The 144,179-nt window shown below is 41.7% G+C and overlaps 2 protein-coding genes across 2 annotated transcripts in view; one reads left to right on the top strand and one right to left on the bottom strand.

Annotated features, from left to right (window-relative positions):
- Window positions 1–31,139: 31,139 nt before the first annotated feature.
- On the bottom strand, window positions 31,140–112,640 carry ENTHD1 (ENTH domain containing 1). Its single transcript, XM_040233366.1, has 6 exons — window positions 112,292–112,640; window positions 96,254–96,496; window positions 82,329–82,447; window positions 68,640–68,763; window positions 44,524–44,919; window positions 31,140–31,756 (listed from the first exon to the last, which is right to left on the bottom strand). The coding sequence occupies exons 1-6, from the start codon at window positions 112,638–112,640 to the stop codon at window positions 31,140–31,142; spliced, it is 1,848 nt and encodes a 615-aa protein (XP_040089300.1).
- Window positions 112,641–124,593: 11,953 nt separating this feature from the next.
- GRAP2 (GRB2 related adaptor protein 2) overlaps window positions 124,594–144,179 on the top strand; it is a 70,483-nt gene continuing 50,897 nt past the window's right edge. Inside the window, exon 1 of the mRNA XM_040233257.1 lies at window positions 124,594–124,818. The gene's annotated coding sequence lies outside the window, so the exon portion shown is untranslated. The remainder of the gene's footprint in view (window positions 124,819–144,179) is intronic.

Raw genomic sequence — 144,179 nt, 5'->3', positions numbered from 1 at the left:
CTGGGACTGAGAGCTTGCATTTGCCCCCTGCCCCAAAGCGTCCTTAGGGGCTGCAGGTACCCGTATCCCCCACCCTGCCCTCTGTGGGCCATACAGAACTTGTATGGTTGAGCCTTTATGCCGGCTCTGGTTAGGGATGGTATCCATGACCCCAAGACCCGCAGGCCTGCTGGGCAGGGTGTGTCCTTCTCTGTCTTGGGGCCTGAGTCCAAAGGCAATGCTTTGCCTGCAGGTGACCTGGCAGGTGGAGGTTTTGCAGAAAAGACTCACTGATTCCTCTACAGGTGTTTCACTAGGCAGAGGCTCGGGACATTATGAACTTGACCCCTAGGGGCCCTTGAGAAAGAAGGGGTCCAAGGGAAGCAGGGGAGAGGGCTGGGGAGAAGGCCTGGCTGTTGTCTCCTAGGGCCACACCCCACCCACCTCACCCAGGGCCACTCCGTGACTGCGTGTGTCTCCCTACAGTTCACGGACACTGCAGGGCCGGTGGGAGAGCTGTACTCCTAGCTGGGCATTGGCTGTTGAGTAGGGTCAGGGCAGAAGCTGGAGGAGTTTGCTGAGTTATGATTTCTAATGAAAGTCACTGCAGAGCAGGGTCAGCGTGAGAATGTTTTATTTATTCTTCTCGGTTTTAGGGAGGGCGTTTCTTGCACAAACAGGCCATTCCCCCGTCCCCCAACTGCTGGGAGCCTAGGGCTTTGTTAAGCAGGAGTATTTAATATTCATCTATCTGGGCTTCCCTGCCCATGGGGTCACAAAGAGTCGGACACAACTGAAGCAGCTAAGACACACACACACACACACACACACACCGGGGCTTCCCAGGTGGCACGAGTGGTAAAGAACCCACTTACAAATGCAGAAGACATAAGAGACGCGGGTTCAGTCCCTGGGTCGGGATGATGCCCTGGAGGAGCGCATGGCAACCCATTCCGGTATTCTTGCCTGGAGAACCCCATGGACAGAGGTGCCTGGTGGGCTACAGTCCATAAGGTTGAAAGAGCGGGACACGACTGAAGTGACTTAGCACACAGGCGTGCATTTGGGGGTGGGGATGGGCTTGATTGGATTTAGCATATTCAACTAATATTTCTTGAGCAACTGTAGTGTTTCCATACATCCCAAAGGTCTGCCTGTTCCACCCATATCACTTCTGGTCATCCCAGTAAGAGGCCTGTGAAGTCTTCATCCCCATTTTACAGATAAGACAATGGAGGCTCAGAGAGCCTGGAAGCTCGCTGAATGTCTATGCAGGCAGAGGCCCGGCAGGATGCTTGGCATGCATCTGGGCCTCATCTGACTCTGCTAGGTCTCCAATTCCTCCCAAGGCTTGACTTCCTTCTCTCCTGAGTCCTCAGGGACTGACTCAGACAACACTGCAGCCCTAAATTCTATGGGCCAGACCCTCCACCCCAGGCTTCCCTCCACTCCCAACACCCAGGCAGGTCAAGACCTCCACTGTACACCCCAGGCCTGCCTACCCCAGAGCATCCCAGCTCCTGGTTGGGAGAAATAGACTTAGATCCTGAGTTTGGGACATCCTTGTTGGGTAAGCCTGGGCAGTGTGTTCCAGAAAACCAGAACTCAGGAGGTGATCTTTCTTGAATCTGAGCTTTCAGGAAGCTCTGAGCTCCTGGGAGATGGGGGCTGAGATGACCCAGGAGCTAGCAAGGAGGAGGACACACCCCCATGGACATACACTTGCTTTCTTTACTTTTAATCTGCAAGGCATGTAATGTGCAAAGTGCACACAGCTTCGACAGCAAAGAGATCAAACCCGTCAATCCTAAAGGAAATCAACCCTGAATATTCACTGGAAGCACTGATGCTGAAGCTCCAATACTTTGGCCACCTGATGCAGAGAGCCAACTCATTGGAAAAGACCCTGATGCTGGGAAAGATGGAGGGCAGGAGGAGAAGGGGGTGACAGAGGATGAGATGGTTGGATGGCATCCCCGACTCGATGGACATGAGTTTGAGCAAATTCTGAGATGGCTAAGGATAGGGAAGCCTGGCGTGCTACAGCTCATGGGGTCACAAAGATTCGAACATGACTTAGGAAATGAACAACAACAACTTGGTTTGATTTTCCGTGTATGTACCCTTGTGTACGGTCATCTACACCAAGATACAGAAGAGGCCCCTTGCCCCTTCGCACTCAGTTCTAACTCCTCCCCCACTGAGGTAATCAGTATTCTGACCTCTTTTATTCTATACCAGTTTTGCCCATTCTTGAACTTCATATAAATGGACTCATATTACGTAGTCTTTTGCTTCTGACTTCTTCCATTTAACATGGTGTCTGTGAGATTCATCCATGCTGTTTTGTGTCATGTATTAAATGCTCATCTCTCTTTCTCTCTGAGGTGTATCCATTGTACAAGTGTGACTCAGTTTACCCATTCTCCTCCCAGTGGACATTGGCTCATTTCTACTGTTTATTTATGAATGTGACTTTATTACCAATATGGCAGCTAAAATATTTTTGCCCTTGTCTTTGGATGGATGGACTCTTTTCTCTTACTTTTCACCAAGAGGTGGAATTTCTGGGTCATGAGGTGGGCATGTTAAAAAACCAGTTAATAAATGCTAATAAATGTTTAACCACCAGCTGTTTGGGGAGGAAAAAAAAAAAAAGCCCTGCTGTGTAGTGCTGGCCAGTTTTCATGGCATAAAAAATTCCACTATGGCTGATTTCAAGCTACCCACGTGAAGTCACCGTGTCTAGACTTGAAAAGAGAGGCACATGATGGGACCTTGGTCCCCCTGGGAGCCAGCTCAGGATCACCACCTGGGGTGCTCTTTTCCTCTGGAACTTGTCCAAGCGGAACAGGGCTCCTGAACCCAGAGACTGGGCTGCTGTGTGTCCATTCATTCTCCCTGCAGAGTCATATTTGCTTTTCTGCTGTCCCCCAAGTCCAGTCTCTGGGTTCAAGGGCAGTGCCCACCTCTCAGCAGAGCATTAAAGGGGGCGCGTGTTCACCTGGCTGGCAATAGGGATCAGTGGAGAGCTGCCCACCCTGCAAGTATCCCTTTGCTGCCAACCTTGGAGGATGTAGGTCTTATTATTAAGGAAAGTGGTCAGTTCCTTACAGAAACTGGGGCTCACTGACTCGACGGACCTGAGTTTGAGCAAGCTCCAGGAGTTGGTGATGGACAGGGATGCCTGATATGCTGCAGTCCACGGGGTCACAAAGAGTCGGACACGACAGAGCGACTGAACTGAACTGAAGCTGAATGGCGTCTCTCAAGCTGGGGCCTGGGAAGAAAAGACCTGATGTCAGAGAAGTGAGCCTCTAGTGACATTTCAGGCTCCTCTACAGGCTGGTCGGGGGTGGGCGATGGCCCCACGGGCCTCATGACACCCTGAAGCTCCCTCGGAGGCCTGGGCCTGCCAGTCAGGCCTCCAATTCCCGACTGAGTAGTCGCGGGTGGCATCTTACAGGCGTAGCCAGACAGCCCTCAGTGAGCTGGGTGCAGGAGGCTCTTAAGTCCTGATGCGCAGCAGCTATTAACAGACACGCTGTTCTGAGGGCCTGAAGCCTCCAAGGACACATCTGCTCCTCAGAAGGCTCTCTGATGTGACAATCTTCTGTCCCTGCACCCTGTTTGCCCTGAGGGAGGTGGGTAGTGTTCCCATTCCTTCCCCGCAGCTCCCCTGTGCCTGTCCATCAGGCGCCAACTGGCCCCTGACTCCCCCCCCACCACCCACCCCTACCTTGCAATAGACATCTCCCGGCTCCACACTGCCTGCAAGATCAAGGAACCTCCTGGGTTCCTTGACTTCAGGGTTTTAACAGACAGTGCATCCCCTGCTTCCCAGAACATCTCCTGTCACTCACCATCCGGCCCTTCTCTGTGGATGTTCCGCTCACTTCGCACAGTCTGTGCCCTTTGTGGAGCATGGACCCCTGTTTCCTACCTGGTGGGCTCAGCCCCGAAGACTTGGCTCAATAACATCTCTTCTGCACCGGGCCTCCCCCTTCTCTGGGAGAATTTGCCCCTGACCCAGCACCGCACATCTGCCTCCAGAACACTTCATTGTATGGTGGTGATGGGGTGGAGGCTATCTGCCCTCAAGGTCACAGACAAGGTCATCTTCCTCTTGGGGCCTTGGGGCTTCGCCTTGAGCCCAGTACTTAGCAGCAGCAACTCAGGAAATGTCCATGCTTTATTGAAAATTAGTGAAGAAATATCTCGGTGCTAAGGAATGCCGGCAATACCTCCTGGCCTGAAGGTGATCCAGAGAGGGTGCAGAGGGTGGGGTGGTGGGTAGGGAGATGGGGAGGAGGAGAGGTGGGCGGTGAGCAGGAGAGGTGGGGTGGGGTACGACCTTTGGCATCCTGTCTCTGAGGAGGGTCTCCAGGCCCTGCCGTGGTGGCAGCTGTGGAAGGAGCCCCCGGCTGAGGGCTGTCATGGGTCCCCCACCCCAAAGCCGCACGTGTGGAGTGGTCTCGCTTTCCTTCCTTCAGCCTGGCAGAGGCGGCGCCAAGGATGAGGCAGGAGAACGTGGATTTCGGGGCTACACTTACCCGCGCTGCTTCCTGCCTGTGTGACTGACAGTTTCCACCCCGGGGGCAGATGCTCCGGCTGTGGGTTGTTGTCAGACATGGGACAGGCCCCTGCAGAGGACCTGCAGCCCCAAGGGCCCGGCCAACAGCAGCGGCTGTCACCTCCCCGGCTTCCCTGGCCTGGCCTCGTGTGGTTTTGCTCCAGCTTGACCCGGTCTCACCTGTGTGGTTTTTAAATGCAAATAAGAGGTGTCCTGCTGCTGTGTCCCCCACAGCCATCATGATCTCCTATAAATAAGGTAGAAGTTAGACTCGGCGGGTCACAGCTGGGGTACTGGGATTGGGGTGGGGTTTTTCTTTTGCTTCTTCTTTCGCAAAGGTTTTCTTGAGATGAGACTCTGTTCCCGCCCCGACCTTGTCTGAACCCCTGCTTGAACATCAGGTTCGTGGGTATATGTGAAGACTGAAATAAAACAGGAAAGTGAATATCAGCCCAAACAAAGAATAAGTTCTGCTTCTAACATTTGAGACCAGGGTGTCGTGGGTGGAGGTGGGAGGGAGCCGTGGGTCCAAGGCCCTGGTGTCCACTCATGAACTGCCTGGGGCAGAGCCTGAGCTTCTCTGAGACTTGGTTCCTCACATCTGAGATGGACTAATCACATCCATCTCCAAATACTGCTGGGGGATCAGATGAAATAAGGTGTGGAGAGAACATTTTCCACACTGAGATACAGGGTATAACTACTAACCATCAAGGATCCTTCACCATTTAAAAAAATGTGTGGTCTATCCATCAATGGAATATTATTCAGCCTTTAAAAGGGAGGAAATTCTGACATATGCTACAACATGAATGAACCTTGAAGACAGTCTGCTAAGTGAAATACGCCAGTCATAAAAAGATAAATCTTTTATGATTCCACTCACATGTGGTACCTGGAGGAGTCAAGTTCATAGATAGAAAGTAGAAGGGTGGGTGTTAGGGGCTGGGGGCAGGGAGGATGGGGAATTAGTGTTTGATGGACACAGAATTTCAGTTTGGAAAGATGAAAAAGTTCAGGAGATGGATGGTGGTGATGGCTAAACAACCATGTGAATGTACTTAACGCCTCTGAACTCGACCCTTAAAAACAGCTAACATGCTAAATTTTATGTTATGTATATTCTATCACCAAAAAAAAAGGTGTGACAGCCACTTGGGGAATGGAAATGAAGGGATGGAAGCACACACCTCATTTCCGGAAAACAAAGGGTGTGTGTGTATGCGATTTGCTTTATGTAGATGACAAGTAAAATAAAGGGAAACGAGAGAAAACTTTAAAAAGGAAGCTTGCAAGTCCATGAAGCTGAGGTTTTTATAGCCTCTGGGGCAGTGTCCGTCAACATTGGAGAAAGACTGACATTGCTTGTAACATTTTGAAAGGTCAAAACCAAGTGAAACGCCAGCCTACTGCCTAAATGCATGATAATAGCAAATTTAAAAATTAATTACAGGGTCCTTCCTGCCGACACCTGGTGCCGCTCAGAGGTGTCACTGTTCTCAGATGCCTTCCGCTGCTTCTGTTCTCAGGATCAGCTCAGCTCTGCCTCACACCATTGTTCCCGGACAATGGGATGTTTTGAAATGAAAACTGTTCTAGCTAGACACAAAGGAGACAGCTTCTGGATTCCGAGCCCAGACAGGAATAAAAACTCTACTCAGCTGAGGGCGGAAGGGGCAGCCATTCGAGGAGGGCATCTGGGGAGCCCTGAGTCAACTTCAGACTCCCCGAGGTGCATGAGTCCCCGCGAGATACACACTGGGGGCGTGGGGAGGGCAGCCATTACAGCCAAGTGCTCCCTGTGACGGTGTCTGATCAAGTTCTCCCAACAGCCCTGCCTTCATCATTTCTGTTTCCCAGAGGAGCAAAGCAGCACCCACAGAGGCTAAGCTTGCCCGAGGTCATCCGATCTAACACTCAGGCTGGATTCAATGCTTGCCTCCCTGATGGCCAAGAAGGAGCAGGAAACCGAAGATCCATCACCAGCTGGTATCTAGGAGGCCTTAGGGAAGCATGTTTTCAACATGTTTTCATCTGCTTATTTTGGAGATGGGGCTAATTTCTGCTCCAGTCAGTATTGAAACCAAGCAGAACCCTGGGCACAGAAGCTTTTCTTTCACCCCATTTCTTGTTCATTAGGGAATAGCCTTCCAATTCCATGATCTTCCCTGAGTTCCAAAGGGCAGATTTGAACAACCACTAATCAGGGAAGGGAGGGGATGCAGAGACAAGGGAGGAACAGCCAGGAAACTGGTGCTGCAGCCTCGGGGTACTGTCCTGGTTCTGCCTCAAGGGATACACATAAAAATACCTTGGCGTTCTTTACAGAACTAAAACCCCCAACAGACGGAAGGTGCTAGCATTCTTCATTCCAGAGAAGACCATGAGAGAAAGGAGCGCAGACCCTGCACACTCCCTCATCCTGGTCAGCAGACCCCAGCCTCAAATCATTGCTAGGAAGCTCCTCCCTCAATCCTCCCAGGTTGGCACACACCGTTTTGAGAGGCAGGAGCCTGCTGTATACCCCTTTTCCTGGCAAAGCAATAACACTATCCTTTTATACTTCACCCAAAACTCTGAGCTTCAATTCAGCACCAGTGCACAGAGGCTAAGTTTTCAGCATCAGTTTGGTGAGATGCTGCGAGGTTACCTCCATCTGTACCAACCCAACGCCTGCTGGCTGGGGACTCTGCGGTGTTGCTGTGTGGCAGGGAACAGGTGACTCAGAACATAAAGGCTTTAGCCAGGTTTTAAGTGACACAGCCACACCTAACCTCCAGGGGAGTGGGAGGCGCAGTTTTGCCCTGCGGCAGGGAGGGCAGGACCAGGCATATCTGATTCCACAGTGTTCCCCCCAACCACTTGCTTCCTAGGTTATTGTCAGGATGGAGAGAGGAAGTGTATGAGATGTACTTTGTTAAACATCAAATTCTCTGCAGATGTAAATTCCTCATGTAAAATACAAATGTAAGCTACTAATGTATTATTATTGGTGTTATTAGTGATATTAATAAACGTTTTCAGAGGAGGAAGTGGCAACCCACTCCAGGATTTTTGCCTGGAAAAATCCCATGGACAGAGGAGCTTGGTGGGCTACAGTCCATGGGGTCGCAAAGAGTTGGACACGACTGAGCAGACAGCACACACCTGTCTTTCACAACATCCAAGAATCAGCCATGACCATGAACCCAAAGTGGTGGGAGGCGCGCTCTTCCGGTCAGGACAGAAGGCTCTGAGCGGACCCCGCACTGTGGCCGAGCTCTCTGCATTTGGCTTCTGCCGTACTGACTGTCATTAGAGTTTTTCTTCCTCTGTGGAAGTTTCTATCATTAGCCAATCCCAAAGCCACAGAACCATCAGAATTTTAATAGACTTGGGCCCCAGAGCTTGACTGCAAACATTGTCATGCACCACTACGGATGGAAAGCAACGGGTCTTTACAATGTGACTGAACACTGTGCCTTTTAAGCCATTCCTCGGGGCCCCAGGGCCCTGCAGGGGTGATGGAGAGGTTTCTGGGAAAACAGTCGGTGGTGGGGAGATCATTTAATTGTCTCCATTTTTCTGTCCCTGGCACTCTCCCAAAGTTATGCCACCAGTTGGATAGAAAAAACTCATCAAGAAAGATCTGACAACTTCTAAAATGTCCAAAGGCCTGTCCTTGAGTTCCATGCTGGCGACGGTGTTGCTTTATTCTCCTCCTCTGCAGCTGTTCCTTTTCCTTTCTCATTTCCAGCTGATAGCATCTTCTCATCTCCACTCTCCCCCTACCACCCCACCCCTGCCCTGGACACACACACACAGTTCAGTTCAGCTCAGTCGCTCAGTCGTGTCCGACTCTTTGCGACCCCATGAACCGCAGCACGCCAGGCCTCCCTGTCCATCACCAACTCCTGGAGTTCACCCAGACTCACGTTCATTGAGTCCGTGATGCCATCCAGCCATCTCATCCTCGGTCGTCCCCTTCTCCTCCTGCCCCCAATCCCTCCCAGCATCAGAGTCTTTTCCAATGAGTCAACTCTTCGCATGAGGTGGCCAAAGTACTGGAGCTTCAGCTTTAGCATCATTCCTTCCAAAGAAATCCCAGGGTTGATCTCCTTCAGAATGGACTGGTTGGATCTCCTTGCAGTCCAAGGGACTCTCAAGAGTCTTCTCCAACACCACAGTTCAAAAGCATCAAGTCTTCGGTGCTCAGCCTTCTTCACAGTCCAACTCTCACATCCATACATAACCACTGGAAAAACCATAGCCTTGACTAGATGGACCTTAGTCAGCAAAGTAATGTCTCTGCTTTTGAATATGCTATCTAGGTTGGTCATAACTTTTCTTCCAAGGAGTAAGTGTCTTTTAATTTCATGGCTGCAGTCACCATCTGCAGTGATTTTGGAGCCCAAAAAAATAAAGTCTGACACTGTTTCTACTGTTTCCCCATCTATTTCCTGAAGTGATGGGACCAGATGCCATGATCTTCGTTTTCTGAATGTTGAGCTTTAAGCCAACTTTTTCGCTCTCCTCTTTCACTATCATCAAGAGGCTTTTTAGCTCCTCTTCACTTTCTGCCATAAAGATGGTGTCATCTGCATATCTGAGGTTATTGATATTTCTCCCGGCAACCTTGATTCCAGCTTGTGTTTCTTCCAGTCCAGCATTTCTCATGATGTACTCTGCATATAAATTAAATAAGCAGGGTGACAATATACAGCCTTGACGGACTCCTTTTCCTATTTGGAACCAGTCTGTTGTTCCATGTCCAGTCCTAACTGTTGCTTCCTGACCTGCATACAGATTTCTCAAGAGGCAGGTCAGATGGTCTGGTATTCCCATCTCTTTCAGAATTTTCCACAGTTTATTGTGATCCACACAGTCAAAGGCTTTGGCATAGTCAATAAAGCAGAAATAGATGTTTTTCTGGAACTCTCTTGCTTTTTCCATGATCCAGCGGATGTTGGCAATTTGATCTCTGGTTCCTCTGCCTTTTCTAAAACCAGCTTGAACATCAGGGAGTTCACGGTTCACATATTGCTGAAGCCTGGCTTGGAGAATTTTGAGCATTACTTTACTAGCATGTGAGATGAGTGCAATTGTGCGGTAGTTTGAGCATTCTTTGGCATTGCCTTTCTTTGGGATTGGAATGAAAACTGACCTTTTCCAGTCCTGTGGCCACTGCTGAGTTTTCCAAACTTGCTGGCATATTGAGTGCAGCACTTTCACAGCATCATCTTTCAGGATTTGAAACAGCTCAACTGGAATTCCATCACCTCCACTAGCTTTGTTCGTAGTGATGCTTTCTAAGGCCCACTTGACTTCACATTCCAAGATGTCTGGCTCTAGGTGAGTGATCACATCATCATGATTATCTGGGTCATGAAGATCTTTTTTGTACAGCTCTTCCATGTATTCTTGCCAGCTCTTCTTAATATCTTCTGCTTCTGTTAGGTCCAGACCATTTCTGTCCTTTATCGAGCCCATCTTTGCATGAAATGTTCCGTTGGTATCTCTAATTTTCTTGAAGAGATCTCTAATTTTTCCCATTCTGTTGTTTTCCTCTATTTCTTTGCATTGATCACTGAAGAAGGCTTTCTTATCTCTTCTTGCTATTCTCTGGAACTCTGCATTCAGATGCTTATATCTTTCCTTTTCTCCTTTGCTTTTCGCCTCTCTTTTCACAGCTATTTGTAAGGCCTCCTCAGACAACCATTTTGCTTTTTTGCATTTCTTTTCCATGGGGATGGTCTTGATCTCTGTCTCCTGTACAATGTCACGAACCTCATTCCATAGTTCATCAGGCACTCTATCTATCAGATCTAGACCCTTAAATCTATTTCTCACTTCCACTGTATAATCATAAGGGACTTGATTTAGGTCATACCTGAATGGTCTAGCGGTTTTCCCTACTTTCTTCAATTTAAGTCTGAGTTTGGCAATAAGTAGTTCATGATCTGAGCCACAGTCAGCTCCCAGTCTTGTTTTTGTTGACTGTATAGAGCTTCTTCATCTTTGGCTGCAAAGAATATAATCAATCTGATTTCGGTGTTGACCATCTGGTGATGTCCATGTGTAGAGTCTTCTCTTGTGTTGTTGGAAGAGGGTGTTTGCTATGACCAATGCATTTTCTTGGCAAAACTCTATTAGTCTTTGCCCTGCTTCATTCCGCATTCCAAGGCCAAATTTGCCTGTTACTCCAGGTGTTTCTTGACTTCCTACTTTTGCATTCCAGTCCCCTATAATGAAAAGGACATCTTTTTTGGGTGTTAGTTCTAAAAGATCTTGTAGGTCTTCATAAAACTGTTCAACTTCAATTTCTTCAGCGTTACTGGTTGGGGCATAGACTTGGATAACTGTGATATTGAATGGTTTGCCTTGGAGACGAGCAGAGATCATTCTGTCATTTTTGAGATTGCATCCAAGTACTGCATTTCGAACTCTTTTGTTGACCATGATGGCTACTCCATTTCTTCTGAGGGATTCCTGCCTGCAGTAGTAGATGTAATGGTCATCTGAGTTAAATTCACCCATTCCAGTCCATTTTAGTTCGCTGATTCCTAAAATGTCGACGTTCACCCTTGCCATCTCTTGTTTGAGCACTTCCAATTTGCCTTGATTCATGGACCTGACATTCCAGGTTCCTATGCAATATTGCTCTTTACAGCATCGGATCTTGCTTCTATCACCAGTCACATCCACAGCTGGGTATTGTTTTTGCTTTGGCTCCATCCCTACATTCTTTCTGGAGTTATTTCTCCACTGATCTCCAGTAGCATATTGGGCACCTAATGATCTGGGGAGGTCCTCTTTTGGTATCCTATCATTTTGCCTTTTCATACTGTTCATGGGGTTCTCAAGGCAAGAATACTGAAGTGGCTTGCCATTCCCTTCTCCAGTGGGCCACATTCTGTCAGGCCTCTCCACCATGACCCGCCCGTCTTGGGTTGCCCCACAGGCATGGCTTGGTTTCATTGAGTTAGACTAGGCTGTGGTCCTGGTGTGATAAGATTAACTAGTTTTCTGTGAGTATGGTTTCAGTGTGTCTGCCCTCTGATGCCTTCTTGCAACACTTACCATCTTACTTGGGTTTCTGTTACCTTGGCGTGGGGTATCTCTTCACGGCTGCTCCAGCAAAGTACAGCCGCTACTCCTTACCTTGGATGAGGGGTATCTCCTTACCGCCACTGTTCCTGACCTTCAACGTGGGATAGCTCCTCAAGGCCCTCCTGTGCTGCGCAGCCACCGCTCCCTGGGTTGCTCCTCCCAGCCGCCAGCCCTGGCCTTGGGCACGAGGTGGCTCTTCAAGGTCACCACCCCTCGCCTTGGGCGCAAGGTGGCTTCTCCTGGCCGCCCCTGATCTCGGACGTGGGGTGTCTCCTCCCGGCCGCCACTGACCTCGGACGCGAGGCAGCTCCTCCCAGCCGCCGCCACTGACCTCGGACTTGGGGTGTCTCCTCCCGGCCCCCGCCCCTGACCTCGGACTCAGGGTAGCTCCTCTCGGCAGCCGCCCTCGCGTCCGAGGTCAGGGGCGCTGGCCGAGAGGAGCTACCCTGCGTCCGAGGACACACACACACACACACACACACACCCTTAGCTCTGGGTTCTTTCTCTTTGCACTTCTGTGACGGGAAGTGCGGTGACTTGTGTTTTAAGAACACTTCTTCTTTGGACTCAAGCAGGTCTGCGTTCAAATCCAGCCTCTGACTTGTACTTGTCTGTGTGTTCTTGGGCAGTTCCTTAAGTTCCCTGAGCCTAATTTCCTCACCACAACATGGGGAAGGTAATACCTGGTTTGCAGAGTTCGGTGTGTGACTATGACTAATTTCTACCTCTTCTTCCTCCCTCTCCCACTGCAGCTCTGGCCCAAGCCTTCCCAGCCCCGTGTGTTTCCCGGTTCCATGTGGGGCCCTGGCTCACCCAGCACTGGAGGGCCTTAGTCCCCTTTCTGGAGCTCGGGAGAGATTGGGCGGGGCTCACAGAGCTGGGGTGCTGGGGCTCTGGCAGAGGGACAGCCCAGTGGGCTGTGAAGGGCAGAGAGGATCCACATACGTCCTGCTCAGAACACAAGCTGTGCCAGCCTTAGAGATGTCAGGGTTAAAGGGAGAATTCCTGATGATCACTTTCGGCTGTCTGCATCGGGCTCCTGGCCTGTGGCTCCATTCAGAGGCTGCCCCCTGTGCGTCCACGACCCCAAGAATCATCCTCACGTCAGTGTCTCATCCCTTCACAGCTCTGTCCCTGGCACAGGCTCGTCCACAGCCCTGCATGTGCCAGGCCCTCAGGAAACCCTGGTTCCGGCCCAGGCCCCTGTCTGCCAGGTTCTCGGTCAGCCCAGGCTCAGCTTCCTGCTGGGGCCTCCAGCTTCCTCCGCTCCTCATCCTGGGCCGCCTGCTCGATCACTCCCTGCCCCCTTGCAGCCTTCTTTGCATTGTCACTAGGCAACCTGGACTTGGGGTGCTGGGATGACCTGAAGCCTCTTCCTAATGCCCCTGCCTGCTCCCAATGCCCACTTGCCTTGAGGCCTCTGATGGGAGGGGCCGTGTGAGACACTTTCTAACTAGGTCGGGGCCTGGCTCTGCTTTTCCCCGACTGCTCCCCTCAGTGCATCCCTTTGCTGTCTCTGGGGCGTCTGATGCTAAAGAGGCCCCTGGCTAAGGAGATGCCCTGGACCAGGAGGTCGGCTGACTTCTGGCATCAGCCTGGTTCCCAGGGCATGGCCCCTCTGGAAGGGGTTCCTCAATGGACTGATCCCCTCCTGGTGGAAGCTAAGCCTCCAGTCAGGCTTGGGAAGGTGGCCAGTGGGTGTCCTCTCCATGACTCCTTCGACCCAGGTGTGGCTTCTGCTCACCATCCCTCCCCAGAACTCTCGTCAGTGCTCCATACATAGCCCCACGGTGGCACCCCCTTCAGGATCACGCAGTGTCAGAGTAAGGGTGGGGATGTGCTGAGACCATCCACCCCAAGGCCTTTGTCTTACACCTGGGGAGCAGGTCACCAGCTCAGGGGCCAGCCAGGGCCAGAGTCTGGTCTTCTGATGCTCAACCCAGCACACAGGCCTCCTCCAGAGCCATCCTTGCACAAGCAGCTCCGGGTTTCGCTCTAAAGTGAGCACAGACAATGGAATCGCTTGTATGGCAACTCCCCACCCCCACTAAGGCCTCCCCGTGAGGGTGACGTCCTGGCTTACAGCTGGCCAGCTTGGCCCAGGTGCCCTCCATGCTGGCACCGAGTGTGATCGCTTTATAGGAGCCAGGCACATTTAGCTCTCCCAGATCTTTTAGCGCTAAGATCTCCAGGACCACGGAAGGAAAGATGCTCTCACCGCGAGAGCGCTGGCGCACTCAGGGAACGGCTGAGTCTCCTTTCCTATCCCGGCTCATCCTGAGGCCCGAGTTCACCACGTTACTTGTTACTGGCTCCTTCTCTTCTGCAAGTGGGCGTAGCTGAAGTATGGAGGTGGAGTTGGACATGCATACTATGTGACCCCACTGTTTGTGGGAGCCAGGTCCCCCAAGCAAAAATCACCCAGAAATCCAGGCCAAGGTCAGTGGCTGCCATGGTTTGGGGGCAGAGCTGACAGCAGTCACAGCGGATGGGATTCGTTCTGGCCCATCCCACACTGTGGTTTGGGGAGAGCTTATTTATAAGAATGAAGTACATCTCTAGGTCATCAGAAAGCTATAATTTTGGAAATTGTAACATGTCATGGGGTGATGCTGCACTGAAAGAAGTTTCTAGGGGCCAGGGAGGAACCAAGGAGGAGAATCAAAAAGAAGGAATGGGCAGAGCATCTGCAGCCCTGCCAGGGGAGGAGCCCTGCCTCTGTGGGGCTGTTGATCCATCTGCTCGCTACTCTTTCTAGTAGAGATGCTTCCTAGACTCTGGCTGTGCCCCAGGTGCTGGGCAAGGTTCTGGCGACCCTGGAAGGACACAAGAAGAGGGGCGGAAGTCCCTGCCTCTTCCTGGCCGCCTTCGGGGTGGGTGCCCCCTGCACTCGGGAGGCCCCTGCCTCTTCCTGGCCGCCTTCGGGGTGGGTGCCCCCTGCACTCGGGATGCGCTGGCCTGATTGGCTTCTTTGTATTCCTTAAACAGTCAAGCTCATCTCCGCCTTGGGGCCTTTGCCGTGTTGATTGGCTTCTTTGTATTCCTTAAACAGTCAAGCTCATCTCCGCCTTGGGGCCTTTGCCGTGCTCTCCTCCTGTTCAGGATCCTGGTTCCTGATTTTTTTTCATAAGTGGCTCCTTCTCATTAAATGGGTCTTAGCTCAAAGTTACCTCTTGGGAGGGGTCTTTCTCGATGAGTGTCATTTATTTTCTGACCTGTTTTTATCCATTCTACTTTATTTTCTTTACAACTCTTACCGCTCTCTGGAATTCTGACTTAGTTCTTTATTGTCTGTGCTCACTAAGTGGGCTATCAGGCCCATGACAACAGGAATCCTGCCTGTCTCATTCTCCTCTAGATCCCAAGATCTCTCCTAGAATAGCGCCTGACAGACAGAAGGTGCTTGGTAAATATTCATTGATGAATAAAGTTCCACATAGAACTCTCGAGCCGGCTCTTTGTGTCAGGCACTGTGCTTGGCACCACAAAGCTGTAAGCAAATTGACAGTGCACCATGCTTCCATACAATTGTACTGTATTTCATTCAGTCTTTACAGGAGCCTCATTGAGAGAGAATTAATATTATTTCCATAGTGTAAACGAGACCATAGTAAATAACTTATTCAGCCAGTCCCATCACTTCATGGTAAATGGATGGGGAAAAAGTGGAAACAGTGGCAAATTTTATTTTCCTCAGATCCAAAATCTCTGTGGACTGTGACTGCAGCCATGAAATTAAAAGACACTTGCTCCTTGGAAGAAAAGCTATGACAAACCTAGACACAGTATTAAAAAAAGCAGAGACGTCATTTTGCCAACAAAGGTCCATATAGTCAAAGCTATGACTTTTCTAGTAGTCATGTATGGATGTGAGAGTTGGACCATAAAGAAGGTTGAGCGCTAAAGAATTGATGCTCTCAAACTGTGGTGCTAGAGAAGACTCTTGAGAGTCCCTTGGACAGCAAGGAGATCAAACCAGACAATCCTAAAGGAAATCAACCCTGTGTATTCACAGGAGTGATGCTAAAGCTGAAGCTCCAATACTTTGGCCACCTGATGTGACTCATCAGACCCTGATGCTGGGAAAGACTTAGGGGAGGAGGAGAAGAGGGCGGCAGAGGATGAGATGGTTGGATGGCATCAGTAACTCAATGGACATGAGTTTGAGCAAACTCCAGGAGATAGTGAAGGACAGGGAAGCCTGGCGTTCTACAGTTCATGGGGTTGCAAGAGTCAGACATGAGTTAGCAGCTGAATAGCAATGAACAACACACCCTAAAGGTAAATAACCTGCTTCTTTGTGTGGTTCCACCCTTCCTCTTCAGCACATCCCAGGGAGGGGCTGTTCCTTCATTCTGGATCCCAGAAAGAAGATGCCATGGATAAGAGCCTTGGCTGACCAGGGGTTTAACTGGAGAGAAATATGCTGTGGTATTCATTAGCCACAGAGAATCTGGGTTGTCCGTGATCACAGCATAACTGAGCAAGGCCTGATTAGTACACTGGCTATAAGAATGTTGATAAGGAAACACTTTCTGGAGGAGGGTGCAGGTGTGGTTAGCTAAAGATACCCTGAAGAAGAGATGGGAAGATGTTGGGCCACAGAGGCACCCAGGCAAGCGTTCTGACCCCACACGATTTCTCGTCTCTGCACTGACAGTCACGGAGATGCTGGTGTATTGTTTCCTGAATGGACACCCCATCACCCCAGGTTAATAACCAGGCCCCAGTCTGCCTCGCCAGCCTCGTCTCCCTGCTGCTTTTCTCTCTGGACCCTGTGTTCTTTCCTATCTCTATCCTGAACTCACAAAAGGGCAGGCATCTGGGGAAATGACTTCCTCTTTCCCAACCTCAGTTTCCCACCTGTGAGAGGAACGATAATGAGAACTCTTGGGATTAAGAATTGAGTTAATGCGCGAAAGTGCCTGGCCCTCTGTAGATGTTTGTTGAATGAGTGAATGAATAAACACTTGAAGTCTGGTGCCAAAGAATGACCCAGCTCATAAGGGTCTCTTCCGATTTGAGTTGTTACAAACCAGTCTCCTCTGGCTTGAGTACTTCTGGAAAAGCTGATAAAGCCACCATTTTTGAACCTCCAGAAATTGAGACAGCGGTGACCTCGGCAAGGGGCAGCCCTCCCACGAGTGTCATTTTGCAGCAGGCTACAGCCTCACCTGCCAGAGGCAGGGATGGGGGAACCAGGGTCAGCTGGAGCCACTGAACAGAGAGATGTGTGTTCCAGGGTAGCTGTTCTCTTCTGAATGCTGCTCCTGGGTGTGCAGGCTCCTGGGAACAAGGCAATTGATTTCTGTACAGCAGACACAAAGGCCCATGCGACATGGGACCTGGAGAGACACAGTGACAGTCGATCATGACCAGGCCCGGCGTTGGACCTGTGTTCATTTCAAAGAAGGCAGCCCACCAGCTGGCTGGGTACCCCTTAGTGGATTCTTAAAACCCAGACACTGAAAAATGCTTCTCCTTGTCAACTAATTGAAACACAAGTTCAGCTTGAGAAGCACATATTTGTTGCAGAATTGTTTATATAATAATGTCAGGTCACCACCCAAATCCAAGGATTGTGTAAGGTAACATGTGCGGGAAACATGGAGACGGAAAAAGAGACCTAACACTGATTGAGCATCTACTATGTACAAGGCATCTTGTAGACATGTTTTCATTTAATTCTCACAATAGTCAGATGAGATGATGCTAATAACTCATGATATGCAGGGAAACATCTACTTCCGCTTTGTTGACTACACCAAAGCTTTTGACTGTGTGCATCACAACAAACTGTGGAAAATTCTTAAAGAGATGGGAATACCAGACCACCTGACCTGCCTCCTGAGAAATCTGTATGCAGGTCAAGAAGCAACGGTTAGAACTGGCCATGGAATAACAGACTGGTTCCAAATCGGGAAAGTCAAGTATGTCAAGGCTGTATATTGTCACCCTGCTTATTTAACTTATATGCAGAATACATGTCAAGTGAAATGCCAGACTGGATGAAGCACAAGCTGGAATCAAGATTGCTCAGAGAAATATCAACAACCTCAGATATGCAGATGACAACACCCTTATGGCAGAAAAGGAAGAACTAAAGAGCCTCTTAATGAAAGTGAAAGAGGAGAGTGAAAAAGTTGGCTTAAAACTCAACATTCCGAAAACTAAGATCATGACACCCAGTCCCATCACTTCATGGCAAATAGATGGAGAAAAAATGGAAACAGTGAGAGACTTAATTTTGGGGGGCTCCAAAATCACTGCAGATGGTGATTGCAGCCATGAAATTAAAAGACGCTTGCTCCTCGGAAGAAAAACTATGACCAACCTAGACAGCATATTAAAAAGCAGAGACATTACTTTGCCAACAAAGGTCTGTCTAGTCAAAGCTATGGTTTTTCCAGTAGTCATGTATGTATATGAGAGTTGGACTATAAAGAAGGATGAGCACAGAATTGATGCTTTTGAACTGTGGTGTTGGAGAAGACTCTTGAGAGTTCCCTGGACTGCGAGGGTATCCTAAAGGTCAATCCTAAAGGAATCAGTCCTGACCATTCATTGGAAGGACTGATGTTGAAGCTGAAACTCCAATACTTTGGCCACCTGATGCGAAGAACTGACTCATTAGAAAAGACTCTGATGCTGGGAAAGATTGAAGGCGGGATGAGAAGGGGACAACAGAGGGTGAGATGGTTGGATGGCATCACCCACTTGATGGACATGGGCTTGAGTAAGCTCCAGGAGATGGTGATGGACAGGGAGGCCTGGCGTGCTGCAGTCCATGGGGTTGCAAAGAGTCGAACATGACTGAGCAACTGAACTGAACTGGGCAGGTGAAGGAGCAGAGGCTCAGGAAGCTTGAGTAGCAGGCCCAGGGCTGCAGGGCTCAGAACAGGCAGAGCCTGGACTCAAATTCCTGCAGTCTGATCCCCCAAACTGTGATTCTCACGTTGCTACCTCCGTGACCCTGTGTGGCCTCTGAATAGCTGAAAGGGAACACAAGGAGGGCTGGGCTCTAGTTACACTGCATTCTCTTGGAAGCAGGACTGAATTGAGGCATGTGAGCCTTCAGATCACACCGTGATCTCAGACTCCTGGCTTTCAGAATTGTGAGATGATAAATTACTTTTTAAAAGATTAATTAATTTGACTGTACCAGGTCTTAGTTGCAGCAGACTGTTTGTTGTAGCGTGTGAACTCTAACTTGTGGTCTGTGGGTTTTACTTCCCTGACCAGGGATGAAACATGGCCCCTGGCATTGGGAGCAGATTGCCAGTGTGTGTTCAGTTGTGTCTGATTCTTTGCGACCCCGTGGACTGTAGTCCACCAGATTCCTCTGTCCGTGGGATTCTCTGGGCAAGAATACTGGAGTGGGTTGCCATGCCCTTCTCAAGGGGGTCTTCCCAACCCAGGGATCGAACCTAGGTCTCCTGCATTGACGGCAGATTCTTTAGCACAGCGCCACCTGGGAAGCCCCCAGATCCCCAGGGAAGCCCCTAAATTACTGTTATTTTAAGCTACCAAGCATGCGGCCAAGCAGCCCTAGGATACTAATTCAGGGATGACAATGCTGGGTCAGCTTCTCCTCTCTGTGGGAGCACTGAGTTCGGGCCCCAGCTTGAACAGGGCACTTCCTCAGTGAAACCAGCTCAACCCCATTGGAGGCCTGTGGTTACACCGTTACACCCACTGGAAGTCCTCGCCCCATCCCAAGGGTGCTGTGGTGAAGACATGGCTATCGTGTTTCCCATCACGTTTCCCAAGGGGCAGGTGAATGCTCCATGTAGATTAGGGGGTTGGTTGCAGGGCAGAGGGGTCTGCACAGGCCAGCTGCCGACACAGAAGAGAGAAATCACAGAAAGACACACACTCATTCCCAACCCTGTCCCACCCCCTAGATTATTTTTAAAATTCTTTAAAATTCAGAATTTTAATAATCAACTGCTTGTTAATATCCAAGCATCTCTATTTACTGTACTTTTCCGTGCGGTAATAGTGATGAGCTGAAAAGCTGGCAAATACGCTATGATCTCATGCTAAACAGCAGAGCCAAGCCTCAGCAGATTAGTCATTGAAATTCACCCCTTTAAAGATTGTCATTTAGGCGTCGAGGTAGAATCAGAGTGGATAATCATTGCTAGCTCACCACTCCCCCGCCCAGCTCATCTCAAGAATGTGAGGTGTTCTGGTCTTTGTGTAATATTGTTTCCAGTAACTCTGGCTTTTAGGGGAAGAAGCAGCGATTAATGAGCCAAATGAAAACACTAATTTCCATATATTAGAGATGATGAAATATGCTAATGGCTTAAACAAAGCTAATCTACAAGATTAAGAATATAAAAGACAATTTTAAGGGCAGAGGCTCCATACTGAGTTTTTGGCAGCTGATTAGAATGCTGACGCATGGCTGTGCCAGGAGAGTGGCTGGAGGCGGCACAGCTCATGGGACAGGATGCCTCCAGCATCGGAACCTGGGGGAGGCGTCTTGCTGGCTGCTCAGCGCTGTGTGACCTCGAGCCACTGACTCAGCCTCTCTGAGGCCCCAATCCTTCATCTGTCTCGCTCTCCAAAGAGTCAAGATACTAAAGCATTAGTCACTCAGTTGTGTCCAAGTCTTTGTGACCCCATGTACTGTAGCCTGCTGAGCTCCTCTGTGCATGGAATCCTCCAGGCAAGAACACCAGAGTGGGTGGCCATTCTCTTCTCCAGGGGATCATATTGACCCAGGGACTAAAGAGAGATGTGTTCAAGTGCTTTGCAAACGGTAAGGCGCCCCACAAATGTTAGGAAGCCCAAGGCCAAGGGGATTTGAATAGACTGAGCAGTGAAAACCTTCTGAGATGAATACCCGGTAAGCACAGTGATCTCTTGTGTTGTTTTTCCTCCTGCAGCTTCCTAAGATGCTTTAAAAGGAAGTCTAGGACTTCCCTGGTAGCACAGTGATTAAGAATCCTCCTGCCAATGCAGGGGACATGGATTAGATCTCTGGTCCAGGAAGATCTCACCTTGGGGTAACTAAGCCTGTGCGCCACAACTATGGAGCTTGTCTAGAGCCCAGGAGCCACAGCTTCTGAGGCCCGTGTGCCTAGAGCCTGTACTCCGCAAGAAGAGAAGCCGCTGCAGTGAGACGCCCGAGCGTCACAACTAGAGAGTAGCCCGGGCTAACTGCAATTAGAGAAAGCCTGCATGTAGCAACGAAGACACGGTGCAGCCAAAAATAAATAGTGTTTTGTTTTGTTTTTTCACAAAGGAAATCTACAGGCTTCAGGATGAGGCTTGTTGGTCAGCCCCAGCTTACACGGCAGGTAGAGGAGCGTCTGGACATTTCGTTCCTAAGTTGCTCGCCATTACTGTCCCCACTGGGAACCACAGCTGGTGAAGGCACCTCCCTTTCAGTACAGCAGTGACGATTAGAGGCCACCATGGCAGGACCACGCTCAGCAGTGGTTCTCAGCAACAAGTGACTAAGCTGGCTGGGACCTGTCCAGCCACAAACAAGATGGTCCCCAGGGCCGGACTTGCACAGGATCGAGCTTCTAGAAGGCAGCCAGCCCAATCCCCACCACAACTTTAGGGGAAAAGGCGGGAAAGCTGTCCTCTCCATGGGCTTTCAGGGCCTCCAGAGGCCCCTGCTTATTTGGGGGCTCGTATGTAGATATTGAAAGGTAGTGGCATCTTCTGGAAGGGCCCTTGTCTCAGGAATGTAGGAAGTTTTGGCTTTGGGCTTCCTGTGTCCTCTTTCATGGTCCCCATGAGGTGGACGTGTGACTGCCAGTGCTGTCTTGCTCCCACTGGGGCCAGGCCCTGGCTCTCCGCCTCCCGTCACAGACCGACCTCCCTCCCCTACCACTGCCTCTTTCAGGCTCAAATCAGCTTTTCCGTTAAGTCCCTTCTGGTCTCTTGTCCAAAGGCTCTGCAGCCGCCAGCTGACAGCGTCCACCATGGGTCTGTATCGACCGTCATCTGCCACGTGAGAGGGACGGGGCGCTGCATCCCTGGGGTCTGTGTTTGTTTGCCTCTTTCTTGCTGGTTCTCTTTATCTTTGGAATTTGTGCTTTACAAGCTGTGTGTTTATTCTCACCTTCGGCTTAATCTAACGTGTTACTGTTTCTGGCTCAGTCCTTTCTCTGTTTTTGGTTTTTATGGGGGTGGGGGCGGGTGGAGGAAATACAGGTGGAACCGACTGTTTGAGGGTTAACAGAAGCAGCTCCCCAGGACTCTTACACAGCGAGTATGGATGTAAAGCAAATATCACACCATTAGCCCGGAGATAACGAAACCAACCACCAAGGGTCACTATGGAGAAAGTGTTCCCCATTAAAAAAAGAAGTATGAACATATTATTGTATATGAAACTGAAGTCAGAACTGATTTTTCTTTAGCCTCTGTTGGCTATTTCTGGGTTGCTCTCTGTGGTTTTCAATTGCACATTATATGCTCCAGAGGCAGAGATCCATTAAAGAAATGAAAATTCTCAGACTTCCCTGGTGGTCAGTGGTTAAGACTCCATGCTTCCATTGCAGGGGCATGGGTTCAGTTCCTGGTCAGGGAACTAAGATCCCACATGCCATGTGGCTCAGCCAAAAAAAAAAAAAAAAACAGGGAGAAATGAAAATTCTCTGCTTCTGGGGTAAACCAGTGAAAGCAGTCCCCAGTTAAAATCCTGTGTGTGTAGCCACATGACGTTTCCCAGGTTTAATTATGTGGAAAAAAGAAATTGGGACAGTCTTTTCACCTCCAAACCAGCTCTTATGATATTCTAGCTTTCTCCAGCTTCTGCTAATTTGGGTCTAGACATGAAGGAGGGCAGGGAATGGCTGGGGAGTGTGTGTGGAGGCAGATAGCGCTTCAGAAAAGGGATACCAACAAAAGAAAGATCCAAAAGGTCTGGGGTGGATGCTTCAGCCAGGCGGCTCTAGAAGTTGGGGCGACCAACTGGATGGCAGAGTGTGAGGGGGACAGCTGCTGTGGAGGCAGGAGCCCCAGCTCCTCCCCAAACCTGGGGCAGACAGGCTAGCCCCGCCCATCTTCCTCATTTGTCATCCTAGTCAGTGACAGCGACGCCCACCTTGTTACCCTCACCCTGAACTGTGAGGCACTGGAGCCAGTGATTATAAGCACAACCTCTACACCCAGACAGACCAGGATTCCTGGCCTGGCTTTGACCCTTACAACTATCTGTGTGACCTTGAACAAGCAAACTCAGCTTTTTTCAGCCTCTGTTTTCTCATATGAAACTTGGCAATACCTTCCTGGTATGGTTGTTGAGAAAATTAAAACGTGCTTAGAACATAGCAGTCAATGAATGTCAACTATTCTTATTGTTGATGTCGATACACACACACACACATCCCAGAACTCTGGATCTCATCCTGATTCATTTCTTATTTTGCATCTCCCAGTTTTAAGCCGTCATCAAGTCCTAGAACTATTGCATTTTGCGTTGGTGTTCTTCAGTGTTAAGAACGGTGCAGCAACCCTACAGGGACAAGTTCTCAACTGCAGCACAACTGAACACACACATTGTGATCTTTTATAATGGAATTTTACTGTTTGAATAGCTTTGAATGCCCGAAGCCACCATTCTGCAATAATTACCGTATCTTTAAGAACTTTTTGCATCATCCGTGAGAAAACAGAATTTGAAATTACCAAACACAATCATCTTCAGAACCTAGCTTCTTCTGAGCCAAATGACTCTTTTCTGAGCCTGCCTGCTGATAAAAGGTGGCGATATATTCTAGCATAACAATAATATGGTTGGCCTCCCCAAACGACTTGGTGTTCTGCAAGAAATAAAAATCTCTCAATTCCACATACCTAAACCCTGCCCCCTTTTAAAAATCACATCTCAGAATCCATTCTATTAAAAATAAAGTGAAACTTAGAAAAACAATCCCCAGGATGCTGAGTACATAACTGTTTGCCAAGTTGTTCTCTATTCCCTTTCTCTGTAAAATGAAGACATGGGAAAGAAGGGACTCCTTGAGCAACCAGGAACAAGCCACTGTCACAGCAAACTCATTTGGTGGGAAGATGAGTCACCAAAGCCTCCAAGCCCCACTCCCCAACTCTTAAAGATTTTTCTTTGATGTGGACCATTTTTTTAAAGTCTTTATCAAATTTGTTATAATATGGCTTCTGCTTTATGCTTTGGTTTTTTGGCTTCAAGGCATGTAGGATCTTAGCTCCCCGACTAGGGATTGAACTTGCACTCCCTGAATTGGAAGGTAAAGTCTTAACCACTGGATTGCCAGGGAAGTCCCATCCAAATCCCCCTTTTAAAGCGTATTTTTATCACTTTGTGAGTGGATTTTGGAGACCCTTTAACTCTCACATTTCTGTGATGGTTTATTTTCAGTATGATACATTTCCTCGTCACTTGGTCCTTTTCTGTTAGTCTATAAATGTTACCTATGTGTGCATGCGTGTGCTGGGTCATGTCCAACTCTTCATGACCCCCGTGGACCGTAGCCCACCAGGCTCCTCTGTTCATGGAATTTTCCAGGCAAGAATACTGGACTGGATTGCCATTTCCTTCTCCAGGGGATCTTCCCCACCCAGGAATCAAACCTTTGTCTTTTGCATCTCCTGCATTAGCAGGCTGGTTCTTTACAAGCTGAGCTACCTGGGAAGCCCTGAACGTTACCTCTCATCACCTATTGTAGATGCATAAAAGGAAACTAAAGTGCTCACATTTAAAAAAAATTCCTATTTAACATTTATTTATTGTTTTTAAAATTTATTTAATTGGAGGCTAATTACTTTACAATATTGTAGTGGTTTTTGCCATACATTGGCATGAATCAGCCATGGGTATACATATGTTCCCCATCCTGAACCCTCCTCCCACCTCCCTCCCCATCCCATCCCTCAGGGTCATCCCAGTGCACCAGCCCTGAGCACCCTGTCTCATGCATCGAACCTGGACTGATAATCTATTTCACATATGATAATATACATGTTTCAATGCTGTTCTCTCAAATCATCCCACTCTCGCCTTCTCCTACAGAATCCAAAAGTCTGTTCTTTACATCTGTGTCTCTTTTGCTATCTCACATATAGGGTCGTCGTGACCATCTATCTAAATTCCATATATATGCGTTAATATACGGTATTGGCGTTTTTCTTTCTGACTTACTTCACTCTGTATAATAGGCCCCAGTTTCATCCACCTCATTATAATTGATTCAAATGCATTCTTTTTAATAGCTGAGTAATATTCCATTGTGTATATGTACCACAGCTGTCTTATCCATTCGTCTGCTGATGGACATGTAGGTTGCTTCCACATACTAGCTATTGTAAACAGTGCTGTGATGAACATTGGGGTACACGTGTCTCTTTCAATTCTGGTTTCCTCGGTGTATATACCCAGTAGTGGGATTGCTGGGTCATAAGGCAGCTCTATTTGCAATTTTTTAAGAAATCTCCACACTGTTCTCCATAGTGGCTGTACTAGTTTGCATTCCCACCAACAGTGTAAGAGGGTTCCCTTTTCTCCGCATCCTCTCCAGCATTTATTGTTTGTAGACTTTTTGACCCACCATTTCGTAATCCTATTCTCAGACTCTCGTTCTGGCTCCTAGCTTTTGCACATGCTGTTCTCTCTGCCTAGAAAATTCTCTCTGCCTAGAAAATTCTCTCTACCCTAACTCCCTTTGCTTGACTAAATTCTGCTTATCCTTTAGGATGCAGTTTGGATTTTATTTCCTCTGGGAGGCGTTCCCTGACCCCAGATTGGAGCTGGTTGTGGTTCTTTACCAGGCTCTCCACACCATCCTTTGCCTCCCAGATTCACAGGACTTACACATTACACTCTAATTACCCATCGATCTGTCTGTGACACCACCAAACCGTGCCTCTGAAGACAAGACGGCTTCCATTGTGTTCACCACTGCATCTCCAACGTCTAGGAAACTGCCTACTTATAAAGGGTGCTTAATAAACATTTAAAGAATGAACACATGAGTAATTTGACAGTAAGTAAAGTATAAAATATTTTTATAATTGTCATAATAAGATCCTCAAGTTCCAAGTAAAATGCTTAAGAGAATAACATCTAATGAAGTATTTTTAATCTGAGATAATTACAAAGTCAATCAGAACATACCCACTCCTAATTTAAGCCAAGTTTGTTCTATTCGTTTAATGGAGTTGGCTAAATAGAAACTGAAATAAGTGCTTGTTAATTATACTAATTAACAAATGGTTGAATTAAAATATATGAGCTATATAAAACCTAGTTAAAATCTGAAGTTACTATGTGCATGTAATAAGTGCATAGTAAGTAAGTTAGTTTCTCAAGAGGATAGTTTTCGTTCCCTCAGTTATTTGTGGGGTTTCTCTGAGTAAATTTCAAGATGTCGGATATAGCGCTTTCCAGTGATGGGGGTGGGGAGGAAAGAATGCTGTATCTCTGGAAGCTTTTTATTCTTAACTCGTGGCAAAGTACAACTAAGAAATTTTATAGCTGTTACAAAAAAGAGATATTCCATCTTTCTATCCCTTAAGAATCCATTGGTGGATTTTCCCAGATGATGAAGAAAGCCAATAGAAGGTGTCTTATGATTTCACACTTATTTTATGCTCTGATTTATTTCAGAAAGAAGTTTTATTTGCCCAACATGTCATTAGTGGCATTTATTTCAATAATCCTGGAACTTGTATTTCAGTTCAAAAGTTATTTCCTTAAAGAATTCTTTCACCAATCAAATCCTATGTATTATTTCCCAGAACTATTAGCATCTCACATTTTAAAAAACAACTTGATTAATCTGTCAAACTTCTCCAGAATTCTAGAACTCAAGCTGTCGGAAACAGAAGTTATGTCTGATTTTGTTCAGCACTGTATCCTCAGGGCCTGGTATAGAGTCTTATGGCACTGAAAAAGATAAGAGACCTGATAGACAAATGATTGCAGAAGCCACTTTTCCCTAAGGGCATGTGTTGAGTTCAACAAATTCCAGTTTTCATTTTGGTGGCCTTGAAAGGTGATGAGAACAAATTACTTCACATAAGGTGGGGTATTAAACAAGAGATACTCCTTATGGTGAAGTGGAACCAAATGGCTATGCATTGAGAATGAAGTTGAAATGAACGATCTCTTATGAGGAATTTAAGTCTGAGATTAACCTGATTATTCTAGAAGACTTCAAGCAATTGCCATGACTTACCTAACCACTATGAATATTCATTGGAAGGACTGATGCTGAAGCTGAAGCTCCAATACTTTGGCCACCTGATTCGAAAAGAACTGACTCATTTGAAAAGACCCTGATGCTAGGAAAGATTGAAGGTGGGAGGAGAAGGGGACGACAGAGGATGAGATGGTTGGATGGCATCACTGACTCAGTGGATATGAGTTTGAGTAAACTCCGGGAGTTGGTGATGGACAGGGAGGCCTGGCGTGCTGCAGTCCATGGGGTAACAAAGAGTTGGACATGACTGAGAAACTGAGCTGAACTGAACTGAAATTATATCTCAATTTTTAAAAATTTGTGGATTTCAGCTATGCAAAGGAAAATTAATAGCCTTATGCATGTATTAGACCATTCTTAATAGTTTGCTAACAAGAACACTCTTTAGTTTACTTATTATTCTTACCAGTAAGAATTTTATACTAGTTTACTTACCATTTCTACTAACAAAGATATGCTTGACACTATCTGTAAGAAACAGAGGTCTGTGAAAAACAATATAGCCAATTTTACAAGAACCAAGTCAGTCAGTCAGTCAGTTCAGTCGCTCAGTTGTGTCCGACTCTTTGCGACCCCATGAACCGCAGCACACCAGGCCTCCCTGTCCATCACCAACTGCCAGAGATCACTCAAACTCATGTCCATCGAGTCAGTGATGCCATCCAGCCATCTCATCCTGGGTCGTCCCCTTCTCCTCCTGCCCCTGATCCCTCCCAGCATCAGAGTCTTTTCCAATGAGTCAACTCTTTGCATGAGGTGGCCAAAGTACTGGAGTTTCAGCTTTAGCATCAGTCCTTCCAAAGAACACCTAGGGCTGATCTCCTTCAGAATGGATTGGTTGGATCTCCTTGCAGTCCAAGGGACTCTCAAGAGCCTTCTCCAACACCACAGTTCAAAAGCATCAATTCTTCAGTGCTCAGCTTTCTTCACAGTCCAACTCTCACATCCATACATGACCACTGGAAAAACCATAGCCTTGACTAGACGGACCTTTGTTGGGAAAGTAAAGTCTCTGCTTTTTAATATGCTGTCTAGGTTGGTCATAACTTTCCTTCCAAGGAGTAAGCGTCTTTTAATTTCATGGCTGCAATCACCATCTGCAGTGATTTTGGAGCCCCCCCAAAATAAAGTCTGACACTGTTTCCACTATTTCCCCGTCTATTTCCCATGAAGTGATGGGACCAGATGCCATGATCTTCGTTTTCTGAATGTTGAGCTTTAAGCCAACTTTTTAACTCTCCTCTTTCACTTTCATCAAGAGGCTTTTTAGCTCCTCTTCACTTTCTGCCATAAGGGTGATGTCATCTGCATATCTGAGGTTATTGATATTTCTCCTTTTCATTATACGGGACTGGAATGCAAAAGTAGGAAGTCAAGAAACACCTGGGGTAACAGGCAAATTTGGCCTTGGGATACAAGAATCAAGTAGAATTATAGAAATGGAAAATACAGTAGCTGAATTAAAAACTAAATGAAGATTTAACAACAAATTATATATAGCTGAAGATAGAATTCGTTAACTTGAAGGTAGGTTGGGAAATAACCACCCTGATTCATGCAATAAGTATGCTGAAATATTCTGCTGTGAAGTGTCATGATATCTGAAACTTATTTTCAAATAGCTCAGCAAAATGTGTGTGTTTATCTATATAATGTGTATATAGACATAGATGTGTTTAGCAAGAGAGGGAGGTAAGGCAAATATAGCAGCATGTTAACAATTGGTGAATCTGAATAAAGGCTATATGGATGTGCAATGTACAACTGTACAATGAACATTTCTATAAACTCTTCTAAAATTACAAATAAAACTGGTAAAACAGTAGCACTTAAATAGCACAAAAATATGAAGAACAAAGAATTAAGTCTTTAAAAAAAGAAATAGAAGCCTTCTTGGGGGGAAATAATGAGCTTATTGAAAAACATGAAGAGAACATCTATACGGACAGAGGTTTTAGAGATATACCATGTTCATGGATTGGAAGATTAAATTTGTAAAAATTTCTCCAAATTGATTAATAGAGTTAATGCAACTTTATTCAAAATTGAATAGGGCTTTGGAAAGAACTTGACAAGATGCTTCTGTAATATATATAGAAAAGGGGCAAGAAGAGAAAAGCTCTTTTGGACTCCAAATGCCACAGACAGTATTGTTTTGTTCCTACCTCAGTGGTGCCTCTTTCTCAACTTCCTTCCTTAGTTTCCCAACTTCATCCTGATCTTATGTTAGAAGGCCCCAGGGCTCAGGCCTTCAACTTCTTTCCACTATCACACTGACTCCTTTGGTAATTTCATCTAGTCTCATAACTTTAAATAAAAATCATTTACTAGCCTCCATTTCAACTAGATCTCTCTCAAACTCACTCTTCTATCCAATTGTTTACTTGATATTTCTACTTGGTTATCTAATAGACATCTGAAATTTTTTAAAATGGATGCCTTAAATTAAAAAAAAATTAATTCAGTTCAGTTCAGTTCAGTCGCTCAGTCATGTCCGACTCTTTGTGACCCCATGGATTGCAGCATGCCAGGCCTCCCTGTCCATCACCAACTCCCAGAGCTTGCTCAAACTCATGTCCATTGAGTCGGTGATGCCATCCAACCATCTCATCCTCTGTCGTCCCCTTCTCCTCTTGCCCTAAATCTTTCCCAGCATCAGGATCTTTTCAAATGAGTCAACTCTTCGCATCAGGTGGCCAAAGTATTGGAGTTTCAGCTTCAACATCAGTCCTTCCAATGAATATTCAGGACTGATTTCCTTTAAGACGAACTGGTTGGATCTCTTTGAAGTCCAAGGGACTCTCAGGAGTCTTCTCCAACACCACAGTTCAAAAGCATCAGTTCTTCAGCGCTCAGCTTTCTTTATAGTCCAACTCTCACAACCATACATGACTACTGGAAAAGCCATAGCCTTGACTAGACGGACCTGTATTTTTTGGCCACACCTCACAGAATGTGGGATCTTAGTTCCCTGATCAGAGAGTGAACCCACCCATGCCCTCTGTACTGGAAGGGCAGAGTCTGAACAACTGATCGCCAGGGAAGTCCCTAAGTTTTTTTCTATCTGCAACCTTCCTCATCTTAGTTGATGGCAACTTCATCTTGAATTTTAGTTGCTCAGTCCAATACCTTTGGGTTCATCCTTGATTCTTCTCTTTCACATCTTTTATCCAAATCATCAGCAAATCCCTAAATGAATCACTTCTTATTTACCTTTACTGTGCTGACCCTGGCTTGAGCCATATCCAGCTCTTATCTGAATAACTTCCAACAGCCTTCTGACTGGCTTATTTCCTCACCCCATGTTCCTGCACTAACAGTGTCCTCTAGTTCTTAACCCAGCGTGCATGAGGAAAATCAGTTTTAATTTGAGACCAGCACCCAGAGCATTAGAATACTTTTTAAAATGTCTCATATTTCTTCAAAATTATCAGAGATTATTTTAGCCTTTGGTTAGTAATTGTTGAGACTGACCAATGGGTAAATGGAGCCCTTTACATTGTTCTTTCAAATAAATATGAAACAAAACAAAAACTTCTCTGGTGACTCGAATCTGCAGCAGGATTGAGAATCACTGGTCTGTAATCCCCAAACCAGATCATTTCCCCCATAAATAACTGAGACAGTTCTATTTACAAAGCTGTCTTAAAGAATTAAAACAGATACATGAAAGACTAAAAACACCAAATTTATTTTCCAAAATACAAGAAAAAGGTACACATTTAAATTCACTTTGCATATTCCTTAACAACAACAACAACAAAACCCCACCTGTTTCATGTCCTACTTTACTTAACTCTCAACCGACTGTGGCATCCACAAGAAGGGAAAGATTTTTGGCCCGTTTTTGCAGAACCTGAAAGGTGACATGAAAAGATGTGAAACATATACCCCAGACTCAATTCTCCTAAGACAAGGCAAAGGCTTGTTAACAATGAAGCTCCATACTGATGGAACGTGAGAGGCTTCTTACTGCCAATTTACCCAGGAACTCTGGAATAGTCATCTGCTGTTTGAAGTATTACCACAACTTTCACTACTGCTCAACGTTATTTAGAGGTCAAGTACAGAGCACGGAGGAATGGAATGCTCTTCAGTTTCAAATGAACTCATATTTATACCTGAAAATATTATCAAAGGTGATTCTTTTTCTCTTTAAAAAATAAACCACCCAGACGAATTTGTTTGACGCATACTTGTTGAATAAACCTGACAAAGAAAAAGCAAACTATCACTCTATTTTCGCACAGTAATGAGAATCTATCAAATGTTTTGCCTTCTATCAAATACAGCTACTGAGATAATTCGACGTGATCGGAGCCCGCCTCAGAACACTGGGGGAACTGCAGGCCCCTGCTGACGTGGGGACTGGACCCACTCGCACTCCCCAGACGGCTACTGATGACACTGAGTTCCCGTATCACTGTGCGCAGGTCTTCGTGCAGTGTGTCTATGGCATTTCTCACCTCCCCTAGAAGAACGTTAGTGGAATTGTCTGCTTTGGGCTCCCTAGACAGGTCTTTGGTTGCCTGAGAACTAGAACAGGACTCCGAGGTGAAATGGTCTACATTCGGAGTGGAAAACGCCACCCAGTTACTGCTAGAAATCGAACTTGTCTTCTCTTTGGAAGAACCAGAGTCGTCTGGAAGAATTTCCAGGAGGTTGAGGTGGTCATTTTCTTTCTCATCGGGGGACAATGGACTCCTAGGAGCAAAAGGATGACGGATCCTGGCTGTCTTATCTGTATTTTTAACAGAGGCAGAAGAAGACTGTTGACGGGACAGAGTCCAAAAGGAAGGTCCGGCCAGAACTGGGGGTAAGGGATGAACAGACTTCTCTGGAGAGGCTGAATCAGGGGATGACACAGATAAAGTAGAAAAGGAGAATGTTCCCTCAGAGGCAGTTGAAACTAAAATGTATAAATGAAAGACAAAGATTAGGCAACATACAAATAAGAGTAATAGTTAAATAATTTTACAATGTCAAATTCTATCTGGTCTCAGCATAAACTACTTAGAATTTTATATGTGAAAGAGTCACAATAGGCCCAAATAAAACCAAAGCAGGAAATAGAGAAAATCTAAAGATGTATGATACATCAATAACACCATAGAAAAGGAATTTAAATAGAAATATCAATATTCATCTTGACTCTCAAACTTTGCCTAATATATTTTTACACTACACTTACCAGAGAGCAGAAAAGTAGAATATTACACCCTCTTCTACTCACTGCCAGAATTTTAAGTTGACATTTAAAGCAGAAAGTCTAAGAAACCTGTAACTTAGATTCCTTCCTTTTTCTGTTGTTTTTAACAGAAAATATTATGGCAAAATGAACAACCTTACTACAAGTACCTCAGAGTTACAAAACTAATCTTTTTCTCTCAATAGTCAAATATAGTCAAGGCTGAGTCCAACCCATCCAAGATCCAGGACACTTTTAGCACTTGTATATAATTTTTTTTTCCACCAAGAAATTACAAATAAAATGGATTCTAAGTCTATTTTCCATAAAATTAAAGATTTGATAATGTTTTTAACTTCCCTTCAGGCAAAAATCATATTAAATCTCTTCTTTCACACTTTATTCTAAATCATTATTTCCCAAACCATTATGGAGAACACTGTGTCCCTTAAGATGTAAAAAGATGTTTTGTGAGAACTGGGTTTCAAAGTCAAATAAGACTGGCCAATTGCACACTGTGCCTCCCATTAGGAGATTAACAATATCCATTAGCATATTCAAGATTCTGAGAAATCGACAGTACAGTCGACCCTTGAACAACACGGGGGTTGGGGTGCTGGCCCACCCCACATTCAAAGACCCCCACATAACTTTACAGTTGGCCCACCATATCTGCAGTTCCAAATCTGCAGACTCAGTCAACCACAGATTGTATAGTACTGTCCTATGTATTTACTGGAAAAAAATCGTGTATAAGTAGACTCATGCAGTTTGAACCCATGTATTTAAGGGCCACCTGTAATTTATTCAAGTGTTTTCCAAACTTTATTGGACATAGATCATTTTCTCGTCTCCTTGGAATGTCTATTTTTATTCATTTATGCCTTAGCTGGGCTTCCCAGATGGCTCAGTGGTAATCTGCCTGCCAACGCAGGAGCCGTGGGTTCAATCCCTGGGTTGGGAAATGGGATACTCCAGTATTCTTGCCTGGAAAATTCCATGGACACAGAGTCTGGTGGCTACAGACCATGGGGTTGCAGAGTCAGACTGCTGTGACTGAGCACGCATGCCTTAAAAGGTGATACAAGTTGTCAAATTCCAGTGCCAAAGTCTTTGAAATTAACTTTGAACTTACTACTTAAAAAAAATTTTTTTTAATTGGCAATTCCCTGGCAGTCCAGTGATTAAGACTCTGTGCTTCCAGTGCAAGCGGGCACGGGTTTGACCCCTGCTCTGGGAACTAAGATCCCACATGCCATGAGGCATGGCCAAAAACTAAAAGTAAATAAAATAACAGTGAGAATAATTTGAGAATAAAATATTAAAAAAACAAAACTTATTCACTATAAGTCATAGAAGAGAGAGATTAACGCTTACCACTTAGCACACAAGACTTATCTTTCTTTCTTATTTTATTTATTTTACATATTCATGTCATTCTAAACTAAATTGGACCTCTTGTCTAAAAATGTGGCCAGGGCAGACAGCTTCTATTTTTGGCTTCAAAGCCACCTGGTGCCTAGCTCCAGTTCTCAGGAAAGAATTCCAATCACAAAACTTTAAGGGGGTGAAATGAGTATTCCCAGCTGGTGCAGCAGCAGGACGCAAAAAGGAAAGTAGGAACTTCATTAACAAACGGTCAAGACAGGACAAGCACACTCAAGAATGCAGGTCAGGCTTACCCAACACTCTATCCTTGGATTAAAAAGAGGGTATGTGGTAACCACCCTGCCAATGACGGAAGCCTCTATATATGCGTGTCCCGAGTCACTCTGCAACTCTCTGGGCTGCACTCACAGCTGTCACTGGACACGTCTCTATGCCACCCTCCTATTTTCCATCAATATATCCTGGATCCTTGTCTTTCTTGGTCTATTCTCAGGCTAGAGTAACACGTTCTCCAGTGGCTAGCATCTCACTTCAGAGACCCTCCATGTACCTTCTCCAGAAAACACATCTCTAGACTTCTGCCAGAGGTTGTGAGAGTTGGTTGAATATTCAGGGCAACTGTTCCTCTGTTTGACAAGGAGGGAAATTCTAAGGATTTAAATTGCTTTTCAAATAGGTATTTTCAAATTCTATTTAGCACCACGCTACAATAACAACCTGTGGCATAGGCTTCATAATCCCATTTAAAACATTAGGCAAAGGCATCTCAAAGAAGCAAAGAAACTTTCCCAAGATCACAAGGCTAAAAAGAGGTAGAGATGAGACTCAAATTCAAGTCTCTGATGTTAAAGCATATAATCTAATCCACTAAACTCTACATCCACACCATTCTAGTATATTATAATTATTTTTACTCTATTAGATAATTATGTTAAATTCTAGATATAAAGTTGAGAAGGAAGGCAACCAGGATGGTGAGGGATGTAGAAGGGTTGATGGGTATTCAAATCTTTACCCCAAAACAGATAGGAAGACAAAGGGTTGCTGTGGCTATATTTAGTTATTTGAAAACAGTCACAAAATCTTAGTAATATTTATCTTCCATTTCTCATAATGTGTACAAGTTGGAACTGCTGTTGGCAGGAGAAAGTAACAGGAAAAGAGATTTCAGTCCAGTTGAAAAATGAAAACGTTTAAATTGTTGTGGTTTCCCACACATGACATGCGCTGCTTTGGGAAGTGGTGAGGTTCTTAACACTTACAGAGCTCACGCACAGCCTGAGCGACCATTTGGCAGGAACATTTCAGGCAAGATCAAGGCATCAGCTGACAGAACTGTATATCCCTGGTGAGATTCTAAGATTCTAGGACCCAAACCACATATGTTAGAGTACTAAGAAACTGTTCTAGAAACAGTTCACTCTGGTCAGAAAGAATGATTTCATAAGGAAGATTTAAGAAGGCCAGGAGGAAAACAATATTTCAGTCAAATGTTAGTATAATGTTATCTTATATATTTAAAGATCTCTGGTTCCTCTGCCTGTTCTAAACCCTGCTTGTACATCTGGAAGTTCTCGATTCAGGTACTGCTGAAGCCTAGCTTGAAGGATTTTGAGCATAACCTTACTAGCATGGGAAGTGAGCACAAGAGTCTGGTAGTTTGAACATTCTTTAGCATTGCCCTTCTTTGGAATTGAGATGGTAGAGATTTTCTTTTCTTGGGCTCCAAAATCACTGTGAATGGTGACTGCAGCCATGAAATTAGAAGACACTTCCTTTTTGGAAGGAAGGCTATGACAAACCTAGACAGAGTATGAAAAAGCAGAGACATCACTTTGCCAACAAAGGTTCACATAGTCAAAGCTATGGTCTCTCCAGTAGCCACGTATGGATGTGAGAGCTAGATCATAAAGAAGGCTGAATGCTAAAGCTTTTGAATTGTGATTTGGAGAAAACTCTTGAGAGTTCCTTGGGCAGCATAGAGATCAAACCAGTCAATCCTAAGGGTAATCAACCCTGAATTGGAAGGGCTGATGCTGAAGCTCCAATATTTTGGCCACCTGATGTGAAGAGCTGACTTATCAGAAAAGACCCTGATGCTGGGAAAGATTGAGGGCAGGAGGAGAAGAGGGCAGCAGAGGATGAGATGGTTGGATGGCATCACCGACATGATGGACATGAACTTGGGTGAACTCTAGGAGACTGGTGAGGGACAGGGAGGCCTGGCGTGCTACAGTCCATGGGGTTGTAAAAAGCTGGACACGACTTAGCAACGGAACAACAACAAGTATATTTAAAGATTACACAGTTATGGTAGGCACACACATGTGACATGATGAATACCTGGCTTCAGTTTTATGCTGAAACTGCAAGTTGCTCAGTCGTGTCTTACTCTTGGGACCCCATGAACAGTATATCCCATGTATACAGTCCATGGAATTCTCCAGGCCAGAATACTGGAGTGGGTAGCCTTTCCCTTCTCCAGGGGGTCTTCCCAACCCAGGGATTGAACCTAGGTCTCCCACACTGCTGCTGCTGCTAAGTCGCTTTAGTCGTGTCCGACTCCGTGCGACCCCACAGACGGCAGCCCACCAGGCTCGCCCCTCCCTGGGATTCTCCAAGCAAGAACACTGGAGTGGGTTGCCATTTCCTTCTCCAATGCATGAAAGTGAAAAGTGAAAGTCAAGTCGCTCAGTCATGTCTGACTCTTAGCGACCCCATGGACTGCAGCCTACCAGGCTCCTCCGTCCATGGGATTTTCCAGGCAAGAGTACTGGAGTGGGGTGCCATTGCTTCCCACACTGCAGGCAGATTCTTTACCAGCTGAGCCACCAGGGAAGCCCACAGTTTAATGCCAGTGTTTCTTAAAGTGCGGTTCCTGAACCAGCAGCAGCATCACCTGGGAATTTGTTAAAATGAAGTTCTAGGGCCCCACCCCAGACCAGCTGAGTCAGACACTGGGGCTTGGGGCTCAGAAAACTGGGTCTGAACAAACCTGCAGGTGTTTCTGCTACGTGCTCTGGTCAGAGAATCACTGCTTTTTGCTGTATGCCCACCTTTCTCCTGCTGTGTAGCTACAACTGCTGAGTAAACAGCTTCTCACTGTTTATAGTTCTGCAGCTTTGATTCGTAGGCTGCTTGATGCTTTTGCTCATAAGAACCCACTTCATCTCTAATTGCTACACGCCAATTTACTTTTGTTTCCAAACACACTGCAGCTGTACCAGCCACTGCACACTGCGCCTCAGGGCGCATCTCCCTCCCCGTTTAGTGACCCTTCTTTGGCTCACTGCGGAGGTTGTTAGCAAGCATCCTCTTCATACAGTCGACCCCCCAGAGCTGAAATGCAGCAAGTATTGCAAGTCAGCTGCAGCAAATAGCTGGATTTAAAAGTCTCATTGTGTGATACAGGCATGCTAATGACTGCCAGACTCGCTTGAAGATAGCACTGACAAAATTTTTCCAAATGCTGATGTGCTATCTCTAATTTTTTATACTCACAAATAACGCTGGATCTGTTAATTAGGGTCACAAAGAGTCGGACACAATTGAAGTGACTTAGCACGCACACACTGTTAATTATTATACTACAATTTTAAACTTAAAAAGCATTTGGAAGTACTGGGTTGGAAAAAATAAGATAACAAATACACTTCTGGAAATATTTAAAGTTATCTTTAGCAGTAAATGTAAATTTTTCTGCTAGCAGCTGGTCTTCGGTAAACAGTTCACTGTACAAGAGAGGGATTTTTTTCTTTTTCTCATTCTCCAATTCATCTCTTTCAGTTTTCCTCACTAATATAGAATGGCTGTCAAGTTACCTACACACAGGAATTATACTATCCTGATTTTGTTCTATGGCTAAAAAATGAAACATATACAAAATTCTTTGTAACAGAATTATTCATAACTGCCAAAAAGTGGAAACAACCCAAACGTCCGTGAACTGATTAGGATAAAGAAAATGTGTTTATCTATACATTGGACTATTATCCAACCATAAAAGGGAATGACTTACTGATTTATGCTACATTGTGGATAAACCTTGAAAACATGATGCTCAGTGAAATATTAATCACAAAAGGCCTCATGTTGCATGACTATCACAAAAGGCCTCGTGTTGCATGACTCCATCCCATGAAATGTCCAGAAAAGGTAAATCCATAGAGACAGAAAGTAGACAGTGGCTCCCAGGGCCTGGGATAAAGGGGACAGAGAGTGACTGCTCGTGTGTACAGAACTTTTGAGGGTAATGGGAATGCTCTGGCATTAGTAGTGATGACTGTACAACTCTGAGAATACACTGAAAAACCACCACGCTGTCCGTTTTCAAAGGGTGCATTCTACGGTACAGGAATTAGATCTCAATTTTTAAAAGCTGCCATGTTTGAAAGTTTATTTTTAGTATCATTATTATCAATAAGCTACACAAAAGAACCAGATTTAGGAGTAACACGGGGCTAGAGAGAAATGCTAGTAAGTCTGCCCCTTATTATAAGTAGTTATAAATCACTTACGCTGGATTTTTATTGGGAAAATTGGATTATTGGATTAAAGATGAGTTTTCTCACTTGCTTATGAAGTATAAACGTGGTTCATTAAATTAAAAAAATCAAATCGGTGCATCTTTCTGTCTGCACAAGCGCAGGCAGGAGCTGCACAGCTGGAAGGGTTGCTGGGGCCCTGTCTAGGGGGCGGGGAGCACCCTGGCTGTGACTTCCCTGGAGGGTGATAAGCCTCCCTCTCCCATCAAGGCTCTACTCCACGTGGTGCCTGTGGACCACCCTGACCACTAGCTCACCAGAGTTAGCTGGGATGGTCTGCAGACCTGCTTTCTATCACTTCCCCCATTGGTTCAGGGACTCTGTTAATTGTTCTAACTCCAAAGGCTTTTATAGGCAAAAAAGAAAAAGGCATTGTAAATGAGTCTTTTGTGTGTGTGTCACTTTAGTTTCTTTTCCTAGCAAAGGTGAACTGAAAAACAGCTACAAAGAACAACTACTGCCGAAATCCAGAGTAAAAAAAAAAAAAAGGAACTAAATGAGACCGAAAGGAGGAAGCCAGTGAGAATGGTCACCGCTATCTCAACAAGACAAAGTACAGATAATTTTTTCCTCCCCCAAATTAGAAAGTAAAATCCAGTGCATCTAACACCCTCACCCTGACTGTGGTTTATGAGACTATAAGGAAAGCTGCCTGCCACCAAATTGGCTTCTAAGTATGTGCTAGCTCCTTCTTCCTTTTTAGCGTGTGTGATACGACCTAAAACAACAGTTTGAGCTTCAGACAAATAAGCAGAGGAGCAGAAGGAATGGGCTGTTCTCAGAACAGAGGTATTGAGCATCAAAAGGTCAAAGGAGGTTGCTGCAGCAAATTCATTCCTCTCATTCAATAAAGATATTAAAGTGTATTAGCTGGCTGCCTTAGACAGTCTCCCTGGTATTTGAGAACCGCTAAAATATGCAAGTATTTTTTAAATTTGTCCAGCTCATTATCTCCAAAGAGTTTTATGACAGTGGACCTGGACCCTTCCTATAAACAAACACTTAAATGAAAACCAGAAAAAAAGGTACTCTCTTTGTTATCCTCCACCACCCAGTATCCATGGAGACTAACATCCATTTAGTCTCATCATTTCTTGAATTCCTCAACCACAATGACCTTCAGCCATTCCTCTGAGTATTTCCTAGAATGCCATCACTCACAACTGCCCTACTTTGAAATCTTGTTTTCCAAGATTACTTTTTCTTCTCAGTTACTTCCAGCTCTATAGATTCCTTTTACATTTTTTTTAATACATCTACACTTTGGCCTCATTGATGCAATGAGACCATAGATGCAATGATCTTTTTATTTTCTCTCTTTCTATCAGTGTCCTCTTGGTTCTGGCTCCTTTCCTAAACCAGTCTAGAATCCCAGGATCCATCACTTTAGCCATTTTCTGGCTACTCTCTTGCTGAATGTCTTCTGCCTTACTTGCTACTAATTTCTTTCTTTGGCCTCACTGGGTGGCATGCAGGATCCTAGTTCCCCAACCAGGGAATCGAAACTGTGTCCCCCCGCAATGAAGTCTTAAACACTGGACCATCAGAGAAGTCTCCCCGCTACTAATTCTTAATGCAGGAGTCAGCAAAATGTTGATATAAAGGACAAGATAGGAGATCTTTTAGGATTTGTGGTTCATACAGTCTGACAGCTCTGCTGATGTGGCACAAAAGTAGCCAAAGACAATGTGCGAGCCAAGCAGTATGGTTGTTTTCCAATAAAACTTTATTTACAAAAACAGGCAGTGGGCCACATTTGGTCCAGGCTGAAAGTTGGTCAATCCCTGTCATAGGCCTATTCAATTTAAATATCTGCCTTTTTCATTTCTATCCCCGAGATGCTCAGCACAGGAAAAAAATAAAAATAAAAATAAAGCCCAGACCTGAAAAACTGGACCACTACAAATTACTGTTCCTCCATCTTCTCAGAGTCTCAGCAGCTCCTTCTTCCATTCTCAGCAGTAGCTGTTCTAAATTTTTTCCAGTTTCTTCATGGAAAAAATGAAACCACTCCAAACCCTCAGGCTTGGCAGGTGACCCCAGACAGTAAGATACGGAGGCCATGACATACGGAGTGCAGCCCATGAATGATCAGTACATTTAATTATTGAGAACAGTAAGACCCTTCCCTCATATCCAGTACACCCTTTTTCCTCCTTCCTTATGGGTTCTCAGCAGGAGGTGACTCTCTTCCTGGTCTGGATTCTAGTCTGCCTTCCCCCCCTCCATCTCAGGATCTTTCCCCCAACCTTGCTCACCAGCTCCTGTCTCTATCTCTCACCTCAAATCTTTTCCTTCAGTTGACTCACTGGAAAAGACTCTGACATTGGAAAAGGCTGAAGGCAAAAGAAAAACGGGGCAGCAGAGGATGAGATGGTGAGACAGCATCACTGACTCAATGGATGTGAATCTGAGCAAATTCCAGGAGACAGTGAAAGACAGGGAAGCCTGGCACGCTGCAGTCCATGGTGACTCATAGAGTCAGACACAACTTAGCAATTGAACAGCAACGACACCTTTAACACTAGAATTTAAAATAAAATATATGGCACTTTCTATTTACCCACGTATTTATAATTCCTAGTGCTATCTTTTTCCCCCCCACGATTCACTGGGGTCTTCCCCTAGACATATATTATGGCTTCAACCACTGTGGTGAGATCCACTGGGTCCCCATCCTGGGTGGCAAGTTCTCCGGATACCCTCAAGAGCTATGCCTACATAGAATTTGCCACCGAGAGCTTGGCCCAGGCCACCATGGAGCTGGACAAGAGCATCTTTCAAGGCTGGGTCATCAAGTGCTGCCCAAAAAGGACCAATTTACCAGGCATCGGCTCCATGGACCACGGGGGCCTTCAGGAACACCCAGGTACTGGGGGGAAGCCTTCCCGGACAACAGCCTCCAGGGCAGGGCCTGTTTCAGACCATGAGAATGGAACCAGGGGTGCAAAAGAGTCTCACCATGGTTTTTACTGTGTTGAAGCAAGGACTCGATTTTGAGAGTGGGGTTGTAGCGGGGTCAGGAGTTAACACAGCTCTACTTGGGACCATTTACTCCACGCAGAATAACTGCTCCACCCTCTTCATTCAGCAGGAGGACAGTCCAAACCCCACACCAAAGCCATCAGGCACCCAGCAGGGCACAGGGTGGGCCTGCCACGGGGGCCAGTCTTGACTGTGGAGGGCACGGGGCAAAGCTGCAGGTAGGTGAGGCCCAGGCAGCCAGAGTCGGCTCCAGTGATGCCTTTTATAAAAAAGTAGAAATGTGTGTCTTATTGGTCAAGAATTTGGGCAGAGTTTACAAATGGAATATGAGACTCCTTCTGAGTCTCCCTCCCTTTCAGGGTTTCCCTTATAACTTTTCAACTTTGTTGCCAGTACTGAGCTCTTTCTTTTGACACCTCAACCTTTATGAATGGAATAGCATCCTCAAGGTCTTAATTTCAGCTAATTATTTTTCTGCTTTGGAATTCAGGAATTCGCTGGACTCCTTTTTAGAGATAGCAGTATTCTATTCCGATGAAATTCCCCCATCTTTTCTTCTGTTTTTTTTTTTTACATATATTAATCATAATTATGTTAAAGTATGTATCTTATAACTTCAGTATCTAGATTATTTATGAGTCTGTTTCTGTTGTTTATTTTATCCTGTATTTCTGGTCATTTGTTCATTTCCTGGTATGCCTGGTAATTTTTTGGTGAATGCCAAACCTTATGCATGAAAAACTGTAGCACCACTCAAGAAAGGATTTCATTGTCTTCAGATACTTTGCTCTAGTTGAAGCTGGGTTTCAGCATTTGGGAGGGCTGTTCTATTTCCAGGCTGTCCTTGCTCCTAGAATGTACCTCTGATGCATAGGGTGTGGCCCTTTAGAGGGCCCAGCTGAAAGGACGGTGTATTTACCACAGCCCCTACAATTCCGCACATCCTAAACTCCAACCTCCATCTTCTTAGCACCACAAGACTATCAGAATCTCTGGTTAGCTTCTTGGCTTCGTTCCATTTAGTTTCTCAGCACCTTATCCAAAACCTGAGCAGTTTAGCAGCAGGCAAAAGTAACAGTAAGAAATTACACTAAGACTTGTGGACTTTTTCTCTGTGATTTCCTCCCCTCTGAAATATTGGCCCCTTAAGTCCCTGACACCTTGGAAACCCCAAACTCCAACCCTACCTCCCCAGCTCAGGGAGATAGCAGAAAGCCCAAGCCTCTCATGTTTCCTTGGCTTCTATCACCCTGTTCTGCTAACAGGCAGACAGGCAAGAGGGAGAAAACTGAGACACTACTCAGATGCCAGCTGCGAGTCCAGGCCTCCGTTTCTGATGTGCTAGCTATAAATAGAAGAATCCCACGGTCCCCTCTGTGGGTTTGATAATTTGCTAGAATGGCTCACAAAACTCAGGACCTTGCTTTGCTTACTAAGACTGGTCTATTATAAAGGAACAACCAAATGGAAGAAATGCATGGGGCAAGGTATGGGGAAGGGACACAGAGCTGCCGTGCCCTCTCTGGGTGGTCGTCCTCCCAGAACGTTCACGTGCTCACCAACCTGGAAGCCCTCTCAACCTCATGGTCTAGGGTTTTTACAGAGGTCCCATTACATAGGCATGACTGATCAAATTACTGGCCCCTGATTTGTTTTTAGACTATCCATCACTGTCACCTGCTTGCTCTCTTCTGAAAAGCATCTATTATTTGTTTTGGCTGCACTGGGTCTTCGTTGGAGCACGTGGTCTTCTCTAACTGTGGTGTAGGCTTCTAGAGCATGTGGGTTCAGTAGCTGCACATGTGGGCTTAGCTGGGATATGTGGGATCGTATTAATAGTTCCCTGAGCATGGATCTTATCCACTGGACCACCAGGGAAGTCCCCATTGGCTTTTGATTGATCAAATCATTGGCCATTCCTTCTCCTCTCCTCAGAGGTTGGGGATGGAGTTGAAACATAAACATATTCTGTTTATGATGAATAACAGAAAATGCCTCTTTCTCTCCTATCACTCAGGAAAATGACAAGAGTTTCAGAAGCTCCGTGCTAGGAACCAGGGGTGAAGACCAAATATACATTATTTATTGCATCACAGTACCACAATCCTTTCCCCTAGGAGCCATCAGGTGTTTTCTACCTTGGTTGTTTTATAATGATTTCTAACAGTTTTCCAGCTTTAACCAATATTGTTGGTAGAGGATTAGACTAATGCTATCTACTTCATTGTAAGCAGGAGGAAAAATCTTCCTTGCTAACTGGTTTTAGAGGAACTTATTGTAATTTTTCATAATTAAATATACTTGATATACAAGCTATGACCAAAAGTATTCTCAATTTTCTTTTTGTGGTATTTGTGGAAGAAATGAACCAAAGTAACAGCTTCCCAGGGGTCAGCATGCACATGAGCTAATCCTAACATGCACTGGCTATCATAGCCATTACTAACTGGTTTCTCCATCAGTAGTCTCAGCAGAAAAGTTAATTTTGTGACAAAACTAAGAATTCGTTTTATTTTTAGGTACTCAATTAAAAAAAAATTCTGGGAAGAGCAGTAAAAAGAATCTCTTACCAGTCACTGACCTGACTAGCATTAAGGTAAGTTTCTTTAACCTCAAACAATTTTGGCTTCCATTGTTTGTATTTATATTGTACTTCTGACCCGAATTTGAGGTAGTTTAAAGGATTTATATTTTAAAAGTTCATATTTTAAAATTATATTTATGAGTTAGTAAGCATTATTACACATGAGAATCAATAAACTATTTAGTCTTTGAAATGAAAAAAAAGTGAAAGTGTTAGTCGCTCAGTCATGTCCGACTCTTTGAGACCCTGTGGACGGTAGCCGGCCAGGCTCCTCTGTCCATGGAATTCTCCACGTAAGAATATTGGAATGGGTAGCCATTCTGTTCTCCAAGGAATCTTCGCAACCCAGGGATTGAACCTGGGTCTCTTTCATTGCAGTAAGGTTCTTTACCATCTGAGCCACCAGGGGTATGTACCAGCAAATGGGTTATTCTTTTACTAATTAACTCTACAGAAGAAAGTATAAATTATGAAATGTAGGATTTAACAACTGACAGCCAATGACCTGGGATCTCAACTGGCCTTATCCTTTATCTACCAGTCTACACAATACTGCAACCCTCTCAATGTTTTGTAAGACAGAAGACGGAAGCGATTCTCTACTCCCCCCGCCCCTTTTTTGTAATCAGTACACAGCTCTTTTAAAAAAGGGAACACACACACACACCAATATACACACTAATCACTTTCTCTCATATAGTTTTTAAATAAGTAACCTAAATGTTTGACAGCAAGCTCTTATTTAATGCTAGTTCTTTCTAATTTGTTCTGTATCCAAATTGCTCAGAACACGGGCTTCACTCAAGCACATGTAACCGCGATGATGATCTGCTATTAGCCCTTTTTAAAGGGGCACTTTCCCAACTCAGAGGCACCTCTCTTCATACCAATGGGTGGAGAAGAAGAGAGGGCAACAAGCCAGGAGACAGAAAGCAGAGAAAAGTAAAAGAAGAGTACTTCAAAAGAGGGGCTTCTTGTAGACTCACCCCATGTGGCTAAGGTCTGGAGGTTTTCATCCTCCATTGGAACCAGGCCGGACCGTGTTGCTTTCTGATGACCCTTACTGATTACAGTCTCTTTCATTGGGTCAAATGTTGAGAATGAGGGAGACACATACAGTGTCTCCACGGAGGCCTGGTTTCGGAAAGTAGAATCCGACTTTGATGTCCTTATATGAGGGCCAGTGAACTCTTCTTGACTAGATGGCCAATGTGCTGGTAAAGTCGTCAATGTGTCAAAGCTCTTTGCAGCTGGCTGCTTTTCTAAAGGCATTTGCAAAGGGCTTCCTGTGATGGTCTTTGTAATGGTACTGTCCACGTTCTTGTCCAGACTCTCATTTGTCTGCAGAAATGGGCTTTTTTCTGAGGGAACAGGCACAGCATCTGTAAAATAACAAATGAAAGAGCTATAAAAATAATAAAATGGAAAGTACTCTATGTCAGATTTATTGCATTTTTAATGGATATTTTTATGCCGTAACAGAATTCTCTGCTGTTTAGTCGATTCTACTTTTTCACTGTTTCTATTCTATTTAAAGTCTATCCAAGCATAAGTGATGACTAGTCATTCTGTAGCTGTCTTCTCTCTCTCTCTCTCTCCTCACTGAAGCCAAGGCCAGGCAAGCTTCAAATAACTTGTCTTTAAATATTTCTCCCTTCACCCACTTATCCATCTCTGAAACCACTCTATTTTTAGTTCCTTCAAACTTTCATCTCTTACAAGATTAACTAGAGAAAACATGCCACCTCATACTGGTCTATCCTCACAGAACCCCCAGCTACAAAAAAGTCTTTTGCCCCAAAATAAAAAATGTCTTCTCGCCCCAGTGTCTATCCAGGGCCCATGAAAGAAAACCACTCTCTTAGTTAGCAACCTAATTTTAATAATAACTCAGTGGGAGAAAAGAAGCAATTTTTCCAGAACCGTTGTGACGACTACTAAAATGGACATTCCACTGGGTCAGGGATCTTTGTCCTTTTTATTCATTAATATCATCAAAGTACCTAGGATATAATGGGAAAAGTACCTGGAATATAACAGACAAGCAATACTTACTACAAATCAAAGGGATTGAGAGAATGGAGAGGAATTGAAATTTATCTAAGTAAGTAAGTAAGTAAAGTCACGACTCTTTGTGACCCTGTCGACTGCAGCCCACCAGGCTCCTCAGTCCATGGGATTCTCCAGGCAAGAATACTGGAGTGGGTTGCTATTTCCTTCTCCAGGGGATCTTCCCGACCCAGGGATCGAACCCGGGTCTCCCGCATTGGGGGCAGATGCTTTACCCTCTGAGCCACCAATGAGGCTTGTCCAAGTTTCTAGATGTAAATTGTTATCAACACTGCCAGTGCTGGGGACTTGTTCTCGAACAGTTTCATGTGAAATAGTATATGGAAAGAAAGAAAACTGAGAGGGCAAAAGGAAGACTGTCTCATTTGAGCTCCTCCAAAGAAAGGAGGCGCTGGGAACTGTGCGAGTTGCTGTGAAGTGTTTACACGTCACAGTGTTCATCACAGGCTACCTCACAGTGAGCAGCGAGATGCACGTCACTATCACTTTCAGGCTATGAGTTATTATACTGAAAAGCAAATCTTCTTTGTCTCGAACCCTCTTTCCCATTTCATCCACAGTTGGAGGCTAACCTGGGCAAAAGTGCTGCTGGTTCACCACAGAATCAGACAGTTCAAGAAACCTAAATCATTACCTCTACCAAGAATTCCGTTTCGCGCCCCCAGCCCTCTCATCTCCGGACATTTTCATACTTAAAAACTCAGTTCAACTCTCACCTTCTCTACAAAGCTTGCCCTGATCCTGTCTTTCCTCGCTCTATCCTATTATTGTTTATCTTATGGTATCTTGTTAGGAGCCCTGTGAGCAGTTGTAACACGTCATCTTGCTAACTATTAATACAAGTCTGGCCGCCTACCTGAAAACAGGTTAGTTGAGGAGACCTTACTAGGAGTTTCCTTTGTACCCCAGCACCCAACAGTGCCATTCCCATAGGACGTGTTTGACAAACGCTTGTTGAGTGGAAGGCCAAACTGAAGCACAAGGATAAAAAAGGTAATGGCTTTGTTTTTTAAATTGAATATAGTTTAACTACTTAATAGTGATTAAAGGAAACAGAAGATTGGTAGATAAAAATAATATCTAAAATATTCCAGGTTTGCATATGATCATGTTATATCTAGTGGATAAAGATTCTGTTAAAAAGATTAATATATTCTTAGTAGAATATGAGATCAATGGTATCCCACAGTGCATGTATGCATCATCATATTTACATAAAACCATGGCTAAGAAGTGAATTTTAGTCAAATATTTTTCCATTGACTTTCATTTTTCTTAGGAGGAAAGTCTTTCTATAAGTAATGAAATCATTTTGAAATTTAGCAACATGTGAACTAAGATAATTCAGAATGACAGTGGCTTTCTGATGACAATATTCATAATAATACTCCATCTAAATCTAAAGAAGGAGATCAACCCTGGGATTTCTTTGGAAGGAATGATGCTAAAGCTGAAGCTCCAGTACTTTGGCCACCTCATGCGAAGAGTTGACTCACTGGAAAAGACTCTGATCCTGGCAGGGATTGGGGGCAGGAGGAGAAGGGGATGACCGAGGATGAGATGGCTGGATGGCATCACGGACTCGATGGACGTGAGTTTGAGTGAACTCTGGGAGATGGTGATGGACAGGGAGGCCTGGCATGCTGCGATTCATGGGGTCGCAAAGAGTCAGACACGACTGAGCGACTGACCTGAACTGAACTGAACTGAAATCTAAAGAAAGAAAGAAACTGAAATATCAAGACACTCCTTGAAACTCATTCTTCTGTGGATCAAGTGAACTCTGCTGGCATTCCTTCATCTCACTAAGCAATCTTTGCAATATTCTTCCCTGGTTCTGTTTCCTCTAAAACGCAGTCGATCCTTGGCCCCTTTCTCTTCAGCCTCTACCATATCCCAGGGTGATGTCACCTATTACTGCTCTTAAAGGAGGATGAGATCCATCACCTGTATGCAAGTGATTCACACATTTTAATTCTCAGCTCTGACTTCTGCTGAGTTCTAGCCCCCAGTACATACCCATCTCTCTGTACAGGGCGGTCTTACTACCCTCCAGCCTCCTCACCCTTGGGTGCTTGTTTTACCTCTATTAATATGACCATTAACTTCCCAGTCATGCAGGTTGGAGCACAGTTGCTACTACCGCCTCTAAGAGGTCTACCCACCCATTCTCTCAGTTCATTCTGCACGGTACAGCCAGAGTGGCCTTTCCAAACTGAAAACCTGCTCATGTCACTTCTTTCCAGTACATCCTCAAACTACTTAACAGGGTTTACAAGGCTCTTTATAAGTCAGTCCCCATTTACCTCTCTTGTCTCATTTTGTACTGTTGTTGCTGTTCAGTTGCCAAGTCGTGTCCAAGCCTTTGTGATGCCATGGACTGCAGCGTACTCTCCCTAAGACTGTACGATTCGGCTTAACGTCTCCCAGTTCTTCACACTCACTATGTTTCTTTCCAGTACCAAGTCTTCGCCCATGCTGCTCCTTCTGCCTGAAATGCTCCTCCCGCTTTATACCTGACTCCAGCTTCCAGGCTGATGGCCATCAGGTGGACACACACTTTCACGTCTCTGGTTTCATGTCTCTTTGTGCTCTTCCTTCAGTCTAGAACATCCTCATCCTTACCCTTCTTCTCTATCAAAAACTTTTCCACTCTTCTAAACTCAATTCAAATACTGCCTCCTTGGCGAAATCCTTTATATATCCTCCAAGTTAAAATGAATCCCTATGTTCCTTATTCTGCATGATACAATGGGAATATTGTTTTCACTTATCATTTCAAATATTTACAGCCCATGGGGTCGTGAAGAGTCGGACACGACTAAGCATGTACACACATCATATTTCAAATATTATTCATTCATTTGACAAATATTTATTACGTATTAGTATGTGGCAGGCACTAAGCTCTGATGTCAGCAATGAACAAATCTTGTTGTTGACACCTCGTTAGAGCTTGCTGACAGCTCTGGCACCCCCTAGAGTTTGCATACCCACTCATGGCACATATCGTGTTCAACTTGTTCAATCCGTAAGTGACTGGCAGAGTTCCTAACACTCACTTGATAAATGTTTGTTCAAGGAATCTTTATCTGGATGAGCCAGTTGTTAAAAGGAACATGAATGGAGGACAAGAGGTGTCTTAGAGGACATTCTAATTCAGTCCTTTTGTGATACACAGGAGAACCTGAAATTTCTAGAGGTCAGGTGACTTGTCAGGCTCACAAAATGATTCAAGGGCAGAAGTAGGACCAGAACCCCAAATTCCTGATTTCTAAGTCAATGCTCTTTTTATTAGGGGAATATGAGAAGGAATAATGAGAAACAGCTGCACCAAGTACTTCTTGACCAACACTTGTTGTAATGGTACATAACTGAAGCGACTGGAGCTTTGGGATCAGGACATTTGTCACGGGGCTGCCTTTAGGGATGTGGGACCCTGCAGAGGGAGATGGAGTTAAGTACACAGTTGGCCTATGTATCTGTGCCTGTTTGTCTTCTCCCAGGAAGGGGCATGGGTAGCGTAGATTTTCTTCGATTCATATGAAGAAAGAATAACATTTATGGAAAAATTTCAGAAGCTCAGGAGAACCTGTGGGGGTTTGATGGAGAACAGCAAAAGGTTTGTCTTTTTATGCTCAAACACAAAGCACAAGTGGATATTCTGTAAACACTAAAACACTAAAGGGACTGTTTCATGAGGGATTCCCAAATTTCTCTGGGAGAGAATTTCTGTGAATTCCACTGAAAAGGAATACAGAGTGAATTAATTTGGTTGGCTTGCTTTATCTGGTTTCTCATTTTCTTTCCATTTAAACCTGAATGTCAAAAAGCTTTATTCTCAAGTATCTATCCAGCAGACTCCTGAATGGGAAGTCTAGAATTAAATTATGAGACTGTACTCAGTTTCTTTATTGTAACAGTGCTTTACACCTGCTAAAACACTTGATTAATGCAAAATAAGACCTTGAAATGTCAGTCATATTAAAACTGGTTTGGATATTCTTGATTGTTACCTTTAGGAAGAAGCTTATTCCCTCTGTAGGACATCAGACAGCAAATTTAAATACAGACTATCACCAAAATGCCTGAAGCAAGGGAAGAAAAAAAGACAGCCAACAACACAACTCCTTGCTTTGAGCCTAAGAACAAAAGAGAAATAGCTATGCTGCCGAAGGTACTGGAAAATGTTTTTGCTGGTTCAGAGACAATGATGAAATCATTTTTAAAAGAGAACATCAGATTTAATTCTGAGTTGAGAAACTTTGCCTACAGACAGGAACATTCCCATACTGGTAGCTCTTTTACAATTTTCAATAATTCCACTGCCTTGTTTCAGGTACTATAATCACTGCAAATTATTTTATATTCTATTATACTGAGGATCTAATAATGGGTGTTGTATTCCAACAGCGCTATTGCTGTGATCAATTCTCCTGTTGGTCTGATACACAGTGTCTAATTACAGTCACAAAGCAGAGAGCTGGCAAGCATGACAAAACATGGATGCCACACCACGTCTTTCTGTAGTTTAAAACTGTGTAACTAAAGGAGCTTCTACTTTAGTAATTATGTTAATCAGAGAAAATAGGACCTGAAGATAATAAGGCCATTTTGCTAAGAGGCCACAGTTATAAATTATTAACACAGAGGGGTGATTTGAATTGCTCATTAATATATTCGTTTAAAGTAGACAAGCTATTAATTTTAAATGGATATTTAATGTGAAAGTTAAATAACATGTTTGACATGAAAATCTTAATATATTTACCTTACAATATTTACATAAAGCCCCAAATAATCATTATAAGGTAGCATAGCTATACTCTCCCTACGATCTATGTTAAGTGTGTGTATGTACGTGTGTGTCTGTAGAGGGGATGTATATACACACAGTTGTAGATTCTGAGAATTTTTTATCATGTATCATCATACTTAACTGTAGTATATGTATTATATCCAAATATTAAAATAAGAAAATATATTTGGAATTATAGTTATGAAATATGCCAAGTATATTTACTATTTCTTTTGATATATATTTGAAGTAATGGCTTAGCTTTGCATAGAGAAATAGAGATATGGACACATTTAAAGGTGCTTTTCTTTAAAAATCATCAAGTGGGACAGCTGAGACTTTCAGGCCATGAAAATGGACTGTAATGTTGTGCGTGAGCTGTGAGTTCAATGCTAATGAAGCAACTGTATAAAATAAAGTGTCTTGAGACAGGAACACACATGAAACAAGGTTATGTGTTGATCGGCTGGCGGTGATGTTGTGACCAGAGGTCATGGGGATCTGAGTCCGTTCCAGGAGCAGGGATTCAGGAGGGAAGGTGTCAGTGTTTGTCGTGAACTCACAGAACCAGACTACTGTATGCTCAACTTGAATAAATCCTCCCCAACACTTTACTAAGTTGATTGTACCACCAGGGGAGCTTTTAAAACTCCCCTGGGTCAGGTTACACCAAGACCAAATAAATTAGCACCTCTGGCAAGGGGACTCAGGGACAGTAGTCTTAAAAGCCAGTATGCAGTCACTGATAGAAACACTAGGAGAAGAGATAGGATGATCACAGTAATCAGCTCAGTTCAGTTCAGTTGTTCAGTCATATCTTGACTCTTTGAGACCCCATGAATCGCAGCATGCCAGGCCTCCCTGTCCATCACCAACTCCCGGAGTTCACTCAAACTCATGTCCATCCAGTTGGTGATGCCATCCAGCCATCTCATCCTCTGTCATCCCCTTTTCCTTCTGCCCCCAATCCCTCCCAGCATCAGGGTCTTTTCCAGTAAGTCAACTCTTCGCATGAGGTGGCCAAAGTATTGGAGTTTCCGCTTTAGCATCAGTCCTTCCAATGAACACAGCAATAAATAGTTGCTAATTTCACCCTCCCCCCCCAAAAAAGAAAATGGATCATAATGATTGGATTATATTGGGTTGGTCAGAAAGTATGTTAGGGTTTTCCTGTAACATATCCTGAATAAACTTTTTGGCCAACCCAATAAAATAGGTACTAGATGCTTATTATTAAATTTTACACCACAGTTATGGTCTCACCAACAATAGAAATCCTAATTTCCCCTAAGAGATTATCATTATCAAAACTGAAGCTCTAAATATCTTCGGGAAGCTGGTGATCATTACCTATTGCAACGTTTTGTGTCTTTTAGGCTAGAGTTTAAGTGGATCCGGTCTCTGGCAGGCCAAGGTCTCCATGTGCTACAGAGCATACTCCAGGCTGACTGCAACGGGCAGGTGCCTGAAGGCTCAAGTGTTTGTGACCATCCAACCAATCCTTAAAATCACAATAAAACCCTGCATGTGACTCCCGGAGAGTAGAAATATTAAGCAGAACTGGACCAGCGGTCTAATTCTGATGTGACTTAAACATATGCAATGTTTGAAATGGTGCCTGGCTCACAGTAAACAAATGCAGTAAACAGGTACTGTTATTCCGGGACAGTCTGAAGAAGTGGCATCATGAGGGACTCGCTGCCATGGCCCTGTCTGGAAGCAGATGGGGACCTGAACACACCAGGTACTCTCCCTTCCCCCCAGAAATTTCTGCATTCGCAGACCACAAAGCGTAAGGCAAGACTTTGTGAGCACTGGTTCTTGTATTTGAGAACACGGGAGCTGGTGTGCTGTGGAAAGGTGACGTTGAAGAACTACAGTTGTCAAACATTTTCCCCATAGCTGGACAGACCAGTGACAACCTATTTTTTACCTTAACACTGAGTAAAAATCATGCCTAAGTCTGAAATACTGCAACAAACCCTTAAATATAATTTAAATTGTGAATTCAAAAGCAACTGCTATTTCTCATGATGCATGAGTTACTCAAAATAAGCACACATGAAAACCTCTCACCTACTAAAACTTCACAAATTATATATGTCCCTTTGGAAAATACCTTACAGAATACCTAAGATGCTAGGTACTGTTTCTCTTCCTTTGGCAGAGGGGATGGTCCTTGTTTTTACAGCTTTCTGCTTATACATCTATATATGCATTTTAATTGAAATATAATTGATGTACAATATTAGGTGAGCTTCAAGTGTCTACATAGTGCTTTGACGTTGGCATACATTATGAAATGATCACCATGACCAGTCTCGTAACCATCTGTTTCCATATAAAATTATTACAATATTATTGACATAGTCCTTATGCTGTATGCTACACCCCCATAGCTTACGTATAACTGGAGGTTTGTACCTCTTAATCTCCTTCACCTATTTCCTCCACAGCTTACATTTTAATAGTATGATTTACAACACTATATTATAATTTATCTATTGTTTTCTTTGCTGTTTTTATTTCACGTTTTCATTTATTCCTTTTTGCAATAAATACACTGAGGATGGATCATGTACTGTACATTGTGCTTGAAAATACAAAAGTCAGCAGAATTAGACTAGCAAAGCCTTCAGACATTGTTAATTCACTGGAATTATAACATACAGAACATAAAATGACCACAGATGTATTTAACTTCTATAAAGAAATAAAAGCTTGAAAACATGAGCAAAAAATAAGAAATTATAGAAATAGAAACAAAGGACTTTCCTGTTGGTCCAGTGGTTAAGCTTCTATGCTTCCAATGCAGGGGGCGCAGGTTCAATCCCTTGGCGAGGAACTAAGATCCCCCATCCCACATATCACAGGACATGGCTAAAAGTAAATAAATAAATAAAACCAAGTAGATCTGACAAAGATCCAAATAGACTTCTGTGCTGTGCTGTGCTTAGTCACTCAATCGTGTCCAACTCCTTGTGACCCTATGGACTGTAGCCCACCAGGCTCCTCTGTCCATGGGATTCTCCAGGCTAGAATACTGGAGTGGGTTGCATGCCCTCCTCTAAAAGTGAAAAATAAAATAACTGAAAATTTAAATGTAACTGGTTGATTTAAGCAGCAGATTAACTCCAGTTGAAGAAAAAACTGGGAACTGGAAGACAGGTACAAAGATTCAAAAGCACAGCAGAGATCAGAGAGACAGTACGGATGCGAGGAGTGAGAGGTGCTTCCTCCAAGTATCCAGAGCTCCGACTCTCCTTCCAGTCTCTAGCTGCCTGTCCCACGGCGAGTCAGTCATTCTCAAGTACCTCAAAGCTTCCCCCGCACACCAGGGGCTGTCCCACCTGGCTTTTGCTCTGGCCGCTCTTTTACTTTTCTTTTCCTCTGTCTCCTGGAGGTCGTCTTAAAGGAACATAGCTCCCTCCTACAAGCTCACAGGGGCGGGTGAGGGACAGGTAAGGGACAGGGGTCTGTCTCTTCCTCACTGGCCCCTGCTGTGGTCACATACTGTTGGTGGTCACTGCTCTTTCTGCTGAGGTCTCTCTGCTCTGATCAACTCTGGGGCCAGGCCAAAACCAACTCACCAGGCCTCAGTGGCTTTACTGCCAACGTGACTGGTCAGTGTCTCTCTCTCCAGGCCAGAGTCAGATCCTGGCTAAAATTCCAGATATGAGTCAGGCACCGGTTCTCCAATTCCAGGGAATATATCTCAGAGCCCCTCTCACTGGGACTAGGGTCAGTGAGTAGCAGTCTCGTCACTGCTCCTCCAAAGAGGGGGGAGATGTGTGGAGATTCATGGTAGATGGCATTAGCTCCCTCCCAAGATACGCCCTGTATACAGACGGTATTGATAGTAACATGAAGAGGGAAAATCAAGCACCACTATTTCCATTTTGTTAAAACTGCTAACTTCAGGGAAATGAACCTGTAGCTTGAACATGCTGGATATGCTGGACTGTGATCAAGAAGGGCAAAATGATTAACTACTAGATTTCTCTCTGAATTTTATTAAAGGATTGAGCATGTTTGATGATGACCTACATTCAAGATGTGCCATGCTTTTTAAAATAGTAATAAAATTCTCAGATCTCTGAAATGCACTGCAGACATAACCACTATCCAGAAAGCACACATAGAATCTTTAATTAGGTGTCTCAAGGAAAGACTGATTAAAGAAACAGGAAAAATAATCGTCTAAGGTGGAATTCAGTTATTCTAGTGTACTGATGGTCAATATTTCCAGAACAAATATAGAACTCCAAAATACAACTCTTACTATTTCCCCAAACCTGTTCTCTCCTGTCTTCCCCTTCTCAGTAAATGGCACCATCACACATTCACTTCACAAAGGCAGGAAACTAGGAATCGTCTTTGTTTCCATCCTTTTCCTCATGCTGACAACGGACCATCAGGAGATCCTCAGGGCTGAACTCTAAACCGTATGTCAAGTTTGCCCACTTTTTTCCACAGCCACTGCCCTGCCTCAGCCATGGTCTTTGGACGGTCTCCAGAGCCTCATCACTGGTCCTTTTGCTTTTGCGTCTCTCCATAATGCATTCCCCCTTAGTTTATATTTTGTTATTGTTGTTGTTCAGTTGCTAAGTCATGTCTGACTCTTTGCAGCCCCATGGACTGCAGCACGCCAGGCTTCCCTGTCCTTCACTATCTCCTGGAGTTTGCTCAAACTCATGTCCATTGACTTGGTGATACCATCCAACCATCTCATATTCTGTCAGCTCCTTCTTCTCTTGCTCTCAATCTTTCCCAGCATCGGGGTCTTTTCCAATAAGTTGGCTCTTTGCATCAGGTGGCCAAAGTATTGGGACTTCAGCTTCAGCATCAGGCCTTCCAATGAATATTCAGGGTAGATTTCCTTTAGGATTGACTGGTTGGATCTTCTTGCTGTCCAAGGGACTCTCAAGAGTCTTCTCCAGCACCACATTTCAAAAGCATCAATTCTTTGGCGCTCAGCCTTCTTTATGGCCCAACTCTCACATCTGTGCACATTAAAGTTGTGAAAAAGTTCCATATCTGTACTGGAAGAATCACAGCTTTGACTAGACGGACCTTTGTTGGTAAAGTGGTGTCTCTTATTTTTAACGTGCTGTCTAGCTTTGTCATAGCTTTTCTTCCAAAGAGCTGCTGCTGCTAAGTCATGTCAGTCGTGTCCGACTCTGTGCGACCCCATAGATGGCAGCCCACCAGGCTCCCATCCCTGGGATTCTCCAGGCAAGAATACTGGAGTGGGTTGCCATTTCCTTCTCCAGTGCATGAAAATGAAAAGTGAAAGTGAAGTCGCTCAGTCAAGTCTGACTCTGCGGGACTCCAAGGAGCAAACGTCTTTTAATCACTGTACACAGTGATTTTGGATCCCACGAAAATAAAATCTGCCACTGTTTCCATTTTCCCCCATCTATTTGCCATGAAGAGATAGGACTGGAGAGCCCAGAGGAAGAGCAATAACTCTGTCTACAGCATGTCAGGAAAGGCTTCCTGGAAGAAGCAACATTTAGCTGAACCCTAAAGATTCAAATGAATAGGAATGGAGAACAGAGTAAGGGGCATATTCAAAGTGTGAGAGAACACAGTATTTTGGCAAGTTGCTCAGCATCTATTGCTAGACCACTGCATGTGATGGAGGAAGAAGGAGGTAAAAGGCAAGCTGCAGAGGAAAGTAGACGCCAATGAGGAAGGAGCTTATCTGCCAGGCTAAGGTGTTAGACTTTATCCTAAGGGGAGCTTCTCAGAATTCTGACCAGATCAGAGCTGCATTTTAGAAATGTTCTTAGTCTCCAGTTCTGTTTTGACCCCTGACTGCTCTTCCTAACTTGTCCTCCTCCAATCTTTTCTTTATACCACCATCCACAGTCATCTTCCTAAAAGCAAGGAAGATCTGGTTGTCTCATGTCCTTGCTTAAATCACTTCAAAGACTCCCCATCATTATCCAGACACAACGAAACTCCTCCAGCACATGCTTGCCTTAGTCCATTAGTGCTGTGATAACACAGTACCACATAGATAGGGGAGCTTAGAAACAACAGAAATTTCTCTCTCACAGTTCTAGAGGCTGAAGTCTGAGGTCAGGGGACCAAGATAGCTGGGTTCTGCGAGGCCTTCTTTCAGGTAACAGACTGCTGACTGCTCACCATGTATTCAGCTGGTGGGAGGGCTGGGGAGCTGTGTGAGGTCTAAGATCACCAATCCCCTTCCAACTTCCTCTTAGCCCACCCCCTTGTCCTCTCACACACTCTTCACTCAACCTAAGATATTCTGTTCTTCCCTCACTTGGTCTGGCTGATTCTGTGTAATAGGCAAAACAGTGTAGTGAAGTGTTTTTCAAACTGCTGGTTGTGATCTGTTAGTAGGTTATGAGATCGATTTTGTAGGTCACATCCAATATTAAAAGAAAAAACTGTCTAGAATAAAATAGAATGGATCAGAGCACATTTCCAATAACTATTGCAACACTACTGTTTCTGGTGTGTGTGTGTGTACTGGGTCATTACACAAAAGGAATTTGGGGCTGCAGATCACAGTTAAAAGGTTTGAAACACATCAGCATAGGCTCGGGGATCAGACTATTTTGGTCTAAATCCTGACTTTGCCATTTCCGAGCTCTGTGACCTTGGGCAAGTTATTTAAAAATTCTGTGTGGATTTTCTTCATTTATCTCATAAGACCGTTTTGAAGACTAAATGAATTAAAGTGCATAAAAGTATACCCGGCACACACATGACACCCGGGCTGACAGTTTAGTTATTACCTATCCTTCAGGTTCCTGCACACCATTTTCTCTAGAAAGTCTCCCCTAACATCTGAAGTCAAAGTCAGGTGCCCTCTCGTGTGCTTCCCTGCCCACTCTCTATCCCGACACCTACCTCATCTGTCTGATCAGACCTGATCAGTCCTGATTAGACCCTGGACTGGAAGCTACATAAACTCAGGGATCTTGTTGTCATCGCATATCCAGCAGTTGGGACAGGGCCTGACACACAGTAGGTATTCAGTAAATAGCTGTAGGATGCATAACTCACTCACTTGGAAATAGATACACAGCCATCTGTTTCACTCAAATAAAGTCAAATTGGGACGTATACACCTCAGGTGTCACAGTCATTTGATAAAGAACCTGTCACCTTAGTTTACATTAAGACTGTTTCTCCTAATTTGAAATCTCAGAGAGTTATATGATATTTTTATAATACATGCACTTGTTAGTAATGTAGAAAAAGATTTAGGTGGGATGGCTCTTGATCTAATGTGCATAAATAATTCAAAAGTCAGTGTTTCTTTTAATCATTGCAACGATGAAAAGAGTCGGCCACTGCATGACAAATAAAAGGTGACATCTTTAAATATAGTTACCATCTTTCTAGTCCTTTAATTATTTAATTGACTTCTGCAGATGACTATGGCTTTGCCCTATTCATTTCAGTAAGAACCTTTCACAGTTCCATTCATGTCAATTTTTCATGCACGAATCATGTTTTCCAGATTTTTGAAGTTAATAAGGTGGGAACAATTAAATTTCAAAAAAGGTTTTAACTGAATTTCTTCACCAACCATATAATGCACAGTTACTATGTTGATAACCACTCAAATTTCTGTAGTCATTTCTCTAATTAAAAACATGCTTTGCAATACTCTGATGATTGATAGAAAGACACTTTCAGGGCAATGTGAAAGCATGGAGCAACCACCCTCAGAATGGAAACCATGAACGCAATGCACCTAACCCATGAGCAACGGCCTGAACAGCGTCATATACACCTGGAAGTGGCCAAGAGCAGAGTTCACAGTCAGAGCAGAGTCACCATACCCTGGGGTGGTCCGCAAAGCCCCCGAATCAAATGATTCTCTTACAGAATCAGAGACACACAAGTGATATAGCACATCGGATGATGCTGAGTGTTTCCAGGAAAATAAAGCAGGAAGCAGGGAGACGGTGAGCCAGTGGAGATGGTGAGGCGTCAGTTTCTGATACTGTGCTCAGGAAAGCCTCCTGAGGCTGTGACGTTTCAGCAGCACCTGAGAAGAGCGACACCAAGAGGCAGAGAAAGACTGAGAGAACACTATTGCGTGGGACTCAGAAGCGGCCTTCAGAAGAAACGCACGCCCCTGGCAGGCTGTAAAAGGAAGCGTAAAGGCTCCGGGAGACGGGACCGTTGGAAGGGCTCTAATACGTGCAGTGTGCTCAGACACCTCCTAACTGCCCTGGAACAAACTCTCTTCACCAACACGCTAGCAACTATTGGGACGGCGCACCAGCATCACTGCAGCGCTTGCAGTGGTGGTCATCTGTGGGCTAGAGATGACCCCAGGGATGATGCAGTGGGATTGGGTTCCCTGATTCCAGTGGGGATAATGGCATCCTGGAGTAGTAACAGCTTAATCTTGGGACAAACGAGGCACAAGAACCATAGCAGGCCACAGGGATGCAATGAAATCAGGTTTTTTGTTTGTATGTTTGTTTTTACTGCAGGGATATATAATAACGGTTAATGAATGACAAGATGAATAGAAAACAAGTGGGCAGCCTATGAAGTGCTACTCTACATGAAAAAGTGGAAAAAGTGAAAGTCACTCGGTTGTGTCCAACCCTTTGTGACTCCAAGGACTATATAGTCCATGGAATTCTCCAGGCCAGAATACTGGAGTGGGTAGCCTTTCCCTTCTCCAGGAGATCTTCCCAATCCAGGGGTCGAATCCAGGCCTCCCAAATTGCAGATGCTGCTCTACATACCTAGATGGAAAACCTAAGTAGTGTCATTATGGGAGAAGTCATGGCCTTTTACTCAATTCCTAAACTGAAGCCAGTTCACGAAGCCAGAATCTCCTGATTGAGGGGAAGGTCAGATCCCCTTGAGAAAGAATCCCGAAACGCCCACCGCAGGTATAGATGGTAAATCTCTTAAACCTTCCCTAGAGGACCCGAAGCCATTTACAATAGTGACTCTCCTTGGAAAGGGAAACACACAGAACTCCCCGGTCTTGTTAGATACTGGCTCTTAACTGACACTAATCTCTGGAGATCCAACAAGGCCATTATGCTCTACTAAGTAGGGATTTATGGAAATCAGGAGACACACGAAGTCTCCACCTAGGCAACAGCTCACAATGGGTCCTGTAAAATCGCAGCCCTACCTCCAGTATTTCCGTGGTCTCAGAATGTATAATGGGAATAGGTACACTTAGTAACTTGCAGAATCCCCACTTTAGTTTTACAACCCATGGAGCTCAGGCTATTATGGTTAGACGGACCACGTAGAAACCTCAAGAATTAATTACACCTCCTCACTCCAAAAAATATTTTTTGGGAAACAGCAGACATTAGTGCTACCATCAAAGACGTAAAAGTTATACGGGTGGTGAAAAGCCAGATGGTTTGTGGAGAATGACTAGAGATTATTGCAAATATAATCAAGTGGTGATGCCAATCATAGCTGTAATTCCAGCTGTGGTATCTTCCCTAGAGCAAATCAACACAGCCCCTGGAATCTTATGTCCAGTTATTGGCCTAGAAATGTTTCTTTAAAAACCTCTATTGATAATGAGAATCAGTCTTCATGTGGCAGAGACAGAGTATACCTTTACTTTCTTGCTTCAATCTCTTTCATCAGAGACCAGACAGACCTGGATTTCCTTGACATCCGACAGAACACCACACTGGTCCTTTACGTTGATGATACAATGCTAACTGGACTTAATAAGCAGGAAGAAATAAGCCCTCTTAGAGCTTCATGCATGCAGAGGTGGGAGATAAATCCTCAGAATGCTCTAGGGTTGCAACATTGGTGGAGTTTTTAGGGTATTCAGTGGTCTGCTGCATGTAAACATATCCTCTCTAAAATGAGAGACAAGTCGTTGGGACTTCCCTCGTGGCCCAGTGGTTAAGACTCTGTGCTCCCAATGCAGGAGGCCCAGGTTCCATCTCTGCTCAGGGAACTAGATTCCACTAAGAGCCCACATGCTGCAACCTCAGCTGCAGCCGAAAAAAAAAAAAAAAAAAACAACCAGCAGTGAGAGACAAGTCGCTGCCCCTTGAATTATCCAACACAAAGAAATAAATCACAGTGAAACAGGTGTCTTGGAATTTCAGAGGCAATGTATACCACATTTGGGTGTGCTGCTCTGACCATTTACTACCATTTTTTTAGTGGGGATCAAAGCAAGAAAAGGTTCTGCCACAGGCGGAGGCCACTGCATAAGCTTCTCAGACAGCTGGACCACATAACCTTGAACCAACGCAAGTGCCTGAGGCAGAGAGAGGTGGTAAGCAGAGCATCTCGTGAGCCCCAATAGGAAAATCACAAAGCTGACCTCTAGGACTCAGGAGTAAAGCCATGTCTTCTTTTGCCTACACCTGTGCCCATCATGTAATGGGTGTTACCTGGTCTAGAGGACAAAGAATTGGGATCACACAGCAGCATTCTATCGTAACATCAAAAATAGATGAGTCCAGACCAAGCCAGAAGGCCCATGGAAACTATACAAACAGATGGCTCAGACTCCACGGAATCTGCTCCCATTATTTACTCCTCCTCCCTCAACTTCCACCCCTAGCTCCACGTAGAACTGCCAGTTAAGAGAGAAAAGTATAGGGCTGGTTTACAGATGAATCTCAGGAATGCCAGGAGTAGCCAGCAGTAGTTAACTGCTAAATCAGAGCCTCACTCACAAGTGCCCTGAAAGAGTAGGAAAATCCTCCAGAAGACAGAACTGCAAACAGATGCACACTTTACATGGAAGGCAAGAAGCAATTCATGGTCGATGGTGGCTACCAGGGACCTGGAAAAAAAACAGATTGGAAGATTGGAGACCAACACGTGGGTGAATCTTCAGGGTGTATATGCACACTGTGTGAAGACATTCATGTCCCATAGAAGTGCCTGCCAGAGGACATTCACTGCAGAAGAGGCTCTCAAAGTTCAGACGGGCAAGACACGCTGTTTAATGGATGTCAACCATCCTCTTTCCTTAGTCACTCTAGTGGCTGTGCAATGGACTTTGGCCGTGTGGTAGGGGTGGAGAGCATGCATGGATTCAACAACACGAGCTTTCTGTCACCAAAGGGACCTGGCCACCATAGCTGCTGAATGCCCAACCTGTTAAAGAGTAGAAGTTAATTCTATATCCCTAGCATGGCACCGTTTTCCAGGAAAAGCAGCCAACTACCTGGTGTCAGGTTGATTATACTGGACCTACTCATTATAAAGGGGGCAGTGCTTTGTCTTCATGAGGAGACAGATGTATTCTGGGTAGCCATTTGTCTTCCCTGCCTGCAGTCCTTCTGCCAGCGCCATTATTGAAGGTACAGAATACTTTATCTACTTTCATATCATCTCACAAACAACCCTACACAAATTATTCCAGCGTATAAACAAAGAGCAAATACTTTCCAAATCTTTCTATGAGTCTGGCAACATCTCAATATCAAAACATAACAAAGAAAATATGAGAAAAGACAGTCCTGGTTAATTTCACTCATGGATACAGATGCAAAACTCCTAAATAAAACATTAGCAAACCAAACCCAGCAAGATATATACAAGATAATATATCATCACCAAATTGAGTGTATTACTGAAATTCAAGGTTGTTTCAACATTTGGAATCAGCTAATTTACGAAATTAACAGTTTAAGGGAGAAAAACCTATAACCATCAATATAGATACTAAAAATGGATAAAACTCAACACATATTCATGATAAAACTGTTGACAAATTAGGAACAGAGATCCACAAAAAACTTACAGTAAACTCATCTTAATGGCAAAATGTTGAAATCATTTTCTTTAAGATACAGACTGAATCTAGGAAGACCACAATCACAGTTTCTATTCAGCACTCCCTGAATGGTTCTGCCTAGCAAGGTGAGGTAAGAAAATGAAATACAAGGTAGTTTACAAGTGTGAAATAAATCTGCCATCATTCACAAGTGATGTGATTTTCAACACAAGAAACTGAGAAGAATCTACAGGAAAATTGGTAAGAATTAGTTGAGCAAGGTTACTGGCTATAAAATCAATATACAAAAATTAGTTCTACTCATTTTCATCATCAACAAACTGTTAGAATATGCAATTTATAAAGTTATATCTTTTACAGTCACAACAAAAAATATATAAAGTACACAGGACTAAATCTAACAAAAGATACATAAGACTTGTATGGGGAAAAACTATAAAATACAACACAGTAAAGTGAAAGTTGCTCAGTCGTGTCTGACATTTTGTGACCCCCTGGACTATATGGTCCATGGAATTCTCCAGGCCAGAATACTGGAGTGGGTAGCCTTTCCCTTCTCCAGGGGATCTTTCCAACCCAGGGAGCAAACCCAGGTCTCCTGCATTGCAGGAGGATTCTTTACCAGCTAAGTCACAAGGGAAGCCCAGGAATACTGGAGTGGATAGCCTATCCCTTCTCCAGGGGATCTTCCTGATCCAAGAATAGAACCGGAGTCTCCCTCACTGCAGGCAGATTCTTTACCAACTGAGCTATCAGGGAAGCCAACTCAGTGAAGAAGATTTAAATAAACAGAATAATTTGATATTGTAAAGAGGTCACTCCTCCAAATTGATTTAAAGATTGGTGAGCCAATAAAAAATTCTAAGAGGTTTTTTCAAGGAACATGACAAGCGTTTATGTGGGAAAGCAAGCAAAGGGTCAAAAAAAAAAACAAAAAAAAAATTTAAAAAAGGGAAAGAAACAATGACTCTTCCTGATAAAGGAAAAGTTTACAAAGGTTGAGTAATTACAAGTATTTGTTGGTTCTGGGATAGCCAAATGACTTGTGGAACAGAACAGAACTTGTGGAACAGAAAGCTGAGAAACAAAAATCCATGCATATGTGTAAACTTGCTTTAGGCTATAGATGGTACTTCAGTTCATCAGGGAAAGGGCAGACTTTTCAATAACTGATGCTGGGACAGGTGGTTATCCATTTAGAAGTAAAAATGGACTCCTGCTTCAACCATATACAAAATCCAATTCCAGTGGCATTAAAAGCTTAATTGTGGAAAGCAAAATTATAAAAATCTTAACCTTTATGTCTTGAGACAAGAAAGAATTATTTTAGATCGCAAGATACAAAAAAGTACAAATCATAAAGAATGAAATTCTACCTCATTAAAGTTAAGAACTTCTGCTACCAGAAAATTACTAGGGCTCATTAATGAATTTGATAAAATTGTAGGATACAAAATTAATATACAGAAATCTGTGGCATTTCTATATACTAACAACATACGTTAAGTGTACACTTTCTGAAATATCAGAAAGAGAAATTAAGCAAACAATCCCATTTACCATTGCATCAAAAAGAATAAAATACCTAGGAATAAGTCTACCTAAGGAGGCAAAAGACCTGTACTCCAAAAACTATAAGACACTGATGAAAGAAACTGAAGATGACACAAACAAATGGAAAAGATATACTGTGTTCTTGGACTGGAAGAATCAATAGTTAAAATGACCATACTACCCAAGGAAATCTACAGATTCAATGCAATCCTTACCAAATTGGTGATGGCACTTTTCACAGAACTAGAACAAAATTTTTCTGTTTGTTTGTTTGAAAACACAAAAGACTCTGAGTAACCAATCTTAGGAAAGATGAAGGGAGCTGCGGGAATCCTACTGCCTCACTGCAGAGGATATTACAAAGCTACAGTCATCAAAACGGTGTAGTACTGACACAAAAACAGGCATATAGATCAGTGGAAAGCATAGAAAGCCCAGAAATAAACCCAGGCACTTATGGTCCATTAACTGACGACAAAAGAAGCAAGACTACATAGTGTTGGAAAGACAGTCTGTTCAACAAAAATGGTGCTGGGAAAACTGGACATCATAAAAAAATAATGTATCTAGATTATATTTTAACACCACACACAAAAATAAACTCAAAATGGATTAAAGACGGGACACAAGAAAATTCCTAGAGGAAAACATAGGCAGAACACTCTCTGACATAAATCGCAGCAGTATCTTTTTTGCTCTGACTCCCAGAATGATGGAAATAAAACAAAAAATGGGACCTACTTAAACTCAAAAGTTTTTGCACAGTAAAGGAAACGATAAACAAAATGAAAATACAATCCATAGATTGGAAGAAAATATTTGCAATGATGTGATTGACGGGATTACTGCTGCTACTGCTAATGCTAAGTCACTTCAGTCGTGTCCGACTCTGTGTGACCCCATAGATGGCAGCCCACCAGGCTCCCCCGTCCCCGGGATTCTCAAGGCAAGAACACTGGAGTGGGTTGCCATTTCCTTCTCCAATGCATGAAAGTGAAAAGTGAAAGTGAAGTCGCTCAGTTGTGTCCAACCCTCAGCGACCCCATGGACTGCAGCCTACCAGGCTCTTCTATCCATGGGATTTTCCAGGCAAGAGTACTGGAATGGGGTGCCATTGCCTTCTCCGTGTCAGGATTAATCTCTGAAATTTACAGCTCATGAGGCATAACATCATCAAAACAAAGAACTCAATCAAAAAGTGAGCAGAATACCTACATAGACCTTTCTTCAAAGAAGACATACAGATGGCCTGAGAGGAACAAGAAAAGATGTTCAATATTCCCAATTATTAGAGAAATGCAAATCAAAACTATGAGTATCACCTCACACCAGTCAAAATGACTATCATCAAAAAATCCACAAACAAAAATAAATAGATAAAAGAATAAACAAAAGATCCACAAACAATGTATGTTGGAGAGGATGTGGAGCGAAGGGAACCCTCCTACACTGTTGGTGGGAATGTAAACTGGTACAGACACTATGGAGAACAGTGCAGAGGCTCCTTAAAAAACTAAAAACAGAGCTACCATATGGCCTTGCAAGCCCACTCCCGGGGATATACCTGGAGAAAAACATGGTCTGAAAGGATACATGCACCCCAGTGTTCACTGCAACACTGTTTACAACAGCCAAAACAGGGAAGGGAGATTTTGGTTCTATCTACATGGTTTGAATTTTAAAAATCAGAATATATTCACTTATTATTTATGTAATGCAAAAATAAATAAAACTTATTAAATAAATAATTATGGTACAAAACTATAAATTCTATTTTGGGGGTATGGGCAAAGTCCTGTGGAAACACACTGAAAGGAGAAACTAGTGTGCAGAAAGATTTTATAGCAATAGTGACATTAGAGCTGGGCCTTGCTGGGTTTATTTATTTATTTATTTATTTATTTATTTATTAATTGCAAGGTAAATGCTTTACAGAAATGTGCTGGTTTCTGCCAAACGAGCGGGCCTTGCTGTTTGAATAGGATTTTGTTAAGCATTCATTATTTGGTAGGGAACTGTGGCAGACTGTATATTCCAAAGATGACTGTGCTAATACGCCCCCCACTCCGTACGCTCTTTTTTCAATATGACATTGACACTCGTCCATTGAGAGGCAGGCATCTCCGTGCCCTCCCCTTGAACTTTGACAAGGCTTTTTGATTGCCTTGATAAACTGAATGGGCGGAGGGGAAGTATCCTAGCGTGGCTTTTGATATTATTCAGCTCTGCTTGGTCGGTTCCTTCACAGGATGTTGAACCTTGGAACCCGGCCACCATGCTACAGGGATGCCCAAACTAGCCCACGGGGAGAGACCACATAAGGAGACCCAGGTGGAGAGAACCTGAGGCTCCCAGCTGACACAGCAAGCATCAGTTACCAGACAAGTAAGCGGAGGAGCCATTGGACGATTCCTGTCCCCAGCCTTTGTGTATGTCATGGGGCAGGGACAAGTCGCCCGCACTGTGCCCTGTCCTAATTCCCGACCCAGAGAATCTGTGAGCAGAATAAATGGCTATTTTATGCCACAAAAGTTTTAGAGCAATGTGTTACACAGCTGAGGTAAGTGGAACAAAGACATTCTCAGGAGAAAGTAATAGAATGTCACAAAGTATTGTGAATACTGGCAGTATTGGTGATGAGGCCATAAAGGTTGGCTGGAACCAGACTATGAAAAGTCTAACAAGACAGTAAAAAAAAAAAAAAAATTAGACTTACTGGCAGTAGAGAACTGTTAAAATGTTTTAAGCTGAAAAAAAATGAAATGCTAAGATCTGCATTTGCAAGCTATCTCTGAGATCAGTGTGAAGGGAAGACTGGAGAAAAGACTCAAAACAGAAATTCAATAAAGATTTTAAAAATGGTTCACATAAAAAAAAAAAATCTTAAAAAAAAATCGGAAAAGCTCCTCCAATTAAGATGAGTCTTAAACAAGTAAAAGGGTAGGATCATCTCTCAAGCGATATGCTTTGTGACTTTTTTCCTCTTAAGGGTTGCTTCTGATGCTCATTTATACTCAATTTCTTTTTTTTTTTAATTTTTATTTATTTATTTATTTATTTTAAATTTATTTATTTATTTATTTTTATTTTTACTTTACAATTCTGTATTGGTTTTGGCAATTTCTTGTATTAAAATGCTGGCAGAGAGAAGCATGTGACACAAAAACCTACACAGGAGTATTTACAGCAGCTTTAACTAAAATTGCCAAAACTTGGACATAACCAAGATGTTCTTCAGTAGGTGAATGGATAAATTCCCTCGTATATTTTACTCAGCACTAATTTTAAAAAATGCACTATTAAGCCATGAAAAGACATGGAGGAACCTTAAATGCACATTACTAACTGAAAGAAGCCATCTGAAAAGGTTACATACTACATGATTCTAGCTTCATGAATTTCTGGAAAAAGGCAAAACTCTGAAGATATTTAAAATGTCAGTGGTTTTCAGGGGTTACAGAGGAGGGCGGAAAGAACAGACAGGGCATAGAGGATTTTTAGGGCAGAGATGCACTCTGTAGGATACTATAATGGTGGATACATGTTGTATACGTTTGTCAAAACCCATAGAATATCCACCACCAAGAGTGAACACCAACAAAGTATGGTCTTTGGATGATTAAAAAAAAAAGTTAATGTAGGTTCACTGTTTGCAACAAATGTACCACTCTGGTGTGGGATGTTGATAGTGCAGAATGTTGCACTTGTTTGGGGAAGAGGGGTGTATGGGGAAATCTTGGTACCTTCCCTCAATTTTGCTGTGAACCTAAAACTGTTCTTAAAAAAGTCCATTAAAAATATTAGGGGATGGGAATGTTAGGGGATGTTAAGACACAAAAACATTTTCCTTACGTTTTCTTTCAAATTTCTGGATCTGGACCAATTTACATAAAGTGTATTCTAAGAATAAAAGCAAGCTGTCTAAAAAATTGTTACCACTTATAACCAATTATTTATGTGAATAACGCCAACCTTATACTACAAATATCACCATAACCCACAATTTCTTGTTTCTGGGTTGATTAAAATATCCTCATCAGTCTCAGAACTGGCTTTATAAGAAAACTATATACAAGTAAACTTTTACAGTAAAACTATACTAATAAACTTCGGTTTTAATATTTTGATATTGGGACTCTATATAATGGGAAACTAAGGTGCATGGTCCAAAGATGAGGGAGAAGATGAAACTCAGAATATAAGGAGCCAACTCTATGAAAAGGATGCCTGGATGAAAATAAAAGCAAAGATATATGAGCGGATAAAAACTACTCAGAACGTTTTGTTCATCTTCACAGATCTTTCATCCTTTTTTTCTGAGAAAATCAAGGGAAGAATGTATTGGAAACTGAGTTCATGGAGAACAGACAGGCTGGAGTGGCTCAACAGTGGATCAATCAGATCTTGAGTAGCAGTAGAGCCTGGCTGGAATTCGATAGTGTGATTTATTGGAGGCCAGTAGTATACTGTGCCATTCTCTAGTGTTAATTACTCAAGAGATCATTAAGCAATCTGTGGGACACCATGCTTCATACTTTCTCACATTTTCATCTAATGCTTCCTTCTGAAAAATATAAGCTCTTCATCAAAGAGAAGATTAATACAAACAAGAAAAGGAGCTAAAATGAACTTTATGCTTTAAAAAAAAATTTATGAATATAAAAGATTTAACATTTGTAGTTAATAAATTTTGAAATGAAACAATGGAAACGAATAAAGCAAAACAGACAAAAACATTGAAACAAATAGTAAAACAAGGTTCTTGGACCCTGTGTGGACTGAATTTATCCATGTAAATCTTTTCCCACATGACCAAAATTAAAGCCACTGTTGCTATATTTCACAAAATAAAATCTGACGAAAAACAATACCTGCCAGTGTTTCTTATTCACATTTCTGAATACAATTTTTATTCTTTAATTTACCTGTATCTGAGAGATTACAGACATCTGTTTGCCCTTCTGACAACCATGCCGTTGATGAGATAATGGAAGTAGGAATTATCGGCAAAACTGGCTTTGGATCATCCTCACAAAATAACATCAGGTCCTTATGGAAAGCAAAAGAGAACACGAAAGTAGAAAAAAATTAATCCCACTGCTTCAAATTTGCTATAGCAAATGGACAATTTATGGAGACACAATGTATCTATACGTGCTAACAGTATCATACATTTGGATTGAAAATTAGCACAGAAGTTATCTACACTTGGGTGTCCACTGAGTGTTGAGTGGTTTTCTATCCTTAAGGATCCCCTCTCCCTGTAGCAATATGGTTGGACCAAGAGAATATTATGCTTAGTGAAATGTCAGACAGAGAAAGACAAATATTGTTCGACATCACTTACATGTGGAATATAAAAATAATGCAAATAAATGTATATGCAAAACAGACTCACATATATAAAAAAAAAACTAACGGTTACCAAGAGAAGAGGCAAGGTGGAGGGGTATATTACGAGCATGGGATTAAGAGATACCAACCACCATGCATAAAACAGACAAGCAACAAGGATATATTGTAATAGCACTGGGATTTATAGCCATTATCTTGTAATAACTTTTAATGGAGTATATCTGTAAAAATACTGAATTACTATGCTGTATATCCAAAGTTAACAAAATATTTTAAATCAACTATACTCTAATTAATATAAATAAATAAGTAAAAAAAATCTGTATCTTCTAAGTATAAAAAAGAAAATCACTCTTTGCTACCTAGTGCAGATAAGCAATGATTTCTTTGAGGGGATTAACTTTCCCTACCATTTCTTGAGCATCCTTAGAACTTACTATCTCAGAGGCCGATTCTGTTTTATTGGTAGTAACAAAGTTAACTGTGTGAGTCTTTTATCCGTATTTAAAATTTTAAACTTTTTATCATGGAGTAAAGAAAGCAGACAATAATCCAGTCAAGTAGGTTAAACAAGAATCAACTCAACCAGCCTTGTTTCATTTGTATCTTTACCGCTTCCCATCTATTTTATTTTGAAGCAAATCTTAGATATATCACTTATTTCAATTGTATCTCAAATGATAAGAACTCTAACAATAAATAATAATTGTGTTTACACTTATAAAAGATAATACTGTGAAAGTGCTACACTCAATATGCCAGCAAGTTTGGAAAATTCAGCAGTGGCCACAGGACCAGAAAAGGTTAGTTTTCATTCCAATGTCTAAGAAAGGCGATGGCAAAGAATGCTCAAGCTACTGTACAATTGCACTCATCTCACATGCTAGTACAGTAATGCTCAAAATTCTCCAAGCCAGGCTTCAACAGTATGTGAACCGTGAATTTTCAGGTGTTCAAGCTGGATTTAGAAAAGGCAGAGGAACCACAGATCAAATTGCCAACATCCATTGGATCATGGAAAAAATAAGAGAGTTCCAGAAAAACATCTATTTATGCTTTATTGACTATGCCAAAGCCTTTGACTGTACAGATCACAACAAACTGTGGAAAATTCTAAAAGAGATGGGGATACCAGACCACCTGACCTGCCTCCTGAGAAATCTGTATACAGATCAGGAAGTAACAGTTAGAACTGGACATGGAACAACACACTGGTTGCAAATAGGAAAAGGAGTACGTCAAGGCTGTATATTATCACCCTGCTTATTTAACTTATATGCAGTACATCATGAGGAACGCTGGGCTGGATGAAGCACAAGCTGGAATCAAGACTGCAGGGAGAAATATTAATAACCTCAGATATGCAGATGACACCATCCTTATGGCAGAAAGTGAAGAACTAAAGAGCCTCTTGATGAAAGTGAAAGAGGAGAGTGAAAAAGTTGGCTTAAAGCTCAACATTCAGAAAACGAAGATCATGGCATCCGGTCCCATCACTTCAAGGTAGATAGGGAAACAGTAGAAACAGTGAGAGACTTTATTTTTCTGGGCTTCAAAATCACTGCAGATGGTGACTGCAGCCATAAAATTAAAAGACACTTGCTCCTTGGAAGAAAAGCTATGACCAACCTAGAGAGCATATTAAAAAGCAGAGACATTACTTTGCCAACAAAGGTCCATCTAGTCAAAGCTATGGTTTTCCGGTAGTCATGTATGGATGTGAGAATTGGACTATAAAGAAAGCTGAGCACAGAGGAATTGATGCTTTTGAACTGTGGTGTTGGAGAAGACTCTTGAGAGTCCCTTGGACTGCAAGGAGATCCAACCAGTCCATCTTAAAGGAAATCAGTCCTGAATACTCATTAGAAAGGACTGATGCTGAAGCTGAAATTCCAATACTTTGACCATCACCTGATGTGAAGAACTGACTTATTTGAAAAGAGCTGGGAAAGATGGGAGGCGGGAGGAGAAGGGCATGACAAAGGATGAGACGGTTGGATGGCATCACTGACTCAATGGACATGAATTTGAGTAAACTCTGGGAGTTGGTGATGGACAAGGAGGCCTGATGTGTTGTAGTCCATGGGGTTTCAAAGAGTTGAACACGACTGAGCAACTGAACTGAACTGATGAACGTCACAATAACTCAATGTCATCAATAATGATAAACTGTTCAGACTTTCAATTTAACATAACTGTCATAAATAGGTTTTTCTACAGCTTGTCTGGAGAAGGATCCAAACAAAGTCTTCACAGTGGGATTGGATGATTTGTCTTTTTTCCTCCATGAATAGGGGAAAATGTTTTTTTCAGTAATTACTGATGCATAATTAACAAACAGTAAAATGCAAAACCTTAAGTGTAAAGCTCAATAACTTTTAATATTATGTGTATACTTATGTAATCACATTTCCTTCACTCCAGAAAGTTTCCTCAAGCTCCTTTCCAACTGATACCATCCTCTCACCACCAGTAGAGTATTATACCTTCTATCGCCATCAATGTTTGCTTGTTCTTGGACTTCGTATAAATTTAGCCATACATTATGTATTCTTTTGTATCTGATTCCCACTGCTTAACATAGTATTTGTGAGATTCATCCATGTTTTGGGTGTGTTGGTATTTTTTTCTGTAAGAAGTATTCCACTGCATCAAAATATCACAATTTGTTTATCTGCTCTCCTGCACATGGACATTTTGGTTGTTTCCACATTTCAGCTATTACAAATAAAGCTCTATGGACATTTTTGCACAAATCTTTTTGTGGACAACTGTATTCATTACTCCTGGATATCCACACAGGAGGAGAATGGCTCGGTCATAGAATAGATTTATTTTTAACATCTTTAGAAAATGTCAAACTATTTTCCAGGTGATCTGCCACTTTTTATAATTCATCAATATTCTGAAATGGTTGTATATTCACATTCAGTTGTAAGAAATAACACAGAGAGATCTTGTGTGTCCTTTACACAGCTTCCCTTATAAGTAACATTGTGCGAAATTACAGAACAAAATCATATTCAGGATACTGACATTGTTATGGTCAAAATACACAACATTTCCATCACCATAAGTCTCCTTCCTGATGCTTTTTTTTTATTACCATGCCCTGCTCCCAACAACTACTAGTGTGTTCTTCATTTCTGTAATTTTGACATTTGAAGAGTGTTATATAAATGGAATCATACAGGATGTAACCTTTGGAGATTGTTTTTTTTCACCTGGCATAATTCCCAGAGAGTCATCCAAGTTGTTGCATGCATCAATAACTTGTTCCTTTTTATTGCCAAGCAGTAAAGGCAAAGTGGTTGTCTGAGGAGGCTTTACAAATAGCTGAGGAAGAGAAGCGAAAAGCAAGAGAGAAAGGGAAAGATATACCCAACTGAATGCAGAGTTCCAGAGAATAGCAAGGAGGGATTGGAAGGCCTTCTTCAATGAACAATGCAAAGAAATAGAAGAAAACAGTAGAATGGGAAAGACTAGAGATCCCTCTAAGAAATTTGGAAATGTCAAGGGAACATGTCATGCAAGAACGGGCACAATAAAGGACAGAGATGGCAACGATCTAACAGAAGCAAAAGAGATTAAGAAGATGATGCTGCAAGAATACACAGAAGAACTATACAAAAAAGGTCTTAATGACCCGGATAACCACAAAGGTGTGGTCACTCACCTAGAGGCAGACATACGGGAGTGTGAAGTCAAGTGGGCCTTAGGAAGATCAAAGCTAGTGGAGTGATGGAATTCCAGCTGAGCTATTTCAAATCCTAAAAGATAGTGCTGTTAAAGTGTTCCAATCAATATGTCAGCAAATTCAGAGAACTCAGCAGTGGCCACAGGACTGGAAAAGGTCAGTTTTCACTTCAATCCCAAAGAAAGGCAATGCTAAAGAATGTTCAAACTACCATACAATTGTGTTCATTTTGCATGCTAGCACGGCTACGCTCAGAATCCTTTGAGCTAGGCTTCAGCAGAACTTCCAAATGCACAACGTGGGTTTCCAAGAGGAAAGGAACCAGTGATCAAATTGCCAACATTCACTGGATCATAAAGAAAGCAAGGGAATTCCAAAACATTATCTACTTCTACTTCATTGATTATGCTAAAGCCTATGACTATGTGGATCACAACAAATTGTGGAAATTTTTTGAGATGGGAATACCAGACCACCATACTTATCTCCTCAGAAACTTGTATGCAGGTCAAGAAGCAACAGTTAGAATTGGACATGGAACAACGGACTAGTTTAAATTTGGGAAAGGAGTAGGTCAAGGCTGTATATTGTCACCCTGCTTATTTATTTTCTAATGTAGAGTTCAGTCGATAAATCATGTCTAATTCTTTGTGATCCCTTGGACTGCAGCACGCCAGGCTCCTCTGTCCTTCACTCTCTCCCTCAGTTTGCTCAAATTCGTGTCCATGGAGTTGGCGATGTCATCTAAACATCTCATCTTCTACCACTCCCTGCTCTTCTTGTCCATCAGGGTCTTTTTCAATGAGTCAGATGTTCATATCAAGTGGCCAAAGTACTGGAGCTTCAGCTTCAGCATCAGTCCTTCCAATCAATATTTAGGGTTGATTTCCTTCAGGACTGACTGGTTTGATCTCCCTGCAGTCCAAAGGATTCTCAACAGTCTTCAGGGTACATCATGCAAAATGCCAGGCTGGATGAATCATACGCTGGAATCCAGACTGCTGGGAGAAATATCAATAACCTCAGATATGCAGACAATATCACTCTAATGGCAGAAAGTTAAGAGGAACTAAAGACACTCCTGATGAGGATGAAAGAGGACAGTGAAAAACCTGGCTTGAAATTCAACATTAAAGAACAAAAATTATGGCATCTGGTCCCATCACCTCATGGCAAATAGAAGGGGAAAAAGTGGAAGCAGTGACAGATTTTATTTTCTTGGGCTTCAAAATCACTGTAGATGGTGACTGCAGCCATGAAATTAAAAGACACTTGCTCCTTGGAAGGAAAGTTATGACAAACCCAGACACAGTACTAAAAAGCAGAGACATCGCTTAGCCAACAAAGGTCTGCATAGTCAAAGCTACGGTTTTTCCAGTAGTCAAGTATGGATGTGAGAGTTGGACCATAAAGAAGGCTTAGCACACAAGAATTGATGCTTTTGAACTGTGGTGCTGGAGAAGACTCTTGAGAGTCCCTTGGACAGCAAAGAGATCAAAGCTGTCAATCCGAAAGGAAATCAGTCCTGAATATTCATTGGAAAGACTGATGCTGAAGCTGAAGCTCCAGTACTTTAGCCACCTGATGCAAAGAGCTGATATTGGAAAAGACCCTGATGCTGGGAAAGATTGAGGACAAAAGAAGGGGGTGAAAGAGGATGAGATGGTAAGGTAGCATCCCCAACTCCATGGACATGAATTTGAGCAAATTCTGAGAGACAGTGGAGGACAAAGGAGCCTGGCATGGTGCAGTTCATAGGGTTTCCCAGGCAAGAATACTGCAGTGGGTTGCTATTTCCTTCTCCAGAGGATCTTCCTGAGCCAAGGATCAAACACATCTCTAAATCTGCACTGGCAGGCAGATTCTTTACCACTGTACCACCTGGGAAGTTCAGGACCCATGGACAAAGACCAAATGTGTATTTCTTCCTATGATCACAATATCACAATCTTATAGAAGTCCAATTTTAATGTGGTCAAATTCTCCTCTATTTAATGGCATCTAGATAGGAAGTTATTTCTAGAAATACTTTCTCTAGTCTAAGACTTTATAAAATGTCACCCCAGCTTTTTATTTCAAGAGACTATTTTTTAGATTAGTTTTAGGTTCACAGCAAAGTTGAGAGAAAGCTACAGAGATTTCCCTGTATATCTCTATAATCCGTGGGGTCACAGAGTCAGGCATGACTTAGCAACTAAACAACCACCACCGCCAACAACAACCATAGCTCCTGGCACAGAGCTCCCAAAACCCCTGGAATTTCCTGGGTAATACGAGTATCTTTTGTTCTAGTGAAGTGACTCTTGGCTGGTTCTTCAAGGCTTCAAGATGGGGACTGGCCATGAGAAAGCTCAAGCCATGGTTAGAAACCTGAAACTTTCAGCCCTAACCTTCCAAGAAGGGAGGTGGGTTGGAGATTCAGTTAATGATCAATCATGCTTATATAATGAAGCTTCCACTAAAAAATCCTAGGTACATGGTACAAAGAACTTCTAGGTTGGTGAACATAACTGCATGATGGGAGATTGGTACACCCAATTCTGTGGCTGCAGAAGCTCCTGCACACAGAATGGTTTGGGGTGCATTTTTCAATCTCAGCTTACCTATTTCTTCATCTACCTGTTCATTTGTGTTCTTTATATATTCTTTATTATATAATAAACCAATAAATGTAACTTTCCCTGACTATGTAAGCAAATACTGCTAAAAGCTGTTTTAGCAAATGATCAAGCCTCAGGAAGGGGTCACTGGGACATGGATTTATAGCGGTCAGCCAGAAGTATAGGCGGCAACCTGGGACGTGCAACTGGTATCTGAAGCAGAGGCGGGGAGAAGGAAGTGTCCTGGACCGAGCCCTCAGCCTGCGGGATCTGATGCTGTCTCCGGGAGAAAGCATCAGAAATAAATTAAATTGTAGGACATCCAGCTGGTGTCGGAGAACTGCCTGAAGTATAGAAAACCCATGTCTCTGATGTTAGAAGTGGAATGTGGTAGCAGTATGACAGTAAAGGCGAAACATGGGCGGGGGGCCCCCCCCCCGGTAGATAATGTGTTTTTCTTTTACAAAGGCAAAAAAAAGCGATAAATAAAGTAAAAGATCAAATGAATGACAAAGGATTAATCGACAGAATACATTAATATAAGCAGCTCATACAGCTCAACATCAGGAAAACAAACAGCCCAGTGAAAAAAAGGGGCAAAGACCTAAACAGATATTTCTCCAAAGAAGACATACAGATAGCCAATAAACACATGAAAAGATGCTCAATATCACTCATTATTAGATAAAAGCAAATCAAAACTACAATGAGGTATCACCTCACACCAGTCGGAGGGGCCATTATCAAAAAATCTACAAACAATAAATGCTGGAGCAGGTGTGGAGAAAAGGGAACCTCTTGCTCTGTTGGTGGGGATGTAAATTGATAAAGCCACTAGAGAACAGTATGGAGATTCCTTAAAAAACTACAAATAAAACTACCATATGACCCAGCAGTTCCACTACTGGGCATATACCCTGAGGAAACAATAATTATATCCCAATGTTCATCACAGCACTATTTACAATAGCTAGAACATGGTAGCAGCCTAGATTTCCATTGACAGATAAATGGATAAAGAAGTTGTACATATATACAATGGAATATTACTCAGCCATAAGAAAGAACGCATTTGAGTCAGTTCTAATGAGATGGATAAACCTGGAGCCTATTATACAAAGTGAAATAAGATAGAAAGAAAAAAACAAATACTGTGTATTAACGCAGGTATATGGAATCTAGAAAAGCGGTACTGATGAATCTGCACGCAGGGCAGCACTGGAAATGCAGACAGAGTGAGCAAAGCTGTGAACACATGAGAAGAGGGTGGGATGAACTGGGAGAGCAGCACTGAAACATACACATTTGGTTCAGTTCAGTCGCTCAGTCGTGTCTGACTCTTTGTGACCCCATGGACTCCAGCACGCCAGGCCTCCCTGTCCATCACCAACTCCCAGAGTTTACTCAAACTCATGTCCATTGAGTCAGTGATGCCATCCAGCCATCTCATCCTCTGTCGTCCCCTTCTTCTCCTGCCTTCAATCTTTCCCAGCATCAGGGTCTTTTCCAATGAGTCAGCTCTTCGCATCAGATGGCCAAAGTATTGGCATTTCAGCTTCAGCATCAGTCCTTCCAATGAATATTCATGACTGATCTCCTTTAGGATGGACTGGTTGGATCACCTTGCAGTCTAGGGGACTCTCAAGAGTCTTCTCCAACACCACAGTTCAAAAGCATCAATTCTTCAGTGCTCAGCTTTCTTTATGGTCCATATTTTACCATATGTAAAATAGAGAGCTAGTAGGAATTTGCTGTATGATGCAGGGAGCTCAAATCCGGTACTCTGTAACAACGTAGAGGGGTAGGATGGGGGTGGGAGGTGGGAGGGAGGTTCAAGAGGGAGGGAACATATGTATACCTATGGCTGGTTCTTGGTGATGTATGCTAGAAACCAACACAACATTGTAAAGCAATTATCCTCCAATTAAAAATAAATTTTTAAAAAGCAAGTGAAAACTAAAAATGATTAGATAAAGGACCAGATAATGGGCTAAATATTTAACAGACAAATAGCTCTAGTAACTGATAAAGAAAAAGATAGAAACCAAGCGGAAAAATGGGCAAAAGACATGAATTAATAAATAAATAAAAAGAAACACAAAGCCCAATAAACACGTGGTAAGTTGTTCAAACTTACAATTAAGATAAAACAAATTTATGATTTTTCTACCTCTTAGATTGACAGAGATGTAGAAATTTGATAATACTCAGTATATACAAAGATGAGGGGATACACTTTTAGTGGATATAAAGTGGTGCAACTTTTGGGAGGACAATTTGGCAGTACTTTTTCAAAACTAAAAATAAATATAACCTTTCAGCAATTCCACTTTTGGGACAGCATCATAAAAATGCATGTGCAAGGTTGTGATTGCAACACTGCTTTTAATAGTCAAAAACATTAAAAAATCCCAAAATGATTACCAACAGGGATGGGTTAAATAAGATTAATTTATACATCAAGAATACAACATAAGATAAATAAGTTCTTACCCTTTTATATTGTTTAAACTTTTCTCAGTAAGTATTTTCTAATTTAAAAAGAATAAAAATATAAAAATGGAAACAAATGACTTTTAAGCACAAAGCAAAGATGCAAAAAAAGAGGTAAAAGGAGGATGAATTAACATAATTAGACTAAGTATAATGTTCATTTCTCTAACAGCTTTGATATGTTCACATTTTTGCAAATATCATAAATGATATGCTAATAGACCCAAGAATAAAAATTATTTACTCTTCACTTAATAAATAATAAACAGAGGCAGTAAGAAATAAACATTTTTCTTCTGTCACTAGCGATTTAGTAACTCACAACTACACTGAAGGCTTTGGTCAGCTTTAATTTTGTGTGAACCAATTTATAGCATCCCTAACTGTTGCTATGGAAACAACTGAGACCCAAAAAAATCATAACCTCATTGTTGGATCTTCTCAAGTAGGAAAAGAGGAAGGTCTTTTGAGCTGATGAAAAGCTACAAATAGCCTTATAATTAGCAAATTTAATAATAAAAATTCTGGACAGTATGCAAAGACAGAACTCATCCATGTCTAAGTGTCATAAATTTAAAGGCTTTCTCTAGTTTTGAACGTATCAGAGGCAAGTACTATTCGGTTTTGAAAGTCCTATTCTGTTCAGAATTTTACTTACTGCTTTTAGATCATTTTTGCATTTGTAGAAAGAGAATAGTTAAAGAAGTTGCTATTAAAAGTTTTTAAAAGATTTTTTAAAGTACCCCTCATTCTGCCAAAGCAATCAACAATATCATTTCTTTCTCATTCTGTATTAAGAACATGAAAATTTTAATGTAGATGCAGTACATTTGGCAACAACAATTAGATTTACTATTCATCTTAGTAGGTTTTGTCTTCTGCTACAAGAGAAGATTACTGAAGAGGACATGTTGGATTGCATCAAGTATTCTTGACAGTAATAACAGCAATGTTTGTCAGTGGGGTGACAGAAGAGTGTTCTGACATAGTCATGCTTTGGAAAAGGAAAATCTAGCTTTAAACTTTGAGAGATGGGCACCATTTTCTGCTCATGGATATAAGATGTGAAATGATGTAAATCAATTACAGTGGATTCCTTTAAAGAAATAATGACGAGAATTTAAAGACTGATATTAAAAAAAAAAAAGTAGGTGACATTTTATGTCTTTGTGAAACTCCATAACATATAAGATTATTCAAGTCTATTCTCTCCCTTAAAAGCCAGCAGCAGCAAATAAACTGATCGCAAATTTTAAAATCATTTTGACTTAACCTCATAACTTTGAAAATAACCTACAGATTTTCAATCTGTGGGCTATTTTGCAATTAAGATACAGTGAATCGTATGCACTTTTCTGAGCTACTAGAAAATCAGGTAAATCCAATACCTAGTGGCTAGGGGAAAAGGCTGGGAACAGAAGACTAGGAAATAGTTCCAACCCACCTCATAAAACCTCGGGCAAAATCCTGAATAAAGCACTCAGAGCAGGAGGCCGAACAAGCCTCTATCACAGGAAAAGAGGGGAAGGGCACTGACATTGAGGGTCTCCTCATTCATTCATTTCACTGTTCACTAACACAAACTGGGCAACTGAAGATTCAATAATAAATAGACTAGAAAAGTCTCCAAAGCTCTAGAAATGGAGCTTTCTTTCTAGTAGGAGAAAAACATAAAACAGAAAAACGAATGAATGAGATAATTTCATAGAGTCTTGAGTGGAACAGATTTCCAGTTAAAATGGTTCTACTTGCTCATACTGCAGGGATATGTGTTCTCCAAACACACAGCAATGAAAGAGAAAAGAGAAAAGTGTGAGAATTAAAGGCATCATCATGCTAAAGGACAAGATGAACATCTTCATAGATGGGAGCATGAATACAAACTCATGACAGTGAGGAGGTTGAAGCTGTGGATCTTTGAGTGCAAAAAAAAAAAAAGAGAGAGAGAGAGAGAGAAAACCAGAAGGTCAGTTCCAGAAGGGTAAACACAGATTTAAAATGATCACTGAGGATAGGAGTGTTGAACATGGGCTGACTGCTTAAAATGATGCCTGGGCATTGGGCTCCCCTACTTACAAAGGAACCTGAAATAATTCATCTGGCATCAGTGACGGCCTTGGACTCTGGCTTCTCAAAGTATTACACAAGTGAGTTCGAGGGGACACAGACTAAACTTCACCAGCAACTGAGCCACAGTATCCCTTGGTCTGGAGACTGGATCTGGAGTATCTCTGACATGAGCGAAAGAAAGGGGCTGTCCTCTGAAGGGAGTGCCTCCAGCGAGTGCAGAAACCCTGAGCAGGTGAGAGCAATCCGTGGGACTCAGCAGGCAGGCTTGAGAAGACACTTCTTCACCCTTCCTCTTCCAATCCCCTGGGGCAGGTGGTTTACCACTGAAGGAGTGCCTCCCTCTAAAGCTGCTTCTTGGGGTGCTAAGAATAAGATCCTCAGAATGAGCAATGATTAACTCTGGTACTCTTGGAGGGAGGGGGAGGGGAAGGACGTGTTCTCCACCCTGCAGTCCACTTCTTCCCTGTCTCACTTAAGCTGACAGAGCTGACACGGAGTAAGGTCTGACCTCTAGCAGTCCTAGACAAAGCAGCCATAATCTCGAGGGGTAAACAGTCATCTGAGGACCAAAACTATTAAAAAAAAAACAAACTGAATTACAGGTTTTGTCAAAGTGTAGATATTAGAAAAGATGGACCAAGAACTTAAAGTTAATATACAAACTAAACTAAATAAATAAAGGGATAAGCAATATGCAACAGGAATAAACACAATAAAAAGAATGAAATAGAAACATTAAATATCAAATGTAAAAACAGAATGTGGAAACAGAGAACACAGTCAGGATAAACAGTGGAATGGATTTGCTGAGAACAAATATCAAACTGGAAGATCAGATTGAGAAACTCTAGATGAAGAAAAAATAAAACATTAAATAGAGTCTATAAAGAAAACTGAAGAGATATGAAGGTAGAAATAGAATTACTAATATTCAGATAAGAAGAGTTCAAGGAAGAGAAAAAAATAAAAATAACAGTAGGAAATTTTTGAACCAGAGATAACTGTCTCAGAATTAAATAGAGGTGAGAGACTGTCCATTGGAGAGTCTCGCAGGGTGACAAAGAAGAGAGATAAGGAAAATCTACACTTAAACACTTAAGAGTAAAATTTCAGTCTTTTCAACAATGGTGTTGAAACAATTGGATATCGGTAGAGAAAAAAAGTGTTGTTTTTTTAAAATCTCACCTATACTTCACACCTTACATAAAAATTAAATCAAAATAGATCAGAGATCTAAATGTAAAACATGAAACTATAAAGTTTTTAGAAGAAAACATAGGAGAAAACCTACATGGTCTTGGGATAGACAAAGAGTTCTAAGATACAACACCAAAAGCATGATCCGTAAAGTAAAAAACTGATAACCTGGACTTCACTAAAATTTAAAACTGTTGCTGGAAAGCTGGGTGAAGTGTACCTGGGCCTCTGTACTATTTCTGCAACATCCTATAAGTCTATGCTTATTTCACAATAAAAAATGTTTACATGAATGGAGGAAGATGGACTGTTTGATAAATTAAATATTGCTTATCCATGAGTGTGTGCTCTGTCGCTTACTCATGGCTGACTCTGCAGCCCCATGGACGGTAGCCTGCCAACCTCCTCTGTCCATGGGGTTTTCCAGGCAAAAATACTGAAGTGGGTTGCCACTTCCTCCTCCAGAGGATCTTCCCAATCCAGGGATCAAACCTGTGTCTCCTGCATTGGCAGGCGGATTCTTTACCAGAGAACCACCTGGGAAGCCCTTGCTTACCCACAGGGGTTGCAAATAAAATAAGACTTCTATCTTAACACTATATAGTAAAATTCCAGAGGGCATAAAGTGCTTCCCTTGTGGCTCAGCTGGTAAAGAATCCACCTGTAAGGCAGGAGACCTGGGTTCGATCCCTGGGTTGGGAAGACCCCCTGGGGAAGGGAAAGGCTACCTACTCCAGTATTCTGGCCTAGAAAATTCCATGCACTATGTAGTCCATGGGAGTCACAGAGTCAGACACCACTGAGCAACTTTCACAGAGGGCATAAATATTTGAACATTTAGAAGAAAATATAAGAGACTTTTTCTTATATTAGGATAAAAAATTTTTTCTTAAGATTTTTTAAGGCACAAAGTATAAAGGAAAACTTTGTTAATAAAATTTTGAATGACAGAAGGTATCAAAAGCAAAGTTAAAAGAAGATAGTTTCTCTTCCCTGAAGCTCGAAAAAGAGAGAAAACAAAATTTCTCTTCAGGGCTCAAGAAAGAAACGCAGCCCTGTAGACACCTCGATTCTAGGCCAGTGATCCCTGGGTCCGACTTCTAACCTACAGGACTGTCAAATGCTGCTTCTGTGTTGATTTAAGGCACTAAGCTTCTGGGAACTTGTTAGAGCAGCAATAGGAAACTACTGTGATGACTCACCTCTGTCAATTTCCAAGCATTAATCTCCACGGGTAGTGTTTCCTGGGACAGGCCAGTTCCACTGGGCACCTCAATGTCTTGACACTGCTCTTGTTTCTGTCCTGCCTTGGAAGTGTTTTCTGTCAACAACATAAAGCTTTTACTTTGACAAAAAAGTAGTCATGTTTTCACACTGGCTCACAATTTTTCAGTTAATCACTTCTGATGATCCATTTTGTCTACCAAACATTATGTGCCAGTGGTAACCAATGAATATTAATCATTTAATATATCCCTTTATCATAACTGACAAGTTTGGACAGATTTTAAAAATACAACTTCAATTCTAGCCCTTTCTCCCATCAATGATTCTATTTTAAGGTTTTATTATTTGAATCATATTTTTAAAAATAAGGTATAATATAGAAAATAGAGTTTGAAAGTGTGAAAATTACTCAAATGAAAGTTTAGCAAAGCAGGAGTGACATCTATAATTATTTTAATTAATACTTAAAAGAACTTTATTATTGTGGTGTGAATTTCATGTGTTCTAGGCAAAAATAATCAGAAATATATAGGTTTTTTGAGAAAAAGAAACTTTAAACAAATTTTTGATTTGAAAAATTTAAAGAAAAAGAATATGCCAATGAAGCTAAGCTATTTTTGTTTACATATATTTGCTGAATTTAATGATTTTTGTAGTCAATATCACTTTCCTTCCTATATTAATTACTATGTAAATGAAAGTATTAGAATTAACTATATTCCAGCATGTTATTGGGCACCACAAAAAGTCTAAGAAATCTATCTTCAAAGTAGTATACACACTTCTGGGGGTATTTAAAGACTTCCCAAGGGTGAGGTGGGCATAGACAGCTTTAAGGATGTACCTTCCAGATCCACAAGTTCCGTATGTATTCTTACCAAAAACTGACCTGCCTGAGAATGCAACTATGTAGAAGCCGCTGGCTAGCTCTTTACCTCCTCCTTTCAAAATCAATTTTCTCCCACTTTACAAAGAAAGACATTTTCTTTACCCATCTAAGAATCTCTGAGGCACCAAACCGTAAAAAAGATTGGTGTGGGGAAGCTTCTTTTATTCAAGGCATGAAAAACCCAAAGTACAGCTTCAAAGTTTGTCCCGTCTTACACATATTTCTTTCTCTCAGAAAGCATGGCATAAGTAACAGGCCTTTTGGGCCACACCAGGATGTGTGGTACTCAGATATATCACAATATGGAGAAGCAGGACAGTGTCCTTGTGTTTCCCATCCCCCTGGTACTGTCAAAGAATGCATCACTCCTGGGGAAGAGTCCCAGAAGAGAAGAGCAAGGAAAGCATCGGGGATATAAGTACCTTATTCCACCAGTACCACACACTTAGGGCAAGCTTTTGTGGTAGTGGTGGTTTAGTCACTAAGCCGTGTCTGACTCATATGACCCCACGGACTGGAGCCTGCCAGGCTCTTCTGTCCACTGGATTCTCCAGGCAAGAATACTGGGGTGGCTTCCCATTTCCTTCTCCAGAGGATCTTCCCGACCCAGGGATCAAACCTGGATCTCCTGCACTGCAGGCAGAATTTTTACCGATTGAGCTACGAGGGAAGCCCTAAGGGAAGTTCCACCAATGCAAAACACTTGGGGGCAAGCCTTTGTGCCTTAGCTTTGAGAGTGTTAATACAACCAGAGTGATGGCTGTTTCCATGTGTATTTAAATAAATAAAGTAAAATGTTTTTCTGAAAGGAAGTTTAAATCTGATTCGACTGGTTGTTTTGACAATGAGGACCAACTTTGTAAACTAGGTAAATATGATAAATATTTTCCAGTAATTGAATGAAACAAACCTGCAGTTCTGAAGATTTGATCAAAATTCATTTAAAGCATATGACACACAAAAACAATCATTTCTCAAAAACATTTGTGTTGACAGGTACACTGCAATTAGTGTTTTTATTTTTCCCACACATTCTGAGCATATTGGGTTAACTTAATGTGAAATCAGTATAATTAATAGCCATTTGATACATTTTAGCAAAAGTTTTTTGGTATTACTCCCAGAAATTGAGAACATAAATTGCTCTCACTGACTGTTTAACAAGTCTTTTCCTAAGTAGGCTGTTTCCAATCCTTTGCTTTCAACAATGAAGAAAGACCTAATCACATTAACAGTTGACAAGTGATGGAAAACATTTTTATAATAAATCACTGTATAATTCTGGGCATATTACTTGGAAAGAAATCATAGAATTGGTTGACACTGCTATAATAAAACACCTTCTATTCCCACCGACAATTTTATGTGAACAAGTCTTCTCAGCATTTACATCTATAAAAATGTAAAACAGAAAAAGAATTTATGTTGAACCTTGTCTATTTCAAGCAATAAGTAATATTCACATGTGGGTAAATGAACAGTTTCATGTAGTTCATAAAAAACATGTCCTTCCAATAAAATTTTATTCTTTATGTTTAATAAGTATTTATAAAAATGTATAATACACTTATGTGGTTGTGATCGATTGTGTACTAAAAATAATTACAACGATAGGTCAATCTAAAGGAATATTTTTCCACTTAAAGCCTCTGGTTGCAGACAATTTAGAAAAATAATTGCAACTTATGTACACATTTCACGTAGAGAAGACTTTCAAGCATAAGCATACTTTCTGTTAGGAAAAATTCTGTGAGATGTGAAACAGAAATATGACTTCAAGGAGAAAAGAGAATGATACAAAATTTCTAACAATTAAAGAAGACCATGCATTTTTTTAAATGAACGATTACAGATATCAATCACAATAGTATCTATATTCCTTTGGATGCTCTTAAAAAAACTCATGAAACACTTCTGATTGTTTTCTTTTCTTGTCTGTAAAGTCAATATTTTTAATTATATCCTCTGCATTTACTATACTTAAGACAAAATTTCACATGTCAATTAAAAATGTTGAAGGGGATATATAATTTTTCAAAATCATTTTAAAGAGTTATACAAGAAAAATAGCCTGATTTTTGCCTTCAAAATGTTTATAGACTGACTAGTGAGGTAAGTCTAAAATACAGACTTATAGGAAACAATTAGAGGAAAACAATTACAGGCCAAATTTTCTTAAAGTAACTTTCATTGGAAAAGACCCTGATGCTGGGAAAGATTGAGGGCAAGAGGAGAAGGGAACAACAGAGGACGAGATGGCTGGATGGCATCACTGACTCAGGGGACATTACTTTGAGCAAACTCAGGGAGATAGTGAAGGACAGGGAAGTCTGGCGTGCTGCAGTTCATGAGGTCACAAAGAGTCAATCATGACTTAGGGACTGAACAACAACAACAATGAATAGATACTCTAAGGAAAAAAATAATCAGTGTGCTCCAGAGTAATCAGAAAGAACCTCACACTGGAAGGAAAATTTGAACAAGGCTTTGAAGGACAGCTAGGATTCTGATAACTACAGAGGAGAAATGATTCCAAGCAGAAGGAACTACACAGGCAAAAGGAGCAAGAATGGTATAAGCCAAAGATGCTGAAGAACACAAATTTTGCATTTATAGCTCTAACGTTTCATTTTCTTATAACTTTATCCAAAAATTAATAATTAAAATGAGCTTATTTTGGACTTAGAGATTCTACAGCTAATCCTGGCAAACAGCAGTAATTTGAGGTTTAGATCATCTATGTACTTTCAAGTGATTTAATGAAGATCTACATTATCAGTCTTTGAGCATTCAGCAACTTATTATCCTTGAAATGATATGGATTTAAGTTTTAGACATCCCAGAAGTTGTTGTAGTTCAGTTGCTCAGTCGTGACCAACTCTTTGCAATCCCACGGACTGCAGCGTGCCAGGCTTCCCTGTCCTTCACTGTCTCCCAGAGTCTGCTCAAACTCATGTTCATTGAGTCAGTGATATCATCCAACCGTCTCATCCTATGTCACCCCCTTTTCCTCCTGCCCTCAATCTATCCCAGCATCAGGGTCTTTTCCAATGAGTTGGTTCTTTGTATCACGTGGCCAAAGTATTGGAGCTTTAGCTTCAACATCAGGCCTTCCAGTGAATATTCAGGGTTGATTTCCTTTGATCTCCTAGCAAGCAGTTCAAGGGTCTTCTCCATCACCACAATTTGAGAGCATCAATTCTTCGGTGGCACTCAGCCTTCTTTATGGTCCAGCTCTCACATCTGTACATGACTACTTTAAAAACCATAGCTTTGACTATACAGACTTTGTCGGCAAAGGGATGTCTCTGCTTTTTAATATGCTATCTAGGTTTGTCATAAATTTTCTTCCAAGGAGCAACTGTCTTTTAATTTTGTGGCTGCAGTCACCGTCCACAGTGATTTTGGAGCCCAAGAAAATAAAATCTGTCACTGTTTCCACTTTTTCCCCATCTATTTCCCATGAAGTGATGAGATCATATGCTATGATCTTTGTTTTTTGAACGTTGAGTTTTAAGCTAGCTTTTTCACTCTCCTCCTTCACTTTCATCAAGAGGCTTTTTAGTTCCTCTTCAGTTTGTCATTAGAGTGATATCATTTGCATATCTGAGGTTGTTGGTATTTTCTCCTGGCAATTTTGATTCCAGCTTGTGCGTCTTCCAGCCCAGTATTTCACATGATGTACTCTGCATATAAGTTAAATAAGCAGCATGACAAAATACAGCCTTGACGTACTTCTTGCATGTATATTAAATAATCTTATGGGGCAAGAAGGCAGGCAGAATATAGTGAGTCTACAGAAATCCATTTAGAATTTTTTTTTTTTTTTTTTTAGTATCAGCACGCAACATTGCCAGTGAAGTGCGTTTAATTAAATTAGGTGACTACACAACATTGCTTTCTGGGTTTTCACAATCAAGTAGAGGGGGAGAACACACAACATGCATTTAGCTCCTTAGTGGAAATGAAGTACCTTGTATATCACAAGCTATTTATCAACTGAGACTGTAAAGTCACAGCCAAGGAAGACTAGTATGTGAATGAGAAACCTCAAAGGAAAAAGTGAAGATGTTGCAGGAAGTGATGCTATTGAGTCATTCAAAGATGAGTGCTTAGATACCGAGGCTGTAGTTACTTGGCAGAAACAATCTAGGGAGAAGCTACAGATCTCATTGAGCCTGTATCACTCAGATAATACCACAAAGCAGAACTGGTGAAGCTTGTGATACTTCTCAGATAAGATATCAAACTGATGTTCAAACTATCAGACAGTAACAACACCACTGCGCATTTTGGAGTTGAAACGCTCCATGAGTGCACAAATTGTTCTATGTATTATTTCGCATCTAACAGACATTTTGGCTATGTATTAATACTGTCCTTTTAGGTGTAATTGAAGTAAACTAACTCACTTACCTAACAAACATTAAAAAATATGTATTTAATTATTATCAGCATTTTGGGCTGTGGTGGGTTTTCGTTGCTGCTCATGGGCTTGCTCGAGTTGTGGTGAGTTGCTCGAGGGCTACTCTGTGACGCAGCGCTCTGGCTTCTCATTGCAGGGGCTTCTCGTGTTGCAGAGCACAGGCTGTAGGTGTGAAGGCTTCAGTAGCTGCAGTGCGGAGGCTCAGTCAGTTGTGGCTCGTGGGCTCTAGAGCACTGGCTCAGGAGTTGTGGCACATGGGCTGTTACTCCTTGGCATGTGGCAACTTCCTGGACCAGGGATTGAACCTTTGTCCTTTGCTTTGCAAGGCAGATTCTTAACCATTGGACCACCAGGGAAGCCCCCCCCCCAAATTAACTTAACTTTTAAAAATGAACAAGTGCATCAATCATAGAAAATGAAGAACTGATAAGGTTTCAAAGCCTCATGGTGATTAAGAGTATCACGAGTTTGGAACCTTAACAATTTTAATATCATGGAGCAGACTGATAGAAAAGATGCAAGAATAGTACAAAGAATTCTCATCCAGAGCCACCAATTGTTAACATTTTGCTTTATAATTCTTTCCTCATTTATGTACATATCATTGTCCTATATCCTAAGTCTCGAAGCAAAGTCACTACTGTAGGTTGGGTTCCCCAGGAAACAAGACTTTGAGACTCACATTTGTATGAGGGGGATTCGTTAGGAAGCACTCTCAGAAACCACATCTAGAGTAGGGAGGGAGGCAGGCCTGGGCCAAGGGAGAAACTGAACTGCAATGCATGTGCAACAGAGGTCTTGGCCAATCCTCCTGGGAGCTCCGGGGCTGGAACAGCTCTTCACAGTTGTCCTGCCTTGAAGCAAGGTGGCTGGCCCATATCCACAAGCCATTGAAAGCAGGTTCTTTCAGGGATGGGGCAGAACTTTAGGCAGACAGGCTTTCTTCAGTTGTTGGGAGTTTGAAGAGAATTCAGCCGAGACCCCTTGGGCGCCAGCTCCCCCAGCAGCTGACAGAACAAGCGCCTTGATTTTGAAGCAGGAATCTGGGAAACACCACAGCATCCACTACAGACACCACCTCTGTGATTTCACTTTACTACTGTATTTACTCAGGACAAATGCTTCAGAGGGACAGTTTCTAGAAGCCACCTACACTGCTTATCACTATATCTTCAAACTTCCCATGTGGCGCAGTGGTAAAGCATCTGTCTGCCAGTGCAGGAGACGCAGCTTCAATCCCCGGACAGGGAAGATCCACTGGAGTATGAAATGGCAACCCACTCCAGTATTCTTGCCTGGGAAATATCACGGACAGAGGAGACTTGCAGGCTACAGTCCAGGGGAGTCACAAAGAGTCGGACACGACTGAGTGGCTGAGCGCGCACATCTTCAAGCCAGAAAGTGAAAGTGAAGTTGCTCAGTCATGTCCGACTCTTTGCGATCCCATGGACTGTAACCTACCAGGCTCTTCTGTCCATGTGATTTTCCAGGCAAGAGTACTGTAGTAGGTTGCCATTTCCTTCTCCAGCAAGAGCAGGGTGCCCCAAGCCCTGCTCTGTTAGGAACCAGGCTGCACAGCAGGAGGTAAGCTAGTGAAGTTTCAGCTGCCACTCTCCATTGCTCTCCATCACTCTCATCACTGCCTGAACCATCCCCTCCCCATGGAAAACTGCCTTCTACAGAACTGGTGCCTGGTGCCAAAAAGGTGGGGGATCATTGAGTTAGAGAAAATTCTGCTTATAAGGGGTTTGTGTGATTAGATTAAGCCCATCTAAATACTCCCTTTTTTGACATATAATGTAATGTAATCATGGGAGTGATAATTCATCATAATTCACAGGTTATTCTCACATTCAAAAGAGGGGATTCAATAAAGGCAAGAGTCATTGAGGTCTATTCACAGAATTCTGCCTACCACAGTAGTCAAATTTACAAATAGTTTTAAAAATAGTATTTAATAGTTTGCTCTTTTTTTGGTTTAAGAAATCCTTCCCTATTCCAAGCTGGCTTCCCTGGTGGCTCAGAGGTTAAAACGTCTGCCTGCAATGCAGGAGACCTGGGTTCGATCCCTGGGTCAGGAAGATCCCCTGGAGAAGGAAATGGCAACCCACTCCAGTATTCTTGCCTGGAGAATCCCATGGACAGAAGAGCCTGGTGGGCTACAGTCCATGAGATTGCATAGAGTCGGACAGGACTGAGTGACTAACACACACACACACACACACACACACACACACACATTCTTGTGCACAATGAGACACAGACCTAATTTCACTTCTTCCAACATGGATAAATGAATGTCCTGGTGTTGTTAAGCAGTTCATCCTCCCCTCACCAATGTGAAACACCACCTCTGTCATACACTAAGATGACGCAGCTGTACAGGTTTGTTTCCAGGGCTCTATCGTTTGCTCCATTGGCCATGCACCTACCCCTGCATCACTACCACACTGCCACGATCAGAGCTCTTTGTTCTTGTGATCTAGAAAGGCGAGCCCTCCATCTTATTCTTCTTCAGGAACATTTTGGATATGCCTGACCTTTTGCTCCTTTCAGATGAGTTTTGGAATTAGCCAATCAAACTCCATGTTTCAAATCCTTTTGGGACTTTGATTTTAAATGTAGTCAATCAGTGATTCTCAACTTGGGGCAACTTTTGTCCCCAAGAGACATCTGACCACATCTGCAGACATTTCTGGTTCTCACAAAAGGAAGGGGTGTGAGATAATAGCATCTAGTGGGTATAGGCCAGAGATAAGGCTCAACAACCTACATGCACAGGGCGGTCCCCACATCAAAGCGTTATCTGGCTTAAAATGTCAATAGTACCAGGCTTTAGAAACCCTCCACTAAATTTGTGCAATTTGGAGACAACTGATACTTACCATTTTTTAGACTTTCAATAAAAATATATACATATATATTTCATTATTAATTAATTTAAATTTTTAGAAGATCCTTGGAGACGTCCCATACCTCTGGTGAGTCCAGAAATATCTCAGTATATCATTTCTAGTCTTTAAATATTGTTCAATAAATGAGTTTCTTGGAGCTCCTCATAAGTGTTATTACCAGAAGTAGACCTGAAATATTGTCAGTGAAACTTAGCATTAGCACAATTCCATTTTTACAAAAGCAATTTCTCTCTAATTATTCATCTTCATACGTATTTGTATGGATGGATGGATGGATAGCAAGATGCCTAGAATTTACATTCATCTGATATTAATTATGGCTATTTCTGAGTGATTGGATTGGAAGTGATTAATTCTTTACAATGGGTCTATTTTTCTTTTTTCTTTTTTTTTTTTTTACAAGAATAAGGTGGTTTTTCGGAAACAAAAGAAGAAAAATAATAGGACTAGAAGCAAATATTCTAAGATGTTAATAGTGGTTGGTTTAGGGTGGTAGAGGTATAAGCTGCTGTTTCTTTTTTGTATATTTATTTTTAAATTAAAAAAAAATCACTGCTTAAACGTTCATCAGTGTAAATGTCTTAGTAGCAATCACACTTGAACCATACACTCTGCCATTGAGATTGTTATGTGATAAAGCCACCAAGTATGGCTCTGCATCAACTCTCCATAAATAGAAAGTTCACTGTGGGAAAATGCTGCTGGTTTTCCTGTTTGCTTTTGATTCACGTACTGTTTATCTATCTTTGTGGCAGGTCTCCACTGCTTTGCACGGGCTCCTCTAGTTGCAGCCAGTTGGGGCCACTCTCTAGTTGTGGTGCGTGGGCTTCTCACTGCAGTGATTTCTCTTGCTGTGGAGCATAGGGTCTAGGCACACAGGCTTCAGTAATTGTGGTGTACAAGCTCAGGACTTGTGGTTCTCAGGCTCGAGAGCACAGGCTCAGTGGTTGTGGCACACAGGCTTAGTTGCAACACGTGGAATCTTCCCAAACTAGGGATTGAACATGTGTCCCTTGCATTGGCAGGCAGATTCCTATCCACTGTGACAGCAGGGAAGTCCAACATGGGTGTTTTTGCTTATTAAAGTATGACAACTGCTTTGAATTCTAACTTTTGGTTCAACAGGAATCATATGCAATTTTTAGGGAAATATTTCCATGATGTGAAATGTTATTACATTTAACACAGGCCAGAGTAATCCTTCTCTGATACAGGTAAAGTTCCATTGCAAAGAATAGTACCACTAAAGAGCTCTTTATAGAAGACTGGATGATCCACAGAGGTAATGCTTTGCTGGTCTAAGTTGTAAGCAATGTCTCCAGTGATAGTTTTTATAAATATTACCTCTAAGGAAGGGCCCTAACTCTGATGCTTACAGCTCAGAAAAGCTGAGTTATCACTGTGCTTTATATAGCTTTCTGTCTTGCCATCAAGCAGCACTTATCCTGCAGCTCATCTCTTCCTTCAAACAACAAAATCATCTAAACAAACAACACCCAAGCTATCCACCCGAATTAAAACATGAGGAAAACATCCAGGAATAGGAAAAACGGAGCAGAAGCAGCGATATGTGTATAACACCTTCTCTAAAGTATCTTTTTTCCCTTGCTAATTCACCACAAAGAAGTGAGGAACAGCTGTTTTAGCTCAGGATCCTAAAGCCAGGGTATCAGATTTCTAGCAATGCATCCAATTTTACATTTCATTATAACTAAATAATTCAGAAGCATCTTTAAATTCCTTCTGATGGAAATTTACCCTTATGAAACTATAACTTGCCTTCATTTTCTGACGCGAATGTTAGAGTCATTTTCGATTTCTGTCTTTCTTCTCCAACATATCATCTATGTATTCATTCCCTCTCTGTAGTCTGTCTTTAAACATTACCTTTTCCTCATTTCAATAATCTTTGAGTGGGTCCTCGACTGAAACAACTGTCTCCTAGAAAGCTTCCCTCCAATTTGTAGCTCCTTCATTTCTACACAAAGCAATAAGAATTATCTTCCACCAACAGCTGTTTTCAGTAATAAGAAAGCTGAGTTCTGTGACTAAACTGAACATCCCTTCTGTTCTCCAAGGCCTACAATGGATCCTAGTTGCTAGTTGTATCAAACTGAAATTTCCAAATACTGCTCATAAACTGTATTTATAAACTGTGTGGAGTACTCTCAACTATCTGCCCACATTTTTCTACATATTAAAATTTATATTTTCTATTCCATTTAATCTGACAACCATATATTACCATGGTTAATTCATTTCTTGTATTCTTTCCCACTATGGTAGGGACTATTTGTTGTCCCCTATATTTATTCTCTCCTTCTTCCTTAACAATAGATTTTCTTTCATTTGGGTACATGGCTGTTATATAAAGACTACATTTCTCAGCCTTTCTTGAAGCTAGGAGCGTCTATGTAACCAAGTGCTAAACAATAAGAGTACATAAGCCAAAACCTTACAGGCAATTTCCATAAATGTCCTTAAAGGGAAGGGGCATTCATATTTTCAACCCTTCTTCCTTCCTACTGGCCAGAAGGCAGATGTAATGGCTGGAGGCAAGCAGCCATCTTGGACCATAAAGTGGAAGCTACATGGTGAGTTTGGCGGAACCACAAGACAGAAAGAGTCCTGACATCATGAAGAGCCATACTGGTCCTGGAATACCTCGTTCTGGATTATTTTCAGAAGAGAGAAGTTCTTATTATGTTTACACCACTACCAGTTTTGTGGCCCTAGTACTGTCACTCATGGGTGCCCCTAATTTTAACTGATCCACACATCTCCAAGTTATCATTTGCTGTTTTTCCTGTCCCATTAATAATGCCTCCTAATAAACTTTCTTATCTTCCCCAGGCCCAGCCGAATTACCAGTTTTTTTTCTTCTTTTAAAATACAGTTTCAGATTCAAATGCCTACATGGATATGATTAGTATTGCTAAGCTTACTTAATCTAATTTCTCTTTTTTGAACACAAACTCACACCTCTATATATCCCCTTTGTATGCATATGATACACAGTGATGATAAATGAAATTTTAAAATTATGTAACAGATTTTTTAACAAACTTACTACAGCTTTTATATGTAAAAATTCATTATTTACTTTAAATTTTCACTACAAATGCACTTCAGTGATGTTGTCATCCACCAAAACTCTTTTTGAACATCTTTTTTTGAAATGGACTGAAAGTTCATCACTGGATATAACCTCTGTGAGAGCAGAAATACACCCAATTTGTTTACCAGGCCTAGCCAACAGTGTACACAGACACTCAATACATGTTTGTAGTATGAAAAAAATGAATTGTAGCAAAACTACTTCATTTGCAGGTAGATTGATTTTTTTAAATAGTCAAAAGGTACTCAGAGCTCAGTCTAGTTGAATAATAAGCTATCATAAAGCTGGGAAATATCATTTTGGGTTTAAAAAAAACAGTGACTGTAAGGCAATAAGCTAGATTTTCTTATATGAATCACGAAAATGGCTCAGAGTTGAGCTACTTCTGCAGCAGTTTGATGGTGAAGGGTGCCAAGCTTTCTCTCATCTCAGAGCATTTGCACCACTGCTTCCTCTGCCCAAAGATCCCAGATACACCTGGACAGTTCCCTCACCTCATTCAAGTCTCTGTTTAAATCTCTGCCTCCTCCAAAAGAACCTCCCTCACTGCTGCTGCTGCTAAGTCACTTCAGTTGTGTCCGACTCTGTGCGACCCCATAGACGGCAGCCCACCAGGCTCCCCCGTCCCTGGGATTCTCCAGGCAAGAACACTGGAGTGGGATGCCATTTCCTTCTCCAATGCATGAAAGGGAAAAGTGAAAGGGAAGTCGTCGCTCAGTCATGTCCAACTCTTAGCGACCCCATGGACTACAGCCTACCAGGCTCCTCCGTCCATGGGATTTTCCAGGCAAGAGTACTGGAGTGGGGTGCCATTGCCTTCTCCAACCTCCCTCACTACCTGACCTAAAATAAAGCCATTCTTGTCCCTCTCTGCCCTGTCACTGCTTCCCTTTGCTTTATAGGACTTGACACTATCTGACACAGTATTTTACATCTGTTTTACTTATGTGTGTTTAATATTTATCTCTGTCACTAGAATATTTGCTACATGATGAGAGGGGCTTTGTTTTATTCACTGCTATCGCTCCAAAGTTCTGCTAGATATCCAAATTTCAAATTATAAATTTAATAAATATATTTATAATGAAAGAAAGGAAGAGGAAAGCAAATGGAAGAAGGAAGAACAAAAATGGTAATAGAGAAGTAGCAAAAGGGATGCAGAAACTCTAGGTGAGTCATAATTGGTTATTTTACTCTGTTACTTCATTTTAGGTATCAGTTTGAATTTAAGGCTTCTATGAGAAAATTTCAGAATGTGTCTCCTTCAAGATTTATTTCAAAGGACCAGGTCCCCAAAGAAAGAGGTTCCACTACTTTTTAGAAGTATTTCATTGGTATTTATTAAAACTATTATAATTATAATGCCCACCTCTTTTACTATCTTTCAACTGCCCTGTCCACACCAGTACAAATGGAGTGAACATTTGAGAACTCTTGATTTGTCAGAATAGTATTATACTTTAACGATTTTTAGCAGGATTGTTTTGTATTGGCATTAATATTAACATCTTAAATTTTCAATATTTAACTGACACCTGGAATGTCTCTCTTTCAATATCTTGCTTAATATGGTTGCATGATAAAGCTGGGAGGCAGGCGTTTGAAAATGCTTTCAACTATGTGCTCCTATATGTATGTAACATATATATGTAACATATGTAACACACATATATATACATAACATAACATATGTATATGTTACTCCTCCTATGCCCCTCACTATGGCACAAAGCGTAGCTGCTTTCAAGGGCCAGTTATCCAAGTCACATTTCACTGATGTTTTTGCTTCTTCAAATGGTCCATTCTTTACACACAATTTATTAACAGGGTTTATACTGGAGAAATTAGAGCAAAATGACATTCCTTTGTTGTTGTTTAATCGCTAAGTTGTGTCCGAGTCTTTTTGACCACGTGGACTATAGCCCGCCAGGCTCATCTGTCCATGGGATTTCCCTTTATGTTTCAGCAAATTCAGTAGAAAAGATAACTGCCTTTTCTTTCTGATCTCTATTAAAACATTATAAATAAGTGCCTTCTTTTCTAAGAAGAACTAGTTTTCAGTGGTCCAGATTTAAAGTTTTAGGTAAAGGAAAGGGTTATATAACACACGCAACTTTCCTAGAAGAGTTTTAGAGCATTCTCAGAATTTGGAGGCACATTTTTTAATGTCAATGTCTTGATTTGGAGGATCAAAGAATGCAAATGTGTGCACACCCAGAACCCTAGTCTCTGAACACAGTTCTCCTTCATCTCCAGTTATGATTAACATCTTAAAACTCAATCAGGATGCCAAATAGGATAGTACTAGTTTAATACCTTTAAAGCTCAAAAACATTTTATTTGCATCCCAGATAACTGCATTCAGAAACAGTCATAAAATTATCTGCTGAACAGTATCCTTCATCACCGTTGTCTACAGTATGTTGTCTAATGTAGTAACAGTACTACTAATATAGCATTAATACTTCAGTACTAAAACCCAATGTTTTCTACTTTTTAATTGTTCTTAAATGATATCTATTGCACTTTAGGCCAATGCCCATTATACGCACTTTTATTATGTAGCCGTGCAACCTTAAGAAGCTTATTCTTCTTCTCTGAAACAGGAATTTCTGGTGTAGGGGCAGAAGCACACGCTGTTGGTGAGTTACCCGTACCAGGTAATCTTTTAGGAAATGTCATAGAGTAGGAGGTACGCCGTCTAGTCCGACACGCTACTTCCCTCTCTCTATGCAGCAACTGTTCGTCCATCAGCAACGTTATAACTTGTTTTGACTTTTCCCGGATATAATAACCTGAAAAATACATTAACTGGCTTAGAAAATTTTAATTAAGGCTACCATAAAATTTTATTCTAAGAAAAAATAAGCAAAGTGTAAAAACCTTTAGCAAATGTAGAGGGAAATCCAAATTTCATTAGAATTGTCAATGACTATACTCCTGTTCTTACACTTTAAGAAGTAATAAGCATATGATGAAATCACATCATACATTGGCATTACATTTTTCATCTTAAATACGCTGTTGGATTTTTCTTTTGAAAGCACTACATTATTAATTTCATTTTTCAAATTGGCATTGAGCACTACCTAATACTGTACTATATAGGTGTCTGTTTACTTGTTTATTGGTTTCTCACCTAGAATACAATCTCCATGAGGGCAGAGACTCTTTAGTGTCTAGAAGAATGATTGGCACAGAGTAAGTGAAAGTGAAAGTCCCTTAGTCGTGTCCAACTCTTTGTGACCCTATGGACTATACATTATATGGAATTCTCCAGGCCAGAATACTGGAGTGGGTAGCTGTTCCGTTCTCCAGGGGATCTTTCCAACCCAGGGATTGAACCAAGGTCTCCCACATTACAGGCGGATCCTTTACCAGCTGAGCCACAAGGGACGCCAAAGAATACCGCAGTGGGTAGCCTCACCCTTCCTCCCACAGATCTTCCCGACCCAGAAATCGAACTGAGGTCTTTGCATTGCAGGCAGATTCGTTACCAACTGAGCTATCAGGGAAGCCCATAGTAAATACTTAATGAATATTTACTGAGTGAATGAATCAATAAAGGAGAAAATTACCCCAAAGTCTCCATTTTCTTCTTGATGCAATGCAAATGGAGCCAGACAGATGAAAAATACTGGTTGCAATTTACAACTTAGCTGCCTGAGAAAGTTATTTGGCCTGAAATAATTTCTTAGAACCTTCCTAATTGGAAAAGGTTAGAACTACAAATTATGGGGCAGATGTGGAACATTCTACTTGGAGTCTGCATGGATGGGTGGCTTTGACGACAGCTGCAATAGTTCAAAGGGAGAAGCAGGTACCTTGAGCAGAATGTCAAACACAAGGATGAAGGGCTTCTCCCCACAGCCTCAGGCCTCCCTCCTGAGGAGCAGTCTGCAGCATCAGGACAGTGAGGCCACAACACTTCACAGAAAATTGGGGAGAAATCATCCCGAAGTGAGCTTCCCATTCAAGGATGCCCACTGCCCTAGCCACCTCCCATCATCTCCAAGATACTGGAGAGTAGGAACCTGGATGTTTTAAAGTATGAGTTGAAAGTGAAAAGATTCAAGAACCCAATAAACCTGCTTCAATGATGAGGTAAATAATAACAATAGTAATAAGATGGCATCTACTTACTTCTTACCAATACATTTCCGAAAAGGATGAATACATAGTACTAAAATATAATGGGCTTCCCTGGTGGCTCAGTGGTAAAGAATCTGCCTGCCAATGCAGGAGTCATGGGTTCGATCCCTGGGTTGGGAAGATCCCCTGGAGAAGGAAATGGCCACCCACTCCAGTATTCCTGCCTGGGAAATCCCATGGACAGAGGAGCCTGGAGGGCTAAAGTCCATGGGGTCGCAAAAGAGTCAGACACGATTTAGCACCTAAACAACCACAACAAACTAAAACAGAATAGTACTGAAGATAGTTAGGCAGCAACTGCTTTGTGTTTGAAAAAGAGAGAATAGTGAAGGGCACTGAAGAGGTGGAGAGAAGGAGAGGGAGACAGAGAGACAGAGAGAGGAGAGGGGAGGAGAGAGAAAACAGATTCTCTGAAATAGGGAATTAAACTACGCCACAGATCGACAGCCAGATACTACATGAGACACATCAAGATGGAAAGCTTGTTAGCTGAGGCGAAGGTTAAAACAAAAACAAAGCTATATACCATTTCTTTGGGAATCTTTTGGTCATTAGTGACAGAACCTCAATTTGAACTGCTTGTGGGAAAATCAGGGGTTGCAGCTGGGCTACAGATACAAAGGAAGCAGAGACTAGAAAACTGCCAGCACCTCACCCAACTACCTCGGCCTCCCTCTGTGATGGCTTTTCTCTTCTCACAGGTCTTCTTCTTCAAGGCCACAGACAGCTCCATACTCACACCTCAGACTGTGTCACCTGAGAAGTCTCCTTCTTCATTTATTCAAATTTGAAAATTCCAGGAGAGTGACACTGAGTGGCCCAGCTTGAAAGTCACCTACCCGTCACTATGGCAGAGAGTAGGATGCTACCATTGGCAACCCCCATTAGAAAGGCACAGTGGATTCAAATGCGTGAAATAATGCCATTTGCAGCAACACTGATGGACCTAGACACTGTCATACTGAGCGAAGTCAGTCAGTCAGAGAAGGAGAAACACCATATGGCATCCCTTATATATGGAATCTAAAGAAAAATGATACAAATGAACTTATGAAACAGACACAGACTTAACAGAAGAAAATTACGGTTGCTGGGCTGTGGTAGAGAGAGGATGGGGGAAGCAACAGTTAGGGAGATTGGGATGGACATGTACACATTGTAACATTTAAAATGGAGAACCAACAAGGACCTAATGTATAGCACATGGAACTCTGCTCAATGGTATGTGGTAACGTGGATGAGAGGAGGGTTTGTGAGAGAATAGATACATGTATATGTGTGGCTGAGTCCTTTTACTGTTCATCTGAAACTATCAAAACGTTGTTTGTTAATTGGCTTTACCCCAATATAAAATAAGAAGTTTAAAAAAAATTTCTTAAATTTTGTACCCATATGAAATGATGGACGTTCACTAAACTTATGGTGGTAATCATTTAATGATGTACGTAAGTATGCTGTATATCTTAAACATTGCTACTGGCAGGCGGGTTCTTAACCACTAGTACTACCTCAGAAGTCCCATATGTCAAATACATCTCAATAAAACTAGAAAAAAAAATAAAAAAAAAAAAGACAGTGGAGTGAGAGGAGGATCAACAGGATAGAAAAATGAATAAGGAAAAAGCCAGTATGAACAATCCTCCTCCCAAACTCAACGGATGAGAACATGCAAATCTCTAGATCAATTATACAAGAGGTAATTCTCAAGAACGTTAACTTACGCAGTCGTTTAACCGTTTCCTGTACACTTTAAGTTTCAGGAAATATTCTAAGCAGTGGGGGCACAGGTGAGGAAAAGACAGACAAGGCCCCTTACGAAGATAATTTCAGATAAAAATTCATGTTTTACAGGAAATGAAGAAGAGAAATGTGCTAACATCAATTCAGGGTGTGGTCAAGGAAAGTCTTACTGAGGAAGTTACATATCAGCTGAGGCTTAAACAGCAAGAAAAAGCCAGCTGCACAGACCTGCACAGGGAGAGCTCCTGGCAGAGGGAACAGCCCAGATTTCGCTTCTTCAGGAAAGCCTCCTACTGGGAGATAACAACCCCTTTCCGCCTCACCCTACACGTATCTCAGGGCCTCACTGGTCACATTAGGCCCACCTTCACACACTCACTGGAGAAGAAAATGGCACCCCACTCCAGTACTCTTGCCTGGAAAATTCCATGGACGGAGGAGCCTGGTAGGCTCCAGTCCATGGGGTCGCAGAGTCGGACACAACTGAGCGACTTCACTCACTTTCACACACTCACAGCACCAACACCTGTCTTTCAGAGGCTTCCACGGTTTGTAACTATCTGTGTGATAAATGTCTTTTTCCTCCATTAGAGTACAGTATCCTTGAAGGCCAAAACTATCTTTGTTCTCTTAAGAGAAACTTAAGAAACATTTGTATGTTTCACAAGCTGGAATCAAGATTGCTGGGAGAAATATCAGAAACCTCAGATATGCAGATGACACCACCCAAATGGCAGAAATCGAAGAGGAACTGAAGAGCCTCTTGATGAGGTGAAAGAGGAGAGTGAAAAAGCTGGCTTGAACCTCAACATTCAAAAAACTAAGACTGTGGTATTCAGTCCCATCACTTCATGGGAAATGTTGTTCAGTTGCTCAGTCATGCCCAACTCTTTACAACCTCGCGGACTGCAACATGCCAGGCTTCCCCCAGGCTTTACCCACTGAGGCACAGTGAAGCCCAATCTATATGGTGGAAGAAATCAAATAGTCCTTGCCTCTAGGGAAAAGGGAGGCTTGACTGGAAAGGGTAACAAAGGAACTTTCTGGGATGATGGAAATGTTCTTTATTTTGAGTGGGTGATGGATATGTTATCAACATTTGCCAAACTGTACATTTAAGATCCATGTGTTTTAATGTGCGTAAATTATATCTCAATAAAGCACTGTTAGCATTAAAAATATACTTTAAAAATAATTAATAGTAAAGAAATGGAAAATATTATTATTAAAGGAGTCAGTTATCACATTTATAGTTTTTATATTCCTAAAAGAAAGTCAATTGCTATAAATTTGCTGAAAGTATAAATATATAAAGGTATTAATCATCCATTCACCAAAAACCTATTGGGTGATCCTACACCCAGGCATCGTACTAAGTACTAGGAACACTATTATCGCCCTTAAGAAATTCAAGTGTGGGGAACTTCCCTGGTGGCTCAGTGGTTAAGGACACATCTTCCAATGCAGGGTATGCAAGTTCGATCCCTGGTCAGGGAACTATGAGCCCATGTGCCGCGGGGCAACTGAGCCCGCACGCCACAACTACTGAAACCCACGTGCTGCAACAAAGACCTCAAGAGCCACAATTAAGACCCAACACACCAAAAATAAGGAAATAAATATTATTTTAAAAAAAGAAAAGAAATTCAAGTTTTGTAAGGGATACAGACATGGATATCAGCATACTCTGACAGAGGTATACAGACACTGTGGACATAAAGGAGAGGATGGTACACTCTTCCTGAGGATGTCAAGCAGATTCAGGACTCTTGAATCAACTATGGAAACAAGGCATCTTTTCTGATGAGTTTGAGCCTTACCTGTAATGGACCCTAAATCAAAGATAAAAGAAAACTGGCCAGTCACGCTAGCTCTATCAAGTTACTTGCCCAAATTAGTTACACTTGAGTGAAGCATTTTTGTTTAATTGGAGGATAACTGCTTTACAATATTGTGTTGGTCTCTGCCATACATCAGCATGAATCAGCCATAGGAGTACATATGTCCCCTCCCTCTTGAATCTCCCTCCCACCTCCCACTCCATCCCACCCCTCTAGGTTGTCACAGAACACCAGATTTGAGCTTCCTGCGAGTGAAGGACTTTTTAAGCCATGAGAGCTGCAAGTAAATTTCTTATACCATCTTTGAATGGGATAAGATAAATACCATAAATGGTAGAAGATAAATAACTCTGAAACATGCAAAAAGGGATAAACTGCTCAGCTCCTGCTCCAGATTAGTGAACAGAGCTAGTTCAGTTCTTAGGTCCTTCCTATCTGCTATGTGTAACAAGTTAAATGCCTGGTCAAGTCTGGAGACAGACACATGTTGACAAGATGGAGTAGAAGTGTGACGAGCATCAGGAGGATGGGGATATCATTCATTCATTTACCAATCTCTGCAGTAGTTAAGAACATGGATTCTGAAACCGAAACACCTAGATTGTAATCCTGGCTCTGTCACTAACTAGCCATGTGAACTATTAGGTTGGTGCAAGAGTAACTGCAGTTTTGCATTGTTGAAATATACTGTTTGATATTGGAATATATTCTTAAATAAATGTGGTTATGGTTACAGTGTTTTAATGTGTATTTCTTGCTTTATGATTTTTTGCTAATGACTTATTACTTGCTCTGCATTTTATATGTATTTTAGACTATGAACATGATGTTAGACAAAAAGCAGATTTGAGCAATTATCTTATTCGAGTTCAAAATGGGTCGTAAAGCAGAAGAGACAACTTGCAACATGAGCACCGCATCTGAACCAGGAACTGCTAACGATCACACAGTACAGCGGTGATCTGAGAAGTTTTGCAAAGGAGACGAGAGCCTTGAAGATGAGGAGTGTGGTAGCTGGCCATCAGAAGTTGACAACAACGAACTGAGAGCAATGATCAAAGCTGATCCTCTTACAACTACATGAGAAGCTGCCAAAGAACTCAGCATTGATCATTCTACAGTCATTTGGCATTTGAGGCAAATTGGAAAGGTGAAAAAAACTCCATAAGTGAGTGTCTTGTGAGCTGATCAAAAATGAAAAAAAAATCATTTTGAAGCATCTTCTCTTGTTCTATGCAACAACAGCTAACCATTTCCCAATCAGATTGTGGCATTCAATGAAAAGTGGATTTTATCCAACAATCCGCGACGACCAGCTCAGTGACTGGACCGAGAAGAAGCTCTAAAGCACTTCCCAAAGCCAAATTTGCACCAGGAAAGGTCGTGGTCACTGTTTGGTGGTGTGCTGCCAGCCTGATCTACTATAGCTTTCTGAATCCCAGTGAAACCATGACCTCTGAGAAGTATGCTCATAAATCGATGAGATACACTGAAAACTCCAGTGCCTGCAGCCAGCACTGGTCAGTAGAATGGGTCCACTTCTCCATGACAACACCCGACCACACATCACACAAACAATGCTTCAGAAGTCGAATGAATTGGGCTACAAAGTTTTGCCTCATCCACCATATTCACCTGACCTCTCGCCAACTGACCTTCTTCAAGCATCTCAAAACTTTTTGCAGGGAAAATGCTTCCACAACCAGCAAGAGGCAGAAAACACTTTCCAAGAGTTCGTCGAATCCTGAGGCACAGGTTTTAAAAGTCATGTATTTACTTTAAATGTTTTGAGATAAACAATTTGATTCATTGCTTTAAATTTACTTCACCTGAAAAGCTGTCTGGAGGTTGAATAAAACCATATTGAGAACATTATTTGAAAATGTTAACGTACTATTTGCAAATAAGTTTCTCTCATTTCCCACCTTTTCTGACTTGTTTTCTCAACTTTTGTCCCCAGTAGTATCACTATTATTAATTATTGAGCATGTTCTCTGTGATAAGCATCTTTGTAACATTGGAGATGAAGCCTGGACAAAGCAGACACAGAATGTTCCTGTCCTTATGAAACTTACTGTCTAGTATGAGAAGATATATCATAAATAATAAGATAAAACATACCAACATCTGATAAGAAATATCATGAAGAAAAACAAAATAAAAGGTGCAAACCATATCAGTGCAAAGAGTGGGCGGGGCTGCTTTTTTGTAAATAGGGTAGATCTAGAAGTCTGCATGGGCTTCCCTAGTAGCTCAGCTGGTAAAGAATCCACCTGCAATGCAGCAGACCCAGGTTTGATTCCTGGGTTGTGAAGATCCCCTGGATAAAGGATAGCCTACCCATCCCGGTATTCTTGGGCTTCCCTGGTGGCTCAAATAGTAAAGAATCTGCCCACAACGCAGGAGACCTGGGTTCGATCCCTGGGTTCGGAAGATCCCCTGGAGGAGGGCATGGCAACCCACATCAGTATTCTTGCCTGGAGAATCCCCATGGACAGAGGTGCCTGGCAGGCTATGACCCCCATGGGGGTCACAAAGAGTCAGACCTGACTGAGCGACTCAGCATAGCACAGCACAGAAGCCTGCACTAATAAGATGACTTTTTGAGCAGAGATCTGAAGGATGCTAAAAGCACCGCAGGTATCTGAGGACTCCAGGCAAAGGGAACAGCAAATATAAAGACCATGGAGGAAAGAAAAAGACTTTTTTCTATAGTACCCTCTACTTTTATCTCTTCTCTGGTCTCTTCTTGATAACCTGTATCTAGGGTATGACCCAGCTGTAGATTACTTGGGTCACTACAATTTCTCCATGATTAATTTCTCCCTACAGATTTCACTCTGCTTTTTTTCTCTGATTGAACAAAATCATTCTTATCAAGCAGTTTTTTAAGTATTACAGTCCTTTCTTCAAGTCTCTTGCTATTTTTATGACTTCCATTCAATAAAAATTTACTAATCATTTAACATACAGTATATACCCTCAGAATTTAGATAAGGACAGATATACATAGTAGATAAGATACACTATAAAAAATACCACTCTGATATTATGCATAAACTGCTGTAGCAATTATTTCTGCCTAGTGAAGAAAGGAAGAGAGTTGGGGGTGGGGTACAAAGGAAGAGGCTTCTAAGCTAGGATCTGAAGACTAAATAGGAGTTCAAAGAGCAGATATCAAGGAAAGAACATTACAGGGAAGAAGAAACATCTTAAGTACAAGTAGAGGTGTATAAGCAAATAATATATCAGGATTGCTTGGTGATACAATGCACTAGATTGAAAACTAAAGAAATGAGTAGAAAGGTAGATCGGGAACACATTAACGGTCCTGACATTATCATGAGAACCAGTTGTTTTGAACTATTTCAACAGCACATCTCATCAATAACAAAGTTTTACACATGTATCCACCCCCTAAATATATATATACATTTATTTATGTATGAATTATCTCAAGAGCTACTATTCTAATATGTTACACTCACTAGAGAACAAACACAAAAAGAGAATCTATAAGACATAAAATAAGTAATATTTTCCCCAATGCAATAGTTTTTCATTAATATTTATTAAATTAGTAGCGTGTACCAGTTATCAATCAATAACTAATATGCCTTCCATAATCAACAAATGAATGTGCAGTTGACCCTTGAACAACATGGGTTTGAACTGCGTGCGTTCACTTAAACGTGGATTTTTTTTTTTCAAGAAATATGTACTATGATACTACACAATCCATTGCTGGGTGAACCTGAGAATGTGAAACTGAAAATAGGTTATAAAGTTATGTGCAGATTTTCCACTGTTCATTGGAGGGGGACAGTGTCAGCACTGTAACCCCCAAGTTGTTCAAGGGTCAACTGTAGTATGCTTCTGCTGACAATTCATTTCTAACTTGCCTTTTTTTTTTTCCTTTCTTGATGCTAACAAAGCAAGTATTTAAAGTCCAACATAGCGCAGTTGTATTTCTTTAATTCTAAACTCAAACGTTTGGTAATCTGAAAGACAGTGTATTCAAACATAACCGTACATATGATACTTTGTACATATAAAAGGTATAAATGAATAAATAGATTTTTCTGTATATTGATAATTGCATGCTTATCTACTTTATTTCTCAAAATAGCTCATAAACTCTTTAAAGCAAAGGCTGACCCTCTCTTTCCATTTAAAAAGATATTATCATAGTGGTAAATACAGTAATAACATAGCCGTTTTGTAAAGTACAAAAATGATTATACCCCATTCACCATTATGCAAAAAGTTATGCCTTTTTAAAACCTAACTCTTGGGGAAAAACAAATATCATACACTCCAGGTGGCGCTAGTGGTAAAGAACCCACCTGCTGATGTAGGAGACATAAGAGACTCGAGTTCAACCCCTGGGTCAGGAAGACCCCCTGGAGAAGGGAATGGCAATCCCCTCCAGTATTCTTGCCTGGAGAATCCAATGGACAGAGAAACCTTTCCATAGGGTCGCAAAGAGCTGGACACGACGGAAGCAACTTAGCACACACGCAACGCATATACATGGAACCTAGAAAGACGGTACTGATGAAATTATTTGCAGGGCAGCAGAGCTTCCCTGGTGGCTCAGCTGGTAAAGAATCCACCTGCAATATGGGAGACCTGGGTTCGATCCCTGGGTTGGGACGATCCCCTGGAGAAGAGAATGGCTACTCACTCCAGTATTCTGGCCTGGAGAATTCCATGGACTATTCCATGGGGTCACAAAGAGTTGGCCATGACTGAGGGACTTTCACTGTAGACACAGACATAGAAAACAGACTTATGACGTGGAGGTAGGAAAGAAGGAAGGAGGAGGGTGTGATGTATGCAGAGAGTAGCAGCTATGGCTTTTCAGTAGTCATGTATGGATGTGAGAGCTGGACTAATAAGAAAGCTGAGCACCGAAGAATTGATGATTTTGAAACGTGGTGTTGGAGAAGACTCTTGAGAGTCCCTTGGACTCCAAGGAGATCAAACCAGACAGTCCTAAAGGAAATCAACCCTGAATATTCATTGGAAGGACTGATGCTGAAGCTTCAATACTTTGGCCACCTGATGTGAAGAACTGACTCACAGGAAAAGATCCTGATGCTGAGAAAGATTGAAAGCAGGAGGAGAAGGGGATGTCAGAGGATGAGATGGTTGGATGGCATCACTGACTCGATAGACACGAGTTTGAGCGAGATCCAGGAGTTGGTGATGGACAGGGAGGCCTGGTGTGCTGCAGTCCACGAGGTCGCAAAGAGTAGGACACGACTGAGCAACTGAACTGAACTGAACACGAAAACTTATATTACCATATGTAAAATAGAGAGCCAATGGGAATTTGCTGTATGACTCAGGGAACTCAAACCAGGGCTCTAACAACCTAGAGGGTGAGATGGGGAGAGAGATGGGTGGGAGGTTCAAGAGGGAGGGGACATATGTATACCTATGGCTGATTCATGTTGATGTTTGGCAGAAACTAACACAATTCTGTAAAACAATTATCCTTCAATTAAAAAATAAATTTAAAATTAAAAAAAAAGAAAGAGTTAATGTCTGTAGTTTTGAATCATCTCCTTAAAGAAAAAAATAAATCTAACTCTTGGGGTTGCAAAATTTTAATTAGTATTTAATTTTAATAATAAATTTAACCCTAGAAGCTGATGCCTTTGTAATTTCTGGATTAAGTAGTATAGCATGCTCAAAACCCAAGAAGATATTCTCCAGTTTTATCATCAAGCCTCAACCAGACCTAAAATAAGTGCTTAAAAAAAGAGGACATACACCATGACCAAGTGGGATTTCTGCTAAAAATGCAAGGGAAACAGGGAAAAACACATAACACCAACTGATGCAGAAAAAGCATCTGACAAAAGTCAACACCCTATCCGGAGAAAGTCGCTCAACAGACTAGGAACAGGAGAGAATGCCAGCAACTTTATAGAGAGTGTCTATGAAAAACCCATCCCTAATATCTTACTCGGGGCTTCCCCAAAGGCTCAGTGGGAAAGAATGTGCCTACAGTGCAGGAGATTCGGTTTCGATCCCTGGGTGGGGAAGACCCCCTGGAGGAGGAAATGACAACCCCCTCCAGTATTCTGCCTGGAAAATCCCACGGACAGAGGAGCCTGGTGGGCTACAGTCCGTGGGATCGAAAAAGAGTCAGACACGACTGAGCACATGATGGATGGAACACCATACTTAATGGTGAAAGACTGAACGCTGTTAAGATCAGAAACAAGACAAGAATGTCTGTTCTCACCATTTCTATTCATCATTGTACAGGAGGTTTTAGACAGAGCAACTAAGAGAGAAAAAGAAATAAGAGGCATCCAGAGTGGAAAGGAAGAAGTAAAATTATCTCTATTTGCAGATGACATAATCTTGTATGTAGGAAATTCCAAGAAATCTATATTTAAAAAAAGACCAAAATACCCCAAAAGTATTATAGCTAATAGTTATTACAGAAAATATTATAGAAAAGTAATAAAATGCAAGATTAATATACAAAAATCAGATGACCAGCTGAATTTCTACACATTAGCAATGAAAAATCTGAAACTGAAATTAAGAAAACAATGTTTGTGGGTTTTTTTTTTTTTTTTTTTTTTGTCAGTGCAAGATCTTGGTTCCCATGCTTACTGCAGTAGAAGTGTCGAGTCTTAACCACTGGACCTCCACAGAAGTACCCATCATTTCATTTATAGTAGCACCAAAAAAAAATTAGAAATACATTTTAACAAAAGAAAACTTGTACAATGAATACTACAAAACATGTTTGAAAGAAATGAAAGAAGACCTAAATAAAAGGAATGATTTCTTATGTTTATGAATCTGAGGAAATAATATTATTTATATGGCAATATTCCTGAAATTGATCTTCAGACTCAACGTTAATATCAAACAAAATTCTAGATGGCTTTTTTGAAGAAACTGACAAGCTGATGCTAAATTTGATATGGAAATGCAAGGAACCCAGAACAGCCATAACAATACCAGAAAAGAACAAAGTTGGAGTTGGAAGTAAAGTCATATTCCTTTATTTCAAAACTTACTACAAAGCCACAATAATCAAAATAGTGTGGCACAGGCATAAGAATAGATGAATAGATCAATGGAACAGAATTAAGAGTACAGAAATAAGCCCAAATATCTATGGTTGATTGATTTCTGTAAGCATGTCAATATAATTCAGTGAGGAAAGAATACTCTTTTCAGCAAACAGTAGTGAGACAACTGGGTATAAAAGAATGAGTTTGGATCTCTACCTCCCACCATATATAAAAATTAATTCAAAGTGGACCCAAGATAAATATAATAGCTAAAACTACAAAACTCTTATAAGAAAACATAGGTGTAAATATTTGTGACTTTAGACTAGGCAATGAGTTGTTACTTATGACACAAAGTACAAGCAACCAAAGGAAAAACAGATAAAATGGACTTTTTCAAAATTTAATCAAGAAATGAAAAAAAACAACCTATATAGAATGGGAGAAGATACCTGCAAATCACCTATCTAGATAAAGGTCTTATATCCAAAATATATAAAGAACTCTTTAAAAACTCAAAAAAAAATTTTTTTAATGGGCAAAGAATTTGGATAGACATTTCTCTAAAGAAGACATATAAATGGCCCAACGAATACGTGAGAAGATGCTGAACATCATTAGTCTTCAGGAAACTGTATATTAAAACCACGGTAAGATAGTAATACTGCTTCACATCCAGCAGAATGGCTATAACAAAAAAGATAAAACAATAACAGGATTACCAAGGATGTTAACAGCAATCCTCCTGTTAATACACTGCTGGTGGGAATGTAAAATGGTGCCGCTGCTAAGAAAAACAGTTTAGCAGTTCCTCAAAAAGCTAAATATTGACTTACCACATGACCTGGCAATTCCACTCCTAAGTATACTTTCTGAAAGAAAGAAACTGAAAGCAGGACTCTGGTAACGTGTACACTAGAGTTCACTGTAGTGTTATTCACAGTAGCCAAAAGGTGAAAACAACCAAGAACCCATTAACAGATGACCAGATGAACAAAATGTGGTTAAGGACCTACAAATTAATGTGATTCAGTATAAAAAGAGTGAAGTTCTGCTACATCCTCTCACATGGCTGAACTTGGCGGACATGGTAAGTGACAAAAGCCAGACACACAAAAAAACAACTACTCCATGATTCCACTTTACGAGGCACCCAAAATAAGCAAAATTAGAGAGAGAAGAAGCAGATTAGAGGTTAGCATGGGAATTGCTGCTGAATGGTTACAGAGCTCCTGTTTGGGGTGATGAAAAAGTTTGGAAACAGACAGTGGTGATGGTTGTGCCAGTGTGAATGTAACGACTGTCACTGAATCATACACTTAAAATGGCAAATTTTATGTTACATTTCTCTCAATTTTAAAAATTAATTATACACCAAAAGTCATAGGATTGTGACCTCTAAATGGGTGAACTGTATGGTGTATGAATTATGTATCAATAAAGCTGTTTTTTAAAGTAAAAAAAAAATCAGCTCTCAAGCTATAAAAGATATAGAAGAATCTTAAAAGCATATTGCTAAGAGAAAAAAAATTCTGAAAAAGCTACACATGGAATGATTCCAACTATATGACAATCTGGAAAAAACAAAAGTACAGAAACAATAGAAAGATCAGTGACTGCCAAGGGCTCAAGGCAGGGGAGAAAGGATGGACAGCTGGAACACAGGGCACTTTCAAGGCACGGAAACTATTCTGCACAATGCTGGAGTGGCAGACACATGGCACCATGCAAAACCCACAGAACTGCAGAGCACAGAGCTCGAACACTCTGGGTAAACTGAGGACTGTTAGTTAATACTAATGTATCAGTACTGGTGTGATTGTAACAAATGTGCAACACTAGTGCAAGATGTTAGCAAGAGAGGCCATGTGTGGGTGGGGAAGGGCGTGGGAACTCTACTTTTTGCATCATTTTTCTGTAGCCCTAAAACTGCTCTAAAAAAGACTCTATTTTTAAAAGGTATACTTAACAGAGACTGCACTGAATTTTATCCTCTGCTCATGATTCATAAGGCTATTCACTTCAACAAATTATAATTTGACTTTAGATGGGAGGAAGTGCTGATCCTTTACCACCGCAGAACAATATCAGGCACTACTGACTCACCCCAGTGCAATAGCCTATGCAGCCTTTCCCTACTTCTCTTCCACCCCCGACAATATTACTTCATGACCTAAATTTCTATATTCATAAAACTACTCCCATCATAGTTTCTGAAGAGTCCATAGTCTTTGGAAACAGTTTATCACACTTAGGACTAAATTCCAGTCTAATTATAATTACAGTGACATTATTATATTAAGTTGTCATGCCTCTTAGTTTATTCACTTTGTTCTTTTTTTTTTTTTTCACATGGCCATGTTAGTTTTATTTGGTCTAATTATAAACTGTGTTTTAAAATATACAAGTTTATATAAAACAAAATAAAAATCATCTCTAGGGACTTCCCTGGCACTCCAGTGGTTAAGACTCCGAGCTTCCATTACAGGAGGTGCAGGTTTGATCCCTAGTATGGGAACTAAGATCCCACAGGCCATGCAGAGCAGCCAAAACAAACAAAAAAACACAACGGCAAAATTAAAAAAAAAATCATCTCTAGTCCTACCAAGACTACTTGTTAAACTCTTATATAATAAACCTCATATACATAAATATAATTTTTTAAACAAAATTGGGACCACTGCATATTCTTTCTTCCATTTATTATCTCTCTCAACAAATGTTGATGGTGCCTCTTCTGCTGAGAACCAGCAATGGGCAAGGTAGACAAAGTCTCTGCCCTCATGGAGCTGACATCCTCTGGGGAGAACCAGGCAAACATATTTACACTCCTCACAACCATCCTATGAGACAGACATTGTTATTATCCCAATGCACAGAGAGCTAAACTGAGGCCTCAGGTAACCTAATAAATTACCTTAGTATATACAGTTAGGCAGCAGCAGAGTCAGGATTCAACCCCAGGTTGAAAGAAAACCCTATTTGATAACAGACTGAGCTTTTAACTCATGAAAGAGATCTTAATATGATATCCTGTATCTTTATAAAGTGGTACCAGGGGTAACAGTTTGCATTAGCTCCCTAAAATAACACATTTACTCCAAGGACATAGTTCTTTGACTTCAATCATGAAGCTTGCTCATGGAAAATTATTCATTGCTATTTTGTCATATGTAAATTAAGCAGGAACTCAAGTTCCACGTTTTATCTTTTTGGTGTACTTTTTTTTTTTTTCTTACTTTATTTTTCAAATCAATTTATTTAGACTAAAACAAAAATAGTTCACACATTTTCTTCCCTCCCTCCGCCTCTGACAACTGCTAATCTGTTCTCTGTACCTATTACTTTTCTTTTTTTTTAACTCCAAATGTTAAGAGAAATCATACAATATTTGTCTTTCTCTGACTTGTTTCACTTTGCATAATGCCCTTGAGGTCCGAAAGAGTGAAATCTTGCCTTGTGAGACAACATGAATGGACCTTGAGGGCATTATGCTAAGTGAAATAAGTCAGGCCAAGAAAGATGAATACTACATGATCTCTTTTTTATGTTCATTGTCTACAAAGTGTCCTTTTATCAGGCACCTAACTGTGTTAGTTTCACACATCATTTTGAAAAATCTATATACATTGTTTTCAAAGGCACTCAAGAGTCAACACAAAGGATTAAACAGGAAACCCAAACTGTCCCAGAGGAAAGGTAGCTCCTACATTTAAGAACTACTTTTCCCCAGCTTCTGCTTTAAAGTAACCCCCTCCCACACTCTTACTCTTTACTAGCACACTGTATAAACTTCTTCATCTGGTACCTTGATCTTTTCCAGCTTCATCTATGTGTTGAAAATCTTTTAACGTTTGAAGGTTACGGTACCCCTCTCTGCAATGCTGAATAACTTTCTTTGATCCATTCTTGATGAGATAATCCATTAGGGTAAGGGATTTATACACATGGCGCCAGTTCTTCCCGTGGTCATTGAGTCTCTGCCATAGCATGTTCATAATTTCAGAGAGAGAAATTGTGTTGAAAGTCAGGTCACTGATATCTAACATTAGAGAACTGGAAGGACCCCAAGGGTCATTAGAAGTTGCTTCCCTGACTTTTATTTCAGCATCTGAGTAATTTTTCACGAAGTTTTTCACTTGCCTCCTGAATGCCATAGGTAAGACAAATCTGAAGGTGAGACGGGGGATGAAAGCAACAGAATAGTTGTTTGTGTCACTGGTTTACAGAACCCTTGAGAAGTAGTTGGTCCCCGAGTCTGCTGCTCCCAAATACAAATGACTAATCTCCATCTTGACAAGGCATCAATTTTCTGCAAAGGAATACACACAAAAAATAAGTTATATATTTTTTTAAAGTTTCCAGAGGAGCAATTCAGTGTGAAAAATCTAGCTGTAGTTTCCAAATCAGCACCTCACGTACGTCAGCGAGAACTGAGGGGACCATATAAATGTTCCTAGGATCAATATGGGAAAATATCTCACGAGGGATTAGCCTATGTTATTTAAAGAAACATAAGTGGTCTTTCGAGACCTAAAAGCTTCCATTGAAAGTATCATTGGGACTTCCCTGGTGGCCCAGCGGTTAAGAATCTGCCTGCCAATGCCAGGGGACATGGGTTCGATCCTTGGTCTGTGAAGATTCCACATTCTGCAAGGCAAGTAAGCCCATGTATCACAACTACTGAAGATTGCACGCTCTAGAGCCCGTGCTCCACAAGAGAAGCCACTGCAATGAGAAGCCCAGGCGCCACAACTAGAGAATAGCCCCCTCTCACCAAAACTAGAGAAAGCCTGGTGCAGCATCAGAGACCCAGCACAATCAAAAATTAAAAAAAAAAAAGTATCTATCCCTGAACCTCTTTGGCCAGAAATAAAATTATTATAAAGCATTACAAGGACAGTGGACAAATTAATGGTGGACAAGAAAATGGAACTTGCACTGTGACATCTCAAGATCTGTTGTCACATATAAATATGCTATGTCCTGCGACTAATAAGTGAAAACTGAGTCTTACAATCATCAACTGACCTTTGGTTCTAGCCTTTTCAGAACTTACAAGTCATTAGAATCAAATCTAAATATGGTCTGTTTTCTTGTTAATCTAAAAGAAGGGAGGATCATCAACTATTAAGAAACTGTCCTCAGTGGACTCCACATGTAACCCACGGCGCCCTAAACCAATATTTTAGTCCTGGTAAGGCTGGTAAGTTGAAGGAAAGGTTAAATTACTTTCTTTACTCAGCTTTAGAAAAATATTCCCTGGTGAGCATCCAGACCCAATGAATGCTCAACAATCTATAATCAGATTTTACTAGAGAAACTGCACACATACTAAAGAAAAATACTAAAAAGCCAATACAAATGTACTTGCTATTTTTATTTCTCTTCCTTGACCTTCTCAATTTTTAGCTCAGGCTTGATTAATTTCTCTGTATGTATTTAAAGAAGACATAATTTTCAGAAGCAACCTAAATAAACTATCACTTCTTTTTTAAAAAATAAGAGAAGGGAATAAGTAATCATTTTTGTTTTTGGTAAAAGTGCAACACATTCTCAAATAAATAAGATAGAAAATGTATCTGTTTAATTAAGATTTATCCTAAAGAGACCATCATCAACCCTAGACAGAAAAAGAGAAATTGTGTGTTTTTACATTTTTCTGATTTTCTCTCCTGTTTGCACTTTGAATACAGACATTTTTATCTGACTCACTCCTACAGTGAAAACTCGACTTATACTGTGTTTCAATAAGCTATTAAAATTTTCAATCATGAGGGTTTTCTTTTTCTATTGTCCTTTTTTGCCCTCTACCAAGCTCACTCAATGCAGCGATGTACTGTGACATTGGCTTGGAGCAACAAATATTGATCTGTTTCTTCACAAGTCTATTAAAAAAAAAAAAAAAACAGCCTTGTTAGAATCATAACTTGCTAGAATTGAACACAGTTGTTAAATTTTTTTTCTTTTTCCAATAGCTACCTATGTATATTTTGGAGGGACAAAATCGTAATATCAAGGTTTTCCTCTATTCTTAACCTGCATTTTTAAATTAAAAAAATGTTTTCTTAGATGAAGTTTCTGCCACAGAAAATTATCTACATAATAGCCTTCCATCCAATAGAGTAGTTTACAATGGGATGTGCTGGACTTACAAAAATTAAATATATTCTTAACCATTCAAAAAACTAAAGAAAAATGTCTGGATAAGTGAATTAGTATTGTTTACTAACATACAGTACATTGTGACATGAACACAGAATATATAACACACCATTCTACTACTTGAAATCTTCTCAAGCTAACAAGAAATTCATTTGTGTTCGATGTAAATTAGGTTGGTTTATCACGTGTTTTAGACACCTGGCTATATGCAAACGCTCAGTTTACTCAGTCCTTCAAAAGTTTGAGATTGTAAATATAGTGATATAATATGAGACAAAAGTAGTGCCCAAGAGGATAAATGTTCACACCTGAATTTTGGCTGTCTGGCTATCCAAGTCCTTACAATATATAGGGAAGTAAGATATTTCATGTTGTAAATTTGGGTTTTCTCCTCTGAGAGGCCTTCACCCACCACACTTACTACTTAGGTCCTCCCATCATGCTCTTTTCAGACCCAGTTTATTTCCTTCATGACACTTATCAGGATGTATAATTACCTGTTTGTCATTTTCTCTTCGGCTTTCTCCACCACCAGATTAGAAACTCCTTGAGAGCAGCAACCGTGATCATCTTATCTATCAGTAAATTCTACTGCATAAATAGGTACCTAGCAGGCACTCAATATGTTGCATGAATGACCAAGTGGTAGATTGATTTTGCTTTGGGATAAACATGAATTGATTCTACAGCTTTGGGTTATAAATATGTCATTTAAAAATATAATCCAACCCTCGCAATTGTCAAGTAAAATTCTAATGTTTGCTTATGAATCTAGAATTAAAACGAGTTAATATCTAGTTTTTACTTTAGAGTTTTAAGCAAACATTTTCAAATCAATCAACAAGTATTTCTTGAGTACTTATTTTTATATAGCTTTGTGGAAGATATAATAAATATAAAACATGATGCATACATTCAAAAACATCAGTTAGTTAAGGAGCTTTCTCCCTTCAACACTTCCAAGATAAACAAATAATGAGGTATAAAACATCTCTTAATTTTCTTACTCCATTTACCCACTTACTCAACTCTTTGATAAAGGCTGTTTTCTCCCCCAACTTTACCTGAATAACAGGAGACTATTTAAGTTGCCAAGTGACATTAAACTACAGGTCCACAATCTCTTATCTGAATCTTTTGAGGCCAGATAAGTTATGGACTTCAAACTTAATTGGGGGGTGTGTGAAAAACTTTTGAAAAGTAATGCCATGCCTACACTATATATTACATGATAGCCACAGAAAGGTCTGGGGTAAGTAAAGAGGTCTGAACGATTAAACACATCAACATGACTGCAATAAAAATTTGCAAATATTTGTAATAAGTAAAGACTGTTTCAGTTCAAATCTTGTAGCTAGATAAGTTGGGGGGGGGAGTGGTTTTCAAAACTTCTTGGATATCAGAATTGAGAATAAGAGATTTGAGGAGCTACACTGACTTTATCCAAAGATTTAGGATACTAACGTCAACAGCATCTAAGAGGCTGAGTACCAAGAGGCATCTTTGGAAAGACAAATTTAGGGTAGTGCTATGAAGACAGAACAGCTCTTGTGTTTATACGGATTCTGCCTGTAGACATGAGATCAACTCAGAAAATAAACTCTGGCCAAGATTGTTCTGGAAGAAGGATTACAGAGATCACCAGGGCATCAGCGGGTGTTACTGTTTTGATGGAAAGCACACTGCAAGAGGCAGAGAAACTAACTTGTGTCCTGACTGTGTGTTCACCAAATCACTCAACTATCATTTCCCAGAGTTTACCAGGTGACAAGCTCCATTTCTAAGAAACAGAGAAACAAGAGCACAAGACACGGTTTCCACCCTCTGGTGTAAATGGCATGCTGTCGTTGTTTAATCATTAAGTCATGTCCCACTCTTTGTGACCCCATGGACTGTAGTCCACCAGGCTTCTTCTGTCCGCGGGATTTCCCAGGCAATAATACTGGAGTGGGTTGCCATTTCCTTCTCCAGGGGATGTTCCCACCCAGGGACTGAATCTCCTGCATTGCAGGTGGATCCTTAACCACTGAGTCCCATCAGTGAAGTGTTATGTAAGTGCTACTTTTCGCTGAAGGCTCACAACGTGCTCACACCTAGGCATTCAGTACCTCACCTCATTACTTTAATTAGGACTCCAGAGGTGTGGATTTGAGGTCCTAGTCTGCCATTTCCTATTAATGTTTCTCTGAGCCTCAGTTTCCCCATCTGCAGCATAAGGGGAAAAAAATCACCACATAAGGGGTGGTGGGAAAGACATGACATGCTCCGCAAAGAACTGAAGGCAAAGAGCAATCAGCTTCCTGTATCCATTCCTTCAGTTCAGTTCAGTTCAGTTCAGTTGCTCAGTCGTGTCCAACTCTTTGCAACCCCATGAATCGCAGCACGCCAGGCGTCCTTGTCCATCACCAACTGCCGGAGTTCACTCAGATTCATGTCCATCGAGTTGGTGATGCCATCCAGCCATCTCATCCTCTGTCGTCCCCTTCTCCTCCTGCCCCCAATCCCTCCCTGCAGTAGAGTCTTTTCCAATGAGTCAACTCTTCCCAAGAGGTGGCCAAAGTACTGGAGCTTCAGCTTTAGCATCATTCCTTCCAAAGAAATCCCAGGGTTAATCTCCTTCAGAATGGACTGGTTGGATCTCCTTGCAGTCCGAGGGGCTCTCAAGAGTCTTCACCAGCACCACAGTTCAAAAGCATCCATTCTTCAGCGCTCAGCCTTCTTCATAGTCCAACTCCCACATGCATACATGACTACCGGAAAAACCATAGCCTTGACTAGACGGACCTTAGCTGGCGAAGTAATGTCTCTGCTTTTGAATATGCTATCTAGGTTGGTCATAACTTTTTTTCCAAGGAGTAAGCGTCTTTTTTTTCCAAGGAGTAAGCAATTTCATGGCATCACTTAATTCGTTCAACAGCGGTTTCATAATGACTACTGTGTTCCCTGCAGGCCGTGTGGCGGGCACTGGGTCACACAGACGACTCAGACCAGTGACTGCCCTCAGAGAGCACGCAATGTAGTGGGAGTCGGAGGCTGGGTATTGAAGAAGCTTCTAGAAGGAGGGAGTGACGTAATGCCGTTACACAACAGTGACCTTCCCTCAGGGAGACCTGTGGGCCTTGTCCCCTTCTCGCCTGCCCTGACAAGGGGTAGGGACCCGCATGGAATGGGCAGTCGGAGAGCACCCCTCCAGGCCCCCTCCATCCCCACCCCCACCCCCAAATGAGAGGCTACTACCTGAGGGGAATGTTCAGCCGCCTGGCATCTGGGCCTTTTCCCTCTCAAACACCAGGCCCGGCCCCCATAAGCTGATCCGCCTCCTCCAACCAGGCCGAAGAGCTCACGCCCTCCCCCACTTCCGCTTCCTCACTTCCGGCCCTTCACTTCCGGCCTTTCCTACAGCTGATGCTCGTGACTCCCAGGACTTCAAGGAAGGGAGACGCCACGAGTTAAAATAATCCCTGCTTGTGGCTATCCAGCAGCATGAAGGCAGATGTCTTCCTTTTGTGATCAGTTGGGCTGTGGCACTGCCTAATCCTTCAATGAAAGAATAAATTTTACAATCCGTGTTATTCTGGAAACGTGATCTGAAGGACAAAGAATGTAATCTCTAGTAGTAGTCTCTAGAGATGAAAAGTGATGGGAAATGACTGAGTGCTTCCAGTGAGGGCCTTGGGTACCCCTGATGGCTAGTCATTGAAATAGGCAACTGACTTTCACTGAGTGCCTAAAGCATCAAGGACTCAGATAGGATTGAGTTTAGGTTGACAGGCCAATGGAGGTGACAGGCACCATCACAGAAGACTGTGACAAGGTATGCATAGCATAATGAGAGAGGAGAGACTATCTGATTCTACCAAGGAGTAGTTGAGGGCAGGCTTCAGAGAAGATTTATATCTGAACTGATTCTTAAAGGATGACAGGAGTTCACTGCCTAGACAAGAGGAAGCCATTAGAGGCAAAGGACGCATTATGTGTAAAGGCTTGAAAGCTGAGAGAGACTATAATCCTGGTAAAACTGCAAGCTCTGTAGCTACCATGGCAGTCACGAAGACTGTTAGTGAAACAGCAGAGGGAGGTGAAGTGGCAGAGGACAGTCAGATCATGAAGCACCTGGTCTGTACTACCAGGTGGTTTTTTCCAGTAGGCACTGGAAATGTAATCAAACCTATGTTTTAAAGAACCGTGGTGTCTGTGTGGAATACTGACTAGAATGGAAGAAAACACATGTAGAGAATAGGAAAATGCTTAGTAAATGAAAATTACCTTTGCTTTTAGTTCCTACTGCTTCAATCATAATTACTATAATAACAGCCTACATTGTTGATACTGGCATGTAGATAGATAAGTATAATATAAAATGATAGGAAATATGAAAGAAATCGGTGCATTATAACCAACTTAGCTGGCTGTAATACAGAGTAATGAGAGCAGAAGGCAGAGGGAAATTGAAAAGGTGGTCTGGAAATGGGTGGTTCAGGACCTTGAAGGCCATGATAAGGTGCTGGACTTTATAAAGTAAATAAACCAAATAGAAATAAACAAAAAGTGCTTTTTAAATTTTTTACATTGAGTTATAGTTCATGAAGATTTTCATATGCATATCTTATGTAAATTTTAAAGGAAGTCTGAAATGTAGGTGATATTATCCCATTCTATAGGTAAGAATGCTAAGTTTGAGGAACATGCATTCATTCTTCATTAGAGCCAGGCACTATGCTGAGCCATGGGAATATAAGAAGGTTACAGTCTAATAAGGGAAACAGGAATAAATCAGTAACTATGATAAATTACTATGATAAAGGCAAACATAGATTGATTTGAGAGTAAAAAAGGAATTTGTCTAAACCACATGGTTAGGAAAGGCTTTCTGGAAGAGTTAAAACTGAGCTGAGTTTGCAGGAACAAATAAGTTATATGAATTGTCCAGAAATATTCAGCTAGCAAGGATTTAACTGGAACTTGTACCCAAATCTCCTGTATACACTTCTATGTTCTTTCCCCTATGCTGAGAATCAATCTTTTGTTCTTAATGTTGAGCTCCATTGACCTTCTCAGTCATGAGTTTAACTTTTGTATTTTGAGAAGGTCAGAGATCTCAATTTTTTCATTTTAAACCTATTCATTTTCTTCTTTAAGAATGAATCTCTGAGTGTGTTCAGAAAATTAGATTGGAAGCAGAACAGAGGGACTGGAAAAAGAACAGAATTTTATAGTAGTTCTGGCAATAAGTGATGAAGGTGCCTTCCCTGGCAGTCCAGTGGTTAGGACTTCACCTTCTCATGCAGGGAGTGCAGGCTCGGTGCCTGGCTGGGGAGCTCAAGTCCCTAAAACCTAAACATAAAAATGGAAGCAATATTGTAACAAACTCAATGAAGATTTTTAAAATGGTTCACATTAAAAAAAAATCTTAAAGTGATAAAAGTCATAACCAAAGCAGAAGCCGTTGGCGTGGCACATAATCCACTCCACCCATTCTCCTTTGACACACAGACGTTTGCATATGAAATTAAAGCGTAGAAGCTATTTGACTTGGCTCTGGATATATCTGGGAGTCTACAGTGACACTCACGTTTCTTTTTGGGGTGACTCTGTGAACGGTGGTTGCTAGTTTCACTAAGATAGGAACCCAGTCTGAGGAGCAGATTTGGCAGGAAAGATGATGAATTCTATTTTGGACATTTTGAATGTGAGCTGAGGTGTCTGGTGTGACCAGGTGAAGATGCCCAAGAGACAGTTGAGTAGAAAAAACTGGGACAAAGGGAGAGGGTTCTGGGCAGGGCTCATGAACTTGAGAGTGTTCAGTACATACATAGGTGGTGATTGAATAGGCAGATGGAAAAAAGAGAATGGCGCAAACTCAAAGACAACAGACCCATTGCAGGTGGAGAGGCTGGTAGCTGTCGCTGAGTGGATCAGACAGGCAAAAGGCTCACATGCTACCTGCTATGGAATTAACTCTGCTAAAGTGACTATGGTTTTTCCAGTGGTCATGTATGGATGTGAGTTGCATTATAAAGAAAGCTGAGCGCCAAAGAACTGATGCTTTTCAACTGTGGTGTTGGAGAAGACTCTTGAGAACCCCTTGGACTGCAAGGAGATCTAACCAGTCCATCCTAAAGGAGATCAGTCCTGGGTGTTCATTGGAAGGACTGATGCTGAAGCTGAAACTCCAATACTTTGGCCATCTGATGCAAAGAGCTGACTCATTTGAAAAGAACCTGATGCTGGGAAAGATTTAGGGCAAGAGGAGAAGGGGACAACAGAGGATGAGATGGTTGGATGGCATCACCAACTCAATGAACATGGGTTTGGGTGTACTCTGGGAGTTGGTGATGGACAGGGAGGCCTGGCGTGCTGTGGTTCATGGGGTCGCAAAGAGTCGGACACGACTGAATGACTGAACTGAACTGAACTGAAAGTGACATGTGCAAAGAGATGTCTACTTTCCTCCATTTGGGGGCACCATAATTTAGTTGCAATACTGTAGCATCAAGAACATAGACATCATTTTACCCCAATAACTTGGTGTGGGTTTTAATTTATTTTCTGAACTGAGTTTTATAAAAGTAAACCAAACTTTCTTCTCTTGGCTTCCAAGACATTACTTCTCCTTCTTGTCTCCTTGGCTGGTTTCCTCTCATTTCTCCGACCTCTCAGCTTTGGAGGGGTCAGTTCTCTGTGTTCATTTCCAGGATGGTTTTATCCAGTCTCATGGTTTTTAACACCCTTCTCTCTCTCAACAACTGTCAAGATTTCATCATCACCCCTAACCTGTGTCAACCTCCAGACTCAGGTGCCTAACTCCCTTGGCACCCCCACTGGCATGTCTCACAGACATCTCAAATTTAATACATTTAAAAGCAAACTCCTCATCTGGTCTTCTAGACCTTCTCACCCACAGTCTCTCCTGTATCGGTGAATGACACATCCTTGCTTCTAGTTTCTCAGGCCATGAACCTTGGGATCACCACTGACGTCTCTCTTTGTCTCTCATATAGCCTGTGATACCCATGAATACACCTGTGACACAGAGTGGCTACTGATTCTGGGTTATGTGTGCTCCATAGGTAATAAATGGTTTATCAACACGATGAAATGATCCTGTTTATGATTCCAGACTTTTTGGTTACCCTGTATATTAAGAACTCAAAACTTCCCAGCATCAGGCCTAAGTCACCATCTTCTCTTGCCAGGATCGTGGCAGCAGTCCCTCACCTGCTCGCCCTGCTTTTTCTCTTGCTTTCTTACAATCTAATCTCAATACAATGATCAGAGTGAGCCTTGAAAAACTTAAAACACAGTCCCTGGTGGCTCATCTGTAAAGAATCCACCTGCAATGTGGAAGACCTGGGTTCAATCCCTGGACTGGGAAGATCCCCTGGAGAAGCTACCCACTCCAGTATTCTGGCCTGAAGAATTCCATGGAATGTATAGTCTGTGGGGTTGCAAAGAGTCAGACACTACTGAGTGACTTTCACAGAGCATATCGCTCCCCAGTTCAAAATCTTCCACTGACTCCCATCTCAAGAATAAAATCCGAAGACCTTGCCATGGCCATTGAGATCCTATGTATTCTGGTCCCTACTCCCCCTCTGACGTCCATCTCTACTCTTCACCTCACTCACTGCATCCACGTTCAGGCTTTGCTTCTGCCAGTTCAGATACCTGAAAAAGCTATTTCCCCAAAAAGCCACCAGGCCAGATCCCTCGCTTTGTTTTGGACATTGCTCAGATGTCTTTTGATCTCCTAATTAAATCCCAACCCCACTTCAGCCACACAGTCTATGACTCTTGCCCCATTTTATAATCCTCTTTGGCAGTACCACCATCTGACACATGTATTATTTCTTCCTCTAAAAGAATGTAAGATCCAGGAGAGCAAGCACTATGTTTTGTTCTCTGATACATCCCAGCACCTGCAACAGACCCAACAAGGAGTAGGTGTTCGAAAGTTGTCTATTGAATGAATAAAAAGAGAACGTCTGGACCCACGCTATTGGATGAAGAGTACACATTGTACCATGAAGTTAAAGTTAGCATAATTTTACGTAAGAAGTTCTGATGCCAACAACCTCTCAAAAGGAACTGTTGAAAATTTTTAAATAAGTATGGTTTTAAACAAAATTTTCTCCATGGTGGATAAGTTCAGATTTCATATATTCCTTAATCCTCCCAATTTTGATGATACTGTTCTGAGTGTCCCTTGATGGTGAGGACCAAGTTGCTGACAGTCTCACATGAGAGTTTTTCTTCTTAGGTTCTGCCTTTGCACTAGTTCAGTTACAGAACTGCTAGAAATTAACCACTATATGCTGCCTTATATGCTCTGTACCATGTCTGCCGATCATTACTTACTACTGAAAGAACTTCTCTGTGAGATTTTCCTGTTCTGCACTCTGCCCCATTCTTGGATGAAAAGGGGTTGTGTTCTGTTCCCTGGGGGCGGTGGCCAGAGGAAAAGCAGCTACATCGTTAGGGCGAGTGCTGAGAACACCATGGTGCTTCCTGTATAGCGCTAGTCAACAACTGCTTTCTCCCCAATTCAAAACCACTGGCTTGGGACAAGAGCTGTGGCCAGAGAATTCCAGTGTTTGAAAACCAACGATGAGGTCATCAGGCATAACGATGATCCCACCAAGAAGGCCCTTCGACCCTGGAGACGGAAGAACCCTGAGGCCCACGTGGAGATGTGATTGTTTTAAAATTGGGCACACGTTGTTATCTTGAAAATTCTGTCTTTATAACATGTGCAAGTAGTGGGGACCCTATTCAGATGCAACTTGGATTCAAGAACCTTTGACAGACTTGCATGAATAAAGAGAAAGCCCTCTATTACAGATTTAAGAGGAACAAATTACTTCCTTTAAGTCATCTGACCAATCACTTGCTGAGCCCCTACTATGATCAAGTACTCTTTTCTATTTCAATAAAATTGTTGAGTGATCATAACCAACATTTCCACACCTCCCCCCAAAAAAATCATAAGTCTTGATCAAGGTTTAAGTGTAAAGGGGCAAAGAGATAGAAAAGGATACCATTCCATAATGTAGAATAAGTTTAAATTCGAGATCCCCAAGTTGTCTTATCTGATGAATGCTGGAACATCTTGTCAGCCAACATTTCCATCTTTATCTTGGGTCTGGTCCCCCGACTCTGAACAGTGCCACTTAGCAAGTCGCAATATCTCTAATTTTGTGCAAAAGATGCAACGTTGGCAATCCATTTTCTAGCAAAAGCAAAGGCAGAGGAAGAGGCCTTAGCAAGTTACACTTGGTCTGGGAGGAAGGAGCTTAACCAGGAGTGTGAGCTACAAATCTGAAGGTAAGAACTGAGGAAGTTGAAGGTGACAAAAATGTTAGGTCAGTGAAAAAAGTCTTCAAATCCCAGAAATATTTTAGCCCAGCCTATTCAGGAGAAAATTAAATTCCCCAAATCTAAATAACCAGCTCCAGCTCACACTTGGTTATGGCAAAGCTGGGGTTGGTACTCATCTTGGCTTTGAGTTTTTCTTCTTTCTTTTGTTAGGGATAGTATTAGGGGCTAAGGGTAATATTATGGGCTGAGTACACTAAAAAAGTTTTTTTTTTTCCTGAGATTGGAATGATATGAGTGATCCAGGATGCTGTTAAATAAGTTCCCCTAAGAAGTCCTAATGTTCCTCCTGATGCTTGTACCATTTTCCTTAAGACCAGCAGTAACTTGCCAATGGACCATATCTAGGATTAAAAATTTTCTTATGTGAACATAATCATTCGGGGCAAACTTGTTAAAACTGAAACCAAGCATAAAGAAGCAAAAGTGTTTCAGTGAACCTCCTGCATTTTAGTTCAACTCCGGCAGCAAGAAAACAAAACCACATAATCTAAGGCTCACGCCCAACTCTCTGAAGCCCCGTGTCTGCTAGTTCCTGTGTGGTTTGCATACAGACTGCCGGGCTGACTGGGGGTAGTTTGGAGGAGGGAGTAAGAAGTCGGGGAGGAGGAGGAAGCACTCAATGGATCTGTGAGCCTGTGCCCTGGTTTAGTGCGGTATGTGGACGACAGCCCAAGGTGGATCCGGACTCTGAAATGCAGTCATTTTGATGTCGAAATTCAGCTTCCTTCTTGCAGGAGAGGATTCTGACCATTCGGTGCAAAGCCATAAACTCAACCTCTTCTCTTCTGAAAGGTATGTCTTTATGCAACATCAGTCTACACGCTCTAGAGGTCTCAGATTTTTACTATTTGCAGAATGTTCTCTTGGAGTCAATCTAATTAAAATGAGTCCCCTGGGCTCTGTAAATATTGGTTTTAATTTTCAGTTCATCAGCTAAGGTCTCTAAATCTTTTTCTGCAACAGTGTTTGTAGGGATAGGATTCAACTTCCAGTGCATAAACTAGAAGACTTGCTCTTTTCAGCCAACGTTATCCAAGAAGACTCCACTAATTGGCTTCTGAGCCATCTCAGGGAAAGACTCTGGACCTGGGATTACAGGGGTGGAATTCCCCTTCACCAGTGTCAGCATTTGTTCCGAATTGGCGTGGGTGTGGGAGGTGAAGGGCAGAGTGGCAATGAATGAACGCTAGTACTGCATGGTCAGGATTTGTTCTTGGGGCTTGCATTTCTACTTCTGTTAGTGTTTATGTTGCCTTTACAAAGAACCCCAGATTAAGTTCCTTTACAAAAAGAAAACTTTACTTTGAAATGAGATTTGAGAGAGTGTTGTCTATATTAATCCCTTTATTAACAGTTAACACTGTGTCCCTAAGACCATCTTCAGTTCAGGCATAAAATCTGAACACAACTCTTTGACACCCTACTCTTTGAACCTGAGGATTGAATATACCCACCAAAGATTAATCCAATTTAAAAATATCATGTTTACATATCTGGAATTAGGTCTTATTAATAAAGTATATGTAACTTCATCTGTACATTACTGAAAGTATACATCCCCAGATGAATTAAAAGAAGGGAGAAACGTTTAGGATCTAAAACTCCAATAGAAAAGATTACACGTGCTCATGTTCTGTCATCTGAGGGTGGGAAACCTCAGGTTGAAAAATGTTTCATTACCTACAATTGCACTTATCATAGATTTATTAACTTTTCAGTGGGTCCTCTTTTCTTTTCTCTTCTTTTTTTCTTATTTTAGTTTCAGAAAGGACTGAGTATAAGCGTATTCTACTTTAACAATGCAGTATTGTTTATAAAACTTCACTTTTATAAAATAATTTTAAAATGATCCTCTTTACAAAAGGATCCATTATTAAATAAGGAGCACCAAGAAAATTGAGAACCATCTAACTGTATTTAAATTTCAAATTTTAAAAATTTTGATTTGTACCCTTTTGGAGAACTTGGGGTGGTTTTTTGGGTAAAGGGAGACAGTCCTATATCATTGAATAAAACTATCTTTTTAGATTGAACTTAGTGTCTCCCATGTAGTAAACTGTAATCTGATTCTCCCATTATAATAGATTTTATTTTTTAAAAATGACTTTACTGAAGCATAGGGGAAGGAGGTGATTGATTTGTTCAAAATGAAGAAATATCTCTATTGCTAATATAATATCCTTTTGAATATCTTTTATATCTTAGGCCCTAATGAAAATCTTCTATCTTTTTAAAAAATTTCAACTGTCCTACATCTATTTCTTAGGGATATTGTAAGAATAAATGAGTTAACATAGATATGAAATGGCTTAGGAAAAAGGTGCTGTGAAAACACAAGGTGATATCACTATTAATGATTTCTTTGAATCTTGATCATTTTCTTCCCACCTTTTATACAAAATATATCTGACTTACTGCCTGAAGCCATCTCTTTTATGTCTTTGCCTTCTGGAGGGACTGAAAATGAGCCTAATTCCCACATGTTTATTGATTCTCAGAGAATAACACCTGTAGGTTTTGGTGATTTGCAGGGCTCATTCCTGAAACAGAGCTTGCTTCTTTTCCTCACTCAGGAAAAGTCTACAATCACTCCAGTATTCTTGCCTGGAGAATCCCATGGACAGAGGAGCCTGGCTGCCCATGGTCCATGGGATCGCAGAGAGTCGGACACGACTGAAGGGACTGAGCACACACACATTTAAAAATGTGTGATTCCATCAGGATTTCTTAAACAAGTTATAGTTGATGCTTGATTAGTCTGAGGAACAGAGGCTTCATTTTTGTGCAGTCATGAAACTCAAAACTTAGTGAAGAATCTTTATGGCCTAAGTTATTTGAATCAAAGGATGAGACTGACCGGCCCTCCTATTTGTCCTTCTCAAGTACTTAACTCAGCATGTCTTGATCTATGAAGGAACAACGCAGCCTCCTGTGCGTGCGTCTTTTTTTGACCTCTGTACAATTTCTTAGGAAAATGTAGCCTCATTTAACAAATGAATGTTTATTAACACATTGTACATTTACTATGCATCAGGCCTTGTTCTGGGCACTGAGTTCTTTTCAACAATGTTAATATTACATTAGGTTTCAATAAGCTTGAACCAATGAGCCAATGGGAATTCAGTAAGTAATTTTTAGAAGACAGATTAAAAAATAAATTCATTCACAGCAAACATTTTGGAGAATTAAAAGAAATTATTACTAAGTATGTGAAGATTAAAGTCTTAAACTGCCCTCTAAAGAAGATATAAGACCTACATCTTATGAACAAAGTGAAGAAAATGTCTAAACATAAAGAAAAGTTGAAATATTTATACAGTGAATACTTCTATACTCACCTCCTAGATTCAACAGTTGCTTTTGACATATTTGTTCCACCTATATGTATTTCTTTCTAACTACTTGTAAGTTACAGACAAAATGATACTTCACCCCTAGATAATTCAGTACACATCAAAGAATAAGAACATTCTCCTACATAAGTGCAATGCCATCACTGTACCTAAGAAGATGAACAGTGATTCATTAATATCTAGTATCTAAACCATATCTAACCTTAACCATTTGTCCCCCAAATGTCTCCCATACCTTAAAAAAGCTAAGATCTAATTTTTTTAAAGAAAAATATATTTTTTTACATGAAGGCTTTATGTCTTTTATTCAACATTAGCAATTTTGAAAAGGTTACATGTTGTCTTGTTGAATGTTCTAATTTGTTTTTGCCTAGCGGTGTCATTTAATTTGTTCCTCTATCCTCAATATTTCCCATAAAATCCAAATTAGAAATAAAGCATTGATTACATTTCAATTGAATGCATTTTACAAGGTGCTCCATTTTGTATCTCTACAGGAGACACTTAGTTCCAGATTGTCCCTCTACTTGTGACACTCAGTTTGATCGGGTCTCAAGGTAGTGATCTCAGTTCAGGGATCCTTTTGCAATTAACAAGTAGTCTGGCAAGATAATGCTTAGGCTTTGTGATGATATCCTATTTCCCAACAAACCTCACTCAGTGGCTTTAGGTGATAATCCTTTCCGAAATCAACTATTTGTTTGGGGGTTATATACATTTTCAGTATATTTTGAAGAAGGATTAGACATACACATTCATCGTTATCAGCAGACACAGCAGATATTTGAGTGTTTTTTTAAGTTCAGGTAATAACAACCATGATGATGATGATGATGGTAACAAGTAGCATTTACTGAGTGCTTGCTGTAGAGCCAGATGGTCCAGGTTTGAGGGCCAATCCTTCAGTTACTAACTAGGCCAACTGGGACAAGATACTTAGTCTTTCTATGTCTTAGTTTCTTTAGCTATAAAATGAGAGTGATAGTGGTAGCTATCTTATCATACTGTTTTGAAGATTAAGTAATTTATACACATAAAGTTTCTGAAACAGTGTCTGTTATTGTTATTTGCCAACAGCACTGTACCGGTGTTAACTCATTTTGCTTCTCCTAAGGGCACAATGAAGCAAGGGCTAATATTACCCTTCTTTTGTAAGTGAGGAAACTGGGGTGCAGAGAGTTTAGGTCATTTGCACAAGATCACTTAACTAGTATTTGGTACAACCTTGATTTGAACCCAGGTGGTCTGATCCAGAGCATTCTCTCCAAAGGCTCCTGACACGTGGAATGAGAAGAACAGAAATGGAACTGAACGAAAAGCAGATACAGCCTGCCCCCACCCTGGCATCCTATCACCGCCCAAGTTTTGAGTTCTTTTGAGTTATTCAAAACCTGAGACTCTCACTACCAAAATATATTTTAGGTTTTGTTCATCTGATAATAGCACTCTAGTAAGCATAGATGAGTACACTTATTGCAATTCTATAGCTTCAGGCTCTATATAAGAAAGTCTAAATGTTAGAAATAATGTTAAGACTGGAAAATGTAGAACTATTCAATATAAAGGAAGAGGAAGGGAAAAAACTGAAAGGAATAATACAAGAGGGGAGTTATGAGACCTCAGAGTCTTGGGGCAGAAGATGATATTTTGATACAGTCAAGGGGAGAAACTGCCTCTCGTTTTTCACATTCCTGTACTGTGTAAAATTTTACCACTAAAACACAAGAGTATAGCCATTGTCAGATTTATAAAAGACCACATTGGATTTCTTTATGGGATGATGGATGAGTCTTGATAGTAGGTAACTTCTCTGGTTGGTTATCTCGGTCACTCAGACATTCCATAAGTCAGTCTGTGTCTTTGGAAATACATAACTGTACATAGAAAAGGCCTCACAAACTAGGTATTGGTCCCTACCCCTTCATTAGCATTAAAAAAGGATTCCAGTGCTGTCTTATTCACTCCTTCTATTGCTGCTACAGAAAGCTCTCAAGTGTGATTTTCTAAAGAGAAGTAAAAATAAATGAGAAAAAAAATCCAACATTAATAATGTTTTTACGCATTTCTGACACAAGCATTGCTAAATTGGTCCTGCCTTTTTGTTTTTTAATGACAAGCAAGCTAATTGATCAATTGGTCATGAATAATACTTTTTCACCTGTTTTTCTCCACACCTCTCAGCCTTCCAGAGCCACAGGCTTAATGTGGCAGCCTGCAAATGGTTTACGGTTTGTGTCTGCTGTCTAGTGCTTTATGGGAAAATACTGGAAACAAACTGCTCGAAACTCAGTAGGAACTCAGTAAATAATAAGTAGATAGTTTTCTTGCTAAATATAATTTTAAAGAAAAATCTTTTAAAATACCTAGGACATTCTACTAAGGAAGTACACTAGTAGGAAAAAAAATCTTTATCATTTTACCTTTTGAATTTTCATCTTCATTTTATAAGTGATAGACTTTTAGCAGTTTAGGGAGCAAAGCGTGAGGTCAGATTAACTCCCCTCCCCCGAATAGATTTGTATTCTAAAACCGTGGATTATTGAATTGTAAAGCTAGCAAGGAGATCCCAACTACACAGTAAATCTAAGAAAATTGTCGTATTTTAATACATTAAATCAACCTTTTATTGATCATAAACATGTTGATATCCACAGCACAGAGGTTCTTACTGGTGGTGGTGAGGCTAAAGGTGCAGAGAGTTTCAGAGACACATTTAGAAAGCTGATGAAAGCTATAGAAGCACTCCCCAGGGGTGAAAAAAATATGCCTAGCATTCATTCACACACACCTTTACACAGAATATTCAGTGGCTCATGGCCACTCCCTGCCTCCCCTTCCACCACCACCAGCAGAGTCCCTCCATATATCTTCAGAAGGAAAAACATGCTTTATATGGAATTCTTTTCTTTTTTTAACCTTACCTTTTTTTTTTTTTTACCTGAGCCTTATAAAGTTTTAAAAAGCATTTTCACACATTATCTCGTTTGATCTGCCTATGATCTTTGAAGCAGGCAGACCACATATTTTGCCTCTCATGTTGCAGAGTGGGAAGGGCAAAGCTCGCAAGTTTAAGTGACTTGCTCAAGGTAATTTTGCTAACGTTTACCAAGACATAGTACCAAGGCTGTGAAATTGTAGCCAGGGTTCCTTCTCCCACACTGGTCTGGGCATAGCATCAAGGAACTCTTGATGCGGGTTCTGGAAATCTGAATTCTGGCTTTATTGGGAACTACTTGCGTGACCTTGAATGTGACACTAATCTCTCTGGGCCTCAGTTTCCTTCTCAGTTGAGTGAGAGGTTAGACCACATGTTCTCTGAAGCCCCTTCCATTCTCTGTTGCAAACTATCTCATCCTTCTGCAGTCTGAGAGCAGAGAGAAATGACCTTTTCAGTGACAGATGGATGGCGAGACCTTTCACCCTTCCCTGTAGGTCGTAAGAGCTGGCGTCCGGTTCAGATGGGTTCCTTTTCAATGTCCAAATCCTGTTAGAAACTAGCAGCATGGGTCACGCTTTTGTGGGCTTCTTGTGTGTTGTGCCACTGGTTGCCTCCTTTTCCTGCAGGGTTGGCAGTCTCACAACAACTTTGCTCCAACCCTGTGCTCTGCATCAGACAGACATACCACGGTATTTTATGATCCCTCTTGGGTAGTTCAGAATATGATATGGAAATAAAGAATACTGATGGACTTATTTGGGGCTGATAGAACTTATCCTTCTAAAAAGGTTATTTCTCTTGAAGGACGCACATCTTCCACCTGATTTTTCATCACTAACAGTTATTTCCTTTAACGTCTCTGAAATGTGCTTGGAAATTGGAGTCAAGGGGGAGCTAGCAGCACTGAACACAGATGCCCTGAGACGAGAAAGGATGTGACCAAACCCTTTCTTTTGGGAGATGGTTGAAGAATCTTTGAGTCAATATAATCAGGATAAATTTGTGTGTTAGCCTTTGTTCCAGATTTCTAAAAAGTATCCACAGTGTATGGATATACAAAACCCATGATACAGCCCCAGTTTTATTTTGGACTTCTCCAGGAAGATAAAACAAGCAGAAAATTCTCATGCTTCGTATATCAGTAAACCAGGCTTTTGTAATATCAGTTGTCAAACGGTGGTAACTCAGAATCAAAATTATTCTATGCATCACAGGAACCACCCTGCTCTTAGTCTTCTGAAGCATCTGAGCCAAGGGCTATTAGCACAGACAGACTGGCTACCCCAGCAACCAGGGAGGTGTCAGTCTCTATTTGTGATTAACAGCCAATGATAAAAAATCGGGGGCCCTGTCTTTTTGCTAACTGCATTTTCTACCTGAACGTCAGGCTGGCAAGTGGAATTCTATTAACTTCTTGCAGAGAAGTGTATAATTTGCTCTGTACCATGTCAGGTCATTGGACTGTGGGAGGTAATACTGTCCAGTGACGCGAGTGACAGAGCATGAACTTGGCTCCTGTGTTCTGCATTCTATTCTCAGCTTCGTAGATGACTCAGAGTGCCCATCCATGCCTCTGTCCTTGAGGGAAACTATACCGTTCTTTAAGCCACTACACAGGAGACTTGAGAAGGGCTGTGCATCATTACCCCAAAGATGTTTTTATCTTTGGTATAATATAAATGTGCAATATCCCTTTTTTAAAATGCATAACAGGGTGCTTTCTCATTTAAACTCATTTGTGGAATTTCTCTGTCTGAGATCAATGTTGTTAAATAGACAATTCATTCATTTTATAAACCAGAAGCTGGGTGATGTTGTGACTTGACCCTTGTATACATGTACTGTGTGCTCGGTTGTATCTGACTCTTTGCAACCCTTGGTACCCTACAAATATCCAAGTAAACAAAGAAGGAGATGCGTGAAATCAAAGAATCTCCCAGCTCGAGAGTAATTCTTAGGACCTGACATAAGGAAGATGGGGCTCTTAAATAGTGGCATGGACACAGAACTTTTGTTTTTTGGCTGCACCTGGATTTTTGATCTCCACTGTGGAGTATGAGCTCTTTAGTTGTGATATGCAGGATCTAGTTCCATGACCAGGGATTGAACCCAGGCCTCCTGCACTGGGAGCACGGAGTCTTAGGCACTGGACCACCAGGGAAGTCCCCTGGACACACAACTTTTATTTTGAAATGCAAGATGTAGGGAAAAGTAAGATTTACTATACAGCCAACTTTGTCAGCTCATATTATTTCATAAAGCAAAGGGTCAATTACGTGTTGCTATCATCAAGAGAACATACTGTAATGCTTTGTCATGTAGGCACTATAAAAAAAAAAAATCACCTTGTCTGGTTACTTTAAGTCATCTTTTGGCTACCGTCAGCAGATATCCCCTCAGCCCCTAATTCTCAGGACCCAGATGTACTGGGAACATTTAGGGTAATCAAAACAAAAAGAAAATAGGGTCCTTTCCTCTAAAGAGCTAACAAGCTATTAGGGAATCTAGGACAAGAGAAAGCAAATGCTTCCGCAGTGCCAACTCCTGAGGAAGAGCACTCAAGGTGGGGCTTTGGAGGGAGGGCTTCCTGAAAGAGGTGGTTCTGCAGGCAGAGGAAGATGGCTTGGCAAAGGAACGTAAAGTTCTTCGCACTTCAAGGACATTGTAGGAGGAACAGAGTCTTCTTTGATGAAGACCTGTTTACCGTGCAAATGACAAAGAGTCAAGAAGGCTCTTGGGAATTTTTTTTCCTTGGGGATCCAGAAAGAAATTAAACTTCTGCTGCTGGAAACTCTACCTCAGACAACCTGTTCTTCTTTTGCTTCTCATCATGTCCCCTTACGTCTTCTTTCTCAAGCATAAATATCCTTTGTTCTTTCAGCTATTCCTCGTGTGACGTGGTTTTACATGCTCTCATCATTTTAAGTGTTTACCTCTGATGGACTATGATGTGAGGCCTCTCTTAAATCATGGTGCTCAGATTGGGACAGGGCTCTCCAGGAGTGGTCTGACCAGTGCAGAATACCATGGAATAGTAGCCTCCCTTGATCTATACCCTATACTTCTATTAATATGGCCCAAGATTGCATTAGTCTTTTTGGCACTCAGTTAGTATGCTGACTCACACTGAAACTGTGGTCAACTCATACCCATGAGTTCCCATGCTCTACTATGAAGCCAGTTCATCCTTATTCTGTACTTACATTATTGATTTTAAAAAAGAAAAGAAAAGAAATAAAACCCTAGGCACAAAATTTTAAATGTAGATATATTTAACTCTATTACACTTGATCCAGTTGATAACAACCCATCAATATATTGATATTTCAGAGCTAGAATGTTAGTTCTCCTTCCCCAAGGTGAATACTTAAGGGCAGAGCTAGTCTCAACACTGGCCTGGAATAAATCTCATAAGGGTCAGGACTTTATTATCTACATCTTTAGACAAACTAGTGAGCCTAAATCTTTCTAACTGTAAACTAGGAACAAATGTGAACAGGCCTTTCCTTACTGAGGATATGCAGCAGTGACTCAGATGTCTGCAAAACTCCAAGTCAGAGTTACTCAGAGGCAGTAATATACAAGAAGAAGAAATTTTTATATCAGGCTTTCGACAGCTTTCAGGAGATTTGATTACCCTGATCGCTATACATTACAGTAAATAGCACTCATTTTCTGCAACTGGTTTATAGCCATAACTGAGTTATCTGATTCGAGGTTGCAATAACTTCGTGTGGTGTCAGTATAATTTCAGCACGGAATAATTTGTCATTTGAGGCAGGTTCACGAATCTGTTTCTTTGCAAGGCCCCATTTAAAATGATCTTCCTTTATCCATCCCCTTCCCTAGGCCTCCTCACCCCTAGCCTCTTCCTCCCTAAAACAAGGACTATGAAGACCTTGAAGTTTAGATTTGCAACAGGGTTTTGGAAACCTTTCAAAGTTCTGCTGAACTAATATAGCAGCTCACCAGTTTTTGCAGGTAGCTTGTGTAATATTTATAATTTCAAGCGAAGAGAAATGTCACATTTCAAAACACATCTCTGAGAGCTGTTTTATTCTTTATAGAAAAGTGCAAGAAACAGTCACATTTTTCTAGCCTGTTCTTCTAATGCAAATTTTAATCTTGCTCTCATGACCTTGTAACTATTACAATTAAAACAGCCCCTCCCCTACCTCTTATGAGTGATTTTGTTCTAGGGCCTTGCTGCTCAATGGAAGGTCTGGGAACCCATGATATTGATACCACCTGGGAACCTGTTAGGACTGAGTATCAGATCCTGCCTGAAACTTGCCAAATCAGGACATGCGTGTTTAAAAAAGTCCTTTTGTGATTCTCCTGCACAATAAGATCTCAGGAACACTGACCTAGAGTGAAGGGATTTCATCTCACTTTACCCCTTATGTTGTTAAACAAACCTTAACAAGATTCTATTTGGTGTTTATTACTAGTTTTGTGCTGTTGGTAGTCGCTTAGTCATACCTGATTCTTTTGTGACCCTGTGGACTTTAGCCCACCAGACTCCTCCGTCCATGGGATTTCCCAGGCAAGAATACTAGAGTAGGTTGCCATTTTCTCCTCCAGGGGATCTTCCTGACCCACGGATTGAACCCCAGTCTCCCACATTGGCAGGCAGGTTCTTTACCACTGAACCACCTGGGAAACTTTTAAAAACTAGTTTAGAGCAGAGTTCGGAGAAGGCAATGGCAACCCACTCCAATACTCTTGCCTGGAAAATCCCATGGATGGAGGAGCCTGGTAGGCAGCAGTCCATGGGGTCGAACACGACTGAGCAAACTTCACTTTCACTTTTCACTTTCATGCATTGGAGAAGGAAGTGGCAACACACTCCAGTGTTCTTGCCTGGAGAATCCCAGGGATGGGGGAGCCTGGTGGGCTGCTGTCTATGGGATCACACAGAGTCGGACATGACTGAAGCGACTTAGCAACAGCAATAGCAGCAGAGCAGAGTTGTTAAATGTTTACCAGATTTGAACATTCCAACTTTTCCTCAAAGTATCTATAACTGACCTTAAAATGCTCTTGCCTTTCTGGGTTCTTGTAGAGCAAGAATTCTCAAAAGGGGGTAATTTTCCTTCTCCTTTTTTTTTTGCCATGTCACGTGGCATACAGCATCTCAGTTCCCCAAGCAGGGATTGAACTCATTTTCCCTGCCATGGAAGCATAGAGTTTTAACCACCTGACCTCCAGGGAAGTCCTTACAAAGGGCAATTTTGAAACACCCTCCCCATCAGAGACATTTGGCAATGCCTGGAGACATTTTTGTTTGTCACAATTTGGGGGTGGAGGAGAGGGGCTGCCTCTGGCATCCGGTGAGTAGAAGCCAGCAATGCTAATTTTGGACCCTATAATACATAGAATACCCCCCACCATAAAGACTGAACCAACCGTACATGTCAATAGCAACGAGGTTGGGAAGGCCTGTTGTAGAGGTATGTGGTTTGTCGAGAGGGACTCATATGTGCAACGGTTCACAGCAGGATGCAGGAAAATGAAGCCATATGCCGTGTCATCACCTGATAGGAGAAGAGCAAGGGGACTGGTAGTGGCCTGAGTTATGACGCTGGGAGCCTGGGGGGGGGGGGGGGGGTGTGGCAGCGAATAGAGAATCCAGCCACAGATGAGAGGAGAGATCTCAGAGAGCTTGTAACCAATGCTCTGTGCACAGACTGCCCAGGTAACAGGGTTGGGGTTCAGAGACTGGACATCGAATCTGAGCTGGGGATGGGGGGTGGTGTGGGCTGAAACAAAGCTTCAATCCTAGACTGGATACGCAATGTGATCCCCAAATCACATTAGACCTGGAAAGCAAGAAAGGATTTCCGGTGTTATCATAGGAAGACTCTGGTGGATTTCCAGTAAATCCAGTAAGAGACAGACTTAGGTGCAAGGCAGAACCCCACTTGTTAGAACTGGACACCTCAGAGCCAGCCTAGCAGCAGGGGATGACCTGATGACAGTTAGCTGAGCTCTTAGCTAGAGTGAGCTTTTTAAATCCCTCCCAAACAAGAAGAGCCTTAGGGCTGAGAGTACAGTGTGGCTGACTTGCAGGAAGAGGTCAAGGCTGACTTCCAGCTATGGAGTAAGGTAGACAAGAAGCAAGTCGACTCCTGACACTGGCTGCTGAAAATTCACAGGATAAGAACTGGCTAGAACTTGAGAGATCCTCTGAGTCATTTCCCTACTGCACAACACCTAATGCATTTCAGAAAGGTGGCCTACTCTTCAACTGTAACATTTTCAAAGAAAGATTCCTTTAAAAAAATATTTATTTATTTATTTGGCTGCTATGGGTCTTAGTTGTGGACTCAGGATCTTCATGGCATCATGCGAGATCTTTTGGTTTGGCCCACGGACTCTAGTTGTGGCACATGAGCTCAATACTTACGGCAGGTGGGCTTAGTTGCTCTGCAGCACGTGGGCTCTTAGGTCCCTCATCAGGGGCTGAACCCGTGTCCCTGCATTGCAAGCTGGATTCTTAACCACTGGACCACCAGGGAAGTCCCTCTAAGAAAGATTTATTAAGGACCTGTGTTAACGCCTTATAAACCATCTAAGTCAAAATCGCTTGTGCATTCCTAACCTTCTATCACCTTACCGGACGTAAGTCGACTTTCTTTCATCCTACCTTTCATACTCTGTGCTTTCTAACATTCGGCAATGGTAAACAAGACCCACTTACCTCCGCAGCTGCCAAAACCAGCCTTCCCTTCTCCAAGCTCTTTAGCTCAATTTACCTCAATTTCATTAGCGTGTCACGCTGAGAGTCTCTACCCAACCTCTTAATCCCTTTGTTATTCTCTGGACCCTCTCCAAGTGTTGCCTGCTTGTGATAGCCACCACCAAAATGCATTTATTAAATATACACTGTGTGTGTGGATTGCCGTTTTGACAGTGGAGGCAAAGGAGACGGAATAGAAAAGGATATACATGGTTTTGTTGGTTTTTATCTGTCTGTTTTCTCTCCAAGAAGGTGTCCGTCTTTGCCAAGTTCATAGTCTAGTTGGAACAACAGTTCTTAGGCAAAGTTCCATTGTAAAATTTTAGTTGTCCTGCAAATGCTTTCAGTGTGACCTTCACCTAAGGACAATAGCGTGCACTATCGTATAAAATAGGCCTGATGTGAATTTAACTGTAAATAAAGCTGGGATAAATGCATTTGTTCAGTTCCAGGGAAGGTATTATACTGCCACGTGGATTTTCTTTCAAATAAGCTGCAAAACAAAGTTCCTTTCCACATAAAGGGATTTATTCAACTGAATGCACTTGCCTTGTTGCAACTGGATTAATTTCATTTCACATCATGCCTCTAAGTAGAAAAGTAAACTGATTTGCAGCGAGCTAAATGGATATGTTGATACATCCTACGTCAGTAAGATTTATTCCAGCTAGATTACAACAATCACAGTCCGTTGGTTGCTTTAGTTTCTATTAAGTAGTTGCAAAAGTGCACCATTTCAGTGTGTGCACTGAAAAACAGTTTATCAAAGTCACAATAAATGGGAATGCTGTAGAATGAGAGAACATGCAGATGTGTAAAATGAGAAAAATGTTATAAAAAATTTGTCACTCTATATCCATGTTCAATATTTTTATCCGTGTTTTTATATATTATTAAATATCCATGTTCTAAAAGCCACCATTTTAGATTTTTGAATTGTGTTTCTCACAGCACCTTTCAATATACACACAAGCCAACACACGGTGAGCATAGGTGAACGAGTATTGACCTTGGACTGGCTGGGTGTTCACCACAGCACTAGGGACCACCGCCCACCCAGTACTGGATCACCACCCCTCACTCCATCCTGTGCTTTCTGTTGCACTCTTGCCTCTTCTGTGTCTCTCTCCATTTCCAAAACTGCTATCTTACCATTCTCCTGGGATTCTCAATCTCTGTCTGTTTTAGGACCCTCCTTTCATCTCTCCCAAATTGCTGACTTTATCTTGCCTTGTGCTTCTAGCACAATAAAGCTCCCAGTGGAAATCTGTCTGATTTCTATAGCTAGTAGCTTCTATAACCAGTAGTTATTTTCAAAAGGAAATAGCTTCTAGAGATGAGCCTGTGGTGTCACAGGGCTGTTATATGGATCAAATGTAATAATGTGTATTAAAAAAGCCATTTGTAAACTGTAACATGCTCTCTGAAAGTAAATTATTACTGGATTATATGACTTTAGGGTTTCAAAAGCAGCTGGATGATATATAAAAGTTCAGTAAGACTTGGTAACCCAGTTGGAAAAGAAAATTAGAGAATTTGGGGCATTGACCCCCTCCATCAGTAAGCTAGAAATCTTTAACATTTTTTACAGTCAAAGCCCACCCATCGCACTGAGAACACACACTGGTCCAAGGACTGTGTCTGTTCACCATTCTGGAACTAGGCCTTCACTCTTACCTGAGTATCCCCATCCCCCATAGTCACCTTTCAAAATGCCAGTCAACCTTCAAAGGTGAGACCCAGACCCACTCTCTCTCCCCAGTTCTTCCCCAGACAGAATTCATCTCTTTGTCCCCAGCACTTATGTCAGCCTTAAATTATGTATGTGGGTGTCCATCTCCCTGTGACTTGCTAAAGAATACGGCCATCCTAGGGTTTGTCAGGCCCACCCCTCCCCAACAGCTCAAAGTAAAGTGGCTAGAGGATAAAGCAGACAATTCCATGGGCCAAAAATGTCCTACAAAAAAGCTTTATCCCTGGAGGCTGGTCTCAGATACGAAAATGTCCTCACTTGAGCAACTAACTGTAGGACCCTCTGCAATGAAACAGGGTCTATTAAATAGACTTATAAAAAACCCTGTGAGTGGAGGGTGCATGGAGGTTTCTTACTCTTTTTCATACTTTTCATTTGCATAGTTCATATTTTCAAATGAATACAAAAGACCCCATCCTATTTAAAAGTTACTGAATTGAATAACTTATTTTCATTCTAACTTGATTTTCAGCCTCAACGTTTTCCTGTAGTTTAAATGAGAAAAGCCATCCTTCGCATCTCAGCTTAGCTACATTTTACCTACTGAACATGGTACCCATTCAGATCAATAGCCTATGGACTATTCTACACGATTCCATCTTGCATTGCACCCGTCATTGAAAGGAACTCGGTGTGCAAAGTGTGGGGCTCTTGGAGAATGAAAAGTACTACCCTTTAGCACATTTAAAAAAATCCTTGGGCTGTTCTATTATTTTAACACTTTACCTTTGGCAGAGCAGAAAGTTTTTTTTAGGAATCATCTCTAAAATGATTAACCATGTCACTATTGCCAAGTACATATTAGGTGCTTGATAAATATTTTTAAAATAAATGAAAATACTGTGCCCTTCAAAACAAAAGATAACTCCAATCATTTCAAACAGACAGCAATGGATATAGTTTCCAGCTGTTGCTCTTTCGTGTTCATTAGAAATCATAGAAAAATGGAAATTTTGGGTAAAGATCAAACCTGTTATGAAACTGCATTGATGGCGCAGATTGTGATTTTGTTTATAGTGATTTAATGTACAGTTACTTGAGGGATTTATTGTTATCGCAGATTAAAGTTGTGTTGTTACTATAATAGAAGATTGGCCCAGAGCCCTCATCTGACGCCAGCTCTTCAGCATTCCTCTGTTCTTTCAGCAGCAGCCCAGTGCACTGGCCTCCCCCCAACTTTGTGAGCTACAGTCTTGGCACAGACTCCTCACTTAAAACTCCAGCCAATTTCCCTAACTACACACTTTCTCCCTTCACCTGCCAGATGCTTCTTGTTCTGAGACTGCACCTTGAAGTCGGAGGCTTTCAATGAGTTAAAAAGGGAAATATAGAATTACCTAGCTTATCAGTATTTTAAGTATTCTTGTAGACTTAAATGAGAGTTCTTGTACAAAACCACTTGAACTATTTCTTTTTTTTTTTTTTTTTTGAACTATTTCTTAAGATATGCTAATTTTTTCCTCTCTTTGATTGAACTGTTGACCTTCTGGGTATGGGGCTGGTTATTACCTCAAGTATGTTTGGAACTATTCTTGCCCTAAGCATACTACAAGGTAATTAGCGTGAAGACATTATTGTAGGAGCACGTCACCTTGGGCTGGGATCTCACTAATAGAGCAGAACTGTGCATACTCCATGCTCCAAAAAATCTCTAAGAAAAATCCACAGCATTGAGGGAAAGGTTAAAATTGCTGATTTCGTGGGCTCTCTCTTACCCATATATTTAATTTGTAGAAGGATCCAAACATAGGGAGGATTGTGGTTCTTCTGTTTGAAAAATGAAAGTAATTCTGTTTTCTCAGAACTCCGCTTATGCAACGTGGCTGCTCTCACAGCACTGGTTCAACCAAAACCAAAAGACATTTTAGAGCTCTTGCTTCCCCACTGCCTCCCTCCAACAAAGAAATACATAGCATTTGAAGATATAATCCTAGGCAATGACAGGTGTTATAGAGAATGACTGTCCTCTGGGAGGTAATTAACAAATATGGGGAAACTGAGGCCCAGGGAGGTGCAATAACTCACAGGTAATTCACACTCCTTGAGCTCTCCTGTCTCTTCCACTGTAGAAGGAGCTCTTTGCTTTCTGAATTGAAAACCATTTCATGCTGCCTGCTCAGTTATTTCAGTAAATGCTCCTAAATCTGGGACCAATCCCAACTGTTATAAAACCTTATATAAGTAATAATGTGGCTCTTCAATCCTGGGATCCCCAAGGTGATCATTTCTAGTTCATCGCAGGGCACTTTGGATGCCCAAGTCGGACCCTAAGTGATGGGACAAGCCTGCCTGATTCTACCATCTGCTTCATTTATAAGTCTATAATGTGTCAATATGCAGTGATGTGTCACATAAACAATCATTTCTCATTATTATAATAACATTTTTCTTTACTAGCAACAATATTTCTGACCTGAATTTATTCTTGTCCTGGCTGTGTGTGCAAGCCGAGCCTTGTTTGCCTCTGCAACGTATTAATAATGTATTAATTAGCTTCCCAGTGCTGCCCCAACAAGGAACAGAGAGGATTTATCTAAATCATGAAACATGAAATGAAGCTAACACTTTGTCAATTATATTTTAGGGTAGTCTCAGTGTTAGGTAGGGTAGCAAAATTTTGGCCTGATTTTTGACAGAAGATGGAAAGCACTGCTCAATTAACAAGGCATTTGTTTAGTACCTACTGTGCACAAATTTTAAGAGACTAAGAGGGAGGAAATTGGCCAATTTAGTTTTATAGTCATAGTTAAAAGGCAATAAAGGGTAAGGTAATATAAGAATTTTGATTTGGTTAGCTTAAGTTTCAAAACTGACAATGTCTGACAGTTTTTTTATTGTTTGTTTGTTTGTTTTACCAAAAGAAGTGGCAGTTTCATATGATTCAGCCTAATATTAAGGGACTCTTGTCACACTGTATCAGCTTCTAAAACATTAGAGTGCTCATTCTATTTTTTAAATGAAATGATTCAAGTTGAAGCTGTCATTATTAGAAAATCAGTAGAAAGTAAATATAGGTCAGGGATTTGACTCCTGTTTCTCATATTCATTTATTTTTTAGACTCAAAAGTAACATATATTTTGTAGTTTTGAAGTGGTTTGGGGAGGATTGTTTGTTTGTTTTTACTGCATTAGGGAATTCTGTTGATTGGGTTGAGTCATGGACCCTGCTACTTGTTCTTCAAGTGATAGTCTCAGCTCAATTCTTCAGGCCATTTCCTTTATGATCTTCATGCAAAACTACCTGTCTCCCTGCTTCTCTGCAGAGATGTTTGATTGCAGAACACTCTGCTTATATATATATATATATATATATATATATATCTTTATGAGAGATAAAAATCTTAATATCCAATTTTGCCAATCTGTCCCTGAATAACAGATTACTGAGCAGTGAGAACAGGTTACTGCATATGTATTTCACTAACAAATATTTACCAAGAATCTATTTTGTGCAAGCAGTGGAGTGACTCTCTGTCAAATATAAAGTTGTATGGACAAAATGCATGCATTAATATACATATAAACTTCAGTTCAGTTCAGTTCAGTAGCTCAGTCGTGTCTGACTCTTTGCGACCCCATGAATTGCAGCACGCCAGGCCTCCCTGTCCATCACCAACTCCCGGAATCCACCCAAACTCATGTCCATCGAGTCAGTGATGCCATCCAGCCATCTCATCCTCTGTTGTCCCCTTCTCCTCCTGCCCTCAATCCCTCCCAGCATCAGGTCTTTTCCAATGAGTCAACTCTTTGCATGAGTGGCCAAAGTATTCGAGTTTCAGCTTCAGCATCAATCCTTCCAATGAACACCCAGGACTGATTTCCTTTAGGATGGACTGGTTGGATCTCCTTGCTGTCCAAGGGACTCTCAAGAGTCTTCTCCAACACCACAGTTCAAAAGCATCAAGTCTTCAGTGCTCAGCCTTCTTCACAGTCCAACTCTCACATCCATACATGACCACTGGAAAAACCATAGCCTTGACTAGACAGACCTTTGTTGGCAAAGTAATGTCTCTGCTTCTGAATATGCTATCTAGGTTGGTCATAACTTTCCTTCCAAGGAGTAAGTCTTTTAATTTCATGGCTGCAATCACCATCTGCAGTGATTTTGGTGCAAACTAAATACCAGCAACCGCTCTTAGCCCTTGACTTGTTAGTCTGTTTAACCCTACCCAAGATAGGTACATGGTTGCTGCTGCTGCTGCTAAGTCACTTCAGTCGTGTCCGACTCTGTGCGACCCCGTAGATGGCAGCCCACCAGGCTCCCCCGTCCCTGGGACTCTCCAGGCAAGAACACTGGAGTGGGCTGCCATTTCCTTCTCCAATCCAAGAAAGTGAAAAGTGAAAGTGAAGTCGCTCAGTCGTGTCCGACTCTTAGCGACCCCATGGACTGCAGCCTACCAGGCTCCTCCGTCCATGGGATTTTCCAGGCAAGAGTACTGGAGTGGGGTGCCATTGCCTTCTCCCAGGTACATGGTTATATGCATCTTAAAGATGAGGAAACTAAGCCAGAAGAGGTTAAGTGAGCTTCTATCACTCAAACGTTTGACCAACCATTGTTTTGGTTATTGTGGAAACCCGAGGTTAGAAAGCAAGTGCTTTTCCCAGACCATGAAATTACAGTGGGACAAATTAGCAGTGACTTCTGATGCCTAAAATGGTAAATAGCAACACAGATCGACCTGTGCACAATGACACAAAACACTCATGCCTGTCACCCTGGGTTTCCTCCCAGCTAAGAACACCCCTTAAGGCCCCGGGGCACATGGGGACTCATGCCACACACGTTGACCAGAGCTTTCTTGCAGAGTCACATCTTACCCCAAATCTTATCACAACGCTGCCGACCGTCAGGCTCTATCAAGAAAATGTGCACTCATCTTCCCGTTATGCCCAACGTGTGAACAGATAACACATCTAAATTCGAAGAAAATCAACAGAAGTCATCTCAGTCAACCTGAAAAATCTAGTGACTCATTCACACCCTTTTCACAGGGCTTCTGCGGGCGCTGGCTTCTCCTGAGCCAGCCTCCAGGCTCCTGCAGCCCCAGAGTAGCTCAGGGCTGGAGGGCTCGGCAGGTCAGATGAATGCTGACTCTCTCCTGCACAGACGGCAGGGTTGCTCAACCAGCGGCCCCTGCTCTGTGCTGCCGGTAACCCCATCGCTTCTGTCCCCCAGGCCCACTGAACAAGGTCGCTTTGGGAAAAAGTAGCAGGAGGAAGATGCTGGCTTTTCAGCCCCAAGAGTAAATTCCATCACTCTGAAAGTAAAACCATGATATCTAAATTTGATTCGACTTATGTCAGGTCTGATAGACGTGCACACTGTGGTTCCTTAAACCATGTACGCTGCCCAGAACAAAACCACTT

The sequence above is a fragment of the Oryx dammah genome, unplaced genomic scaffold, assembly GCF_014754425.2.
Source record: "Oryx dammah isolate SB20612 unplaced genomic scaffold, SCBI_Odam_1.1 HiC_scaffold_29, whole genome shotgun sequence".
In the NCBI taxonomy this organism is placed as follows: Eukaryota; Metazoa; Chordata; class Mammalia; order Artiodactyla; family Bovidae; genus Oryx; species Oryx dammah.
Note: the sequence above shows the minus strand (reverse complement) of the source record. Positions and strands in the feature narration are given on the sequence as shown.

Coding starts and splice junctions, on each gene's coding strand:
- ENTHD1 (XM_040233366.1), bottom strand. CDS start 112,640: ATGGCATTCAGGAGGCAAGTGAAAAACTTCGTGAAAAATTACTCAGAT. Junction 96,497..112,291: donor TGAAGCTGGAAAAGATCAAG/GTACCAGATGAA, acceptor TGTATTTTTCAG/GTTATTATATCCGGGAAAAG. Junction 44,920..68,639: donor CTGTAATCTCTCAGATACAG/GTAAATTAAAGA, acceptor GTTATTTTACAG/ATGCTGTGCCTGTTCCCTCA.